This window comes from Dendropsophus ebraccatus, chromosome 12 (genome assembly GCF_027789765.1).
Source record: "Dendropsophus ebraccatus isolate aDenEbr1 chromosome 12, aDenEbr1.pat, whole genome shotgun sequence".
Taxonomy (NCBI): domain Eukaryota; kingdom Metazoa; phylum Chordata; class Amphibia; order Anura; family Hylidae; genus Dendropsophus; species Dendropsophus ebraccatus.
In genome coordinates, this window is record NC_091465.1 from 65,594,861 (window position 1) to 65,739,039 (window position 144,179).

A 144,179-nucleotide genomic window follows, 5' to 3' on the forward strand; every position below is an offset into this window, starting at 1 on the left:
AAGGAATGGAGCGCCAATTGGCTTTTGGAAGCTGGATTTCACTGAAATGGATTTCAAGGGCCATGTCGTAATTACAAAGCCCCCATACAGCCAAAACAGTGGAAAACCCCCACAAATGACCCCATTCTGGAAACTTCACCCCTCAAGGAATCTAACAAGGGGTGCAGTGAGCATATGAACCCCACTGGTGACGGCCACAAATGTGGAACAATGTGACGTGAAAGTGAAAATTTTAACTTTTCTCACTTGCACGGCACAAATGTGCCCGAAATTAAGGGGTCCACATCCTCACTGCACCCCTTGAGGGCTTTAGTTTCCAGAATGGGGTCACTTGTGAGGGGTTTCCACAGTTTTGGCAGCATGCGGGCTTTGTAAATGCGACATGGCATTTATCATCCATTCTAGCCAAATCCAAAGCCTCCAAAATCCAAATGGCGCTCCTTCCCTTTGGAGGCTTGCCCTGCGCCCACATGGCGCTTTATGTCCACATGTGGGGTATTTACGGACCAACATTATAGTGTAAAAAATTCAATATTTCATTTTCACGCCACATTGTTCCACATTTGTGCCCGTCACCAGTGGGGTCCATATTCTCACTACACCCCTTATTAAATTCCTTGAGGGGTGTAGTTTCCATAATGGGGCCACTTGTGGGGGGTTTCAATTGTCTTGGCAACACAGGGGCCTTTTAAATGCAACGTTGTCCTCGAAATCCATTTCAGCCAAATCCAGCCTCCAAAAGCCAAATGGCGCTCCTTCCCTTTGGAGGCTCGTCTTGCGGCCACATTGCGCCCTAAGTCCACATGTGGGGTATTTCTGTACTCAGGGGAAATTGCTCTACACATTTTGTGTTCTTTTTTTTTATCTTTTAACCGTTTGTAAAAATAAAAAAATCAAGACAAGGTCAATGATTTAGTGTAAAAATTAAAAAAAATTACACTAAATGTTGGTGTAGCCTTGATTTTTTCCATTTTCACAAGGGGTTAAAAGAGAAGATAAACGCAAAATGTGTAGGGTAATTTCCCCTGAGTACGAAAATACCCCACATGTGGACACAATGTGCCATATGGGCACAGGTCAAGCCACCAAAGGGACAGAGCCCCATTTAGAGTCTGGAATGGAGGATGGAGGCCATGTCGCATTTACAAAGCCCCTGTGCTGCCATGAGAGTAGAAACCCCCCACAAGTGACCCCATTATGGAAACTACACCCCTCAAGGAATCTAACAAGGGGTGCAGTAAGCATATGGACCCCACTGGTGACAGGCACATATGTAGAACATGTGCTGTGAAAATATATTTTTTTTCATTTTCACAGCACAAATGTGCCCGTCACTAGGGGTCCATATCCCCGCTGCCCCCCTTGTTAGATTTCTGTAGTAGTTTCCAGAATGGGGTCACTTGTGGGGAGTTTCTGTTGTCCTGGCAGCACAGAAGCTTTGTCAATGCAACATGGCAAGCCTCTAGTGATAATGGGGGCCATGCCTATTTAGTTGGGGAAAACAATTTTTAATTTATTTGGGGGTGTTAGGCCAATTATTAGTTTATACAGTTGAAAAGGACAGGAGTCCATCAAATTCAACCTGTGTTGATCCAGAGGAAGGCAAAAAACCCTCATGAGGCAGACGACAGTAGCCTCATCACAGGGAAAAAATTCCTTTTCGACTCCATAATGGCGATCAAAATAATCCCTGGATCAACGTGACCCCTGAAATAGGAATAAGGGAATCAATTTAGAAAATTTAGAACTCGAATGATGTATGGTACGACTTCATGCAATCCTCTATGCAGAGGCCGGGGTGATCAGGACAGGTTTCACACTGAAAAATCCTCTGCACACTCTGCACTTCTTCTGGGATCTCCCGTTCTCCATTGTGGGGGATGTTACCTGGAAAATGTTGTCCTGGTGCGATACGGGGTCCTTCATATCCATAAGTGCTGGGTCCGCTCCATGGCTTCTAAATATTAAGGCTTTATTACTGCTTCTGATATTTTCAGATCATGCCACAAGCTACAGTAGCTTGGGCAGCGAGGGACCGGAAGAGGGGGTGCTGGTATAAAAGTTATCCAAGTACAGGTGGTGACCTTTATCCAGCAGTGGGAAGATCAGTTCCCAAAGAATCTTCCCATGAACTCCGAGGATAAGTGGGGCATTCTGGGGGTTGGATTTTGGTGTCCCTTCCAATCTAAATCTGCCTATGTGTACCCTGAGGCCCATGTGCAGCAGGAGCCCCCCAATTTTTTTCATTTCTGCTGCATCAACAGGGGTCCACGCATGGCGAGATGGGACGTGTCTGGGGGTCGGGGGGCGAGATGGGATGACGTGTCTGGTGAGCAGCAAGAGGGGTCCTCCTTGGACGCCTATGTGGATATTCATCATCACTGGATGATGATGATAATGATGATGAATGGAGGAAAAAAGGATCCCCCCATTCATCCTCACTTGCTGTTTTGGTGTCGGAGGCAATAAGAGCGTATGCCTCCTCTGCCAAAAACACCCTGTGGGCCATCTTTATCTGGGGATTAGTATATGGGGTATGTAAATGTGTAATGTAGTGTCGTGTAAAACTTTATTTTATGTAGTGTAGTGTAATGTAGTGTTTTTTATGTTTTTTTTTTTTAACAGTTAGAAAAAAAAACTACCCCAACAAAGGAGTTGTTGATAAATGCCGCACTTATGTGCAGTACTTATCAGCAGACAGTGGCGGTAGGATATGGGGCGGGGAACCCTACACCAAAAAGGAGGAGTTGATGATCAGCGGACCACACAGGCTCGGTCCCAAATCTTGCCTTCTATAAGTTTGAATGAAAGGGCTTGCACATACATTCTACATTTTAGAACTTGCTAGAAGGTAGTATGCTCCACACAAAACACATCTGAAACAGGAAGTAGTAGTCAATGTTCAGTACAGCTGGTTGCTGCCCTGTGAGGAGACTAGTCAAGGTCTGGTCAGCCAGACAAGCCAATCTGGGGCTGATAAAAAAGAAAGAGGAGCTACCAGAGTTACGGGTGATATTGATTTATATTTTATTCAGGCTCTTTTTACCAGGCTCCCATTTATATGCTCATTTTGCGCAGGGTTATAGGATATAATTTTGGTTTGACAAACTGAGTACTGTTTGCATGTGTATACATATAAAGATTTTTTTGGCACTTGCACTTTATTGGTAAAAGTCTTTTTGGAGGTGGGAAGAGGCCAGTGCAATAATATTGTGATTGGATAGGTGTATTTGGTACTCTGGGATATGTTTACATACTAAGCCCTCCGGTGCACATATGTGTATCAGTACAATTTACTTGTGGTGGTCAACTCTCAGTGGGTTTTTTAGGTGTTTTTAATTGTGTGTGGAAATCTTTTTTTTTTTTTATTAATTTGTACATAAAATTTGATTAAAGGATGTATTGTGGGTGCACTGTTATATGTTCTGTCTGTTTCTCTACTGTATTGGTGTAATATAACAGAGCTGCATCCCAGAATACTCAGATACTGGTTTGAGTTCCCTAATGTGTTCTTTGTGATAGGGTAAGGGGAAAGAGATCAAGTAGAAGGTGGAGAAACTGAACTACAGAGGAGGAAAGCTGGAAGTGAGAGAGAGTTCAGGATTATCTACAGAGACAAATTGCACCGTATTTTCCAGTGTATAATATGACTGGGCGCAGTTAAAATATAGAGTTTGGGATATACTCGCTGTATAAGGCTACCCCTCTTCCAACGCACACCAAATAAAAATTAATAAAAAACATCAGACAGCAGGGAGGTCTGAGAGGCAGAGAAGGAAGTACAGTAATACCAGTAGGATACTAGGGTGGGCCAGACAGGTGAAAGAGGTATGTTTTTCTGGGCACAGCGCTCTTTACTGTATCTCCTTTTTCCATACCTTAGACGCCTGCAGCTTGCTTTGCCCTTCATACGGTCGCCGCATATGGAGGGGATGTGGCCATTTTTGAGCTCCCCCTGTTGTATGCGGCAATCACAGATTCTCCAGTCCGGTTCCGAAATTTTTCACCACCCACCCTATAAGATGACACCCAGCATATAAGACAACCCCTGACTTTTGAGAAGATTTTCCTGTGTTAAAAAGTAGTCTTATATGCAGGAAATAGAGTACTTTCCTACTGTTAGGGTATGCTTACACTACAGAATTGACTAGGAATTTCGCGGCATGAACTCCACTTAAAACTCTGCCTGTTCTATTGATTGGGATTTCTCAAGCTCAATCGGCCATCCATCCCATCCAAAAAACTGACATGTCAATTCTTTGGACATGTCAATAGCGGATTGAGCCATTGAGAAAATCAATGAGACAGGCAGAATTTCAAGCAGAGACCATGGCACGAACTCCGTTTAAAATTGCTTAGTGTGAACATACCCTTAATGGGAATCTTAAATTCAGGAACCCGAAGCATGTGGGCTTAAGTATATTGGCCTCTGAACCATCTCTTTCTGGGATTCAAAAAGGAAGGTGAACAAGGACCTTTAAATATTTCTAGGAACCACAAGTACAGCGGCCCCCAGAAAAGAGAGAACACTGGGAGGTTAGCCCTATAGATAATGATAAATACAATCTCCCTGGAGTGTACCCTATGCAGTGTCTGGACTGATGGTATTTTGGGGTGTCCACTTAGATAGGTCACAGTCTTTACTGTGACCTATCTAGACGGCAACTAAATCCTGGCAAAGCTCAGGAGTAGCATCGAAAATCCACTGGTCTCCCCAGTAATGCACCTTTCAATTATGTGGGAGTGAAGCAAAAAAAATAATTCAGCCTACCAGCAAATTAGGGCTGTTCAGAGAAAGCCTTGGATAGTGAGAACAATATACAAAGTTCAAGCTTCAAAAATTCTTAGCAGGAACTAAGTCATCCCAGCATGTCTTTAGCCTCTGACAAGAACTTTCTTTGCCATCTGGAAAGGATAGCTTCATCAGAAAGGCTGTCTACTCCTCCGCTCACTAGTGAGGCTAGCTCTCAACTGAACACAATCCCTTTTTCTTATTAGAGAGGCAGGCTCGGAGCACGCTCTTTACTTTCTTATGGAAGGTTATTAACTAAACATATGTGTGTGTGTGTGTGTGTTTCAGCTCTTTTGCTTCCAGCCTTGGTTAAAAAGCTGTTACATTGTGTAATATTATAAAACAGTTACACTCATAGAAGTATAGTCCTGGCCAAGTATGGTACTTAATACATAAGGATTTAACATATCACCACTGCTACACAATGAACAGAGACAATCTTCCTTCCCTGTGTAGTGCGGCACTGAACAGCCTTCAGCCTTCAGTCAGCCTTCAGCCTGTGAGGTCAATGGCTTATGTCATAAAGAAAGTTCCATAAAAGAATAGCACACTGCCTGGATCAGTGCCATCTTGGACTCTGAGCCTGACTACATTTTTCTTCCCTACCCTTTATGTTTTTTGGAGGTTCTAGCAGGGGAAAGGGGTTGTCTTTGGACTACTCCTTTAACTGAGTTTCTACCTTCTTGAGAGGTGGACCTGGATCTGTAAGGCAGAAGAGATACTTCCACCGAGCCAATAATAAGGTGATAGATATGGCAGCCAGATCTCTCACATCCAGTGTAGTATATTTATAGTCTATTTTTGTTATGTTGTTCTCTGTAAATCAAGTGAAATGTACAAATGTTATGCTATATTAGTATTACCCTTTAGGCCCAGGGGAGGGGCAACTCTCCAACCATGGCTCCCTCAAGCTTTCCTACACAGGGGTTTTTTCCTTGCCTAAGTGCTGGCTGGAGGGTGCCAATTTTTTTCAGTGTCATCTAATTTTAAATAAAATTGAGACCATTTGACACCCGATAACAATGTTTTGTGTCTTTATTTTGTGTTCTTTGGTTTTATTCAAAGTCTCAAAGCCGGACATTTGCATGACAAAAAAAAACTTGTTTCATTTCCTGTACTGCAAAAGTCCAGGTGAAATCTGTCTATGACCACACCATGAAAGCTGGAAATTTAGGGAAAGTATCCAGGCTTAGGGGCCTATTTCATGGAACGATAATCGGCCCGGGAGAAAGAGAAGACCTGCAGCCTGGACAGGTGAAGTATGAAACAAGGGCAGCAAGGACATCGGTAACGATGACTCTGCAGCCCTCGCTAAACGATTGTCAGGCCGTGGAATAGGCCCAGATTGTCGCTCGTTGACATCGTTGATCGGGCCCTAGTCGGCATGTAGAATAGGACCCTTAGAGTCCATTCACTTAAATACCAACATGGACAGTCTCCCCTGCAGGACACTCTCAATTATTTATACTTCTCTTTTATTATTACCTTGTAAGTACAATAAAGAAGAGCACTTTTCTATAAAGTACAAGTCAGTATTGTGCTATGTTTTGCTTATTTAATGCATAGTAGATGAATGCTAAAAGAGAAGGAGCAGGGGAAAGAGTCTGGTGCAAGTGGATGGCATTTGGTGTAATGTTGAAGCACAGCCCCCAAGCAAGTTACATGTTGCAATTAACTTATAAAGAAACCTCAAAACATTTTGTCTTATGAAAAGAAGTGACATCAAATGGATAGGTAATGTTCCTATAGAATCTATAGAAGACTGTGTCTATACATAGAAGAGAATAACCACCACATAGAGCAAAGTGGGCTTTTGTTTTCTCTTTTGAAAGTTTGCCTTTATGGTGTTATGACTGCCACACCCTTCTGCTTTTTGTGTTACTATAGAAGTGTGCATTGTGAGAACATCAATGTATACTTCAGATATAATCACAATGATTCATTAGTTGAACCACAGACCGCATGGGTGGGGAACAATCGGAGGGAAAAGCTTTTGACGTGGGAAGCTTATTGGATTCTTAATCTTCATGAACATATTCCAAATGGTATAGAACTGATATTATGTGTGATTATTAAGGAAGAAATCCTTAAGGCAGTGGTAGTATTTGTAGAGATTAATCCAGTCTTAGATGTTTGTACACCAGTGATCTACGTTTACAGGTAATGGGATGATATCACCGTGGGCCACTACCATATTTCATGCATATTACGTAGTCCTTCACTTCAACACCTTAAAGTTTAAAATGCGTGTGTGTTTTCTGAACTATACTGATCTAAAATAAAGATGGATATGTTTTACTCCCACAATGCCTTGGGTGGAGGACCCTCCTGTACAAGAACTTCTAAATTTACTACGTGTGATCCGGCAACAGCAAGAGGTAAGTTCAGCCCTATTTTATTGTATATGTTGAAGCATATATGACTATTACTAATACTGGGCACTAGGCCCTTTACTCTTATCATGGACCTCTGTGGCTAGCAATAGCAATAACACAAGTTTCTGTAGGTGGTGCCAGCTGTCAATGTGGCACCATTGATTAGTGTGGGCTGTAATGGCATTTCTTTGTCTGGCCTTGGTTGTAATGATGGGCCTTATTAGCTGGGACTGGCTGTAAGGAGAGAAATACATGCCATACTACATTCAATAGAGTACAATAGATTTGTAGCTTCCAGGAGGACAAATGATTGCATGCCAAACACACTTGGCAACCACTACCCTAGATTTTTGGTGAACTACCTTAAATCATCCACTCAACAAAAAAACACATAAAATAAATAGTTTGAAAGCCAGATTTTATTTAATGTGAAAGGTACAATTAAAATCCAATATTGGGTTTCTCCTTTTCTTTTCAACTATTTTTAATTTTCTATTTTTTTTAATTTTATTTGCTATTTTGTAAGAATTCCAAAGAAAAAAGTGAATTATTTTTGTCTTCATGGCGTCTCATTACTGGGTTGCAACTTTGCATTTAAAGATGTCCCCACACTTGGTGAGAAGCCACAGATTTCCCCGATCGTAGGATACATGTTGGAAGCTGTTGGACAAATCCAACCTGGTCCAAGAGGTTCCAGTAGGACTTTTAGCTGAGATTCCTTCCCTGAAATAGAGAGGAGAGGCTACTTATATCTACAATGGTGGGATATTAATTATGACAGTAGTTTGTAAAAGAGCTGTAAAACAATGTTGTGCCCAGCAATTAACTGACTTTTTAGTGACACTATCATACAGTAGATACAATAATGCCAATCACTGTGCCACCATACCCCTTATATACTATAAATTGTAATGTTTCCAAAGATTTTACCTTTTATACACATTTCCTTGGGAGTTCACTCCATAGACGGAACCATCCGTGCCAACCTCTACTTTGACCAAGCTACCATCTATCTGCTGCCACCGACTTCCCCGGCAGGATGTCGGCTGCACATCGTAGCGGTAATATATGTTATTGTTGGAATTTATACCCCAGCAGCCATATAAGCCACAGCTGTAGTACTTCAGATTCCCCTCTAGTTGGTTATAAGACAAGACTGCAGGTTTAGAAACAGTTTGATCCTGGTTCAGACAGAAAACAGAATCCACGCTATTGACTCCAGATACAAATTTATTTCCACCTGCATCGATTTGTTTCAGAGCACCTATTGCAATAAAATCGAAGATGTTAGAAGAGATGGAGGTGGAGGAAGGTTGGGGGCAATTTGCACCAGACTCCAGAGGACAGACATGTTGGGGTTAAAATTTTTGCAACTTTTTTGAACATGCATAGATCTACAGCCTCTATTATATATATAGAGAGAGAGAAAGAAAGATTAGTGAGGGAAACCTGTCGGTAACTTTTGAGATTATTATTGTACATTATGCTCATTGTAAACAATTTGACACATACCATGACTGAAGGTCCCCATACACCTTCAATAACTTTCATTTGGCCGACAGTTATCTTTCCCATCCTTCCCATACACTGTTGAAGAGAATGGGAGAGATAGTTGTGGGACAACATCGTCATATAAGCAGGGCCGATTCTGGGGTTTCTGCCGCCTGAGGCAAACCTCAGGCGGCCGCCCCGAGTGATGGCCGGCACTCCCCCCCTCCCCCCCCCCCCCCGTCACGCAGCCATCCACTCACCTGTCCCACGCCGCAGCTGGCCCGCGCTCTCTGCTGTCTCCACATCCCGTCAGGTCCCGCGATGTCACCCTGCAGCTGTCACGGACCTCCAGGCTGTGGTGAGTGAGTGGGGTGATCGGGTCGTGCGGGGCGGTCCCGCGCGACCCGATCACCCCAGCGCGTCCCCCATGACCCCGGGCACTCACCACAGCCTGGAGGTCCGTGACAGCTGCAGGGTGACATCGCGGGACCTGACGGGATGTGGAGAGCGCGGGCGACGGGACAGGTGAGCGGCCGCTGTCATTTTTGTTAAGTGATACTTAACAAAAATTACAGCAGGTTGGACATAATGCCGCCCCCTGCCGGACCGCAAAATCTGCCGCCTGAGGCGGAAGGCTCATTCCGCCTCATGGCAGAAGCGGGCCTGCATATAAGTAAGAACCAGATCTTCTTCTACTTATTAACAACCACTGCTGGTGAAGATGGTGTGTATGTAAAGGTGGCCATAATCATATGCACAGATGTCATACTAACTCTAGTATAACATAGGGAAGTGAGATGCTTTGGTTTGCACATTTGGATACAACCCTAGAAATCCCAAAGCACAAAAGGGTTCTCTTACCATTAACAGCCACCCAGTTGTTATCTTGTAATCTAAAGATTGCATTTGCCCTGTTGACTCCCCAGACACCGGCAGGACCGACCGACACATGGGTCAGCAGTCCAGGAATCTGCATCCAGTTTTTGTTCAACCATTGGTAGATGTTGTCGTCATCATTCACACCATAAACCTGACCATTGCCTGCATCGATCTGCTTTAGCTTCCCAGGCATCACGGTGCATTGAAGAACTGAAAAAAGAGGCAACAAGATGGTCCACAGGGAATAAGAATATTATAGTAAAGCTAAACATAGGCAACAATCTACAAGAAATAACAATGCATAAAGAGTAATTTTGCAGTCTTAGTACTTAGTATATGAGGTGTAGATAGAGGTTACCTGCAGAAGCGCCTGCGCACAGGAGCAACAGACCAACGATCTGGATCATGATGACTCCTTACTGTGGTGATCGACAGGTTTTGCCCCCTTTATAAGAAGACTGAGCTCATCCCCATGTTACATCATGTATAACAAGGCAGGGAATAATGGTGACGTTCTCCTTCTCTATAGGGTGTGGTGAATTTATGTGGTTTGAGATATAGGATACTGCTTGAGTCATCTGCTGTAGAGTCCTATCACCATATGGACATTACAAGAGTTTCCAAGAACCCATGGTCAGAAAAAGAAGACATACCACTTCAAGGTATTGGGGGGGATTGATCAAGACGGGCATCTTCTGCACCGGACTTAAAAATCTCACTGGTGGTGCACAGAAAGGTAGGATTCATGTAGAGTCTGCAACTCTACAGTATGCCAGCTCAGAGCTGCTGTAGATCTTAGCAACAATTTACACTGGTGAGCTGGCCCAATTAGATTCACTCTAATTGGCAGAATAAACAGTTACTGCCTCTACTTGGTCGTGCACTCCACCTGTCCCACCCAGGTGGTGTAATTACTCTTGCTGGTATTAGACGGACCTTGCATGCCCAGAGCATAGGCGTATTTCATGCCATGGAGAGGCCATAGTACAGTGTAGGACTGTCCCGAGCATGAGGCCACCGTAACGTGGTGGGGCAGTTTACGCCATTTTCAAGTGGTAACCAAGAGCCTCATTATTTTTATGGAAGTTTTTTTTGGCAGTTGGGGGGGCTGCTTTTAACTATTTTCATGTCTGTAGTGGGTCTGTATCTTGCCATTGCGGTGAACTGTTGCATTTTTCTGTGTTTTTGTGTAATAAACAGTTATATCCAGTGACTAACTGGTGACGTATTCTCTGATTTATTTTTCTTCTCCGTCCGGCCCAGGCTGCCATAAAGATTTCTACTAGTCACATGCAGACTTTGCCCAGATGTCTTTGGATCCTTACTCTCTATACTACGGCCTAACATTATCACACAATGCTTCACATATGATCCCTGATCTGAATAATTAATTCACCATGACCCCTGAAAGGAATTGTCTGAATTATGTAAAAAATAAATAAATAAAATATATAGACTTATTGTCAGAAAATAAAAACAAAAATACTATCCTCACCTCTTTTATTGATGCATTGTTCAACGCTGCCTGCACAGAAGGGGGAAAAAATAACGATTTGAGACACAAAGCTGCACCCTTTGAGACACGAAGCTGCACCCTTTGAAACACGAAGCTGCACGGCTATAGGGGGGAAAATAACCCGCTGCACTGCTGAGGTATCTCAAAGGGTTATTGTATTTATGTATGCCAGATTCTGTAGACCAGTAGGATCTTTCCTTTTTTCTGTCCCATCACCTCTCCCCTATCCACTCTTCTGTTGCACTCTTTCCACCCAACCACAGCGCACCTTACACGCTGGTTAGGAAGTTAGTCCCTTAGGTGAGGGAGGAGTTTTAGTTGGCCTTCGGAGGAGAGAGGACGCAGCTCTGATAGCTCTGCACAGTGATTCTACCTCCTAACAAGTCGCAGTCTTAGTCAGTACCCCGCATGGGTAGGACGCAGAACTCTCTTACAAACTTCTTTCTTGAAGCACCGCACCTGCAGTATGCAAAGCTAAACCCTTCAGGAGAGGACTAGCCAACAGATCATCTCAACCCACGCTGTGGACTAGGAGTTCTACAGTGCAGGACAGTATCCATTATAAAAGTCAAAGAGCTAGGAACTGATCCGGATGGAGCAAAGTTACTGGACAGTCTAGGAACTCCATCTCGCAGCACGAGTGTCAGCCAGGGAACCCTCAGCACTCTGCTCATCCCAGGTCTGGGGCCTGTGTCAACCATCAATACGGTTCAGCCAACGCTAGTAGGCATAAGGTAGTGTAAAGGATATAGGAAAGGTTTATACACAGGCACAGGTTGTTTCTTCTTCTTCTACAAGTATTTTTCTCTACACTTCAACATCCTGACAGAGCACATTACTACTTGGGTTGAGACTCTCATGGCACCCTCCTCTCTGCTACGCTACCTCAATACAACTCTACCAACTCTACTACATCCTACTCAGCACTTATCACACAGATCTGGTGGTTCTATGTTCATGTATTTATTGGAACTTTATCAAGTGTACCTCAAGATTCGTTGTATTACCTGCTGCACACTTACAAGTCAACGTTATCAATGGAGTCTGTGATTATTCACCACCACCTGCACAGCATATACACCACAACCTTGGGACATTTCCCCTTTCTGTGGGTGGCGGGTCCTACTACTATCCGGGAGGGTCATTACATTGCTATGGCCATCTGTGACTATATCACCTGTGACGACACCGACCACAGGGGAAAAGGGTACAAACGGCCTTACACTTTAACCCTTTGAGGACCAGGCCCTAAATGACCCAGTGGACCGCGCAAATTTTGTTCTTTGCGCTTTTTTTGTTTTATTCCTCCCGTTCTAAGAGCTCTAGCACTTTCAGTTTTCTATCTACAGGGCCATGTAAGGGTTTGTTTTTTACAGGAATAGTTGTACTTTGTAATGGTGTCTTTTATTTTACCATAACATGTATGATGGAACCCCAAAATTATTATTTATGAAGATATAAATTGGTGAAATTGTAAAAAAGAATGCAATATGGTAACTTTTGGGGGGTGCCTGTGTCTACGTAATGGACTACACCGTAAAAGCGACATGATACCATTATTCTATAGGTCAGTCCAAACACAACCATAAACAGGTTTACACAGTTTTTCTAATGTTATATATATTTTTTTTAATGAAATCCTTTTTTTGGCAATTAATTATTAATAAAATGGGCCTATTGTGACGCTTATAACGGTTTTATTGTTACACCTATGGGGCTGTATGGGGTGTCATTTTTTCCGACATGATCTCTAGTTTTTATTAATACCATATTTGTGAAGATCGGACGTTTTGATCACTTTTTATTGATTTTTTTTTTACATATAATGTAACATAAATTCTGTAATCCGCGCACATTTTTCCCTCTTTTTGTGTACGCCGTTCGCCATTCGCAATGACGCTTGCTATATTTTAATAGATCAGACAATTACGCACGCTACGGTATATTATATGTTTATTTATTTATTTTTATATGTTTTATTTATATAATGGGATGGGGGGGGTGATGTAAGCTTTTATTGGGGGAGGGGTTTTGGGGTAGTGTATTAGTGATTTTAACTTTTTTTTTTTTACACATTTGAAGTCCCTTTGGGGGACTTGTACATACATTACTTTGATTTTTACACTGATCACACTGCGGGTGTCCCGATCGGTAAGTGACGGGGACTCCCCCTGTCACTTACACTTAAACGGCATTTAAGGAGTTAATGGAACGCTGCAGCGCGATCGCTGCAGCGTGTCATTAACGGTGAGGTGCCGACTGCTAATTGCAGCTGGCCCCCACCTGCTATGGAGCGCGCTTCATAGCTCAGGACGTACAGGTACGTCCTTGGTCGTCTGGGCACAGACTTCCAGGACGTACCGGTACATCCTAAGTCGTCTAGGGGTTAAAAGGAGGCGTGCCATCACACCTGTGTGCCCACAGGGCACTGGCGTCACGTGACAAAACCCAAAGGTCCGGCTTTATCTCGGCCATCCACCACAGTAGTGGCGTCACACTTCCATCTAGCAAGTGACCGGCCATCCCACCGCTACATCATCCGGGGGCTCACCACAATCTATACCACTGTCCCCTTTAATGTACTGTACCACTGTCCTCTCTAATGTACTGTACCACTGTCCTCTCTAATGTACTGTACCACTGTCCCCTCTAATGTGCTGTACTACTCTCCTCTCTAATGTACTTTACCACTGCCCCCTCTAATGTACTGTACCACTGCCCCCCTCCAATGTACTATACCACTGTCAATGTATCATTCACTGTATTCTGCCACTGACCTCTTTAATGTACTGTAACACTACCCCCTCCAATGTACTTTGCCACTGTCCCTTCTAATGTACTCTGCCAATGTCCTCTCTAATATACTTTACCACTGTCCCTTCTAATGTACTGTACCACTGTCAATATATCAATGTATTGTGCCACTGTTCTCTTTAATGTACTGTAACACTGTCCTTAAATGAACTGTAAAACTACCCCCTCAAATGTACTTTGCCACTGTCCTGTCTAATGTATTGTGCCACTGCCCCTGTCCCCATCTAATCTTGCCAGCACTCAGCTTTTTAGCTGCAATTAAAGATGCTGATACAATTGAACAGCAGCCTGAAGGCTTACTTTATAGGTGTTCCCTGAACTGGCTGTCGTTTTCACAGCCGATTCAGAAGAACAACAGAGCGACAGCTTGTGGTAAGGGGGGCCTGCATGCCCCCTAGTGCATTGGTCAGGTCACAATGGTGACCATTGCAACCTCTATTTCTATGCAACTGGTCTTACACCAGAGTTCTAGTGGTTGGTTGTAACTGCTGTTCCCATAATGCCAGTCAATAGAAGTAATGGCACTAGGGGACAGGCAGTAAGGAAAGATATTTATGCCATATTGCATGCCCATTTTTTCAGTCCTGGCTATTGACAGGCCCAGTTCATCAGCGTACGATAGGTCTGTTGCCTTAAATGACTGCCAAAAACACTTGGTGACCCCCTATCCTAGATTTGTTGGACTATCTTAAATGAAAACGTAAACACATAAGAGTAAAAACCAGGTTTTATTTAATGCGAAAGATACAATAAAATTGAAAATTCCCCTTTTTTACCATTTTGTCAGAATCACAAATAGCAAAGCGGATCCTCTTTATCACGTGTGTTCATGGCAATCTCAATCGTCAGTTTCAACGTGGCATTTAAAGACGTCCCCACACTTGGTGAGAAGCCACAGATGTCCCCTATCGTAGGTTACATGTTGGAAGCTGTTGGACAAATCCAACCTGATCCAAGAGGTTCCGATAGGATTTTTGGCTGAGATCCCCACCCTGAAATAGAAAGGAGAAGCTACTTAGATCTACAATGGTGGAATATTGATTATGACAGATATGTCATAACTATTGTATAATCTTATGTTGTGGCCAGCAATAGACTACTTTTTCATTGACACTATCATTGCTACTACTTGCTGCCACCAGTAGGGGAGCCCTACACAAACATTTGCATACTGTAGCTCTGATCAATACCAGCTTTAAAAGTCCATTTGTAGTGATCTGATGCTAGTGATGGCTGCGGGAATAGCAGAGCTATATACAAACACAGTATGAAATTATCACTACAGAATTGTGGCCCTAAAACAGAATGGAGAACATCTAATTAGAATGTCCACCTATCCCTTGCCAACATACTAATGATACATGCAGAGGTTGTGCAGGTTGGAAGTCAGTAATATTACTCTATGATGCCAATCATTATTCCACACTTGCCCCCGTTATATACAATGTATACTAGTGATGTGCAATGTGTGCAAAGCTTTTACCTTTCAAATGCATCTCCGTTGGAGTTCACTCCGTACACAGAACCATCCGTGCTGACCTCCACCATGATCAATTTACCATCTATCTGCTGCCACCGACTCCCCCCGCAGGATTTGGGCTCCACATCATGGCGGTACCATATATCATTGTTCGAGTTGACACCCCAGCACCCATAAAGGCCACAGCTGTAATACTTCAGTCTCCCATCTAGTGAAGTGTAGGACAATACTGTAGATCTAGAGAGTGCTTGATCCTGGTTCAGGCAGAAGACAGCATCCGCTGAATTGGCTCCAGACACAAATCTATCCCCACCAGCATCTATTTGTTTCAGAAGACCTATGATGGCAAAATCAGAGATATATGTGTTAGAAAAGATAGATAGATAGATAGATAGATAGATAGATAGATAGATAGATAGATAGATAGATAGATAGATAGATAGATTAGATAGATAGCAAAGCAAAGGAAAGCCGCACATCCAAAGACGATGAAGTGGGTGCTTGCAGAGTAAATCCCTTGGCTGGGGATCCCAAATGTAGACAGCAACAGTTCGCAGCACACCAAAATATGGTAAAAAAGGTGGTTTAGTCCATCAAACTACCTGTTTGATAGAATAGACCACCTTTTTTTTAACCATATGTTGGTGTGCTGCGGACTGTTGCTGTCTAGATAGATAGTCAAGAGAGAAAGAGAGAGCCGGGAGATGGACAGATAGACATGCAAGAAGGGAGATAGCTGTATGCATGGGTTCATTAAATTATGTAAGAACCAGATCTGCACTGCTGGAGAAGATGGTGTTTATGTAAATGTGGCCATACAGACATACAGATGATGTATAGTTGCACACATAGTTGTCAAACATACGCTAGAGTGACATACGAAAAGGAGACACATTGGTTTACACATCTGGATGCAGCCTCAGAAAGCCCAAAGCACAAGAGGAGTTCTCTTACCATTAACAGCCACCCAGTCACCATCTTGTAATCTAAAGATATTGTTTGCCCTGTTGACTCCCCAGACACCGGTTGGACCGACTGACACATGGATCAACTTTCCAGGGAGCTGTTTCCAGTTGTGGTGCACCCATTGGTAGATGTTGTCATCATCATTCACACCATAAACTTGACCATGGCCTGCATCAATCTGCCTCAGCTTCCCAGGCATCACGGTGCACTGCAGATCTGAGAGTAAAACAACAAGACAGTCCAAGGGGTATAAGAATAACAGTAAAACTAAACATAAGCAACAATCTGCAAGAAATAACAATGTATAAAGCATAATTCCATCTTGCAGTCTTAGGACTAAGTACACGTGTTATACATAGAGGTTACCTGCAGCAGCTCCTGCGCACAGCAGCAAAAGACAAACAATCTGGATCATGATGACTCCTTACTATGGTGACCGACAGGTTTTACCCCCTTTATAAGCAGCCTGAGTTCCTGCCCATGTTACAAGGCAGGGACTAGTGGTGACATTCTCCTTTCCTATAGGGTGTAATAAATTTATGTAATTTGATATATCGGATATTGCTTGATTCACCTGCTGTAGAGTCCTATGACCATAAGGACATTAGAGCCGTATCCATTGCCAGAAAATAAAAAAAAGACGTAACATTGTAAGGCGCCGTGTTCATTGCATTAACCTTACACAAGTATATTATAGCTATAATGGTTTTAAAGGGACCAACAAACCTTATAGAGTTTCTGCTGGAACTGAGTTTGTCCTTGTCTTGTAATTGTCTCAAGTTTGTCTTGTATTTGCCTTGTGTCCTGTTCCACCTATATTAGCATAGGGGACAGATCCAAGTTGTCTTGTGTTGCCTTGTACACGTTGGGGCAGGTAGGCAGGGACAGTGGGTATGGGGCAGTGTCAGGGCTTCACTTGTCTCTGCATTACTTGAGTGTACCCTGACCTGTCCTGACAACATAGATAGATAGAAGATGAAGATGAAGATATTGAGAGGGGATATCAATATGCAAGGCATCTCAGAAGAACACAGCTCTTAGTACCCAACACACTTCAAGAGTAGAGATGAGTCACAGTGAGTATGCTTGGGTCAATCTAAACCCAAGCATACTGCATTTGATCATGAGTAATTGAAGAAGTTGGATGCAGCCCTAGGGCTGCCTTGAAAACATGGAGATATCCATAGGCTATAGACTGTATCCATGTTTTTCAGGACTCTCTAAGGCATGCATGCTGCTGGTGCTTATCTCTGTGCAAAAGCAACTGGAACTGGTCAGGTTACAAATGACTTGTCATCTGCCAATCACAGCGATTTGCTGCATTTCCGGGACCGGACCCCGGCACAGAGCTGTGATTGGTGCTGTACAAGACAGCACCAATCACAGCTGTCCCTAGGCATCATCTGCCCGTGGGTGCCGGCCCCCGATCGCCCGTGATTGGCCAGCTGCCGCCAGCCGGCCGATCATGAGCGATCCACACTACTACCCCCATCATAACCTTCTCTGCTTGCCGAGAATCTGCAGGAGAGAAGGTGATGATGGGGGTGGTGAGTCCTGTGCACGGCGCTCGGTGCGGTCCTGGAGTGTGCCGGGCGCCGGGTGCCTCCTCCCCCCGAGCTGCCTCCTCCTCCGGTAACAGGGGCATGATCATCTATCTCCCTGTTACCGGAGGAGGAGGCAGCTCGGGGGGAGGAGGCACCCGGCACACTCCAGGACCGCACCGGGTGCTTCCTCCTCCTTCCCCCGTCCTTCCTGCTCCCTACCCCCTTGGGATACCTCCTCCGGCAGTGACCTCCGGCATCCTCCTCCTGCCAGCCCCCCCGCCCCCTCCGTCCCAGCAGCCCCCCCTCCCCTCTGTCTTGGCAGCCTCCCCTCCCCTTCGTCCTGCCAGCGCCCCCCCTCCATCCTGCCAGCACCCCCCCCCCCTCCGTCCTGCCAGCCCCCCTCCATCCTGCCAGCTCCCCTCCATCCTGCCAGCCCCCCCTCCATCCTTCCAGGCCCCCCCTCCATCCTGTGCCCCCCCTCCATCCTGTGCCCCCCTCCATCCTGTCAGCCCCCCCTTCGTCCTGTCAGCCCCCCCCTCCGTCCTGCCAGCCCACCCCTCCGTCCTGCCAGCCCACCCCTCCGTCCTGCCAGCCCCCCTCCATCCTGCCAGCCCACCCCCTCCGTCCTGCCAGACCCCCTCCGTCCATTCCAGCCCACCCCCCTGCGTCCTGCCACCCCCTCTCTCCTCCCACCCTCTCCCCTCCGACCTGCCACCCTCCCCTCTTACCCTCTCTCCCCTGCCACCCGCTCCTCTTACCCTTTCTCCTCTGCCACCCTCTCCTCTTACCCTCTCTCCTCTCCCCTCCATCCTGCCGCCCCTCTTCCCTCCCCTGCCACCCTCTCCGCTGCCACCCTCCCCTCTTACCCTCTCTCCCCTGCCACCCTCTCCTCTTTCCCTCTCTCCTCTCCCCTCCGTCCTGCAGCCCCTCTCCACTCCCCTCTTACCCTCTCCGCTGCCACCCTCCCCTCTTACCCTCTCTTCTCTGCCACCCTCTCCTCTTACCCTCTCCCCTCCGTCATGCCGCCCCTCTCCCCTCCCCTGCCACCCTCTCCTCTTACCCTCTCCGCTGCCACCCTCCCCTCCTAAAAAACACACATGAATAAAATGTAAAAATAGTACATAAAACACTAACACTTACACGTGTAAAAGCATAACACTTACACACCCCTCTAAGGACGTCTTCACACAAACCGGATCCGCAGGGGATTTCACGCTGCGGATTCGCAGCGAAATCTGCTGCGGATCCAGCACCAGTGCATCCCTATGAGAATACATACACGCAGCAGGAATGACATCCCGCTGCGTGTATGTAAGTTAACCCCCTGCCGGCTGGAGCATACATCACCTCCTCCCCGCTCTGGTTTGCTTCGGAGGTTATTAGCAGGACGTCACACTCAGCCAATCAGTAGCTGTGGCGGGGCAGCTCAATGATTGGCTGCACGGGATGCGCCGGGAGCCCGAAGCAAGCCGGAGCGGGGAAGAGGTAGTATGCTCCGGCTAGCGGGATTTAACTTACATATATGCAGCGGGATGTCAATCATAGGGATGCACTGACGCTGGATCCGCAGTGTGCGTATCCGGTGTGAGAAAAAAAAAAAATAAATGGCCCGCAGGTTGTCTCGGCTGAAGAGGCACTCACCTGGATTGCCTCCGATACTGAGACAACCAGTGAGGGAGAAGAGGAAGATCCCTCGTTCCCTGTTCCTTCCTCTTATTCCTCATCGTCATCATCATTTAGTGATGATAAGCCCCAGGAAGCCCCACAAGCCCCCTCAAGTGACCCCACCCCGTACAAACCACAGATTCCTGAGTTCGTTGGGGTCACTTGTGGGGGGTTTCCTCTGTTTTGGCACCACGGGGGCTCTGCGAACCCTTCGTCCTCCATTCTGGCCAAATCCAGCTTCCAAAATCCAAATTGCACTCCTTCCCTTTGGAGGCTTTCCGTGCACCGGCTTTGCACTCTGTGTCCACATGTGGGGTACTCCTGTAATCGGGAGAAATTGCGCTAAGTGATTAGGGGTTAATTTTTTCTTTTAACCCCTTGTGAATATGAAAAACTCAAAGTTACACCAACGTTTTAGTGTAAAAAATTTAATTTTTCATTTTCACAGCACATTGTTCCACATTTGTGTCCGTCACCAGTGGGGTCCATATGCTCACTGCACCCCTTGTTAGATTCCTTGAGGGGTGTAGTTTCCATAATGGGATTCACTTGTGTGGGGGTTTCCAATGTTTTGGCAGCACGGGCACTCTGCGAACCCGACATGGCCTTCGTCCTCCATTCCAGACTCTAAATGGCGCTCTGTCCCTTTGGTGGCTTGCCCTGTGTCCATATGGCACATTATATCCACATGTGGGGTATTTTCGTACTCAGGGGAAATTACCCTACACGTTTTATGTTTATTTTCTCTTTTAACCCCTTGTGGAAATGAAAAAATCAAGGCTAGACCAACATTTAGTGTAAAAAAAAATTAAAATTTTTACACTAAATCATTGATCTAGTCTTTATTTTTTCATTTTCACAAGGGGTTAAAGATAAAAAAAACATGACATGTGTAGAACAATTTCCCCTGAGTACGGAAATACCCCACATGCGGACATAAAGCGCCATGCGGGTGCAGGGTAAGCCTCCGAAGGGAAGGAGCGCCATTTGGCTAGAATGGATGGTGAATGCCATGTCGCATTTACAAAGGCCCTGTGTTGCCAAGACATTGAAAACCCCCTACAAGTGACCCCATTCTGGAAACTACACCCCTCAAGGAATCTAATAAGGGGTGCAGTGAGCATATGGACCCCTCAATGACTGGCACATTTGTGCTGTGAAAATGAAAAAACGAAATTTTTCACTTTCACGTCACATTGTTCCACATTTGGGCCCGTCACCAGTGGGGTCCATATGCTCACTGCACCCCTTATTAGATTCCTTGAGGGGTGTAGTTTCCAGAATGGGGTCACTTGTGGGGGTTTACCACTGTCCTGGCAGCATAGGGTCTTTGTAAATGCGACATTGCCCTTGAAATCTATTCCAGCCAAATCCAGCCTCCAAAAGCCAAATGGCGCTCCTTCCCTTCAGAGGCCCGTTATGTACACATGTGGGGTATTTCCGTACTCAGGACAAACTGTTCTACACGTTTTGTGTTTTTTTTCCTCTTTTAAACCCTTGTGAAAATGAAAAATTCATGGCTAGGCCAATGTTTAAGTGTAACAAATTAATTTTTACACAACATCATTGATCTAGTTTTGACGTTTCTCATTTGCACAAGGGGTTAAAAGAGAAGAAACAAAACAAAATATGTAGAGAAATTTCCCCCGAGTACAGAAATACCCCAAATGTGGACTTAAGGCGCTATGCAGACGCAAGACGGGCCTCTGAAGGGAGGGAGCGCCAATTAGCTTTTTGGGGCTGGATTTGGGTAGAATGGATTTCGAGGGCCATGTTGCATTTAAAAACTCCCTGTGCTGCAAAGGGAGTAAAAGCCCCCACAAGTGGCCCCATTATGGAAACTACACCCCTCATGGAATGTAACAAGGGGTGTAGTGAGCATATGGATCCCACTGGTGACGGGCACAAATGTGGAACAATGTGGCGTGAAAATGAAATATTACATTTTTTACTCTATAATGTTGGTCTAGCCTTGAATTTTTCATTTTCACAAGGGGTTAAAAGAGAAAAAAACACATAGAATGTGTAGAGCAATTTCCCCCGAGTCCGCAAATACCCCACATGTGGACATAAAGCGACATGTGGGTGCAGGGCAAGCCTCCCAAGGGAAGGAGCGCCATTTGGATTTTGGAGGCTGGATTTGGCCAGAATGGATGATGAACGCCATGTTGCATTTACAGAGCCCCCGTGCTGCCAAAACTCTGGAAACCCCCACAAATGACCCCATTCTGGAAACTGCACCCCTCAAGGAACCTAACAAGGGGTGCAGTGAGGATATGGACCCCTTGATGACGGACACATTTGTGCCTTGAAAGTGAAAAAATTAAATTTTTCACTTTCACGTCACATTGTTCCACATTTGTGCCCCTCACCAGTGGTGTCCATATGCTCACTGCACCCCTTATTAGATTTCTTGAGGGGTGTAGTTTCCAGAATGGGGTCACTTGTGGGGGGTTTCCAGTGTTTTGGCAGCACGAGGGCTCTGTAAATGCAACATGGCCCTTGAAATCCATTCCAGTGAAATCCATCCTTCCAAAAGCCAAATGGCGCTCCTTCCCTTTGGAGGCTCGTCCTGCGCCCGCTTGGCACTTTATGTCCACATGTGGGGTATTTCTGTACTCGGGAGGAACTGTGCTACATGTTTGGTGCGTTTTTTTTCCTTGTATCCCTTTGTGGAAATGAAAAATTGAAGGCTAGAACAACATTTCAGTATAAAGAAATAATTTTTATTTTTTTAAGGCCACATTGTTCTGAAAATCTGTGAAGCACCTGTGGGGTCCAAATGCTCACCGCACCCCTTGTTACATTCCTTGAGGGGTGTAGTTTTCTAAATGGTGTCCCTCTAGGGGTGTTTTTTAGGTTTTGGCACCCCAGAGCCTCTGCCAACCTGAAGTGGTACGGTCAAAAATGACCAAATATAACTGAGGTGTTGAAATTCACTAGGCGCTCCTTTATATCTGAGGCTTCTGGTTGCGTCAAGTAGCGCAATAGGGCCACATATGGGGTATTTCTATAAACTGCAGAAACGGGGCAATCAATATTGGGGTGCATTTCTCTGGTAATAGGTTTACAATTATGAAAGATATTGGATTACAAGAAAATCTCTGCACAGAAAATTTTAATTGTCAAATTTCTTACACACTTAGCTTTTATTTCTGTGACTCCCCTAAAGGGTTAAAAAACTTTCTGGATATGCTTTTGCAGAGTTTGGGGGTGCAGTTTCTGAAATGGGGTGCTTTGTGGGGCTTTCTAACATACAGTCCCCATAAATACACTTCAATTAAACCTGAATCGGTCCCTAAAAATATCTAATTTTTAAATTTTACTGAAAATTTGTAAATTTGCTGCTTATGTTTTACGCTTTCTATTGTCTAAAAATAATGAAATATAGTTTAATAAATGCCGCCAACATAAAGTAGACATATTGGTAATGCTATTTAATATATAATTTATGTGGCATAACCATTTTCTGTATAAGCAGAAAAGTTTTAAAGTTGGAAAAATGCATTTTTTCACAATTTTTCAATTTTTTTTTTTTTTATAAAGATTCGTTATAAGTATCGACTTCAATTTACAAGAAATGTGAAGTACAATATGTCACGAGAAAACAATCTCAGAATCAGCCAGATAGGTAAAAGCATCCCGAAGTTATTAATGAATGAAGTGAAACTGGTCATATTCATAAAATTTGCTCCGGTCCTTAAGGCCATTTCTGGCCCGGTCCTTAAGGGGTTAAATATCCTCAATGGGTTAAACAATTATATAGTTTTATCCAGGTTTTATCCAGGTTGACCTCAAGCTAAATTTTTTGCACATATAGTTGTTTTGTCCCTTGAGTGGCAGCCAGGAAGACATATATATTTATTCTACAGACAGGCTTACCACAAAGAACATTGTTTATTTGGAGAACAATAAATGTGTGAAGAATTACAGGTCTAACGGATTCGGTATCTGCAGCATAGATCTATATAGAAATTTTTCAGCAGTTCTGTACTCTTTGCCTCACACGCGATTTAGGAGGAGCCAACTACAGCTTCCCTATTTCCATATCAGCCTGTGGGGTCAGCCACAGGGGACCACTGCAAACAGTGTTTATGGGACTCCAAAAAAATCTTAAAGGGGTTGTCTAGCAGGATTAAATAACATCTTACTACTGCCATCCTGTAAGTGATAATATCCACTGTAACAGGCAGTGGGACTAAAAATATTTAAATACAGTTTTGTAAATGTTTTATTTAGCTCAAAACTGTACCAAAAACTACCTTTCATCTCACAAAAAAGCCCTCATAAAGACATATCGACAGAAAAAAAAATTAAGTCTTGAAATGTGACGACTCAAAAAAAAGATGTTTTTAATCCCTTACCTAAATAAACCCACACACCGTATACGCAGCGTGATTACTGCTGCGATACGCAGCAAATACGCATTAGATTAGATCTAAATAACTGAACACATCATCAAATCTGCTGCGTATCTGCTGCATATCTGCTGCGTATACGGTGTGTGTGTGTTTGTACCCTTAAAGTAAATGTACCATTAGATACATTGCTCTTTCTTTTGTAAATTTGCCAAGCCCGGCGGCGCAGCCTTTTTTTTAAATGCCACCCAGATTCCCTCATTTTTTCATCTACAGATCCAGATCTTTTCTTTCGTTTTTTTTTCACAACACCAATTGTGCTTTGTAATGACACAAATTTTTCTATAAAATATATATTATATATATGTGACTTTTTGATCACGTCTTATTCTATTTTTTCTGGGATATAATGTGACACCCCCCCCCCCCCCCGCAACATAGTCACGGAGGGTGATCCTTGCTAACTTACCCGGCCGGGGGCTGCGCCGTAATGGCGCTGATCCTGGCTCGGCACTCGGTTGTTTTCGCCTGCAGCAGCCGAAAGCAATCAAGTGCCGATCTCATTGATCTATGCTGTATAAGTATATAGCATAGATCTCAATGAGAGATCAGTGTGCATATAATAGAAGTCTCCCAGGGGGAATAACCCTAACCCCAGGGGGGCTTCTAGTATAAGTGTAAAAAAAAAAAAAAAAAGTGTTGTAATTAGTAAAAAGCCCCCTCCCCTAATAAATAAATTTGAATCACCCCCCTTTTCCCATGTTTTAAATAAAAATAAATAAACATGTTTGGTATCGCCGCGTGCGTAATCGCCTGAACTATTAAATTGTCACATTCCTGATCTCACACGGTAAACAGCATAAGTGTAAAAAAATCCCAAAGTGGAAAATTGCGCATTTTTGGTCGCATCAAATCCAGAAAAGTTGTAATAAAAAGCGATCAAAAAGTCACATATGTGCAATCAAGGTACCGATACAAAGGATACATCATGGCGCAAAAAATTACACCTCACACAGCCCCATAGACCAAAGGATACAAGCACTATAAGCCTGGGAATAGAGCAATTTTAAGAAACATATATTTGTTAACAATGGTTTGAATTTTTTACAGGCCATCACATAAAATAAAAGTTATACATGTTACATATCGTTGTAATTGTAACGACTTGACGGACATATATAACAAGTTAGTTTTACCCCAGGGCGTAAAAACAAAACCCCCCCTAATAAAAAAAAAGTGTTTGTTTTTTTTCAATTTCACCACACATTTAATTTTTTCCTGCTTTTGCAGTGTACTTTATGAAAAAATTCAGCTTGTCATTGCAAAGTACAATTAGTGGCGCAAAAAATAAGGGCTCATGTGGGTTTCTAGTTGAAAAAAATGCAAGTGCTATGGCCTTTTAAGCACAAGGAGGAAAAAAAGTGCAAAAATGCAAATTGGCCCGTTCCTCTAAGGATTAAAAGTCTATAGACATCTTTGAATTTTTTTAATTGTTAATTTATTTCCTTAATGCAAAATAAAGCAATTTTCTGAATAGTCTACATTAGAAATTTACTACCATTTTGCTACTTCGGGATAGATATACATTTCACAGATGAACTTTCTCCTTTCTTAGTGCTAATAATAGCAGGAGGCAGAGGGTTATACACCGACTTAAAGAGTGGGATGGGGGAAAGATTCCTCGGAGGACAGCTCACAAAGGCTGGAAAAATAGAGGAGAGCAGACACAAGACTGCAGAGAAAGAATCATACAAGAATCTCCTACTAGAAAGGAGAGAAAATAGAGCTCATACAGGGACTATATAAAAAAAATAAGCAAACTAATTTTTAAAGAGGATAAGGAATAAAAATCTTTTTAGAGGTGTCCATAACCTTTACACTTTCTCACCCTGAATGGGTTAAATAATAATATCAAACTTTTAGCTTTTAATTGTCCAATATAAAACTAAAATAATTTTATATGCAGGTCGAGCAGAATCTAGAATTTGGAGAATTTTGTGCATATATAGTTTTTTTGTCCTTAGTTTTTCAGTCGTGAAGGCAGATACGGTTATTTAACAGACAGGCTTACCATGAAGAGCAGTGTTTATTTGGAGAATAATAAATGTTTGGAGAATTACAGGTCTAACGGAGTTGGTATGACATTTTATAAGAGCTCTCACATGCCATAGTTTGCAAATGTGTAGATCCTTTAGGGCCTGCCTTAAGGGACATTGCAAGAACTGGTTATGGGTCACTGAACAAGAAGTAACCCTTACACAGTCTTAAAGGAGTTTCTTAGCAGAATAAAATTACATTTATAAAAAAAAAATGGGTAGGATAGGTTAAAATAAATGTATAAATAAAAAAAGTACTCAAAAAGAAACTTATCGAGCTGAGTCACAGTTGTGGTCATTAATTGGCTGAGCGGGTACTTTCTGAAAAGTGAAACTAGGATCAGCAGGGACTTGGGCACTGTCAGAATCTCAGAGATAGGGGATCGGGCAGTGGAGTACATCATACAATTTTCTATACACATGGCATGGGGTGCAGCATGGTACAGAGGGGGCATGGCCCAAGACTGGGGTCAGAATTGGTGTAGATTTCTGTGTGGTGTAGAAAACTGTGTTAAGTCATCTTGGTGGCTTCAAAAGACAAAAAAAATTGTAGCATGTGACATTTGTCATCCTTTAAGTCTTGAAGCCAGTAACCAAGTCATTCAGTGCTGACTGTTATAAGATAAGGCTCACCAGTCATACACGGCTCAAAGTCTGAATCGGTGTCGTTCCCCATCTCTGACCCATTGACTGCAACATTTTTATTGGCGGCCTCATCTATGCTCCATGTTTCTGGTGGCTTTGGTACTGAAAGAGTGTCATCAGATTGCACTGGTCTTATATCTGAACGCAGATTGTGATAGTCAATGAATTTCTTATTCTTAGGGCCAGTTCACACAGAGCTAAAGCTTCCGTTGCTCTCTGCTCAAAGAATTGACATGTTAATTCTTTGAGCGGAGAGCTGCGGAGAGCAGAGGCGCGCAAGCCCTCCCATAGAGAAACAGTGTCACACTGAGGCAGGCGAGATTCCGCGGCTTTTGCTCCGTGTGAACTGGCCCTTAGCAGAGAAACCAGAAACATTGGTTAGAGAGAAGTAACAGTCGGTCACATGATCCCTTTCCCGCCATATGATATGACAGAAGGTATCATGAGTATCGCGTCTTAAGAAACTGACCTGATGAGACAGTTTAGCTATATCAGATTGCACTGTAGTAATCTATAGTGGCTTAGATTTCTAATAACTTGCTGAATCTTTGCAAGCAGATTTTACAGCCTCTGCAAGCAGCGTCCAGACATGTCTAGGTGTGCCTAGTCTGTAACTATTGCATTTAAATTTTGTAACTTCAATGAAATGCAAGGAACTCATGCCTTTGCTTGCCCATACATGACCTAACAGCACATATATAATATGAACAATACATGGACAGCCTAAAAATATGGGGGGGAAATGCTTAAACAGAAGATTTCAGAAAACTGATACATAACAAGAAAATTTCAGTGGGATTTTCATGAAATTCCAAAAGATGCAGCCAAAGATGTTCAGGAAGCAACATCTATATTTTCCAGTGCTATTGGCTTCTTATAAATGAAAATGTGACACATCTTTGCCACATCTTTTCTGCGCAAAAAAAACTGTAAACCCATTAAGAAAATCAGCACCATGTTAAAAATACCTCCAAGAGATATTTTCTTCATTGGTGAGTCATGCACTTAGCTCATAATAACAAAATAGTCCATGTACCAAAATGTAGGTGCAAAACCCAAAACACAGTTTCATTTGGTCCCACCATGGTGTAGAGGCATTATATAGTTATTATATTATACTATAAACATGCACATTATTTGAGACAGGTTTCATGATAAAGTCATTTCCAGGAAGACAATACTGATAAGGGGGTATATCTAGGTCTGTGATTTACAAGTTTTTTTTATAGTGACATTGTCATCAATATTTTTTGGCGGTGGACACGCCACACTGGGATCACAAACGTTTGTAAAGGCAGACAACAATAGTACAGTGCATGCTTCATTTTATACACCTGTGGCAATATTCCAAGCAGAACATTTATGGATATTTTGATTTAAATACCCCAATCTTAAATGGGTTAAATGGTAATATTGAATTTATTGCCTTTTGTCACAGGTCCAACAAAAATGACTGTATATACAAGGAGAGTATCTGATGCTGGGTGTTGTATTTTTTTACAATAATAGTTGTTTTATCCCTATAATAGCAGTCACAAAGGCAAATAAAATGATTGTATGAATAGGCTTACCATGAAAAACATTGTTTATTTAGAGAATAATCAATATTTGGAGAATTACAAGTCCCACAGGACTTGTACCCGCAGCACAAATCTAGTTAGACATCTTATATTAGCTCTGTACTCTTTGTCTCACACACAATGGTTTGTGGATGTGACAGAGCTTGAGGGGTCAATCACAGTTTCCCCATTTCCATGTACATAATGTAGGGTCTGCCACAGTACTCAACTCACTGCTGCCATTCTGTCAGTGCTGGTATCCACTTCCTGGGTGCCATCTTGGAATTAGGAAATGCCTGTTCAGTCACTTGCTGAAGTATCAAAAGTTTTGATTGGTTGCAATCTGAGGGTTCAGACTCCGACCGATCAGGAGAATGAGCCTGGTGAAGTCTAAGTCAAGGTAACAGACCCAGAGCAGGGAGATGAGTGCATGGCAGTGCAGTCTTCTCCCTCTCGTACTGCCAATCATTCAGGGTCTGAACACTAAGACCCTGTCCTATAAGAACTTTTGATATATGTCTCTGACATACCAAACATTTTTTATTTTGATGACTGGTCATCAGCTGTTAAAAGTCTGACCAGTGCTTTTAGAGTGGAGTGGTAGTCGGTCACCTAGCCAACAAGTTGTCAACAATAAGGGGGAAAGCACAGTAGATCAGGACAAGGAGGCAAGTTTGCCAAATTAATGTATTTGCAGAAATATTTAACGTGAAGCCCTACAAATTTGATTGTATTAGTTGTGATGGGAATACCCCTTTAACCTGTTCAGGACTGTGGACACAACTGTATGTCCATTTTTTTCCGTTTGTTCCCACTCATGGACGTACAGTTGCATCTGTGGATGAAACAAGCACAGAAGCTATTAGTGATAGTCGGGCACCTGCGTTCGGATCCCAGCAGTTAACCCTACAGATTCTCCGGTCAGTACAACCACAGAATCTATAGGTAGAACAAAGAGATAATTCTACTTCTGTTCACCATCAGGGCTCTGTGAAGTGATTGAAGAGTCCTAATGGTAGCCATAGCAACCAGAGGCCTCTCTAAGGGTCCTATTACATAGAGCGGTAAATGGGCCGTATCAGGCAGATTCGTCCAAATATCGCTTTGGAAATGATGGGTTGACAACATACCCTTATGCAGGAATGTGTCCCAGGAGGGTTACAGAAACCATGGAAAACCACAGAGGAGGGTCAGCGCAGAAGGTGCCCCTCTCTTGCTTTATCTCTTTTAGTACCTATTCACACGAGTGGACCCTCCTTGTGACTGGGACCTGTGGTCATTTCTGAGGAGGCTGCACCTATTGCAAACATGGAGTATTTCAACCAGAGACTTTGCAAAAAAAGGGAACTGCTTGATATTTACACCAGTGACATATCCTTTTTACAGCTGGAAATAAAAAAGTTTTCAACACGTATGGTGAAGATGAAACTTCCATCATGGAGGATTTATGGTTTAAACTAGAAAAATTATTTAAATCAGAGACCATACAATCTCTTGACATTATGTTCTTGGAAACATACCTGAAGGAGAAAATCCCTCATAAGGGTGCGTTCACACCTACAGGATCCGCAGCAGATCTGCAGCAGATTTGATGCTGTGTTCAGTTATTTAAATGAAATCTGCTGCGGATCTGCTGCGGATCCGCAGCAGAAAATACGCTGCGGATCCGGTAAGTGTGAACGTACCCTAAATCCTCATTTCCTCATAATCTCACATACACTTCTGGGTGGGATTCACTCCTGCAGGAGTGTTGTAATAAGATGATAAACCTTATCACTAATAAAAGGCTGGAACTATGACAATCTTTAGTTGAGGATATTGAATACACTGCCTCACAACTTGGAACTACAAGGAACACTCAGACTATGACCTATACCAAGTGGATGTCTGCGTTTGAGAAAAAAATAATATGCAAAAAAGCTTTCAAACTCAAATGCAACCGCTCTGATTACTTGAACCAATGCATTTATCCCAAAGATAGGAGAAAAAAGATCCCCACCAAACCAGGGAATAGCAATGATAACGTGGGCAACACATGCGTTAAAGGGGTTATCCAGCGAAAATCTTTTTCTTTCAAATCAACTGATATCAGAAAGTTATATAGATTTTTAATTTACCTCTATTAAAAAATCTCTAGTCTTCCCATACTTATTAGCTGCTGTATGTCATGCAGGAAATGTTGTATTTTTAGTCTGACACACTGCTCTCTGCTGACATCTCTGGCCGAGACAGGAACTCTGTCTTGGTTTTCTATAACTCCCCATAGAAAACCTCTCCTGCTCTGGACAGTTCCTGTCTCGGCCAGAGATGTCAGCAGAGAGCACTGTGCCAGACTGAAAATAAAACAACATTTCCTGCATGACATACAGTAACTGATAAGTATGGGAAGACTTGAGATTTTCTAATAAAAGTAAATTACAAATCTATATAACTTTCTGACACCAGTTGATTTGAAAGAAAAAGATTTTCGCTGGATGACCCCTTTAACATTAGTAATAGAAAACACTCTCACAATATCCTTAACCCCCCCCCCCCCATGAAAATACACGCACCAATAATAGGAAAAATGTTTCCTATGCACAATGGTCATAAACTGTGGCCAGAATCCCTGGAACATATGGAACACTACGACAAAATCAGCAGCCAGACATGCTGCACCTGGCAAGATCACAAGATGGGGTCCCCATACAACAGGCACACCCATCACTCTATACACCGACACAGCTAACCCTAATTTACCGTCTGTCCACCACGCTAACAATACTTCTTCACAGGTTTCTTCCTCAATACCACACAACACCACTGTGGATTCCCCCACAGACGCATTAACTACTCACCATTCACACCGACACACCGAGGCCACCTACCAGAGAAGAGGAGAGCATCAGCGACATGGAATCAGAGGAACCCCTGAGGAGGCCCATTATTTCCGGGATTGGCAGCCTCACATCCAAACTCTCTAACTACATAGATCTCTGCCTTTAGTGTTATAACTACCCTCCTATTTGAGATACTCTAGCGCATTGATTACGGAGCTACTAGAGATACCCTGGAGGGATGACTATGTTTTTTTACTTTAGATGTTAACTGCTTACATTCCAATATCGCAGACAAGAGGGGTCTGGAAGCTATGTCATATGCCCTGAGGAACAACTCGATGTTTAGCAATCCTGAAATCTAGTTTTTAATTGAAGGAATGAATTTGGTTTTAACCCATAATATTTTCACCTTCCAGGAGGTTTATACAGGCAGACGAGGGGGACCGCGATGGGGACTCGGGCCACGCCCGGGACTACGCTAATCTGTTTATGGGCTGGTTCGAGTCCCTATATATTGCGGAAAACTGATAAGGGAAGCAACCTTAAAGAATTTACACAGTACACAGAAGGATTTATTAGAACCAAAGATTAGAAGAGACAACTCAGAAGGAATAAAACATAATTTCATCACAGCATATAATGACAGCAATAAGATGATCAGAAAAGTCCTGGAAAAACACTGACACACCTTGAGGATGGATGCCTTTTTGAAGAAACTTATACCCAAGAAACCAATACTTACCTTCTGCCGAGGCAAAACAATTAGGGGTGTTATAGCCCCCATCAGGGTTAAAAACCTACAAAAAATTTACATGCTTGTGCTGTAAGAACATAGCCCATGGTTAAAAATCATTCGCATCCAACACCACAGACACTAAATATGTGGTGACCCCCTGGGGTGTTATGTCGGAGGTGCGGCCGGTCACTTGTTAGGTGGTGAGGTGTGATGCCGCTTCGGTGGTGGTTGGCTGAGATATAGCCAGGCCCAGTGTCCTGTCGGGCTGCTACGATGTCCCTTGGGATGATATCACGGTGGCCCGGAGTGGTGTAGTGACCTTCCGGGACTATCAGAACTGCCACCCACAGAAAGGGAAAATGTCCCAAGGCTGTAGTGTACACTTTGTCGGTGTGAGGGGAAGAATCACAGAGTCTCTTTAGCATAAATGATCTCATTTTCCTTGGAGGGTACTTGTGTGCAGCAAGTTATACAGCTTTGCTTGACAGGTTATGGTTCTCTTGAGAGAGCACTTGATAAAACACTTGATAATACACTCGGTTGTACACTTGATAATACAGCAACCAGATCTATGATAGGAATACAGTAAGGAGTACAGTCATGCTGACTGAGTAGCGTGTTGAGAGATACAAGGGATCAGAGTAGCAGAGAGGAGGATGTTGTGAAAGTCCCAACACAATTAGTACTGTGCTCTGCCAGGATGTTGGCAGATGAGGTAGAAGAATACTTAGAAGAAGAAGATGAGAATACTTGTGCCTGTGTATTGACCTTTGGGTCTTCACACTACCTAATGCCCACCAGTGTCGGGTGACCCGTCCTATAAGGGCGACACAAACGGACTGCTGAGGGTTCCCTGCTGACAACTGTGCTGCGAGATAGAGTTCCTAGGCTCTTAGTGATTGTCAGGCCATGGAATAGGCCCAGTAAACGAGCGCCGATCTAGCAGATAGGCGTTCATTTACATTGTTAATCGGGCCCTGCTCTGCCTGTGGAATAGGACCCTAAGACTGACTCTTGAGAGTAGGGGGACCTGGCAGAGGGCCAGGGACCAGGAGGACCACTGTAGAGAGCTTTCTAGCTTGCGTCCTTCCTCTACAATGTCCAACACGAAAGACTCACTCACTTCCTTTACCCATGTGACTTCCTTACTCAGTGTATCTAAGGTGCGCTATGAGTGGGTGAAGAGTGCAGTAGAAGAAGTAAAGAGAGAGATGATAGGATAGAAGAAGAATAGATTCCCGTAGGTTCACAGATCCATGTGACACACAAATAAACAATAACCCTTCACATATTTCAGCCTTTTAGCATCTGTGTTTATACATCTATAATAGCGACATCTAGGGGCAAAACTTTATCACTACTCATCACCACTTAAGTACAATAAGTACAGGCTTTTATGAAGGGTGTAACCAATAGCAACACCAGTGGTGGGATACCACAAATATATCTTGATTGAGCGACACACAGGCTCTTTTGATACCATAAAATTTTACCCTCTTGAACAGATTTCAGAAGATGCCCGCTGGACACAACTCTAGCGGCGCGGGGGTTAAAGGGGCCGGGTACCATATTTAGATGCGGATCCGGTACGTGTGAAACTACCCATACTCTGTTTAAAGGGGTTATCCAGCGCTACAAAAACATGGCCACTTTTTTCGCCCTACTGTTGTCTCTATTTCAGGTGTGGTTTGCAATTAAGCTCCATTTACTTCAATGGAACTGAGTTTCAAAACCCCACCCAAACTGGAGACAACAGTAGGGGGAAAGTGGCCATGTTTTTGTAGAGCTGGATAATCTATTTAACTATCCCTGACATTGAATAGGGCTGGAGTACATGGTTTGCGTATTTTACGTAGTCTATGTCACTCTCGCACTGAATGTTGATACGATCACTCTGCCCTCACTACCGTCCATGATGGGGATCCTGCTTGCACACACACACACACACACACTGTGAGTATACTATTCATGCTTTGTATACCAACTATGAATATATGGCAAACTTATTTCCACCTCACATGTATATTGTCTGATACGAACTGTGCATTGTCTGATGTGATTGACACTCTGAACACACGGCTGATGTGAGCATCCCAGAACTAGGACCCTGCGGTCACCTTCCACACAAAGACCACATAAAGAATGTACCATTCTATATGTGTTTATTCTTTAGCCTATGAGTTAATTTATTTATGTATTTATTCAGTGCAAACACTTGACACTTTACCATTAGGGCGCTACATACATGCACTTTATATGCTTTCTTGTTGTGTACACTTTTACTTGTGTACTTCATTTTTACTTCCGGGGTCATTGACCCGGAAACCGTTTGTCATTTGTACTGTTTCTATTGTTTGGTATTCCCTTTAAAAGACCGGTGATGTATACATTTCCTCATGCTTGATGAAGGTCTGTGACCCAATATACAGACCAAAATGCATTGCAATAAACAGAATACTGAGTCACACCACCGTGCGATGGTTTGATTGCGACCGTGCCGACATCTTGGACGCTTCTGACCCTCCTCTGTGGTTTTCCATGGTTCCTGTGTCCCTCCTGGGACATATACCTGCATCTCTATACCCACCGCTGGTGGTTGGTCACTCGAGGGACAGCTGCGGTTCTCAGCCCAAGCGACATCATATGCCTACAGTAGAGTTGTGCCTATACTCCACAAGGTGAGTGCGTCTATCTACTTCTTGATGAGACACACCAAACCCATTACCTTATTGCACCAGAAGGCGCCCCTTTCTTGCTTTATCTCTTAACATACCCTTATGTGAAGATATTCTGCTGTTTATATAAACAAATATATATTGCTTTTTTTTTTTTTCCAATTTCACCAAACACTGTATAATTTTTTCGGTCTTGCATCATATTTTTTAATTTATATATATGATGCAAGACCAGAAAAAATATACAGTATTTGGTGAAATGATCCCGGAGTTCCCCCTATGGTAAAACTGACATGTTATCTATGTTCCTCAAGTACGATTACAAAAATAGGCAACTTACAGTATATAAATTTTATTTTATTTGAATGCTTTTAAAAAATTAAAACCTTATCTAAAAAACTCAATCAGCAATTTTTCACTTTGGTGTTTGTTTGTGCTTACGTCGTTTACTGTGTGAGATCAAGAAAGCAATAATCTAGGAAGGGTGATTTGTGGTGACAGCAAATATGTTTATTTATTTTTATTTCTAAAATGAGAAAAGGGGGTTAATTTTAATTTTTATTGTGGGATGGGATTTTTTATTAATGAAAATTTTTTTTTTTTTTACACTGTAACTAGAAGTCCCCCTTGGAGATTTTTATGATAACTACACTGATCTCTTACAGAGATCAATGCAGTACATATATACTGCATTGATCCATGAGGGCCCATACTGGAGCCCATAGTAATTGAGCACCGAGCTGGGATCACTGGTATTACATACAAATTATGCTCGTAATCCAAGGCACCACTGTATATAGTATGCTCATTGCAAAGATATAAAGTTTGCTACACACAGTCTTTTTGGATTTGAACAGGGTGAGGTTTATGTATTTGATGACAGTGCTTGTCTTGCTCTGCCCTGGCCATTCTCTGCCATTCCTTCCAATGAATATTTATCCAGCACTCTGCAGTGATGAGCGCAGAAGACAATTCTGAGACGGCACTCATTATGTAAGGATTTATATAGGTAGTATTGAAATCAATGCTGTAAAATCTCTACACAGTGAGCTCCCTCTAGTGGTGGCTACAGGAAATGCTGTGAGTGTATATCAGTACAGAGAAGCAGTTCAGTGCGGCCCCTCTATACATGGCAGAACACACGAATTTCATAAACTTCTCAAACCTGTAGATGGATGCTGCTGGGATATGTAGTATGGTATATCAGCCATTTAAATAAAAGATAATTTAATATGCAGTTAAAGGATTCTGACAGAGTGAGAGCGCCTCTTTGTAATCACTCTCTCCTTTGACAATAGAGGGGGCCTGTGAGCATGAGACAATCTCATGGGTATTTACCTTCATGCTTCCCAAACTGCAAATCATCAGGAAGTCCTCTGCAGCTTCTCTTCCCACCCCACCAGCTTTGATTTACAGTTCTTTCCATTTGGGTATAGGGAGAGATTTATCAATCAAGGTCACAGGACAGACTACTGAGAACTGCCCGAGACCCCCTAAGCTATAAATGTTTGCTCCATACCTCTCTACATTACTGCATGTCCAAGTATGTGCAGCCATGACTGTTATTAGTAGCTCCATATGTAGTGTCCCACTACTAGTGTTTCTCTTCTGCACCCTTCCTAAAGTCCTCAGGTTAAACAAGTGGTGGATGAAGTATGAGGTTTCCCCACTAGGTGTCAGTATTTCTTATGGCTATGTTCACACTATGTAAAAGTACGGCCGTTGTTGCCATCGACAACAACGGGCGTACTTTTTACGGGTGTGGAACAATGCTTTATTTTCAACAGGATCGTGTATACACATCGTATACCCTCCGGCCGGGATCCGTGCGGCGCCGCAAATAACTGACATGTCAGTTTTCTACGGCCGCAATTCAATGAATTGTGGCCGTAGAAAACCCTGTCAGTTCACACAGTGAAGCAAGCGGCTCCGGCCGCTCGCTTCATTGTGTGCTATGGGAAGCTCTGATGCGGGTGCGCGCTGATGCGCCCGCATCAGAGCTCTGTGGACGAAAAGATCATGCGGCCGGTACTTAATTCCCGGCCAAGGTGATCCGGGCGGAGACCGGCCGTTCTGTGACCACAGCAGGTCTAATACGTTGTGTGAACATAGCCTATATGTGTAAGCAATACTGCTATTGCACAGCTGAAGGAAGGTAATGGGTTAATTGTTTAATCATACCATGTAGGAAGTGAGTTTAGTTCTTGTCAGGTTTTCAGGAAGAGAGGACACATTACAAGTAGAGATGAGCGAACTGTTCGGACTTCCAGTCCGAAAGCAGTTCTCTCGATCGTGAATCCTGTGATCCCGGGTGCATAGTTGCGATCCCGGGAATATGCGGCCAGGATATTCCAGGGAATCGATCTGGAATTCCCAGGAATATCCTGGCCGCATATTCCCGGGAGTGCAACTATGCACCCAGGATCACAGGCATCACGATCGAACGCAGATCCGACCAAAAGTCCGACGGTCCCCGCAACTCTAATTACAAGACAGTCCCTTATGCCAGGTCCCCTGACAGGAACCAAGCTCACATGCAACTAAAGACTCTATTCTTCTAAAAGTAACTACTTTCACTATGCAGTGCTAAGCAACAGCAAGGGAGAGCAGCCACCAAGAGCGTGCCTCCCCCCCTTCCCAACGCCCCCTCTCCGCCCAACTGGCGAAGGTGGCGCAGATCGGCCCGATGTGAAAAAAAAATATTCACAAATAGACCATTTGCGAATATTTTTCCACCGAAAAAAGGCATTTTCGACTTTTAATAAATGTCTCCCATAGTTTTCAGTAAAGTTCCGGCAGAGTACAAGGGCTAGATTGGGCATAGAGCTCCTCTGGCAAACTCCTCTCCTCTCTACCTTCTACAGAGCACTACTACTTCTACTGTTTCCTAGCACCTACCTCAAGCATTAAGTCAAGCACAAGTCTGTACCAAGATTACTATTGTCTGCAAAAAGTGTGCTGTTATCTGGCAAAAGCTCTTCAGTAAAGTTGTTCTATTTTTCTATAAAACGCACAATACTCTTTCTACTTCTGTCTGCACTAGCACATATACACACACCACCACACACCTTGGGTTCATTTTTCCCACTTGTGTGGGTGATGGTACCGACATCCTGGGTGGGTCAGTTGCCACTCCAGGTTGCGGTGACAACAGTCCAAATGACACAACACAAACCCGGAAGGTTACCGACCATTTTGGGGAATACACTACCGGCAATACACAAAAAGGTACCAACATCACACCTGTGTGCTGGACTGGCATCACGACAACCAGTATCACTGGCCGAGTACCACACATAGCCTTTAGTATAATAGAGGAATCTGTGGCTAGCATTGGCTTTAGACACTAACACTAACTTTTATGGGGACACCTTTGGCTGGCTCTGGTTGTAATTGTGGGCATCTTTATATACCACAGGATGTAAGGGAAGAGCTGCTTTCAGTCTTGTGTGGCTGCAGACACAACAAATCAGTGTCCACTAGATCTCTTGTCTCTGGCTGGACAAGTGGTCTGACATTTCAAAAGCCCTGACCTCCTACGTGAACAACGGACCTGGAAGGATCCTCTGAGAAAAGACGTAAAATAAATAGTTTAAAAGACAAAGTTTATTTAATATCTAAGACAACTGCACAAAATTGATGTGTTATTATTATTTTTTTACCTATTTTTATACTTCTACTTTTTTTGTTTTTTACTCTGAATTGCAAAGAACAAAGAGAATTTTCTTTCTGCAACTGCAGTTCAGTCACGTGTTTTCATGGCATCGCATCACCCGGTTGGGTACGTGGGTTCAGTGACTTGGCATCTTTTGATGTCTCCATTCATGGTGAGAAGCCACAGGGTTCCCTGATCATAAGATACATGTCGGAAACTGCCAGAGATATCCTGCCGGGTCCAAGAGGTTCCAATGGGATTGCTAGCCGAGATCTCTTCCCTGGAATAGAGAGGAGAGGCTACTTATATCTACAATGATGGTATACTTATTATGACAGTCATGTGTTTACTTTGGTGTAATCTAATGTAGTGCCCAGCAATGAACTGCTTTTTCAGCCTGTGTGCCATAGCTACTACTTGCAGCTGCCACTAGGGGACCCTGCACATAGAGTTGTATTGCTCTGATCAATACCAGAGTCCATTATGCAGTAAGCTCCCCCTAGTGGTGACTAATGGTAACCAGAATTATGTTATGTATCAATACTGAAAATCAGAGTTTTCCTATAATGGAATAGGGTAATCGAGTTAGGCTGTTATTGGGGAATAGGATTTATTCTGGTTTATGTTATTCCCCTGATAACATATTAATGGCAGGCAGACGTTTTACAACTTTGAAGTCAATATCATGTCTCTATGTTGTCAATGACTGTGCCACAGTGCCCCTGCCCATATACTATATATATTAGTGAAGTGCGATGTGTCCAAAGCTTTTACCTTTTATATACTTGTCCCTGGGAGTTCACTCCGTACACAGAACCATCTGTGCTGACCTCCACCATGATCAATTTACCGTCTATCTGTTGCCACCGACTTCCCCTGCAGGATGTGGGCTGCACACCATGGCGGTACCATATATCATTGTTGGAGTTGACACCCCAGCAGCCATAAGGGCCACAGCTGTAATACTTCAGACTCCCATCTAGTGCAGTGTAGGACAAGACTGTAGACCTGGAAACTACTTGATCCTGGTTGAGGCAGTAAATACCATCCCCTGAATTGACTCCAGATGCAAACTTTTCCCCACCTGCGTCTATTTGTTTCAGAGCACCTATGGGAACAAAATCAGGAGAGATTGTTAGGAGAGATTGACAGACAGACAGACAGACAGACAGTGGGATTACTGGGATTTTTAAGACAAGAATAGATTGGAACAACAGTAAGAATAGTAGTGCTATTTTTTTTATAAAAATATTTGTGTAAGTTTTGGACTGTTTGTATTTCTCACACTCCAGAGTCAGTTATATTATTACTGGTGTCTAATATAGCAATACCAAAACAGAGAAAAAAATGCTGGACACGTAATACAAAACCACAGAATCTTTATTTGTTACAGTCATTACATACATAAAAATTGATAAAAGACATATATATGACAAGGGGATAACAGCAACAACAAATACCAAAGGAGGTGGATAACTATATTATAGTAAAGTGCTTAAAGGACAACTCCGGCGGGACCTAAAAAAAATAAAAAAAACACAGACACACACACAGATCATACTCACCAACATCCCTCCGGTGACGATCGGCACTTGAATCTCCCGCCACCCGCGACTCCGTCACCTCCGGCCCCGTCTTCGGAACTCCCTCACTTCCGGGTTTGTGTGAAGATTTTTCATTGGCTGGAGCGCATCATATAGCTTCCAGCAAGCTCAGCCAATCAGGGTTGAGAAAGCTGGAAGCCATGTGATGAGGTCCAGCCAATGAAAAGGCTGTTGGTGCACTTGCCAGTGCACCAGCAGCCTTTTCATGTAACATTCACTTTACCTTAAGACGTCAAGGAGGATGAAGACCTGGCCCGTCCCCTGTTCACGACCCCCTGATGACATCGTCACAAAATGGCGCCCAGGAGAGGAGGACGGGGTCGACCGTAATCGGATATGTATATGTGGTTGTGTGGGGGGGTCGGGGGTCAGAACGGAAGGGATCGGAGCCAGACAGCTTATTTAGACACATTACAAAGATATATAAAATTGTAATGTGTGTTAAATATGTAAAAAAAAAACGCTGGAGTTGCCCTTTAATAAGCTACATACAGCATCTAAGCCAGTGGCACTGGGCACTCATGTACACAAACAGAATTATATATAGAGGCAGGACTAACACACACAATAATATATTAAAGTAAAGTGCACAGTGCACAACAGTCCCACAACATGTCATCATGTAAAGTTGGTGTCACCAGACCTACACAAGGTAAAATACCTCCTGAGGCAGAGAGAAACTCTATTGTAACTACCACCAAGGTGCCTTGTTGTTTACCCCACCAAACACGGTGTACAACGGTGTTATTGTTGTTGCTTTACCCTACCAAGCATGTGCCCTACTAAAAACGGTCTCACCCTGCCTAGTAGTGTTGTTCTTTGTTGCCATGGACAATCTCACCATTGCCTGGTATACACCGTTTCCCTGCACTATGGACAATTTAGCTATTGCCTCTTGCATGGTGAAAACTTTATTGTACATATGTTATTTTGTGTACTGTATTGTTTTAAGTTTGGGGGGGGGGGGAGGGTAGTGTCCCACTAAGTGTTTTTTTTTTTTTTTTCTTTCTTGCACCTAGGCAAATGTGTATCTATTCTGTGTCTCAGTTAGGACAGCAAGGGTTAAATATGCAGGGATCATATATTTACGTGAGTACGAGGATTACTTTAGAACACTCTATAGACACTTCACCACATCCCGGCAGAGTACTCACTAATTTAGGCAAGGGTCTCTTCTACTCGATCCCTGACACCTTCACTGGTATATTCTTTTATCAACTCATCTTTTTGTCAGTTCCTATTGCTATCATTGATTTTTGTTGATGCTTTAGTACCTAAGCATTGTTTGTTACTGTTATTGCACTAAAGTTGAACTTTGTTTGAAGTGGGACTGTCATGTCTAGCGCCACACCTGCACCTACGCTCCGCACCTCACAGTAGTTCAAACCAAGGTACAGTTGCTGTGTGTCCGGGGGTTGGTGTTACCACTCCTGACCACTGGGACAAGTAGCCCCAAAAAAACACCAGAGCCCACCAGCAGGCCCAACACCAGTCCCAGCAACCCCGGCACAATGACAGGTCGGGCAGGAGGCGGGGCTGTGACGGAGAGAGGAGGCTAATTTCAACGAGAAGAGGAGGCATACGTCACAGGGGGAGGAGATATATTTCAATTGCCCACACTGGGCCGACCTCCACTGCACAACGGACCTCATAGGCACATTGGATTACAGGCAAATATAACGGGAAATAGGTGGCAGATTCAAAAAAGTTCCACAGCAGCTAATTGACCCCAACAGTGCCAACAGGGTGGTATATAAATCTTATTACCCGCCATGAGGTGGTACATTGGTTTTAAGTGTTATGAAAAGGACAATGGTTAACTGTATTTTCCTGTATATAAGACTACTTTTTAACCCAGGAAAATCTTCTCTAAAGTCAGGGGTCATCCTATACGCCGGGTGTCGTCTTAAAGGGCGGGTGCTGAAAAACTTCAGAACCAGACTGGAGAATTTGACGTTGCCACATATGGTATAGGGAACTAAAAAACGTTTGCATTCCCACCGTACAAAATGCAGAGCAAGCTGCGGGATTCGGGAGAATAAAAAAAAAGTGTAGTGGCCCCGTGCCCATAATCCCACCTCTTTCGTTCGTCTGGCCCATCCTTGTATAACTGTACCTCCTTCTCTGCCTCTCAGATCTCGCTGCTGTCTGAGGTTTTTTATAAATTTTTATTTGGTGTACATTGGAAGAGGGGTAGTCTTATACAGCGATTTTATCCCAAACTCTATATTTTAACTGGAAAAGTTGAGGGTCATCTTATACACCGGAAAATACAGTATTTTTTTCCCCTTCATTTTGCTTCATTGCAGTCATCCCAGTTTTTACACATTCATGGAGAAGATCAAAAATACTTTTTTTCTTACCATTAACAGCCACCCAGTTTCCATCTTGGAATTTGTAGATAGTATTCCCCCTGTTGACTCCCCAGACACCGGCTGGACCCACCGACACATGGATCAGCTTGCCAGGAAGCAGTTTCCAGTTTTGGTCCATCCATTGGTAGATGTTGTCATCATCATTCACACCATAAACCTCACTGGTTCCTGCATCTATCTGCCTCAGTTTACCAGGTATAACAGTGCACTGCAGATCTGAGAAAAGAAGCAACAAGAGAGTTCAAAAATATCATAGTAAATGTAATCAATGATCTACAAGGATTAAAAATACATAAAAATCAATACCATTGGACTCAATCTGGGTAAAAGCAGTTTTGCATCTATTGATGTCTCCACTCATGGTGAGAAGCCACAGGTTTCCCTGATCATAAGATACATGTCGGAAGCTGCCAGAGATATCCTGCCGAGTCCAAGAGGTTCCAATGGGATTGCTAGCTGAGATCCCTTCCCTGGAATAGATAGGAGAGGCTACTTATATCTACAATGGTGGTATACTGATAATGATAGCCATGTGTTTACTTCGGAGGGCCTGCACATAGATTTATATTTCTCTGAACAATACCAGCTGTATGAATCCATTATGCAATAAACTCCCTCTAGTGGTGACTAATGGTAACCAGAATTATTTTATGTATCAATACTGAAAATAATAGTTTTCCTATACAGATTATACTATAAAATGATCACCAGAGAACTAAAGTCTATAATGGAATGGTGAAAATCTAGTTGGGTTCTTATTAGAGAATAGGATTTTTTTGGTTTATTTTATTCCCCTGATAATATATTAATGGCAGGCAGAAGTTTTTCAGGTTGGGAGTCAATATCATGTCTCTATGTTATCGATCACTGTGCCACAGTGCCCCTGCCCATATACTATGTATAATAGTGAAGTGCAATGTGTCCAAAGCTTTTACCTTTTATACAGTTGTCCCTGGGAGTTCACTCCGTACACAGAACCATCCGTGCTGACCTCCACCATGATCAATTTACCATCTATCTGCTGCCACCGACTTCCCTGGCAAGATGTAGGCTGCACACCATGGCGGTACCATATATCATTGTTGAAGTTGACACCCCAGCACCCATAAGGGCCACAGCTAAAGTACTTCAGACTCCCATCTAGTGCAGTGTAGGACAAGACTGTAGATCTGGAAACTACTTGATCCTGGTTCAGGCAGTAAATACCGTCCCCTGAATTAACTCCAGATGCAAATTTATCCCCACCTGCGTCTATTTGTTTCAGAGCACCTATGGGAACAAAATCAGAGATATATGTTAGAAGAGAGCAACAGATAGATAGAGGGATGACTAGTGGGATTACTGTTTTTTTTTAAGACAGTAAGTATAGTCATACCTCCCAACCGTCCCGGATCCAGTGAGACAGTCCTGATTTTGGGGCCCCCATGTGTCGTGCTACCCCCCCGTCCCCCCCTCCTCCTCCTCTGTCCCCCGCTGCCAGGCACTGATAGGGGCCCATTCACTGTAAGCCTCTGAGTGCTCACAGTGACACTGACAGGCCCTGTCTCCTTGCAGCCCCCACCCCCAGACACTCCAATAATGTAAATGCAGAGACTTCCGGTGCAGGCTTCCTGCATTGGAAGTTAAATGTCCCAGCCCCGCAGCGCCTGAACTCCTCTCCTGCTTGACCCAGACGTAATGTCATGTCTGGAGCCAAGGAGAGAGTGCAGGGGCCGTGGGGGTGTAACATTGAACTTCTGATGCAGGAAACCTGCTCCAGAAGTCTCTGTACTTAGGAATAGCAGCTCCAAGAGGAGAGACTGCAGGGGAGCATTATGAGAAGTGAGTATCCTTTTTTTTTTTTTTTTCACATGGAAGCTACTATACAGGGGGGCTATACTATGAGGGGAGGGGTATACTATGTGGTGCTATACAATGTGGGCGCTACAAAGGGGGACTATACTATGTGGGGCTATATAATGTGGGAGCTACAAAGGGGGGTTATACTATGCAGGGCTATACAATGGGGGGATACAAAGGGGGCTATACTATGTGGGGCTACAAAAGGGGGCTATACTAAGTGGGGGCTATACTGGGGGACTATAGTATATGGGAGCTACATGGGGGGTTTACTGTGCAGGGCTACACAGGGGAGGGTATACTATGTGGGGGCTACATGGGGCTATACTATGTGGGTGCTACATGGGGAGCTATATTTTGTAGGGGCTGCTGTACAAAGGGGCCTGTACTATTTGGGGTCTCCTTCACAGGATTGGGACCTATATTATATGGGGGCTGCTACACGGGGGGGCTATATTATATGGGGACTGATACACAGGGGGACCTATGCTATTTTGGGGCTGCCACATAAGGAAACTTATACAATATAGGGGCTGATAATCAAATATAGCCTAAACTATATGGGGACTGCTACACTATATAGAGGCACGGTGGGGGCTAGTACTATGTGGGGAGAGGGAGAGGAGGCCTATGTGAACACAAAGAGGGCAAATGGGAAGCAGAGGGGCCAAAGTACTATATTGGGCACAGAGGGGCCTGATTACTATAGGGGAGCATAGAAGAGTAGCCTAATATGTGGCAATACAGCACATAGGGGGCCTAATAACATATGAGGGCACAGAGGGAACGCAGTTACTTTGTGAAGCAGATGGAGAGTTTGTATTGAGATGAGGATGATACTGGAAGAAGGAGACTAAAATGTTTGTCTTGCAGGTTCTGTAGAGACGAGTCATGGCTGGAGAAGTTTTTAGAGATGACCGGGCAAGTTGGCGAAGAAACACAAAAGTGAACAACAAGAGAAAACGTCCCCTGTGAGTCACTGAATAACAGCAGTATATTCACTCGTAAGGTCTGCTGAACCCGTGTACAGCCTAATCTACCACTATATAGTCAATGCTGAGGGAGAAAATTGCTCTTTGTATAGTGGATGTTATGTAGTAATGGTATGGGGGGTGTAAGTCACTATGTGGTGAAGATAAGGTGATAATATGGTGATAATTCAAAAAAGCTCCACACCAGCTGATTGACCTCAGCAACCTGACAGGGTGGTATGTAAGTCTTATCACCGGCCATGAGGTGGCACATTCGCTTTAAGGCTATGTTCACACATGTCCGGCCGCATATTTTTCGCGGCCGGACATATACGTTTAAAACTCCGTCCGGAATTTACGCAAGTTGCGGCCGGCTACGTAAGGTCTGCGAACTTACGCCCGTAAGCTACGTACGCTTCCCGAGCGGCGTACCTAGCGATCTGACAGCGGTCTTTTACTTGGAAAGCTTCGCCTAGCCCCGGACACCCCACAGAACCTTTTGGATTGGAACAAAAAGCTTTAAAAATGAAGAAATCACCACTACGTACGGGACCGCATGTTATGCTACGGGCGTAAGTTACAGCATTTCCGTCCCGAAACAATGGTCTGTTTCATTTTTTACGGCGCCGCATACGATCTGGCCGTAAGTTCGTACATAGTGTGAACTGTGCGGCCGTAGATCATATACTTTCCATTGTACGCAAACTATGTAAATCTCCCGCCGCTTATTCACGGAGCGCGCTACAGCCGGAAACTTACGTAGTGTGAACATGGGACAATGTTTTTTGCTCTACTGCAGCCGTCCCTGTTTTTACACATTTAGGCTATGTTTACACTACGTAAGTTCCATAACAACTTTCGTAGTGCTGCAGGCTGAGGGGATCCCAGCCGGAGTGTATATAGTGCATAGTATACGCTCCGTCCAGGATCCCTAGCGGTGCCGTGGAAAACTAACATGTCAGTTTTCTGTAGCCGCTATTCAGTGATTAGCGGCTGCAGAAAACCCTGTCAGTGCACACAGTGGAGCGAGCGGCTCCGGCCGCACGCTCCATAGTGTGCTGTGGGGAGTTCTGATGCAGGCGCGCACTGATATGCCGCATTAGAACTAAGCAGCGCTAAAGATCATCCGGCCAGTACTGTAGTACCGGCCGGGATGATGTTTTCTGAGAGCGGCTGTTCCGTGGCCTGGCGTATGAACATGGCCTTAAGGAGAAGGACAAAAATTATTTTTCTTACCATTAACAGCCACCCAGTTGCCATCTTGGAATTTGTAGATAGTATTGGCCCTGTTGACTCCCCAGACACCGGCTGGACCCACCGACACATGGATCAGCTTTCCAGGGAGCAGCTTCCAGTTTTGGTCCACCCATTGGTAGATGCTGTCATCATCATTCACACCATACACCTCACTGGTTCCTGCATCTATCTGCTTCAGTTTACCAGGTATCACAGTGCACTGCAGATCTGTCAAAATAAGTAACAAGACATTCCAAGCATATCATAGTAAATGTAAACAATGATCTACAACAGACATGTCAAAACTCTGGCCCGCGGTGCCATTTTTTTTGGCCCGCCACACTAGTCTACTGTTATATTAAATCTGTCCCGCCGACATTGCAGATTATAATATGGAAGGTCTGAATGGCCACTCAGACCTCCCATACTATCATCTTGTAGGCCGCAGGCAGTTTCTAGCCTGCGGCCTAGGAATATGTGAACAGCGTACAGACGCCGACCCACATCCGGCGCCTCCCACACCGTCTAGAGCCGCAGGAAGGGTGAGTCTATGGGGGAGGGCTGGCTACTCCATAAGAGACTATGGGGAGGGCTGGCTACTACGTAAGAGACTATGGGAGAGGGCTGGCTACTACGTTAGAAACTATGGGGGAGAGCTGGCTACTATATAAGAGACTTGGGGAGGGCTGGTTTCGTTATAACATACTATGAGGGACGACTGGCTACTATAAAAGAGACTTGGGGAGGGCTGGCTTCTATATAACATACTACGAGGGAGGGCTGGCTACTATATAAGAGACTATGGGGAGCTCTCGCTACTATATAACATACTATGAGGGAGGACTGGCTACTATATAAGAGACTATGGGGAGGGCTTACTTTTATATAAGACTATTGGGGAGGGCTGGCTTCTATATAAGACTATGGGAGAGGGCTGGCTACTATATAAGACTATTAGGGAGAGCTGGCCTCTATAAAAGACATTATTGAACAGGTCTGGCTTCTATATAAGAGACTATTGGGGAGGGCTAGCTAATAAAGTATGTATATATATATATATATATATATATATATATATATATATATATATATTGGAGGCTGGCTACTATATGGGGCACTAGTGGGAGGACTGGCTACTATTTCGGACATTTGGGGGGGCTGACTATTATATGGGTCACCATTGGGAGGGCTGGCTACTATATGGCTGCTATGTGGGGCACCAATAGTAGGGCTAGCTACTTTAACACTATAGATGTTTGACACTATTGGAGGGGTTGGCTACTATAAAGGGAACATTTATGGGATAAGCTACCGCTTGGGAGAAATAAGGGGTAATTACCATTGGGGTTGGGGTTTAAAGGGGTTGTCCAGCGAAAATCTTTTTCTTTCTAATCAACTGGGGTCAGAAAGTTATATAGTTTTGTAATTTACTTCTATTAAAAATATCCAAAGCCTTCCCATACTTATCATCTGCTGTATGTCCTGCAGGAAATGTTATTTTATTTTCAGTTTGACACAGTGCTCTCTGCTGACATCTGTGGCCGAGACAGGAACTCTGTCTCGGTTTTCTATGAATCCCCATAGAAAACCTCTCCTAATTGGGAAAGTTCCTGTCTCGGCCCGAGATGTCAGCAGAGAGAAGTGTGTCAGACTGAAAATAAAACAACATTTTCTGCATGACATTTAGTAGCTAATAGGTACAGGAACACTAGACATTTTTTAATAGAAGTAAATTCCAAAACTATATAACTTTCTGACACCACTTGATTTTAAAGAAAAAGATCTTTGCTGGACAATCCCTTTAACCATGTCATAGCAAGGATACAAGGATTAAAAATACATAAAGACCAATACCATTGGAATCAATCTGGGTTAAAGCAGTTTTGCATCTTTTGATGTCGCCATTCATGGTGAGAAGCCACAGGTTTCCCTGATCATACGATACATGTCGGAAGCTGCCAGAGATATCCTGCCGAGTCCAAGAGGTTCCAATGGGATTGCTAGCCGAGATCTCTTCCCTGGAATAGAGAGGAGAGGCTACTTATATCTACAATGGTGGTATACTGATTATGAAAGTCATGTGTCTACTTTAGTGATGCACGATGCACCGAAATATCGATACTACTATCGATATTTCGGTCAGAAAAACGGTTCGATACCAGGATTTCCTGGTATCGATACTTCATGTTAATCTGCATAATAGTGCAGATTAACATGAAGTATGGTACAGAGAACACGGCCGGCAGCTACCTGAGCGCCGGCCGTGTTCTCTGTGTGCCGCCCCCTGCCCCCTGGTGTCCCCTCCTCCGCCCGCGAGCTCTCCGCTCCCGGCGGCGCCAAATTTAAATAGCCGGCACACAGCGATCGCTAGTGCCAGCTGTCCGGACCCCTGGTCAGACCTCCTAACCGCCCCGGATCCGGTCCGTCCCGCTCCCCACCGCACTGCCTCCCGCCCCATAGGCATACTGTCCTTAGATGTCAGTACGCCTGTGGGGCTGGGGGCAGTGTCGGTCCGGCCCCCGGCTGATACGCGCTCTCTGGGGATGTCCCGGGGATTCCCCAGCAGAGCGCGCACCACAGACCTCAGTGTACGCTGCCGGCCTGTCCTTCCCGGAAGTACAGGACAGCGGCGTACGCTGAGGTCACTGATGCGCGCTCTGCTGGGGAATCCCCGGGACATCCCTACAGAGCGCGTATCAGCCGGGGGCCGGACCGACGGGAAGAGACGAAGACAGCCGCAGCGGGGAACGAGGTGCTAGGTGAGTTGTTTTTGTTATTTTTTTTTTCTGTCTGAGGGGGCTATATACTACTGGGGGGAGCGCACAGGGGGCTATATACTACAGGGGGGACCTCACAGGGGGCTATATACTACAGGGGGAGAGCGCACAGGGGGGCTATATACTACTGGGGGGAGCTCACAGGGGGCTATATTCTACAGGGGGAGAGCGCACGGGGAGGCTATATACTACTGGGGGGAGCTCACAGGGGGCTATATACTACAGGGGGAGAGCGCACAGGGGGGCTATATACTACTGGGGGAGCAACAGGGGGCTATATACTACTGAAGGAGAGCGCACAGGGGGGGCTATACACTACTGGGGCAGTCACCCCCTTTGTACCTAATATCAAAGGCCTGGTGAGAGAGAAAAAAATGCCAATTTTCCCGCTAATAAGCAGCAATTCTGTATATAAATAGTTGAACGTTTGTGACAAAGTAACAAAACACGTTTCCTACTGATGTTCAGCTCGGACCTTCACCTGACAATAGACCCCGGTAAGTGGACCTTCACTAAAAGTTGTTGAGTACCCCTGCCCTAAAGGGTAGATGCCGCTGTCATAACCGACAGCGGCATTTAACCCCTGCAGAGCCGCTCCATATGCAGCATGAGTCTGCTGCATATGGATCGGCCCCTCACTGCTAATGACTGCGGCCCGCAATCCCGCGGGCGGCAGTCATTCAACCATTCCAAATACGGGACCCGCCGGTGCTGCGGCAGCAGTCCCTTACACCAGCCAGTTCCCCAACCTCCGGGTCCACAATCCTGTCGCCGCCCCTCCATTCCCGCGGGGCCCACCGATACAGCGGCACAACAACTCCCAGAATACCTTCTTGTGGGGAGTTGTTGTTCACAAGGAGGCATGCTGGGAGTTGTTGTGCCAGGAGGCTGCTAATGCATTACAACTCCCAGCAGCATACCTCCTTATGCACTACATCCCCCAGCATACCTCTTAGTGCACGAGGAGGCATGCTGGGAGTTGTAGTGCACAAGAATGTATGCTGCACAGAGTTGTGTCAGGAGCTGCACAACTGCAATTCCCAGCATACCTCCTTGTGCACTACAACTCCCAGCATACCTTCTTGTGGGGAGTTGCAAAGCACAAGGAATTATGCTGGAAGTTGTTGTTCACCAGGAGTTATGCTGGGAGGTGTAGTGCACAAGGAGGCATGCTGGGAGTTGCAGTTGCGCGGCAGCAGCCTTTCAAAACATCCCAGCATACCTTCTTATGCACTACAACTCCTAGCATACCTCCCTGTGCACTACAACTCCCCACAAGAAGGTATTCTGGGAGTTGTTGTGCACAGGGAGGTATGCTTGAGGTTAGAGGGGAATAAAAAATGTAAAAAAGTGTTTTAAAATAAAACAAAAAATAAAGGTTCTAATAATCCCCCCTTTTCCCTTTTTTTCAAAAAAAAAAGTAGAAAAAAAAAAAAAAAGAACATACATGTATCCATTACATGTGAATTGTCCGAACTATAAAATGTAACAAAGTGATCAAGAAGTCACATAAATAAAAATGTTGTGCATGGGGGGAACATATCTGTAGTCAGGGAAAAGGGAAATTATATTTGTATTTTTACGTGTTTTTTTCTCAAACTTTTTATTTAGTATCGAATTGGTATTGAGTATCGAAATCCGAAAGCTGGTATCGGTATTGAACTCAAAATTTTGGTATCGTGACATCCCTAGTCTACTTTGGTATGATCTTATGTTGTGCCCAGCGATGAACTGCTTTTCCAGCCTGCGTGCCATAGCTACTACTTGCAGCTGCCACTAGAGGGGCCCAGCACATAGAGTTGTATTGCTCTGATCAATACCAGCTATATGAGTCCATTAGGCAGTAAGCTCCCCCTAGTGGTGACTAATGGTAACCAGAATTATGTTATTTATCAGTACTGAAAATCAGAGTTTTTCTTTACAGATATACAATATAATTATGACCAGAGAACTAAGGCCCATAATGAAATGGGGAATCTAGTTAGGCTCTTATTAGGGAATTGGACTTATTCTGGTTTATGTTATTCCCCTTATAATATATTAATGGCAGGCAGAAGTTTTTCAGGTTGGGAGTCAATATCATGTCTCTATGTTGTCGATCACTGTGCCACAGTGCCCCTGCCCACATACTATATATAATAGTGAAGTGCAATGTGTCCAAAGCTTTTACCTTTTATACAGTTGTCCCTGGGAGTTCACTCCGTACACAGAACCATCCGTGCTGACCTCCACCATGATCAATTTACCATCTATCTGCTGCCACCGACTTCCCCTGCAGGATGTGGGATCCACACCATGGCGGTACCATATATCATTGTTGGAGTTGACACCCCAGCACCCATAAGGGCCACAGCTGTAATACTTCAGACTCCCATCTAGTGCAGTGTAGGACAAGACTGTAGACCTGGACACTACTTGATCCTGGTTGAGGCAGTAAATACCGTCCCCTGAATTGACTCCAGATGCAAATTTATTCCCACCTGCGTCTATTTGTTTCAGAGCACCTATGGGAACAAAATCAGAGATATATGTTAGAAGAGAGCAACAGACTGATAGATAGATAGATAGATAGATAGATAGATAGATAGATAGATAGATAGATAGATAGATGGTATCCCACCACAGGTGTTTTTGTCTCTCCTGTCAAAAAGCCTTTTCTCTCAGGTTAAAGTGGTGAAGAGGTATTCTAAAGTTTCGCTCCTAGGTGTCAGTGTTTTCTATATGTCTATGTATTAAACAGTTGAATTTAGTATTGGGTAAATGTTTTGTGTGTGCCATGTGTTTTGTGCTGACTAGCCATGAGCAAACATGCTCTTCAGAGCTTGATACACGTTCGAGTATTAGGGTACTCGATGGTACTTGTTACTCGGACAAGCATCTCGTGATACTCGAGGAAATCTCATCATCCGTTTCCTGTAAGTTTGGGCGCAATTTCTCAGCCAATAAACATGCAGGACACTCTTTGGTACATCCTGCGATGACGTGGGACCCATACATGTCGATAGCAGCGATTGGTTGGCCAGATCAGATGACCCTGCCATATAAAAATCTCTGCCGGCGGGACTCGCTTCAGACGTATGCTGGAAGAGATTAGGGACAGAGCTGCTGCTGGTCAGGGAGAGCGTTAAGAAGGGAATTAGTGTTCCAGTAGGCAGGGAATACTAGAGAAAGAACCAAACAGCCCTTGTAAGGGCTTAAAATTGTTATTATTTTTTTTTTTTGTATTACTCCAGACTGCCGGCTGGGACTTGCAGTGCAGCTGACACGATTTTAGCAGCACACTGTGGTGATTAGCTACTGGCAGAAAGGGGACAGCAGGTGTTGCATACGGACCCCTAAGAAGTGGTCAGTACTATTTTATTATTATGTGGCTGGTGCTGCTGCCGTTGTACATTGTATTACTGTGATTTGTAGTACACCTGCATAGAACTTCACTGCTCATTGTCCTGTGTAACAGGTGGCATAGACCAAAGACCACCACGTACACACAGACTCTATACGACAGCCTCCAAATACTAGTGTGACCACGAGTATATTTTCTTTTTTATTTATATATTTCTTAGTGAAGGCATATCCAAGCTCACTGCTAATTGCCCTGTGTGAGAGGGTGGCAAGCACTAAGTAGCTGCAGTCACCAACAGAATGTATACAACAGCCTCCAAAAAATTGTGTGACCACCACTATATTTTCTTATTTCTGTATTTCTTTGTGAAGGCACATCCAAGCTCACTGCTAATTGCCCTGTGTGAGAGGGTGGCATATAGTATATAGCTGCACTTACACACTCAGACTCTATACGACTACCTCCAAAAGTAGTCTGAGTAATATATTTTCTTGGCTTGCTGTGATCTTCAGAGCAGCTATCTCAGTCTTGACTGTGCAGTGTCCATAAAATGGTGAACCCCAGGGGTAAGGGTCGAGGAAGAGGGCGTGGGGTTCCAAGGGATGCAGTGGGCAGAGGCCGTGGTTCAGGGCAGGGTGACACAGCAGCACCCGTTGAGGAGGGAGCAGTGACACACCGCAGACATTCACTCCCTAGCTTCTTGCAACTTATGGGGTCTCACACCGCTATTGAAACCGCAGCAGTGTGAACAGGTGATCACATGGATAGCAGATAATGTGTCCAGTAACTTATCCACCACCCAGTCTTCCACTCAGTCCACCCACATTACCCAAGGGAATGGAACCCTTGCTCCAGCAGCTTAGCTTCCTTCCCCACAGCCTGGCCCCTCCAGGGAAAGGAGGGATTCCGAACCATCACCACCTCCATGCTCCCAGGAATTTTTTTCTGGACCCTTCCCTGAGTCTGGCCAACTGGAGCAGTCGATCTGTCCCTATGTCCAAACTATGCAGCTCACGCAGTCAGTGGGTGATGAAAGTGGGGACTTGCACGCGGGGTTTGAAGAGGTGTCTGATGATGACGATGAGACCTGGTTGTCAGACAGTGAGGTTGTAGTCATGATTGTAACTCAAAGTGGAGAGCAGAGTAAGGATTTGGAGGAAGAGCTGGTGGATGAGGAGGAGGTGACTGACCCCAGCTGGGTGGATAAGCCTAGTGAAGACAGTGCTTCTGAGGGGGAGGCAAATTCAGTCACAGGACCGGTTGGAAGAGGGGTGGGCAGAGGGAGAAGCAGGGCCAAAGCAAGTAAATCAGATTCAGCAACTGTTTCACAGAGTCAAACTCCCGTAGCCAGGCCTAGATGTTTGCAAGTCTGGAGGTTCTGTAAAGAAAGTGCTGATGCCCGACGGACTGTAGTGTGCAACCTGTGCCACACCAGGATCAGCAGGGGAGCCACCACTACCAGCCTAACCACAACCCGCATGCGCAGGCTAAACACCCCACTCAGTGGAACCAAGGCCGTTCAGTGATTGCAAGTCACACCCCTACTGCTTCCCTTGTGTCCCAATTTGGCTGACTAGCTCACCAAGGTGCGGCGCATCTGTGCGCATTTCCGCAAGTCAACCACAGATGCTGCCACCCTTAGGGCAGTGCAAAGGCGCTTGTAACTGCCAGCTCACTGACTGCTGTGCGACGTGCCTAGGCAGTGGAATTCCACCTTCCACATGGCAGCCAGGATTTACCAGCAATGCAGAGCCATTGTGGAATGCCAGATGTCAACCTCGGTAAGAAGCAGTAGTCAGGTCAGTCAGCTTCCTCAAATCTATAATAATAAAGAGTGGACGTGGATGACTGCTATCTTTCAGGTACTGGGCCCCTTTGAGGAGTCAACACAGATGGTCAGCGGCGATGCCGCCATTATCAGCCACACCATCCTCACCTGCTGGGTCTGCTTCAAACCTCCCTGCTCAGCCTGAAGTCTGAGACTTTGCCTTCGTCTCAGGAGACAGGGGAAGAACATCCGCCGCTAAATAGCCAGACCACCCCGACATCTGTTTCTCAGCACAGAGGAGGAAGAGGAGCAGACTGCTGCCGCGACTGAAGAGGGTACGCACGCTCAATCCTTAGCTGTTGAGCGTGTATGGCCTGAAGAGGAGGAATTGGTGGTGGAGGTGGAAATTGAGACTTAGCCTATTGAGGAGAGAGAATTGTTGCGTGTTGGGACCCTGGCACACATGGCTGACTTTATATTAGGCTGTCTTTCCCGTGGCCCCTTAAATTAAATTTTTTGCTGGGTGTTCACCCTCCTGGACCCTCGGTACAAACAGAACTTTTCCACTCTCATTCCTGCCGAGGAACGCAGTATAAGAGAGAATCAATATCAACAGGCCCTGGTCCAGAAGCTGAACATTTACATCTGACACCAGTAGCACCAGAGGACGTAGTTCTGTGAGCCAAAAAGCAGGGTAGAAGAGGGGTGGAGCAGGCAGCTTGTCAAGGGGCAGGGGAACACTCTCCAAGGCCTTTGACAGTTTCATGGCACCCCAACAAGACTATGTCAACCGTCCCCAGTCTAGACAGAGTAGGGGGGAGGCCTTCAGAAAGATGGTGAGGGAGTACCTTGCTGACCATACCAACGTCCTTCCCAATCACTCTGCTACATACAACTATTGGGTTGCAAAGCTGGATACGTGGCCCCAACTGGCGCTTTACGCCTTGGAGGTGCTGGGCTGCCCTAGCGTGTTGTCAGAGCAGGTCTTCAGGGCAGCTGGTGCCATCATCAATGATAAGCGCACCTGCCTGTCAATTGACAGCGCTGACAGGCTGACGTTTATAAAAATGAACAAAGCTTGGATTTCACCTGAATTCAACTGTCCACCCGGGGAAAGCAGCTCAACATGAAGATTGATGTTATCTCCTCTCCTCCTCCTCCTTAAATTTTCAGCCAACAGCCAATTCTTGTTCCACCATGCTGTGTCTGGCATAATTTTTGGAAGGCTCACCTGCTACCGCTTCTACCTTGGTCACTCTGTCATCACCGCCATGCTGTGTCTGGCATAATTTTTGGGAGGCTCAATTGCTTCCTCACTTTTAATAGTTCTCTGTGTCCTCACTGCCATGCTGTGTCAGGCCTAATTTTTGGGAGGCTCACTTGCTTCCTCACTCACTTTTAATGGTTCTCTGTGTCCTCTCTGCCAGACTGTGTCTGGCATAATTTTTGGGAGGCTCACTTGCTTCCTCACTCACTTTTAACCCCTTAAGGACAGAGCCTGAAATGGCCTTAATGACAGAGACAAATTTTATGAATATGACCAGTGTCACTTTATTCATTAATAACTTCGGGATGCTTTTACCTATCCGGCTGATTCTGAGATTGTTTTCTCGTGACATATTGTACTTTACATTTCTGGTAAATTGGAGTCGATAATCATAACAAATCTTTATGAAAAAAACCCAAATAATTTGAAAAAATGTGAAAAAATGCATTTTTCCAACTTTGAAACTTTTTTGCGTATACAGAAAGTGGTTATACCACATAAATTATATATTAAATAGCATTAGCAACATGTCTACTTTATGTTGGCGGCATTTATTAAATGATCTTTAATTTTTTTTAGACAATAGGAAGCTTAAAACATTAGCAGCAAATTTCCAAATTTTCAGTAAAATTTCAAAATCAGATATTTTTAGGGACCTGTTCAGGTTTAAAGTGTATTTGAGGGGCCTGTATGTTAGAAAGCCCCACAAAGCACCCCATTTCAGAAACTGCACCCCCCACACTCTGCAAAAGCATATCCAGAAAGTGTTTTAACCCTTTAGGGGAGTCACAGAAATAAAAGCTAAGTGTGTAAGAAATTTGAAAATTTTAATTTTCTGTGAAGAGATTTTATTGTAATCCAATATTTTTCATAATTATAAACCTATTACCAGAGAAATGCACCCCAATAATTATTGCCCCGTTTCTGCAGTTTATAGAAATACCCCATATGTGGCCCTATTGCGCTATTTGACGCAACCACAAGCCTCAGATACAAAGGAGCGCCTAGTGAATTTCAACGCCTCCGTTATATTTGGTCATTTCTGACTGTACCACTTCAGGTTGGCAGAGGCTCTGGGGTGCCAAAACCTAAAAAACACCCCTAAAGGGACACCATTTAGAAAACTACACCCCTCAAGGAATGTAACAAGGGGTGCGGTGAGCATTTGGACCCCACAGGTGCTTCACAGATTTTCCGAACAATATGGCGTGAAAAAAGAAAATTTTTTTTTTTTACACTAAAATGTTGTTCTAGCCTTCAATTTTTCATTTTCTTAAAGGGATAAGAGGAAAAAAAAGACACAAAATGTGTAGCGCAGTTTCTCCCGAGTACGGAAATACCCCACATGTGGCGATAAAGTGCCAAGGGGGCGCAGGACGAGCCTCCAAAGGGAAGGAGCGCCAATTGGCTTTTGGAAGCTGGATTTCACTGGAAAGGATTTCAAGGGCCATGTCGCATTTACAGAGCCCTCGTGCTGCCAAGACACTGGAAACCCCCCACAAGTGACCCCATTCTGGAAACTACACCCCTCAAGGAATCTAACAAGGGGCACAGTGAGCATATGGACCCCACTGGTGACGGGCACAAATGTGGAACAATGTGACGTAAAAGTAAAAAATTTCATTTTTTCACTTTCATGGCACAAATGTGCCCGTCATCAAGGGGTCCATATCCTCACTGCACCCCTTGTTAGATTCCTTGAGGGGTGCAGTTTCCAGAATGGGGTCACTTGTGGGGGGTTTCCAGTGTTTTGGCAGCACAAGGGCTCTGTAAATGCGACATGGCGTTCATCATCCATTCTAGCCAAATCCAACCTCCAAAATCCAAATGGCGCTCCTTCCCTTTGGAGGCTTGCCCTGCGCCCACATGGCGCTTTATGTCCACATGTGGGGTATTTACGGACTCGGGGGAAATTGCTCTACACATATTGTGTGTTTTTTTCTCTTTTAACCCCTTGTGAAAATGATAAATTCAAGGCTAGACCAACATTATAGTGTAAAAAATGTAATATTTCATTTTCACGCCACATTGTTCCACATTTGTGCCTGTCACCAGTGGGGTCCATATGCTCACTACACCCCTTGTTACATTCCTTGAGGGGTGTAGTTTCCATAATGGGGTCACTTGTGGGGGGGTTCAACTGTCTTGGCAACACAGAGGCCTTTTGAATGCAACATGGCCCCTTAAAATCCATTCCATCCAAATCCAGCCTTCAAAAACGAAATGGCGCTCCTTCCCTTCGGAGGCTTACCCTGCACCCGCATGGCGCTTTATGTCCACATGTGGGGTATTTCCGTACTCAGGGGAAATTGCTCTACACATTTAGTGGTTTTTTTTATCTTTTAGCCCCTTGTGAAAATGAAAAAATCATGACAAGATTAATGATTTAGAGTAAAAATTTTACAAAAATTACACTAAATGTTGGTCTAGCCTTGATTTTTTCCATTTCCACAAGGGGTTAAAAAATAAAATTAACACAAAACGTGTAGGGTAGTTTCCCCTGATTACGAAAATACCCCATATGTGGGCATAATGTGCCATATGGGCACAGGGCAAGCCACCAAAGGGACAGAGCGCAATTTAGAGGCTGGAATGGAGGATGGAGGCCATGTCGCAATTACAAAGCTCCTGTGCTGCCAGGTCAGTAGATACCCCCGACAAGTGACCCCATTCTGGAAACTACACCCCATAAGGAATCTAACAAGGGGTGCAGTGAGCATATGGACCCCACTGGTGACAGGCACTTACGTAGAACATTTGCCGAGAAAATAAAAAATACCATTTTTTTCATTTTCACGTCCCAAATGTGGCCGTCACCAGGGGGCCATATCCCCGCTGCCCCCCTTGTTAGATTCCTTATGGGGTGTAGTTTCCAGAATGGGGTCACTTGTGGGGGGTTTCTACTGTCCTGGCCGCACAGAGGCTTTGTAATTGCATCATGGCATCCTCTAATGGGAATGGCAGCCATACCTATTTAGCTGGGAAAAAGGGACAATTCTAATTTATTTGGGGGTATTAGGCCAATTATTAGTTTATAAGGTTGGAAATGACAGGTGTCCATCAAATTCAACCTGTGTTGATCCAGAGGAAGGCAAAAACCCCTCGTGAGGCAGACGACAGTAGCCGCATCACAGGGAAAAATTCCTTCCCGACTCCATAATGGCGATCAGAATAATCCCTGGATCAACGTGACACCTGAAATAGGAATAAGGGACAGAATTTAGATAATGTAGAACCCCAATGACTTGTGGTGCGCCTTGGAGCGATCCAGTATGCAGAGGCCGGGGTGATCAGGACAGGTGTCACACTGGAAAATGGTGTCCTTCCTGATCCCCTTGTTATGCCACACTCTGCACTTCTTCTGGGGTCTCCCGTTCTCCAGTGTGGGGGACGTCACCTGGAGAATGTTGTCCTGTTGCGATACGGGGTCCTTCATATCCAGAAGCGCTGGGTCCGCTCCATGGCTGCTAAATATTAGGGCTCTATTACTACTTCTGATATGTTCGGATCGTGCCGCAAGCTACAGGGCAGCGAGGGACCAGAAGAGGGGGCGCTGGTATAAAAGTTATCCCCGTACAGGTGGTGACCTTTATCCAGCAGTGGGAAGATCAGTTCCCGGACGATCTTCCCACTTGTTCCGAGGATAGGGGGGGAGGGGGCATCTGGGGCTGGATTCGGGTGTTCCTTCCTACATACACTCTAAGGGTACATGCACACTGCGGAATCGCGACAGATAACCCTTCGTGCATTCCGCAGTTGGCACCCGCCGGCGGACTGATGCAGGCGCACGTCTCCGTCCGTGTCATAGACTCCATTCTATGCACAGGCGGATTCCGCTCTCCGTCCAACGTATTCATTCTTTGGATGGACGACGGAATCCGCCCGTGCATAGAATGGAGTCTATGACACGGGTGGAGACATGCGCCCGCATCAGTCCGCCGGCGGGTGCCAGCTGCGGAATGCACAAAGGGTTATCCTTCGCCATTCCGCAGTGTGCACGTACCCTAAATCTGTAAGTGTACCCTGAGGTACTGTCACAAAGTTTGTAGAATTTCACACCATACCGTCATCTCTTATTGGGACGGTACTGGCGGAAAAGACGTGTCTGGGGGGCAGCGTACGCTACGCTACCCCCAGACACGTCACTGGATGATGAGGATGAATGGAGGAAAGAACGATCCCCCCCATTCATCCTCACTGGCTGTTTTGGTGTCGGAGGCAATAACGTATTCCTCTGACGCCGAAAACACCCTGGGGGCCATCTTTATATGGGGACTAGTATATGGGGTATGTAGTGGTGTAGTGTCAAACTTTATTCAATGTAGTGTGGTGTAATGTAGTGTTTTTTACGTGTTTTTTTTACAGTAAGTATAAAAAAAACCTACGCCAACAAAGGAGTTGCTGATAAATGCCGCACTTATGTGCGGCACTTATAAGCAGACCGAGGCAGTAGAATATAGAAAAAAAACACCCTACGCCAAAAAGGAAGAGTTGCTGATTAGCAGCGCACTTTCGTGCGATGCTGATCAACACTCAGCGGCGATAGGGTGCGGAAAATAGAAAAAAAAAAAAATTGGGAAAAATTTTTTTTTTTTTTCTATATTCTGAATATCCCTGTAGCTGCTGATAAGTGTATTACACATATCAGCCGCTAGGGGGCAGCAGAGCGCAAAATCCGGAAAATGACGAGGCTGGAGCCGAAAATAGCCGAAAGAAGACGACGAGGACCGCCGGAAAGACCCGAAGACCGAACGGAATGACGGAGGACGCCGCGAACCCGGAAGCCGCCGATCAGGAGCCCGGGACAGGTGAGTAATGTACAAATACCTGCTCTGGACCCCTCCGCTACCTAGCTGAGGGGTCCAGGGCAGGTATTTACTATTTTGTGGGACTCTGATCGCCGTGCCACCGGCCCGATCGCCGTGAACGGCCGGCCGGCCGTTCACGGCGATCGGGCCGGTGGCACGGCGATCACCATTACTTTTTACAGTAATGGCGGTCGGTGCCGTCCTCGGACAGCACCGACCGCCATTTTTTTCCGGGTCATCGGGTCACCGATGACCCGGAAAGGTTGCGATCGCCGCTATTGGCTGATCTGAATTGATCAGCCTATAGCGGCGATCGTAAGCACGGGGGGTGTTAACCACCCCCCGTGCCGAAAAGCTATGATGGCCTGCTATGATTTATAGCAGGCCATCTTCCCCGACCGCTGTGTGTGAACACGCAGCGATCGGGGAAACATCGGGCGTAAATTTACGCCCTGATGCGCTAAGTACCAGGGCGCCAGGGCGTAAGTTTACGCCCGATGTCGTTAAGGGGTTAATGGTTCTCTGTGTCCTCTCTGCCAGGCTGTGTCTGGCATAATTTTTGGGAGGCTCACTTGCTTCCTCACTCTCTTTTAATGGTTCTCTGTGTCCTCACTACCTTGCTGTGTCTGGCATAATTTTTGGGAGGCTGACTTGCTACCTGACTCACTTTTAATGGTTCTCTGTGTCCTCACTGCCATGCTGTATCTAGCATAATTTTTGGGAGGCTCACTTGCTACCTCACTCACTTTTAATGGTTCTCTGTGTCCTCACTGCCATGCGGTGTCAGGCCTAATTTTTCTGAGGTTGAATGCCTGCCTTATCTACCTTGTTCACTGACTTCTCACCGCCATGCTGTGTCAGGCTAAATTTTGGGGTGCTTCATATGCTACCTCTGTTTTAATGGTTCCATGTGTCCTCACTGCCATTCTGTGTCAGGCTAAATTTTGGGGTTGTTCATATGCTACCTCTGTTTTAATGGTTCACTGAGTTCTCACCGCCATGCTGTGTCAGGCTAAATTTTGGGGTGGTTCATATGTTACCTCTGTTTTAATGGTTCACTGAGTTCTCAACGCCATGCTGTGACAGGCTGAGTTTTGGGGTGCTTCATATGCTACCTCTGTTGTAATGGTTCCATGTGTCCTCACTGCCATTCTGTGTCAGGCTAAATTTTGGGGTTGTTCATATGCTACCTCTGTTTTAATGGTTCACTGAGTTCTCACCGCCATGCTGTGTCAGGCTAAATTTTGGGGTGGTTCATATGTTACCTCTGTTTTAATGGTTCACTGAGTTCTCAACGCCATGCTGTGACAGGCTGAGTTTTTGGGTGCTTCATATGCTACCTCTGTTTTATCCAGGCTGTTGCCCAGAATTTGACATAATGGTGTGATTAGGCAGCCTCAGAGGCACCCTTACATGCTGCCCCTGCTGGTGTGGTGTTTTTATAATTTTCTGAGGTTGACAGGTTTTCACACGACCTTCCCTCTGCCGAGCTTGGGTCCCCTGCAAAAATGCTCGAGTTTTCCATTGACTTCAATGGGGTTCGTTACTCGAAACGAGTACCCGAGTATCGGGAAATATTCGTCTCGAGTTACGAGCACCCGAGCATTTTAGTACTCGCTCATCACTAGTGCTGACCACTCACAAGGTGCTCTTTTCTTCTGGCCTGTTATCTTCCTTCTTTCTTCTGCACACACTCATTCCCACCACTCACAGAAAACTACACTGTAGGCCCCTGTAGGAGGACTTACATGGTGGAAGAAGTGCAGTTCAATTAATACCAGATTCTCAGAGAGGAAAGACGCAAAACCTACTGTTCCTCCTGTAGTTAAGCCAGGGCCTGGCTGATGCCAGGACCCCTGTTGGGGACAACGGAGTTAGTCAAGTCTAGACACCACAATGTATAGATGCAGCAGAAGACAACCAGTTCTTTCACAACTACTACAATACCTACTATGCAGGTAGTGCTAAGCACTTTAACGAAAGAGGTCACCAAGGAACACCCTGACCCACGCCGAGAACACATCTACACAGAGCAGGGCAGAATCCTGAGCACAAGAGGAAGTAGCCTTGATAGGACAAAGCAGCCAGTACTGAAGGCCTACGTATCCTATTGTGCAGTGCAGGTAACTGGGACACCCCCGGACACTTAGCTATGCCCAGATAACCATGACTGGGGCTTGTATTACCCCGACAGGACAAGTAGCTCGCAACTGTAGGGCAGAAGGTGGTCTATACACAAATACTGTACAAGTAAACAGATGCCTACAAGGTGTTTCTTCAGGTTCCGGTCGAGTACACAGCTACATTGGGTTGTCGCTCCTCAAATAGCAAACTCCTCTCCTCTACTCTTCAAGCACCGCTACCACTCCCTCTCTTCTCTATTGCTACCTTAAAGCACAAGCACCTCCTCAAGCACAACAAGGTCAAGCACTAAAGTCTGGGTGAATACTTGTCTAGGCTATGTTCCCACTACGTAAGAGACCGGCTGTTCCATGACCCATTGTGTGAACTGACAGGTCTTTTCTTTGAAGAGCCGCATGGGATCCCGTCCGGAGTGTATAAGATGAATAGGCAGTGTTCCACACCGTACTTTTACGTAGTGTGAACATAGCCCTATTATGTGAAACGTGCATTGTTATATTGAAGAACTTGACAGTAAAGCTGTTGTATTTTTATACTATCAGGACTCTGTCATCTTCTGTACGCACTGGCACCTATACACACAGCACCGCACACTGGGCGGGTCAGTTGCCACTCAGGACTACTGTGACAAGAGCCCAAGGGTTCCACTACAACTCGGCAGGTCAACGACCATTTGGGGAACACAGCCAGCCATACAATAGGTAGGTATAAACATCACACCTGTATGCTGGACTAGCACTGGCGTCACAACTATAACATTACTGGCTAAAGGCCCTATTTCACGGTCCAACAGTGAGGAGCAAACTACCGCTATCAGCGCTTGTTTGCTCCTCGTTCCCTGCTCGCTTCCACCGCTATTACACGTGGTGGCATCGAGTGGGTGAGAAAGTGGGAGGGGCCGCGGGGAGCAGAGGGCCTGCGCGGGTGAACGCTAGATTGTCTGGGCAGCCCATAGAGGATAGTGGCGGTCTGCTGTCGCCGATCCTATTTCACAGAGCGACGGCAGCAGATCGTTCCTATCACAGTCGTTTGTTTTTCAACATGTTTGAAAGACAAACGACTGCGATGATCAGCCGACATGAATGATCTCAGCTGATCGTTGCCTTCTATTCCACGGGAACATGGCCGATAATCGTTCCGTGGAATAGGGCCTTAAACTGACACAACCACCAACCACCTCTACCACAGATACATAGTATTCACACATTCAGACCTTATGACGTAGTGCCAGCAACGAAGACTGAATTCATGTCTTCTCAATTAATATTCCACGAAGTCGCAGCACATCCAGGTAGTGAAAGAACTTGTGATTTTATTTCATTGTAACAATAACAGCCAGTGCAACGTTTCCATCTCATCGCGAGACCTTTCTCAAGCCCGTCCTGTGTGCAGTGGGGTGAGCGCTGCTATACCGTGGTCCCCACTGTCTCTCCCACCAAACATAGTCATTCACTGCTGCGGGAGAGAGACAGAGGGGAGGGAGACACGCCGCATACAGGAGGAGATGCTCCTGTTGATGAGGTTCAGTCAGCCAACGGGGGGGGGGGGGGGGGGGGGTAGGTGAGTTTGGCCGCTCAGTTAGGAGTATAAGCTCAGAGGGGCGCGGGAGGATGAGTTATATGATGTGGGCTCCAAACCCATAGTAACTGGAGTCCCGGCATCTGCACCTCCACGGAAAGTGCCAGCACTGATGAGATCCCCCCCCCCCTTTCACTGATTGGTACCGGCCGCTCCTGGCTGTGTGGTGGCATGTGCATCGTACATGGGTAAGGATGAGTGGGGGCACTGTAATAGCTGGGATGAGTGCCGGGCCCAGGGTGTGTGTCTGTTCCTCTACTGCAGCCGGGGGAGGCCATTCCCAGCGGGATCAGGATGACTTCCTGGCTCATCCCTGTAGTGGCTGCGACCCCACCTATGTGCAATCTTCATGAGTATTCATGTTATCCAGCAGCCTCACCCTGCTCCTTATTGTATGTTTGGGCTGTGACAGTGTCTTGGCTCACTAACCGTATAATAGAGGCTTCTTGGCACTTGATGACTGCAATTTCTTTATACTGTAATAAGTGTCATGGAGCTCTCCCCATAAGAAATCCCCTAGTTAGTTTTAAAATGTAATTTCTCCATATACTGAGCCCCCTGCTGGACGTTTCGTAGGAATTACACCCAGACCTGCTCTGATTCGCGACGTCACGTTTTTTTTAGAGAAATTGAAGTCTGCCTGAACTACTAAATTGAGGAAAATAGCAGTATATGTGCATTTTGGCCGGATTTCTTTAAAAGTTATGAAAGGGACAATAGGGGAGATTTATCAAACCGGTGTAAAGTAGAATTGTCTTAGTTGCCTATAGCAAGCAATTTCCACCTGTCATTTATCAAAGAATCTGTGATAAATTAAAAGTGGAATCTGATTGGTTGCTAGGAGCAACTGAGATAATTCTACTGTACAGTTTGATAAATCTCCCCCAATGTTTTTTTTTTTTTTTTTTTTGCTTTACTGCTGTCATTTCTGTTTTTACACATTTATGGAGAAAGTCAAAAAAAAAATTTCTTACCATTAACAGCCACCCAGTTTCCATCTTGTAATTTGTAGATAGTATTCCCCCTGTTGACTCCCCAGATACCGGCTGGACCCACCGACACATGGATCAGCTTTCCCGGAAGCAGTTTCCAGTTTTGGTCCACCCATTGGTAGATGTTGTCATCATCATTCACACCATAAACCTCACCGGTTCCTGCATCTATCTGCTTCAGTTTACCAGGTATCACAGTGCACTGCAGATCTGAGAAAAGAAGCAACAAGAACAGTCCAAGAATGTCATAGTAACTGTAAACAAGGATCTACAAGGATTAAAAATGCATAAAGACCAATACCATTGGACTCAACCTCGGTAAAAGCAGTTTTGCATCTATTGATGTCTCCATTCATGGTGAGAAGCCACAGGTTTCCCTGATCATAAGATACATGTCGGAAGCTGCCAGAGATATCCTCCCGGGTCCAAGAGGTTCCAATGGGATTGCTAGCTGAGATCCCTTCCCTGGAATAGAGAGGAGAGGCTTCTTACTTTGGTGTAATCTTATGTTGTGCCCAGTGATGAACTGCTTTTTCCGCCTGCGTGCCACTAGGGGGCCCTGCACATAGAGTTGTATTGCTCTGATCAATACCAGCTGTATGAGTCCATTATGCAGTAAGCACCCCCTAGTGGTGACTAATGGTAACCAGAATTATGTTATGTATCAATACTGAAAATCTGAGTTTTTCTATACAAATACAGTGGTACCTTGTATTACGAGCATAATTAGTTCCGTGACTGTGCTTGTAATCTAAATCTACTCTTTTACCAAAGCAAATTTTCCCACAAGAAATCACTGATATGCAGACAATTTGTTCCACACCCCAAAAATAAGGATTTTTTAAAATTCTGAACATGTTAAACAGATGAAACAAACAATGAGAAACATCTGAATGTGTCATATTATAAGTTACTGTACAGTATAGCAATCAGCATGTGGAGTAAAATGTATAGTAAGTGCCAGCAGTAGTTTGTAGATACAGAATGGAGATGAAGATCCCTTTAATGCAGTAACATAGTACAACAGGCTAGAATAGAGAAGCAGGGCTGCTGTCAGAGGTCTGTGTGGTCACATGACAGCAATGGGGAAGGGGCACATATTCAGCATGGACCAATCAGGAAGTGAGAATCACAGAGCTGTGCAGGAGGACAGTGACAGAAACTTTGCGAAACAGCAGTGTGAATGGCTTAGTGTGAACGCAGGCACATTATAGCAGCAGTGTGTATAGCTGAGTGTAAGTGCAGGCACATCATAGCAGCAGTGTGTATAGCTGAGTGTGAGTTAAGACATTATAGCACCAGTGTGTACAGGTGAGTGTGAGTGCAGGCACAGTATAGCAGCAGTGTGTATAGCTGAGTGTAAGTGCGGGCACATTATAGTAGCAGTGTGTATAGCTAAGTGTAAGTGCAGGCACATTATAGTAGTAGTGGAGAGGATGGGAAACACAACGGCTGATAGAGACTGCAAGGAGCATGAAGGAATGAGCAGGGCAGATGTGTGTACAGTATAGCACCTCTGTCCGGGGAGAGAGGGGTTACAGCTATTACCTCCCCAGTCCTGTCCCCTGATGCAAACCCTAGCCTGAAGTGGATCTGCTATGATTTGGAAGGTGAGGGAGACTTCTTGGGTCAGAGTACAGTGCTGTAGACCCCACTATGCAGACCCTGCCCCTCCCCTGCTCCTGCTTCCACCCAGTACAAGGAAGAGAAGGAGGGGCGCTTCCTTGTGTAGTATGAAGAGACAGGAAGTGTAATAGCAAGGTGCTGCAGGCATCCTCTCACCTGGAAGCTATAGGCACAACTCTATGAAAGGCGTGTATCATTGTAGAAGGCAAATGCAGAAAGGGGCAATCACAACGGATTACCAGACCAGACAAGAGTCCTCACATAGTAGGATCAGCGCAGGAGTACTTGGATTTGCACAGGGGTGTGCAGCCAAAGGTCATCAAACCATCAGTAAAGTAATACCATATACTCTTTATTTGCAACGCGTTTCAGCCTGATGTGTCTAATACAGACCTTTCTCAAGCATAAGGGGTAGACTATGTGCACACACTATGTAGGGAATCAGTAATGACTAATGACAAAAGACTTCTGGGTCAGTGACCTCGGAGGTCTGAGATTGAACTATAAACAAATGTCAGTACAAGCATAAATAAACAAACGCCAAATAAAAGCATAAATATACAATTCAAGTGTGAGACCAGTAAGTAAACTGGACTTACAATAAGATATGTAAACGCTGTAAATGAGTAAATAAATAAATAAAATGAAGAAATCCATAGATATATACATAACTATATCGGGCACCTAATGATATAAAGTCCATAGTCCATAAAAGATCTATATGCATGATTCCAAACAGGTGCGTAAATAAATGAAATAAATGAACAAGCCCATAAGTATATCCATAACCATGTCAGGTGCGTAGCGGTGCAAAAACTCATGGTCAGCATCGTACTGGGCCACCGCAGGATCCTCCTGTAGGCCCCGGCCCCCAACGCTTGCAGCACACTGTTTGTCGGGCGGCAGGGCCCCCGACAGTGATACATTGCTGCCGTCCTGTCAATGCTGTCATCTGACTGGGCCCTCACTTACCCAGTCAGATGACAGCATCAGTGCCCACTCCGAATCCAGCAGAGGAGACAGGAAAACCTCTCCCAAACTGCGCCGGAGTCCGTCCCTCCCCCCCCGAACGCCCACGCACTCACTCCCTTTCGCCCGAGCAGCGCCACCCACCAAACAGATGGCCTGTGCGACTTCTTCTCCTCCAGGGACCAGGGCTGTGAGCCGGAGCTGGTGAGGGGTATGTGTCGGACCCTCCCCCGGTCACCCCAGCTGTCCCCCAGTTACCTCAGCAGCCCCAGTCACCCCAGCTGTCCCCCTGTCACCCCCAGCTGTCACCCCGACTGTCCCCCATTCCCCCCAGCTGTCACCTTGTCACCCCAACTGTCCCCCAGTCACCCCAGCTGTCCCCCTGTCACCCCCAGAAGTCCCAGTCACCACAGCTGTCCCCCAGTAACCCCAACTGTCCCCCAGTCACCCCAGCTGTCCCCTGTCACCCCCAGCAGTCCCAGTCACCTAAGCAGCCCCAGTCATCACAGCTGTCCCCATGTCACCTGCAGCTGTCACCGCAGCAGCTGTAGTCACCCCAACTGTCCCCCTATCACCCCCAGCTGTCACCCCAGCAGCTGTAGTCACCAAAACTGTCCCCCTGTCACCCCAGCTGTCCTTCTGTCACCTCCAGCAGTCACAGTCACCCCAGCTTTCCAGCTGTCACCCCAGCAGCTGTAATCACCCCAACAGTCCCCCCAGTCACCCCCAGCTGCCTCTCAGCAGATGAGTTGTGGTCGGAAAAGTCTTCATGATGGCTGCACCAGATGGAGAAGAAACCAAAAAGTGAGCTAGTGCAATCAGAGAAGACGTCACCTGTGAGTCATTAGTAACTGCACTGTAATTGCTTCTATATCGTGCAGAGCCTGTGTACCATTGGGGTCTAAATGGGTCAGTGTATGGTTTGCGCTAGTGTACTGACACAGACCTGCAGTCACTACAGTACACTAGCGCAAACTTTTAAACTGCCTTGGAGCTCCCGACATCAGTTCTACAAGCGTATGAATGACCCCTTAGTCAGTATGCGGTGGTAATGGTGGTGGTCACAGTGAGGTGATGAGGTCATTTTTTTTTCTTATATACAGGTTTTATTGGTAACCTCATTCTTGGTTTTCTGGATTTGGTGATAATATGGTAAGAGTGTGACAGTATGGTAATAATATAGTAACAGTGAAGGTATAGTAATAATACGGTAGGAGTAAATGTTTTTGTTTTATCCCCTATCAGTGATGTTCTGGGGTCACTTCCCTACACTGAGCCCCCACAGATCTATGTATTCTTATATTCCACAAAGCATCCAGTGTATAATGCACCTAGGACCCAACTACAACAGCTGCAGGCACTACAACTCCCAGTATGTACTGACAGTCTGAAGCCCTCAGGATATGCTGGGAGTTGTAGTACAGTGCAGAGAGATGTATTGCTGGATCTTCAGGGCTAATGGTTGTGAACCACAGATTATAGCCACCAGGAGCCTCTGCACACAGCGATTTATTAATTACTCAGAAACTACAACTCCCAGTATAGCCTGAGAGCTGTATAAATGTAGGGAGTTCTGAGATTTGTCACAGATACAGATGAATCCAGAAAAGGAGCAGGTCAGCATGTCGTGTCTCACTGGTTCTTTAATGGTGGGCCCCAGTCCGACACTGCTCATGGTCTATAGCACCAAACAAAACTGCAGGTATTCATAAGTATGTCTATAAGTACGTCTATATATCTACTAGGGATGGTCCGAACCTGCCGAGGTTCGGGTTCGTACGAACCCGGACTCTCGGCAATGATTCCCGCTGTCTTAAACCTCCGTGGAGAGGGTAGATAAAGCGGGAGGAAAACTGGGATACAGCCTATAGCTGTGGCTGTATCCTGGTTTTCCAGGCGGTCCTCCCACTGTATCCATTCTCTCCTCGGAGGTTTAAGACAGCGGGAATCATTGCCGAGAGTCCGGGTTCGTACGAACCCGAACCTCGGCAGGTTCGGACCATCCCTAATATATACACATACTTATGAACACCTGCAGTTTTGTTTGGTGCTATGGACCATGAGTTTTTGCACCGCTACGCAACCAACATGGTTATGGATATACTTATGGAATTGTTCATTTATTTCATTTATTTACGCACCTGTTTGGAATCATGCATATAGATCTTTTATGGACTATGGACTTTATATCATTAGGTGCCCAATATAGTTATGTATATATCTATGGATTTGTTCATTTTATTTATTTATTTACTCATTTACAGCGTTTACATATCTCATTGTTAGTCCAGTTTACTTACTGGTCTCTACTCGAATTGTATATTTATGCTTTTATTTGGCATTTGTTCATTTATGCTTGTACTGACATCTGTTTATAGTTCAATCTCAGACCTCCGAGGTCACTGACCAGAAGTCTTTTGTCATTAGTCATTACTGATTCCCTATATAGTGTGTGCACATAGTCTACCCCTTATGCTTGAGAAAGGCCTGTATTAGACACATCAGGCGAAACGCGTTGCAAATAAAGAGCATATGGCAGGGGTACTCAACAACTTTTAGTGAAGGTCCACTTACCGGGGTCTATAGTCAGGGGCGGTCTTGGCATTTCTGGGGCCCCAAGCGAAGTTATGTCTGAGGCCCCCCCCTCGACACGCGTTCCAAAACAATAGGCCGATGTGTGTTGCCCTCAGTAGTATATACCCCTTGTTTGCTTCCCCCAGTAGTATATAGACCCCTGTGTGTTCCCCCAGTTATATATAGCCCCCCCACCGTGTGCTTCCCCAGAAGTATATAGACCTCCTGTGTGCTGCCCCAGTTGTATATAGACCCCCTGTGTGCTCCCTCAGGGGTATTTAGCCCCCCTGTGTGCTCCCCCACTTGGATACAGACCTCCTGTGTGCTCCCCCACTTGGATATAGACCCCTGTGTGCTCCTCCAGTAGTATATAAACCCCTGTGTGGTTCCCCCAGTAGTATATAGACCCCCTGTGTGCCCCACCAGTATTATATAGACCCCTTGTGTGCTGCCCCAGTAGTATACAGACCCCTGTGTGCTCCCCCAGTTATATATAGACCACCTGTGTGCCTCACAAGTAGTATATAGACCCCCTGTATGTTCCCCCAGTAGTAAATAGACCCCCTGTGTGCCCCACCAGTAGTATATAGACCCCTGTGTGCTCCCCCACTTGGATATAGACCTCCTGTGTGCTCTCCAAGTTGTGTATAGACCCCATTCTGCTGCCCCAAGTTGTATATAGACCCCCTGTGTGCTGCCCCCAATAGTATGTAGACCCCTTTGTGAAGCCCCAGTAGTCTATAGCCCCCCTGTGTGCTCCCCCTGTTATATAGCCCCCCTGTGTGCTCCCCCCATTTATATAGACCCCTGATGTGCGCTCCCCCAGTTAAACAGACCCCTGTGTGCTCCCCCTCCCATATAGTATATAACACAATAAAACAAACACTTATACTCACCTGGTTCCGGGCGTCTCCTCTTCTCTTCACTTTTGTGGCCGCAGGAAGGGTTTTTTCTGCGATCACAAGAGACCGCACTCCCCTTGTCCTGGCGCCGATGCTCCAGTGATGTCACTGGAGCGCCGGCACCACAAGGACAGAGCGGCCACTTGTGACCGCAGGGAAACCACTTTCTGTGGCCACAAAAGTGAATGACAAGAAGGGAGACAATGTCTCCTGCCCTGTAAGTTCTGCTGCTGCATGTAACTATGAGTGCTCATTACGAGTGCTCATAGTTACAGTTCAGATGGCAGCAGCGAGCGGGGCAGCAGCCCTGTCCAGGGGTCTTGAGCACAAGAGCGGGGCGTGGGGGCCCCCCTGGATGTTGGGGGCCCCAAGCGAGCGCTTGGTGTGCTTGGTGCCAAAGACCGCCACTGTCTATAGTCAGGTGAAGGTCCGAGCTGAACATCGTTTCACAAACGTTCAACTATTTACATACAGAATTGCTGCTTATTAGCGGGAAAACTGGCATTTTTTCTCTCTCACCAGCCCTTTGATATAAGGTACAAAGGGGGTGACTGCTCTGGTAGTATATAGCCCACCCCTGTTGCTCTTGCTCCCCCAGTAGTGTATAGCCCCCCCCCCCTGTGCACTCTCCCCCTGTAGTATATAGCCCCCTGTGAGCTCCCCCCAGTAGTATATAGCCCCCCGTGCTCTCCCCCTGTAGTATATAGCCCCCTGTGAGCTCCCCCCAGTAGTATATAGCCCCCCTGTGAGCTCCCCCCAGTAGTATATAGCCCCCCTGTGAGCTCCCCCCAGTAGTATGTAGCCCCCCTGTGAGCTCCCCCCAGTAGTATATAGCCCCCTGTGCTCTCCCCCTGTAGTGTATAGCCCCCTGTGAGCTCCCCCCAGTAGTATATAGCCCCCTGTGCTCTCCCCCTGTAGTATATAGCCCCTTGTGCTCTCCCCCTGTAGCATATAGCCCCTTGTGAGCTCCTCCCAGTAGTATATAGCCCCATTGAGAGCTCCCCCCAGTAGTAAATAGCACCGCTGTGCTCTCCCCCTGTAGTATATAGCCCCCTGTGAGGTCCCCCCAGTAGTATATATAGGCCCCCTGTGAGCTCCCCCCAGTAGTATATAGCCCCCCTGTGCTCTCCCCCTGTAGTATATAGCCCCCTGTGATCTCCCCCCAGTAGTATATAGCCCCCTGTGCTCTCTCCCTGTAGTATAAAGCCCCCTGTGAGGTACCCCCAGTAGTATATAGGCCCCCTGTGCTCTCCTCCCAGTAGTATATAGCCCCCCTGTGCTCTCCCACAGTAGTATATAGCCCCCTGTGATCTCCCCCCAGTAGTATACAGCTCCCTGTGCTCTCCCCCTGTAGTATATAGCGCCCCTGTGCGCTCTCCCCTTATAGACAGACAAAAAAAAAACTCACCCAGCACCTCGCTCCCCCGCTGTGCCTGTCTTCTCTTCTCCTGTCGGTCCGGCCCCCGGCTGATACGCGCTCTCTGTAGGGACGTCAGGGGGATTCCCCAGCAGAACGCGCACCCGGAAGTTCAGGCCGACGGCGTACACTGAGGTCACTGATGCGCGCTCTGCTGGGGAATCCCCGGGACGTCCCTACAGAGAGCGCATATCAGCCGGGGGCCGGACCGACACTGCCCCACAGGCGTGCTGCAACCTAAGGACAGTACGCCTATGGGGCGGGAGGCATTGCAGTGGGGAGCGGGACCTCCTAACCGTCCCAGATCCGGTCGGATCCGGGGCGGTTAGGAGGTCTGACCAGGGGTCCGGACAGCTGGCCTCCGCGGTCCGGGTTCGGACAACGGTCCGCCAGTTAAGGACCCCTGGTATATGGTATTACTTTACTGATGGTTTGATGACCTTTGGCTGCATACCCCTGTGCAAATCCAAGTACTCCTGCGCTGATCCTACTACGTGGGGACTCTTCCTGGTCTGGTAATCCGTTGTGATTGCCCCTTTCTGCATTTGACCAGTACAAGGGTCTCTTAAATTTAAAGCAATGCTCTTAAACCCAGATATAATTTTTAAAAATTGTGAGCTTTTCTTGCTTAAACCAAGGTACCACTGTATACTATAAAATGATTACCAGAGAACTAAGGCCCATAATGGAATGGGGAATCTAGTTGGGTCTCTTTAGGGAATAGAACCTTTTCTGGTTTATGTTATTCCCCTGATAATATATTACTGGCAGGCAGAAATTTTACAGGTTGGGAGTCAATATCATGTCTCTATGTTGTCGATCACAGTGCCACAGTGCCCCTGCCCATATACTATGTATAATAGTGAAGTGCAATGTGTCCAAAGCTTTTACCTTTTATATACTTGTCCCTGGGAGTTCACACCGTAGACAGAACCATCTGTGCTGACCTCCACCATGATCAATTTACCGTCTATCTGTTGCCACCGACTTCCCCTGCAGGATGTGGGCTGCACACCATGGCGGTACCATATATCATTGTTAGAGTTGACACCCCAGCAGCCATAAGGGCCACAGCTGTAATACTTCAGACTCCCATCTAGTGCAGTGTAGGACAAGACTGTAGATCTGGAAACTACTTGATCCTGGTTGAGGCAGTAAATACCGTCCCCTGAATTGACTCCAGATGCAAACTTTTCCCCACCTGCGTCTATTTGTTTCAGAGCACCTATGGGAACAAAATCAGAGATATATGTTAGAAGAGAGCAACAGACAAACAGATAGATAGATAGATAGATAGATAGATAGATAGATAGATAGATAGATAGATAGATAGACTATCTACTAGTGGGATTACTGGGGTTTTCAAGACAAGATTTTTTTTTTTACACATCTTCTCATATCTCCTTATAGCGCACAGGGCGCTGAGGATGAAGGTATGTTTCTTACCTTCATCCTCAGCGCTGTTCCATTCAGTTTATAGTTAAATCCGTACCCTAGTAAGGCGGATTGGGGGTGGAGCTACCACCGACAATGCACCGATTCACCACCCACCCCCAGTGAATCAAACTGCCTTAATAGCCAACGTATTTAACGACAAACTGCACAGAAATGGCAAAGAGGATAAAGGTTAGAAATATACCTTCATCCTTGGTGCCTTGTGCGCTGTAAGGAGATATGAGAAGATTTCTCTTTCCCTTTATAGGGGTTTGGGAACCTATGGTATGAGATAATGGGAGGTCTGACCTCTGTGCCCGCCCAGGTATCTCTAGAACAGTGCCCTGACTTCTTTATTTTGAATGGACCCATGGGTTGATGTGTGATGTCCCACCACTTTTGTTTCTCTTGTGCACCTGTCCTAAAGTTCTCACTAAGGTTAAAGTGGTGGATGTAGTACTTTAGTTTCCCCACTAGAAGTCTCCACTATGTGTATGTAGCTGAAGCTAAAGGGTTAAGTGTTTTGTACCATGTGTTTTGTGCTGACCACTAGTAGATGCTCTTTCTATCTCTCCTATCCTCTTCTTCCTCTCTTGCGCACACACTCAGCCCTACCACTCACAGGAGGGTTTAGATATTACCCTCATCGGAGGAGTTAAACTGGTGGAGGAAGTGAGATCAGTCTTAGTCTAGTTTCCAGTGAGAGAGGACACACAGAAACTAGTTACTGCTGAAGCTAAGCCAGGGCCTTACTCTGGCCAGGACCTCTGAAAGGGACAAAAAATAGATGCAACTAAAGATTTTCTATCTACATGCAACCACTATAGTGGTTGTTCACCGTCACTAAAGTTCCTACTATCTTCCAGCACCTAGTCCTACAAGTACCAGGTCTATTTCACTGTTAGCACTCAAGTTTGTATCAAGATTTGAGATCTGCAATGCATCTGCATAATGTGTACTGTCTATTTGCAATGTTACCCAGTAAACTATTTTATTTTTGTACGAAACGCACAGGACTCTTGTCATGAATGTGCCTGTGCTGAGTTCCGCGTGCCCCTCGGTTCATGTTGTGTGGCCGAGATGGCGCTGATATTCAGTATTTTTGTATGTTTGTGCAGTGTCCTGAACCCTGTCTGAACACTGTTCTATTTCCTTCTGGGTTTGTTCAGCCACACCCGCTTTGCCTGAGACACTTCTGGCTACTCCGGAGTTAACTCTGATGCTGGTTAGCTAGTCTGACAGACTGTTCTCCTAGCCAGTCAGGTTGCTCTTGCCCCAGGTGTTCTGAGGCGATTAGGGGTCTGGTCCAATCAGATTCTGCACTGACCTCTGGTCTCCTATATAGTGTGTGCCAGCCTGCCTCTCACTGCCGGATATTGCGCTTGTCTCTGCCTGCTTCTGTCTGTCTCTCTGTGTTTATTCTGACCTTTTTGCCTTGTATTCTGACCATCCTTACTAGCTGCCTGCCCCTGAACATATTGCCTGTTTATTGACTTCGCTTATTGGATTGTGATTTGTACTGCACTGCCCAATTGTTGTGACCCGGACTGTCGACTCTTCGACTCTGTGGGTGACGGTACTGACATCCTGGGTGGGTTAACTACCACTCCATGTTGCTGTGACAAGAGCCCAAGGGAACTGCAGCAAGCCCAGAGGTTACCAACCATTTTGGGGACATAAACCGGCCATACAAAACAGGTACCAACATCACACCTGTGCACTGTTACAGTGCTGGCGTCGCGACAAATAACATGACAAATACTGGCCAAGTACCACAGATGCGTGAATAACAGCTCCATTAATTCTCTATGGAGCAGCCAGAGATAGCCAAGTGCTTTACTGTGGGGAAAAGTAAAACTAGTTTGTCAAGCCTCTTAATGTGCTGCCTCACTTTTACATACTTTTATTTATTGGTATAGCGCCAACTGATTTTACATCATTTTACATAGTTTTCCAATTTTGGACCCTGTCCCCATTGGGGTTCACAATCTAAATTAACCTATCTGTATGTTTTGGGGGGAAACCCATGCACTTGCCCTATGAAGCCTAAAGGCAAATCCTTATGGTATTACCTGTATTTCTACACACCTACAGCCTGCAGAATGTTGTATAATCCACTAGATACAATAAGTGAGAAAATAATATCTGTCTAAATACTGAATTACTCTAACACATACTATGGCTGATGGAGACTGTGTCAACAAGCACCTAGTAACATGTTATTCTATTGTATACAGACAGTACAGGTTACAAAAAAAACCTCAGCAGTTCAAAAATATTCTGCAGATCCTACTGAGCACAATCCAAAGTCAACACTGTAAATACCAGAACTGATATAGCCAATGAATCACGCACAGCAACAATAAACAGCGTGTAAGATTGATCAATGCTGGACATATTCAGTATGTCTGTGCAAACTTTTTATTATGTTCATAAAATATTTACTGAAGGTGTTCTACCCTTTGTGTAATCCCTTTCTGTTACAAAGGTCCCCAGGGTATGAGCAAAGTGCATGGTGTCCTTCAGCTGGAACATCCGCTGAGATCAGCTGCAATCTGTGCTGGAACGTTAAAGGGGTTATCCAGTGCTACAAAAACATGGCCACTTTCTTTCAGAGACAACACGACTCTTGTCTCCAGTTCAGGTGCAGTTTGCAATTAAAGGGGTTATCCAGCACTACAAAAACATGGCCACTTTCCCCCTACTGTTGTCTCCAGGTTGGGTGGGGTTTTGAAACTTAGTTCCATTGAAGTAAATGGAGCTTAATTGCAAACCACACCTGGACTGGAGACAACATGTTTTTGTAGCACTGGATAACCCCTTTAAGCTCCATTCCCTTCAATGGAACTGAGCAGCAAAACCCCACCCAAGCTGGAGACAAGAGTGGGGCTGTCTTTGAAAGAAAGTGGCCATGTTTTTGTAGCGGTGGTTAACCCCTTTAAGGTCCTATTACACTGCGGCGGTATCTAGCAGGTACATCCTCTTTAATCTGAACCCACGGATTGAACAGCGCCATCACGGGGAAGCCGGTGCCGCGGTCCGTCAATTCTTCCGAGCGGAGGGAGGATGCGCAAATTCCGCCAGTAAGGGCCAGTGTTAATTGGCCCTTACCACACATACTCTCTCCAGCGTACAGACGATTCAAACCTGTTTTAAATATTTTTAAAAATTAGGTTCTTAGCAAACTATGTGATCAAACAGAGTGTAGCATCTCACCACGTTAAGGTGATCAGATTGTACACTCGGTTTGATCATAGAGTTTGCTAAGAACTTCATTTTTCTCAATCTTTTGAACAGGTTTTTATTGTGTGTTCGCTGGAGGGAGTATGTGAGGTAAGTCCTGGCATTTGCAGGTTGCTGTTGCACTTTTTGTATGTCTGATGACATGTCAGAAGTTAGTGCAAATGACACGCTTTAAGGAAGATGCCAAGTCGTGTTTCCTGCTCTGCCTGGTAGATAAGGATCCTGAATAATATCATAGGTTCATGAAGCTGAGATATGGGAAGCTGTTGGGTCCCTGTAAAACTGCTTTAGTTGCCCGCTGCTGCCTGTGACCTGAAGGAAACACTGTAGTCACCTGTGATTTTTCTTTGAATAACAAGAGAACAGCCCTGCCGGCTCACAATATTACAAATAGATGAATTTCATAACCTTGCAGAATTTTTCTTTCATATACAAGCAATAGAGCGACCTGATCTGAATTTTTTACATGACCACTTAAAATACAGCACCCAATATCTCAGCTTTCAGGACCACATTAAAGGGGTTATCCAGTGCTACAAAAACATGGCCACTTTCCCCCTGCTGTTGTCTCCAGTTTGAGTGGAGTTTTGAAACTCAGTTCCATTGAAGTAAATGGAGCTTAATTGCAAACCACACTTGAACTGGAGACAACAGTAGGGGGAAAAGTGGCCATGTTTTTGTAGCGCTGAATAACCCCTTTAAGTGTTTTAAAAGGGACAGTGTTTTTTTTTTTTCTTTACTGAAGTCATCTCTGTATTTACACATTAAGGCTATGTTCACACTGCGTATCTTTCCGTCCGCAGTTCTTACGCCGCCGTACATGTGCAGCCGAAACTACGGCCGTGGGAAAAAAGCGGCCGGATGCGTACACACCGCGAACATACGCCCGTAGTAGAGTTATGCTTCCCTAGCTTGTTTCGAAGCGATCTGAAGCAGGTCATTTACTTGGAAATCTTCGCCCAGCCCAATAAAACACACAGAACGTTTTGAATCGAAAAATCAAGTCCAATTTGGCTGGAATAAGTACTTTGTACGGGACCGCAAGGAAATCCACGGCCGTGAGTTCGAACATTTCCGTCCTCAAACAATGGTCTTGTTCATTTTTCACGGCGGCGTATACGATCCGGTCTAAGTTCATACGTAGTGTGAACTGTGCGGCCGTATATCGTATACTTTCAAGCGAACGCATCAACCTCAAAACTGCGTGCGTATATTGGCGGTTCGCACTACGAGCGGAAATATACGTAGTGTGAACATAGCCTAATAGAGAAGGTCAAAAATATTTTTTCTTACCATTAACAGCCACCCAGTTGCCATCTTGGAATTTGTAGATAGTATTCCCCCTGTTGACTCCCCAGACACCGGCTGGACCCACCGACACATGGATCAGCTTTCCAGGGAGCAGCTTCCAGTTTTGGTCCACCCATTGGTAGATGTTGTCATCATCATTCACACCATACACCTCATCGGCTCCTGCATCTATTTGCCTCAGCTTCCCAGGTATCACAGTGCACTGCAGTACTGAGAAAAGAAGCAACAAGACAGTCCAAGAATATCATAGTAATAAAGAATGATCTACAAGGATTCAAATGCAAAGAAGAGCAGTTCCATTATGCAGTTTTATTATTGGACTCATATATAGATAAAGGTTACCTGCAGCCGCTCCTGCGCACAGGAATAAGAGACCAAAGATATGGATCATGGTGACTTCTTACTGTGGTGACCGACAGGCTGTACACCTTTTAGAAGCTGCCTGAACTCCTCCCCATGTCACATCATATATTGTAAGGCAGGGACTTGTGACATTCTCCGAATCCATGGGGTGTGGTAAACATATGTATATATTCTATATAACAAGCTTGCAGCAGAGGTCTACTATGGGGATTTGCTACTGCTCTGGACAGTTCCCGTCATGGACAGAGGTGGCAGTATCTTTTTGAATTATGGATTAGAGAAGCTTACTTACATTGTATCAGGGCAGTTTCTAGGTCTTTTCGGCAACAGGGCGAATCTTGATAAAAGCGCCCCCCCGCCCCACCAAAGCACACTAAGTTTTCAGCCCTGGGGAAGGAATGGGGGCTTTTATCAAGATTCGGGTTGCTAAGATGGGGCAGTGTGTGTATTACAGCATAGGGCACCCCAAATAATGTTCTACTGAATACAAGAACATCATTGGCAACCCGAATATAGTAGCCTATCTCCCCCCCCCCCCATAGTGCCTAATATTTTAGCCAGTCCCCCCTATAATGCCTTATATAGTAGCCAATCCCCCCTTAGTCCCTGGTATAGTATCTATTCCCCCAATAGTGCCCGTTATAGTATCTAATCCCCCCATAGTGCCTCATATAGTAACCAGCCCCCCCCTATAGTGCCTCCCTCCATAGTGCCATATATAGTAGCCAGTCCCCCATAGGGCCTCATATAATAGCCAGTCCCCCCTCATAGTGCCCCATATAGTAGCCAATCCCCCCATAGTGCCTCATACAGTAGCCTGTCCCCCCTATAGTGCCTCCCTCCATAGTGCCATATATAGTAGCCAGTCCTCCCCCATAGTGCCTCATGTAGTAGCCAGCCCCCCCTATAGTGCCTTATATAGTAGCCAGTCTCTCCACAGTGCCTCATATAGTGGCCAGTCCCCCATAGTGCCCCATATAGTGGCCAATCCCCCATAGTGCCATATATAGTAGCCAGTCCCCCATAGTGCACCATATAGTAGCCAGTCCCCCATAGTGCACCATATAGTGACCAGTCCACCATATAGTGGCCAGTCCCCCATAGTGCCCCATATAGTGGCCAGTCCCCCATAGTGCCATATATAGTAGCCAGTCCCCCATAGTGCACCATATAGTAGCCAGTCCCCTATAGTGCCCCATACAGTGGCCAGTCCCCCATATAGTGACCAGTCCCCCATAGAGCCCCATACAGTGGCCAGTCCCCTATAGCACTTCATATAGTGGCCAGTCCCCCATATAGTAGCCAGTCCCCCATAGTGCCCCATATAGTGGCCAGTCCCCCATATAGGAGCCAGTCCCCCATAGTGCCCCATATAGTGGCCAGTCCCCCATAGTGCCCCATATAGTGGCCAGTCCCCCATATAGTAGCCAGTCCCCCATAGTGCCCCATATAGTGGCCAGTCCCCCATATAGTAGCCAGTCCCCCATAGTGCCCCATATAGTAGCCAGTCCCCCATAGTGCACCATATAGTAGCCAGTCCCCTATAGTGCCCCATACAGTGGCCAGTCCCCCATATAGTGGCCAGTCCCCCATAGAGCCCCATACAGTGGCCAGTCCCTTATAGTGCCTCATATAGTGGCCAGTCCCCCATATAGTAGCCAGTCCCCCATAGTGCCCCATATAGTGGCCAGTCCCCCATATAGTAGCCAGTCCCCCATAGTGCCCCATATAGTGGCCAGTCCCTCATATAGTAGCCAGTCCCCCATAGTGCCCCATATAGTGGCCAGTCCCTCATATAGTGGCCAGTCCCCCATAGTGCCCCATATAGTGGCCAGTCCCCCATAGTGCCCCATATAGTGGCCAGTCCCCCATATAGTGGCCAGTCCCCCCATATAGTAGCCAGTCCCCCATATAGTAGCCCATATAGTGGCCAGTCCCCCATAGTGCCATATATAGTAGCCAGTCCCCCATAGTGCCATATATAGTAGCCAGTCCCCCATAGTGCACCATATAGTGGCCAGTCCCCCATATAGTAGCCAGTACCCCATAGTGCCCCATATAGTGGCCAGTCCCCCCTGTAGTGAATCATTTAGTAGCCAGTTCCCCTATAGTGCCCCATATACCCATATAGTATACAACCTCCACCTCCCCCTCCCTTCCCCATAGTGCCTCCACCAGAAAAACAGTAATTTACCAGTACTGGCTCCCCGGCAGCCCCTCTATAGCGCTCATTCTTCTGTCATTCTTCAGCACAGGCAGCCGGGTACAGAGACGCTGCCTGTGCTGGGTGTCCCTGCAAATGACAGAGGCTGCAGGTCACATCCGCCGCAGGCAGCGTCCCTGTACCCTGCTGCCTGTGCCGGAAGATGAGAGAGAGGAGCTGCCGGGGAGCGGGACAGGTGAGTTACCCCGGTAACCCGCCCCCCTCCTCTCTTCCTAAGGATTACAAGGCAGCGCCGCGGCCGCGCTGCTGACTGGAGGCTAAGGGCCGCTGCCGAAATAAGGGTGCTGCCAGACACTTGGTCCGGCAGCGGCCCTTAGCCTTCAATTTGCTCTGGGTGAGTGCAGGGGGGGCTGGGCGCTGTCGGGCACCGCCGGGGCACCCCCTAGCTGAGGGCGCCCCGTGCGGTGGCCCGGCCCGCCCCGCCCTAGAAACGGCCGTGCATTGTATTACCCATAGGCTATGTTCACACTTCCTAATATTTCAGTAAAGAATGGAAGCTGATTACAATGGAATCAGTGTCCGTTTTTGTACTGCGGCATTGCATTGAAGTCAATACAATGCTGCCCGCTGTAGTCACACGTTGTTATTTTAATGCCTGTTCTAATGAATTCATTAGAACGGGTGTTAAAATAATGTTCATGATTATTATTTCAGGATGATGTTCAATGAACACCGTTCGGAAATAATAGCTGTTCACTAGTGATGAGCAAACATGCTCGTCCAAGCTTGGTACTCGATCGAGTATTAGGGTACTCGATGGTACTCGTTACTCGGACGAGCATCTCGCGATACTCGAGAGAATCTCAGCATCCGTTTCCTGTAAGTTTGGGCGCTATTTCTCAGCCAACAAACATGCAGGACACTTTGTTACATCCTGTGATCACGTGAGACCCATACATGTCGATAGCAGCGATTGGTTGGCCAAATCAGATGACCCTGCCATATAAAAAATCACGGCCGCCAGTACTCGCTTCAGACGTATGCTGGTAGAGCTGCTGCTGGTCAGGGAGAGCGTTAGGGAGGGAATTAGCGTTCCAGTAGGCAGAGAATACTAACGAAACAACCAAACAGCCCTTGTAAGGGCTTCAAATCGTTTTTAATTTGTATTACTACAGACTGCTGGCTGGGACTTGCAGTGCAGCTACCACGATTTCAGCAGCACATTGTGGTGATCGGCTGCTGGCACTGACCACCAGTATATTTGCTGATTTCTGTATTTCTTACTCAAGGCATATCAAAGCTCACTACTGATTGCTCAGTGTAAGGGGCTGTCACACAGTGTATAGGTGCAGCCGCCACCAGATTGTATACCAAAGCTGTCAGGAATGTGCAGTAGCCTGGTGTGAACTGCGCCTGGTTTGTTGTGACTCACCCGATTGCTTTTCATCCAGCAATGCAGGAGTTAACCTGAGTTCTGAAGGATCTTAATGCTTCAGCTGAACCTGGTGCTGGGATCAGGGCTGGTCCAATCAGCTGCCGGACCTAGCCTCTGATCCTGGATAAATAACAGCTGCTCACTTCTATGCTGGCTATTTTGGTTCATACCTGGATTCCAGCTTCCCTGTGTCTACTCCTGTTATACCCTTCCTAATTCCCTCTGCTCGACCTGTTATCCGACCTACCGCCTGACCTTTGACTATCCGATTGTATTGCTGATTTTGTACTGCGTTGTCCGTGTGGTTTTGACTTGGTTTGTTCACCATCTGCTATTGTGTTTGTTTGTCTGTCCTATTGTGTGTTCTGCTTATACAGCGTAGGGAACCCCTTCGTGGTTGTCCACGGCCGCCTAGGGCCGACTGAGGCAAGTAGGTAGGGACAGTGGGTGGGTTCAGACCAGGGTCCACTGTCTTGTTTTGTTTGTACCTCCCTGTCCTGACAAAAGCCTTCCAAAAACTAGTGGGACCACTAATATATTTGCTGATTTCTGTATTTACTACACAAAGCATACTGTATCTAAGCTCAGTAGGGATTGCCCAGTGTAAGGGGGTGTCACACAGTGTATAGGTGCAGCCACCAGCATATTGTATACCACAGCCTCCCAAAAACTAGTAGACCGCTACTATATTTTCTGATTTCTGTGACTCTTACTCAAGCCATATCTAAGTTCACTACTGCTTGCACAGTGTAAAGGGGGTGTCACCAGTATATTTTCTTATTTCTGTATTTCTTACTGAGGGCATACCCAAGCTCACTGCAAATTGTCCTGTGTTAAGGGGGTGTCATACAGTGTATATTTGCAGTCGGCAACAGATTGTATACCACAACCTCAGAAAAACTAGTGTGACCACCAGTATACTTTCTTATTTCTGTATTTCTTACTGAGGTCATATCCAAGCTCACTGCTAATTTCCCTGTGTAAGTGCTGCTATACACCATATAGCAGCACTTCCACCCAGACTCTATACGACTACCTCCAAAAGTAGTCTGAGTAATATATTTTCTTGGCTTGCTGTGATCTGTAGTGCAACTATCTCAGTCTTGACTGTGCATTGTCCATAAAATGGTGAAGCCCAGAGGTAAGGCCTGAGGATGAGGGCGTGGGGTTCCAAGCGATGCAGTGGGCAGAGGCTGTGATTCTGGGCAGGGTGACACAGCAGCACCCGTTGGGGAGGGAGCAGTGGCACACCGTAGACATTCAATCCTTGGCTTCTTCTCACAAATTATGGGGTCTTAGGGTACACCACTATTGAAACCGCAGCAGTTTGAACAGGTGCTGACGTAAATAGCAGATAATGTGTCCAGTAACTTATCCACCACCCAGTCTTGCACGCAAGACCTAGGCTTAAACTTACTTCTCTTCAGGCATCCAGAAGTCAGGGAGTGTTGGCTGCCTCTAATGTCGGCCACTACTTTATAGCATCTGAACTTGTGTATGTCCATTGGTGGTGGGACCTAGATTTAAGTAATCCCGCCGTTAATTTGGCTAAGGCACTGTTCAGGTCGTATGAAGGCCTTCTTAACTCCCTGTACCGCTTTCGACCCTCTTCTTCCCCACTGACCCCAGTGGAGACTGTGATCAGGGCATGGTCTGTAGCACTCAGGTAATTACCTTGTTAAAAAAAAAATCCTCCCCAGAATGACATTATGGCTTAATCCTAATCTTTCTCACCTGATTTTGCTTCCTGGCGCTGTCATGTGGGGCAAACATGGCATCACATTTTTATCCCAACTATTCTCTGACTCCACAAGTTTCTGTCCTTTGAAAAGCTGCGGGCCCAGAATAGCCCAGAATAGCCTTCTTTCACTATCTTCAGTTGAGGCATGCGGTTAGGTCTCAGTTTTGTACCCTACTGTCCCTCTTGAACTTTCCAAACCAGAGTTACTCCTGGGGGATGCAGACCTGCCTAAACCACTGACGGAGGCTTATCAACTGCTACAGTCTGAGGGCGGGTCCCCATTTGACAGAGCCTATGGTGTATGGGTGGAAGACATTCCAGATATTAGAGTGGGTTCACACTATGGAATCCGAGTGGATAAATTCCGTCGGATTCCGTCGCTAGCACGCGCTCACAGCCACGCGCCTTTCCGCCCGTGCCATAGAAACCATTTTATGGGTAGACCAATTCCGCTATCCGCCGAAAGAATTGACAGAGGCGCGCGGCCGTGAGCACATACTAGCAATCCGCACCGATTCCGTAGTGTGAACCTACCCTTACAGAGGAACAGTATAAGGAAGCGGTGAACTCTTTTTTATTTACAGTAGTTAGCTCTTAGGATGTACTTATACAATTTTGCTTTTTGTTACAGCTTTACTATACTCCTGAAAGACTGAATAGGATGGGTATTATGTCATCCATATGCTTCAGGTGTCAGGAAGCATTTGGATCTTATTTGCATGCAGTTTAGGATTGCCGTAGAGTGATGCTACTCTGGAGGAACGTCATGGAATTCCTCGCAGAACATTTTGAATTTCCTCTCATTTGCACCCCTGAGATGTGTCTGTTGGGCCTTATTAATGAGGGGACTTATAGTAAATAATATTGTTTATTTCTTATTTTCTCCTGATTTGTGCTCGAAAGGTCATTATTATGGAGTGGAAGAGCCCCAATGTCCTGCCCCTCTCTTGCTAGATCCAGTAAGACAACAGATATGTTTCCCTCTATCAGGCTTTCCATGAGAGTACGAAATAACCCCAATAATATTAAAAGTTTGTATTCATTCGATAACTCTGGAAGTTACTAATGTGTTCTCCATACCAGGTTCATTGATGCTTGTGGACTCCACAGTGTGGATGTGTGCAAGTGATATGGTAACTGGGTTGTTAATTAGCGTTGGGTTCTTACGCTCATTAGTCAACTTTAATTAACGTTTTTTTGTGCCTCTTGTTTTCCACGGTTTTTATCCTGCAGGCTAGTACACGGAACCCTAACTTGTGTTATACACCTGTACTGTTTGTAACTTCACTCTTACGTATCCAAAATGTGTACTTCTGCGTATTATGTATGTTATACAAATAAGTGGTTGCATGTTCTTATTTGAAAATGACAAATAAATTATTTAAAAAGGAAAAAAAAGGAATGAGTCAAGAAACACAGTGCTGACTTTCTCCTATCCCAGGAGCAAATTATATATACAGTATATTGGCATTTATTTATTTATTAGATCATCTCTTTTCATCTTGGTCCATGAGGAGAGATGTCTGGAAGGATTATTACTACTGACACAATAATAACATTTATATATATATATATATATATATATATATATATATATATATATATAAAAAAAAAACTTTATCAACTGTTTAATGAGTGGTTCTTCCTCCCCCTTGTTGGTCTGGTGAAGGGTTGGTGCCGGGAGATGTTTGGGCACTTTGGTGTCACATTTTCATTTATATCTAGAAAAGGAAGTGAACTTGTTACTATATGGTCAGATCTTGTAATATTTCCTGTGTGTAATGAAATGATAGTGGAGATAGCGGAGGCCATAACAGCTAGTCCCAGTGGTAGTAGTCACCATTGCCTGCCCCTCCTCCCCCATATATAATATAATAGGCTGTGTTCTCTCTCCGCCATTGCTCTACATGTGTCCATACCATACAACACTATAGCCTCACCTTTTAGGGTTTTTTTCATGTACGAGATCATGGATCCTGTTAAGTATGGACAGATGGACGATCGCTGGGTCCTCACTACACCGGGTCCTGGTTCTTATCCCTCAAGGAGATGGTGATATTTTTCCAGGAGATTTTGAGGCATAAACGCTAAAGAAAGAAAATAACAACAGTATATCCAGATTATAATCCCTGTGATGGTAGAGAGCAGTAATAAGGTTACTACAGTGTACAGTCTGAGGGCCAATAATAAGGGGACGTCTACTGACCTGACAATAGTGACAGCAGGTGAGTACATTTATAAGGAGACACATCAGCGCCAACCATTCCGCCACTATGAAGATGGATACACAGATCTGTAAAGAAATATTAATAGTAATATGGTAAAATCTGCATTACAAAAACATAATATAAGAATGTTACATTCAGCGCTTTGTATCAGTGGCTCCGAATGTTGATATGGTATAATGTGGAAATTCTATATGAAATGTTTGGTACCTACCTGACTACAGTCTCCAGTACATAGGTTGAGGAACCTTGATGCATCACATGCAAGTACTGGTACATTATTATATAGGAAAATAAAATTTTTATACATTTTGATATAGTTTCATATATTTTTATAGATTTATTACCCTGTTCTGCTGGATATGTGTGGGGTAGAGTGTGAGGTAACAGTAATATACAGTACACAGCAATACTGCAACTTTTAGCTCAGTATCTTTCTGCAGGAAGCTGAACAATGTTACCTGATGACGCCTTGTTCTACTAATATGTCGCTACCTGAAGACCAATACTCAACAAATCATTGGATATGATCAGCTCAGCATTGGCTGTTTTCTCAGTGTAAACCTACAGACAAGAAGGGGTTAATCCATTGTGGTGATATCATTATAGAAAGGATACAAGTAACCAAGCAGATGACCAGTATAATACAGGCACACAATCTTATATGGCAGATCTTCTTGCTGAGTCCGGGCACCTTGTATAGCAGCATATAATTACATAGAGGACAATGCGTAATAACCTGTTATCCCCCAACAATAAGAACAGATTATAATCACTTCTGTGCTATTACTTACTGGCAATAGACGACCCTATGAATCCAATAGGAAACAATATATTGTCAGGATACACTTTTCCTGCTCCACTGTGAAAGAAAGAAGAAACCAATGTTACTATGGGAAATGTACAGAATAATAATCAGCAGATAATAATAATGTATATTTATATATAGGGAGGAGAATATGATGCACTGATGTCACCTCCTGATATATACGGCTATGACAAACACATCTCCTGTCTCCTATAATCACCTATAATCTATTCCCAATCCCGTCCTGATATAAGGGGCTTGTGCTGGTCCATCTTACCTGATGTACATCAGTGCGGGTTTATGACCGATGACGATGGTCACAGTATAGCTGGCTGAGAGCCGGGCCACACACCAAACAAACAAAAGCAGGGAATGAACCCCAATCCTCTGATCTCCATAATACATAGAGCACAGAGATAGCAGCTAACCGCTCTATGACAATCCACAGACTGACTGAGCTGCTGACAGCGGAATGTAAGCCCCAGCTATGACATCACAGCTCAGTGATGATGTCACAATAGAACCTTTTCCGCTCTGGCTGTGTATCTATGGTTACAGGTGAACCACAACTGTTTTCATTGTTGTGTTCACCTTCTCTCTTTCCATCTACAGAGACGTATGAGGATTTGTTATTTGTGGGACCAATTGGACTTTCTAATGACAGCTTTCATTTTATTATAACATTTTCTACAAAACTAAAATTCTGTGTGGGGTGAAACTGAAAAATCCCATATAAGTTGCAGTAATACTAGCTGATCTGTATCCTGAGGGTCAGTATGATTCCAACCATTCCCAATTTACAGCCATTTTGGTGGCTTTTTACTACTTTTTTTCCCCTCAAAGTTTGTTTTATTGCAGAAAGACAGCAAATACAATACAAAAGAATCAAAGTAACATACAGAGCCATAACACAAGGAACTGCTTTTTACGTACAGTAGCTATACAATAGAGTCTCACACAGTAGCCAGCCCCCCCCCCCCACAAAAGAGCCCCACACAGTAGCCAGCCTTTCACAGTAGTGTCCCACACAGTACCCAGACCCCCCAAAGTAGTGTCCCATACAGTACCCAGACGCCCCAAAGTAGTGTCCCATACAGTACCCAGGCCCCCCAAAGTAGTGTCCCATACAGTACCCAGACCCCCCAAAGTAGTGTCCTATACAGTACCCAGACCCCCCAAAGTACTGTCCCATACAGTAGCCAGCTGCCCCACAGTAGAGCCCCACACAGTAGCCAGACCCCACAGTAGTGCGCCAAACAGTAGCCAGCCCCCCACAGTAGTGTGCCATACAGTAGGCAGACCACCACAGTAGTGACACATACAGTAGCCGGCCCTACAATAGTAGTTTCTGATACAGTAGCCAGCCCCCAGTCAGCCTGTCACCCCCCCCCCCCTCCCCATAGTCATTGGTCCAAAAAAGTGCCAGGAAAGATGAGAGGGGAAACAGATTTCTACTGCATATTTAGTCGGATATTGCTCGATTGAAAACCAGTATTTCAAATACTGTATATTAGAATACCTACTCAATCGAGCACTACTCGCCCATCTCTAGTCACCATTGCTACACAGTGATCAGATACATCCAGACCCATTCACTGTGTAGTGGGTGTCCTGTGACCGCTGCAGATCAAAGAGGATGTCACTTGTCAGTCACTGATTGATGTTTTTGTATTTTGTAGAATAGTATTTTGTAGTGCCCTGAGGTGAAAAAGGTTGGAAAACACTTCTCTAGGTCATAATACACACACTGCATCTAGTATTCTCTTTCAACCTATGGAGGTCTATGAGAGGAAAATCAAGAGAAAAATGCTGCTACACTAACACCTGTCCCACAGGATGTGAGACCTGGGGAATAGAGCCCCCCTTAGGGACTAAAACTTCACTATTATTCAGTTACTTAAAAGGTTTAATAAGAAATTTACCAAAAATATTAAAAAACACTTAATCCAGTGCACCCAATATATGTAATATATATATATATATATATATATATATATATATATATACACACATATATATATATATATATATATATAGAATCAGTTATTGTCACTGATTATGTATATAATCGAATTCGAACGATAATCATACGTGTAAAAGCAGCGAACGATCAAGCGATGAGCGAGAAATCGAGAAATCGTTCATTTTGATCTTTGAACATGTTCTCAAATTGTCGTTGGTCGTTCACCGATTTAACCTATGTGTGAGATAGGCTTAAGCGATCGCAAAACGATTTTTCCGTACGATATATCGTTCCATCTAAAAATCGTTATTTAAAAAAAAATTGTTACTTCAAAGCCGTTAATTGTACGATCGGGCGAATTATCGCTCAGTGTAAACCCAGCATTACTGAAAACAATTATTGGGTGCACCTGTGCATGAGCACTCGAGGATGTGTTTTCAATATTTTTGGTAAACTTTTAAAGTAATTGAATAAAAGTGAAGTATTGGTCAGGTTCCTGATGCTGCGTTTACACGGAACTATTATCGTTCGAATTTTTACAATAACGATTGCTTTTGAGCGATAATCGGCTTGTGTAAACACAGTGAACGATCAAGCGAGAATCGAGAAATCGTTCATTTCGCTCTTTCAACATGTTCTCAAACCGTTGTCAGTCGTTCGCTAAAAATTTGCAGATCGCTTCGTGTAAATAGTCTTTCACTGATTTACTCAATGTCTGAGATGGGCTTAAAACAATTTTCCAAGCGACATATCGCTCCGTCTAAACGATGATCGTTATAAAAAAACACATTGTTACCTTAAAATCGTTAATCGTTTGATTTGGCGAATTATCTCTCCGTGTAAATGCAGCATAAAGGGGCTCTATTCTCCGGGCTTCACAGCCTGTGGGACAGGAGTTAGTGGTCATAATAGATCCCCGACCTCCAACGAGGAGGACTTGTGATTGTTGATGGCTGGGTTCAGTCAGCTTCACTGTTTTAATTTCACTATGTTTTTAATTTTTTTTTTAAATTAGATTTATTGAAAATTTTACAGGGAACAATAAGCAAGTACAGAAAAAGCATTAGACTTTGATTTCATAACCCTCGCAGGGGTGGTGCACATACATAACTGCAATGTGAGTGAAAACATCAAAAAACAAGCATAAAGGGTACATCATGGCTGTACAGCACAAAGTGGTGCAAAAAGTACCTTGTCCAAGCTCCTAATTGGCCAGAGTGGCCAGCATTGAGTATATGGTCAACGGAGTTTCCCTTAAAAACACTCTCATGATAGGACCCGCTTTCTTCAGACAGAAGTCCAAGTAAACATACTAACTAGAGGGACTAGATGAACAGGTTTAAAAATGACCTTTTTCAGCAATTTTACCACCTCTTGCCAGAAGCAAGATATATAGGTGGACTGCCACATCAACTGTCAGAAATTGTCTCTAGAGCTATGAGATCCATGACATTCAGCATTCTTCCCATCATAAGTAATCTGATAGGTGTGAGATAACTATGGTTGTCCCGTGGAATAGAAGGCAACAATCAGCCGACATAGTTCATGCCGGATGATCGTTGCGTCGTTTGCCTTTCAATCGTGTTGAAAGACAAACAACTCGTACGGCAACGAGTCGTGGAACAGGAGCGGCGGCAGCAGACCAGAGAATAGCGGCGGCAGCGAGCAGGGAATGAGGAGCGCTCGTTTTCTCCTGTCAGTCGGCCCGTGGAATAGGGGCTTAAGTCTGTACTTGTAGTCTGAACACTGGCTTAATTCTGCTGACCTTTCAGCTATCACTTGTGTGTGATCAGGAGATCAGTCCGAAGGGGTCAGGTCTGGACTCTTGATCCAATATAAATAGTTGGTAGATGCTGCAGGGGCTTCTGGCTATTGTACTGCTTCTTGGTAAGTGGTCAGCTGTATCCCTTGCTCTGATTTTTTTTACTTCCCTTGCTATCCGCCTACCCTGGTCTAATTGCCTTGTCTTTGACTTCAAGTTTGGATTCTGATTTTGTACTTCTTTGCACGGCTGTTGTGACCAAGGACTGTCAACCATTCTTTGTGTTTGTTTGTCTGTGTTTTGTATTTCGCCGCCTGCCTAGGCTAGGGACTGTCGTCCAATTGCCCGCTGCCGCCTAGGGCAGACCGTGGCAAGTAGTCAGGGACAGAGGGTGGGATTCAGCCTAGGTTCCACTGTCAGTGTCTGCCATCTTTGTCTGTCTTAGCAACCAGTCCTAACATGGTGAATAATGTATAACTGAGTAATTTTGTGATTGGCTGCTGGAGATGCCAGTGTGTGAGAAGACATTATATCTTGCCCGTCTTCAGCCATTATGGAGGGTATACATAACTTCCAGTATGGAAGCTTAGAAAGGGAATCTCTAGGGATATGAAAATCTGATTGCATTTGGGAAAATGACTTAAAGTTATGTTTCCACCCCACTTTACTCTTTGTGGTTCTCGCACCCATCCTTAAGCTTAGATGCTGCACATTCAATATATACCTGTATAACACTTGTCTTTGTCATTTTATTGCTGGACAGTGGCACCTAGGAGGGGCAGCATGGCAGTTGGGCCCCCTCTCTTATGTGGACAGTGTCAACTAGGGGGGGGTTTCGTGGCACTTGGGCTCCATCTCCATTTTTGAGCAGAAAGAAGACACAGACAAGTGTTATACAGGTATATATTAAATGTGCAACATCTAAGCTTGTGGATGGTGCAGAGAACCACACATAGAGTAAGAGGGGACACAATATCTCTATAAAGGAGAGTCCGGCCAAAAGTAATTTTTAATATGTTATTACATTAATTATGGTAAATGCACATATAGTGCTATTTCCGTTAATTTAGTAGATCAGGCAGGCTTCAGATTCTCTAAAAAAATGTCACGTCACAAATCAGGTGTAATTCATATGGAATGTCCAGCAGGGGGCGCACTATACGTAGAAGTCTATGTAGTGTATGGTCTATGAAGCTGTACGTAGTGTAGTGTTAGTGAGTGGTTACAATACACTATCCCTGGAATACATTTATGGAATACTTTGGGGAGCAAGGACATTTGTTCCCCAAATGGATGGCACCGAGCAGGGAGGGAGAGAGGTGTCGGTGCATCTAACTACCTCCCCCCTCCCTCCCTGCTCGGTGGTGTGGGACACATATGCAGTGTCCCAGACAGGCTGACCCTTTCTCACTTTAAGTCTACTTTTATTATTATGGTCCTGCCTGTCCTTGTAACTCTATGCACTGAAACTACTTGCTGTTTCACCCCTATTGCTCTCAGGATCCTGTACAATTATATGTATGTTTCTGTGTGTATAACTATGTACAGTGGTATGCAGAGGCTGGTGATCACGTGCCCGTGCCCCGTAACCATGGTTCCCCCAATGGCCGTCGAGCTTTGGCCAGGGGTTACCATGTGACTTCCCCTTAGTGGGGCAGTTCAGTCCTTTACCTCAGAAAGGAGGTGTTCCTGCAGCCCCCTCTTCACCTTTAGAAGTGGGGCTGGTGCGTTGCAGTTATCGGCTGTCCGCCTTCTCAAGTGCCAGGAGTATCCTCTCATCTGGGTGTCGTTCCGGTTCTCTACCTCCTCATCAACTCAAGATATTCACCGCAAGTACTCTAATCCACCCAGCCTCTCTATTCCTCTATCACTACTACTCCCATCATCCGGCACGTTTCACTCTCAGCCTATGCAGCACCACCCTTGCTCTACTTGTACAAGTCTGCTATATACCCGGTTTCATCCGGAAGAGACTGTTGCTACCAGTTACCTCAGTTACAATAAAATTGTAACCACCGTTGTTACTGAACCCTGGCATTGGTGTCTAATATCTGGTGCCCCGACTAAGTACAGCGAAGAATCGCATGCCCAGTGTCCCGCATAGTACCGCAGACCGGCCTCCAGCTGTGCCACCCTCGTGCCCTAACCGTGACCACTCTACATCCCACAGCTGCCCCGGTTACTGCCTGCAATACCATCCCTAGGGGCCAGGGCATCGCACATACACACTGTAATACTCCTCCCATCATATGCTTATGGTATGAGCAGATGATGGGGGAGTAGTACCAGGGCCGATCCCCATCACCACCAACCCTGAGACGGCACAGCCATTCCCCCCTCCCTCCCCGTGGTGCCCTGAGTGCAGTACTATCAGATGATGGGGCATATGATGGGGCCAATCCTGATCACCGCAGACCCCCCAGCACCCCCGCCGCTGCACAGCACAGCTGTTCAGATCACCTGCCGTCCTGGCAACTGCCAAGCTCACCACCGCGCCTGCGTTCTGCCAACTCAGTGCCTGATGTCACCCCCGGCAGCTCTCATCATCCACTACCCGGGGTGACATCAGGGACCACTAGGATGCCAGGGGATGTGAACGGCTGTGCTGTGCAGCGGCAGCAGGGGGGCTGGGGGTCGGTGGTGATAGGGATCGGAACATATTCTATCAATAAAGGATAGTGTACTGTAACCACTCACTAACACTACATTACATACAGCTTCATAGACCATACACTACATAGACTCCTACATAAAATGCGCCCCCTGCTGGACACTCCATATGAATTACACCTGATTTGTGACATGACCGTTTTTTAGGGAATCTGAAGCCTGCCTGATCTACTAAATTAAGGGAAATAGCCCTATATGTGCATTTCCCATAATTAATGTACATTAGAAAATTTGCCTAACGTTTCTTAAGTAATAACATATTAAAAATACTTTTGGCTAGAGTTGTCCTTTAAGTCCTCTTGGGCATTTAAATTAACAATAGTTATCACTTCATTGGCCCACCGGAACCCTGGATCATATGGCATAATGACCCAGGCAAATCCGCCATGATATCTTTAAAATCAAGCATGTTTATAATAGCAGTCCACACTTTTCTAGCTAATTTATGAATCGGAAGCAGGTTCTTTGTAAGCCCGTATGAACGTTCCAGTAGTGGATGCAGAGTGGACCATCCCAGATAGTGAGCCAAATGATGTTCACTGTTTGGGATGGTATCTGTAGATACCTATACCTGTAAAAATTATCTCAAGTGGCCCACCAATTAATACAGATGAAAATCCAGGAGTGCATATCCCACCTCATCTTTTGGTCTCTGTAAAGGCCGTTTTCCACAGCCCAACTCTGAGGAGCAAACGAGCGTTGTCAGCGCTCGTTTGCTTCTCGTCCCCCGCTCGCTGCCGCCACTATTACACGCGGCAGCAGTGAGCGGGTGAGTCTGGGGAGGACCGGGGGAGCTGCGGGGGGGCTTCCCGGGTGATCGCTTCCGCCGTACCCACTCCACAAAGCGGTGGCAGCAGATCGCTGCTAAATAAGTCGTTTGTCTTTTAACATGTTGAAAGACAAACTACTTCAACGATCAGCCGACATGAATGATGTCGGCTGATCGTTGCCTCCTATTCCACGAGACGATTATCGGCCTTAACGGCCGATATCTGTCAAGTACGGCTGATAATCGTTCCGTGGAATAGGACCTTTCTTTCAAATCAACTGGTATCAGAAAGTTTTATAGATTTGTGATTTATTTCTATTAAAAAATCTCAAGTCTTCCCATACTTATTAGCTAATGTATTTTCAATCTGACACAGTGCTCTCCGCTGACATCTCTGGCCAAGACAGGAACTGCCCAGAGCAGGAGAGGTTTCCTATGGGGATTCATAGAAAACCAAGACAGAGTTCCTGTCTTGGCCAGAGATGCCAGAAAAGGGCACTGTTGTGGTGGCCGTGGTGGTATAGCCTGGTTACGAACGACTGGTCACTTGCCAGATGGTGATGTTTGACACCACTGATGTAGTGGTTGGTCGAGATATAGCTCAGCCAGATGGTAGTTTGTTGTGATGCCAGTGCCAGTGAGGCACACAGGTATGGAGGCACACCTGCTTTTAGTTTAAGGGAGCTGGCTATATCCTTTCCCCTACGGTTGGTGACCTGCCGGGGCGTAAGGGGGGCCCTTGGGTACTTATCACGGTGGTCCGGAGTGAAGTTGTGACCAACCTGGACTATTGGTACCGACACCCACAGAAAGGGGAGATGACCCAAGGATGGAGTAGTGACTGTGTAGGTGCCGGAACAATAATCACTGAGTCCTGTTGTCATAAATAAAATCTTCTGTACTGTAAGAATACTTTGTACAATAGCTGATTACAGACTGTAGACGTGACAGAACAGAATCTACGTTAAGAGCCTTTAGAGTAGAAGAGCCGAGCTGACTTGGTTGCGGGCTGAGAAGTAGAGTGAGCTGAAAACAGTAGAGAGGATTTTTTTGCTTCAAATTCAGAGTAGTGGAGAGGGGTTTGAGTCCGAACCCAGTGTAGAAATGTGCTCTGCCGGAACTTTAGAAAAAGAAATAGAATACTGAAAAATACTTGAAAGTAGAAAGATACTTGTGCCTGTGTTTTGACCTTTGCTGTCGTGAAACCACCTGTTGCCCTACAGTGTCGGGCGACCCATCTTATTAGGGTGACACAAGCCTCAGACAAAGGTGGCCAAGTTTACCTGGCTACACCTGTGCTGCAAGATAGAGTAAGTAGGCTTGTAGCAACTTTGCTCTATCCAGATTAGTTCCTCTTGTTTCAGGATACTGTCCTGCTCTTTTAGAATTATTCACGTGGGTTGGGGTGTTCACTGACGTTTCCTCTCCTGAGTAGCTTAGCACTGCATACTAGGAATAGGCGTAGCTTTTGAAGAAAAAGACTCTGGGGGACATTTATCAAGGGTTTTGCACCTGATTTTCGGTGAATAATTGCATTTTTCAGCCATTTTTGGTCTAAGTTCTATTTATGAACCAGTATTCGACAGGTAAATATTTTTAGATGCGCCTTTTTTTTAATCTGCCTGCTTTAAGTATGTACACAAAAGTTTGCATAATCTGGGATTAGTGCCCCATTTATCATTTGCGACTTTTTAAAAAGTTGAAGAAACAGGGGCAGGCTTACGTCTGGTTAGTACCAGGTGAATAAAACTGCGCAATTTTTTCTCATATTTGCGCCTTTTTTGCGCCTTTTTTATTAGATACATTTACTATGACAGTGCTACATTTTAATGAATCAGTCACAAGATATTGGAAAAAAATACACACCAATCCTCATTAGAATAGTTGCACACATTAGACTTCTATGTGCATCTATCCACTACCACACACTAGACTAGACTACACTGGACTGACTAAGTGTAGGCGTGCACATCCTCTCCCCATGTGACAATTTCCTACAGGAGGTGTAATGTCCGCTGTGTGAGGTGAAGAAGAAAGTGTAAAGAGAAAAGGAGCATAGAGATAGGTGAAGAAGAGAAAAGGGTTCTCATTGGTGCGCAGATTATAACATACAATAACCCCTTGTTCACTACAGCTGTGCAATATACAAGTGCATATACAGATAACAGCACCATCTTGTGGTAAAACTTAGGTACTACTTCATTACCGCGTTTACTTGATGTACAGACTTTTGCGAGGGGTGTAAATAACACCCGTGGTGGAACCCCACAGTGTGTCGGACTAAAAATAAAACATCATTTCCTGCATGACATATAGTAGCTAATAAGTAAGGGAAAACTTTAGATTTTTTAAATAGATTTTCGCTGGACAACCCCTTTAATTTGGCCTTGGAGTTTCTCCATGCAAAGGAGAGGAGAAGGAAAGTAATAGTAGGAAAAAAGGTCATGGGGACCAGGACAGATAAATGCTGGAGAATGTATAAACATTTAGTGGCGATAACCTTTTTTATCAAGTTATTTTACCAGGGACTGTTAATTGCAGAATACTTCAGGTTTTAAACTTATCACTGATATATGGGATTAGAAGCATGGTATTGCCCAGTAATTCCTGGGCTACATCTCTGTAGACATCTATGCCAAGGTATCAGTTCACAAAAGGAAGAAGGTCTGGACTACAATACAAACAGCATAAAGGATAATTTATCACAGTGTACTCTGAGACTTGATTTATCAGTTTATTCCGAGGCCATCCCCGTGTTATACAGGGATGGGTCATAAACAGAATCAAATCATTGGAAAATAAACCAACTTTATCTTTCCTATCCCCCAAGGCCATCCCTTTATTTTATAAGTGCTGTTGGAGGAGGAGCACGATCGGCGAGAGCTGATCCCAGTGAGGAAAACTTGTGTCATCAGGGATTTGTGGGTAAGCTGTGGAGTTATGGTACACCAGATCAATACAGGAGAGAACCCTGAAAAAAATGGCGCAGTTGCCATCTATGATCCTCAGGTGCGCCGGATACAGCATTGAATAGACCACACCTTAATCTCACACTCGGGATTTGACCACAGTAAACGTGGCTCTTTGTTTCTGCAACTCAGCAGAGAAATCTGGGAATAAAGAGACCTTGGCATTATCAAATAAAATGTCCCCTTTCTTTTGTGCCAGCAGAGGATAAGGTCACAGCCATTTGAATTAGGGATCTGGGCAAGCAGGGTTCGTAGGGGGGCCCCCAAGGAAGACTGGTTGGGCCAGGAAGCTATGCATTCTCTAGACAGTAAGGTCCACCAAAAACACTGCATCCGGGAACAGTTCTCGGAACCATTTTTCCACAGCCTCTCTGGTAAACCAATAATTCTCTCTGTTTTCAAGGTCATTATTTTTCTGTCTGCAGAGTTACAGCTACGATTCTAGACAAGCTACCGTGTTCCGTATGGACGATGTGCTGTCTTCCAGTGTAAAGACCCGGTCCTCCATCTGTCATTCTGCCCTTGGGATTGTACAAATCCTAATGGAGAAGCCTTAGGTCGCCTTTTTACAGGAGGTAACAGCTTGCAGGAGTTGAGCTGTTACCTGCCTCAGGGTGGGCTCAGGTTCGGATGCCGAGGGATCTAGTATGGCCTCTCCTTGCTACAAAGGCTTGTGAGCGCCATCTTGGATCCAATTGCTAGCATAGTCTCAGAGCTTATCAATCCTGGTGCGTTCTTTCCACTAGTTTGGCTCTTGTCTCCCAATCTTCCCCATAGCCTCTGATAGCAGGATGTGCTGGTGGAACTCTGGATGTATATCAGGAGAATCTCAAAGCTACTCCAGCATGCCTTCTCTCTATGCATGCCATACTACACCCCTGCTATGATTAATTTTAACATAGGGAGAAACTTGGTGAACCTCATTTTTGTGTACATTTTTTTAACCCTTTGAGGACCAGGCCCAAAATGACCCAGTGGACCGCGCAAATTTTGATCGTTGCGCTTTCGTTTTTCCCTCCTCCCCTTCTAAGAGCTCCAGCATTTTCAGTTTTCTATCTACAAGCCATGTAAGTGCTTGTTTCTTACAGGAATAGTTGTACTTTGTAATGACGGCTTTCATTCTACCATAACATGTATGATGGAATCCCAAATATATTATTTATGAAGATATAAATTAGTGAAATCGTAAAAAAGAATGCAATATGGTAACGTTTGGGGGGTTCCTGTGTCTACGTAATGCACTATATGGTAAAAGCGACATGATACAATTACTCTATAGGTCAGTCCGAACACAACCATATGCAGGTTACACAGATTCTCTAATGTTATATATTTTTTTTTTATATGAAATCCTTTTTTTTGGCAATTATTATAAATAAAATAGCCCTATTGTGACGCTTATAACAGTTTTATTTTTTCACCTACACGACTGTATGGGGTGTTATTTTTTCCGCCATGATCTCTAGTTTTTATTAATACCATATTTGTGAAGATTGGACGTTTTGATCACTTTTTTTTTCTTTTTTTTTATATATATAATGTAACATAAAATCGGTAATCCGCGCACTTTTTTCCCTCTTTTCGTGTACGCTGTTCACCGTTCGCAATGACGCTTGTTATATTTTAATAGATCAGACAATTACACACGCTACGGTATATAATATGTTTATTTATTTATTTATTTTTATATGTTTTATGTATATAATGGGAAAGGGGGGTGATTTAGACTTTTATTGGGGGAGGGGTTTTGGGGTAGTGTGTTAGTGAATTTAACTTTTTTTTTTTACACATTTGAAGTCTCCTTGGGGGACTTGTACATACACTAGTGTGATTACACACACTGATCATTGCTATGCCATAGGCATAGCATTGATCAGTGTTATCGGCGATCTGCTCATTGAGCCTGCCTGTGCAGGCTCAGTGCAGCAGATCCTCGATCGGACCGCACGGAGGAAGGTGAGAGACCTCCGAGTCACACTGCGGGGGTCCTGATCGGTAAGTGACAGGGGACTCCCCCTGTCACTCACACTTAAACGCTGCGGCGTTTAAGGAGTTAATGACACGTGGCAGGTCGATCGCTGCAGCGTGTCATTACCGGTGAGGTCCCGGCTGCTGTTTGCAGCCGGCCCCCACCTGCTATGAAGCGCGCTCCGCTCCGGAGCGCGCTTCATAGCCGGAGAAACACCCAGGACGTACAGTTACGCCCTAGATCGTCTGGGGACAGACTTCCATGGTGTAACTATACGCCCTGGGTCGTCTAAGGGTTAAATGCTTCGTTTTCACTATCCATTATTGCATGTGTTTTTTTCTTTTTAATATATAAGTTAAACCTAAAGTGTGAACCCTGACTAAAGGGTGGGGGGAAAAAAACAAACACCAGAAACATTTGTCTTCTGCATGTCTGTACGAATACAGTTATACCCAATTTATGTGATGTTTTTATTGTTTTTCTACTTTTATGCTATAGAAACCATTTAAGTTTATACATCTCCATATTTTGAGAGACGTAATTTTTTAAAATATACTTTTGGGGTACATGCAACATTTTGATCACCTTTTAGGTCATTTAGGGAGATTCCTAATTTTAGTGAGTTTTAGGGCATTTACTATTCAAGTTAAATCATGTGATAATTTTTTTTTTTGCCAGAGTTGTTACATACACGGTAATCTATATCATAAAAATCAAAGTCTGTCTGTCTGTCTGTCTGTCTGTCCCAAATAGACTTCCAAACGCCTGAACAGTTTGACCCCAAATTTGGCACACAGATACATTGGGTGCCCGAGAAGGTTTTAGTGAAGGTCCCGTCCCCGCCAGATGTACAGGAGGGGAGGGGGAGGGGAAAGAGAGGCGCCCCATAGAGATGAATGGGAAAATCTCCTCACTGCAAACACAGGTGATATAATTAGCTGCAGCAGACACGGCAGTTGGAGCCTTAGCAACCAATAGGATTACTGCTTTCATTTTCACAGGGAGCAATGGTTGCTAGGGAAGCTGCCTCACAACATCCACAGTAATAACTGGTAGACCCCCTACTCCATCTATACAGTACATGTATACAGGACCTCCTACTCCATCTATACAGTACATGTATACAGGGCCCCCTACTCCATCTATACAGTACATGTATATACAGGACCCCCTACTCTATCTATACAGTACATGTATATACAGGACCCCCTACTCTATCTATACAGTACATGTATATACAGGACCCCCTACTCCATCTATACAGTACATGTATATACAGGACCCCCTACTCCATCTATACAGTACATGTATATACAGGACCCCCTACTCCATCTATACAGTACATGTATATACAGGACCCCCTACTCCATCTATACAGTACATGTATATACAGGACCCCCTACTCCATCTATACAGTACATGTATATACAGGACCCCCTACTCCATCTATACAGTACATGTATATACAGGACCCCCTACTCCATCTATACAGTACATGTATATACAGGACCCCCTACTCCATCTATACAGTACATGTATATACAGGGCCCCCTACTCCAGCTATACAGTACATGTATATACAGGGCCCCCTACTCCATCTATACAGTACATGTATATACAGAAACCCCTACTCCATCCATACAGTACATATATATACAGGACCCCCTACTCCATCCATACAGTGATGTATATACAGGGCACAACAGGTATAGCAAACTGTGACTGGGTAACACTGCCACACCAGACCTGACCAATACGGCCATACTGTGCTGGATAACACTGCCACACCAGACCTGACCAATACCACCATACTGTGACTGGATAACACTGCCATACCAGACCTGACCAATACCACCAAACTGTGACTGGATAACACCGCCACACCAGACCTGACCAATACCGCCATACTGTGACTGGATAACACCATCATATCAGACCTGACCAATACCGCCATACTGTGACTGGATAACACTGCAATACCAGACCTGACCAATACCGCTATACTGTGACTGGATAACACTGCCATACCAGACCTGACCAATACCGCCATACTGTGCTGGGTAACACTGCCACACCAGACCTGACCAATACCGCCATACTGTGACTGGATAACACCATCATATCAGACCTGACCAATACCGCCATACTGTGACTGGATAACACTGCAATACCAGACCTGACCAATACCGCTATACTGTGTCTGGATAACACTGCCATACCAGACCTGACCAATACCGCCATACTGTGCTGGGTAACACTGCCACACCAGACCTGACCAATACCGCCATACTGTGACTGGATAACACCATCATATCAGACCTGACCAATACCGCCATACTGTGACTGGATAACACCGCTATACCAGACCTGACCAATACCACCATACTGTGACGGGATAACACTGTCATAACACACTTGACCAATACCACCATACTATGACTGGAAAAAACTGCTATACCAGACCTGACCAATACCGCCATACTGTAACTGGATAACACTGTCATACCACACCTGACCAATACCGCCATACTGTGCTGGATAACACTGTCATACCAGACCTGACCAATACCGCTATACTGTGACTGGATAACACTGCCATACCAGACCTGACCAATACCGCCATACTGTGCTGGGTAACACTGCCACACCAGACCTGACCAATACCGCCATACTGTGACTGGATAACACCATCATATCAGACCTGACCAATACCGCCATACTGTGACTGGATAACACTGCAATACCAGACCTGACCAATACTGCTATACTGTGACTGGATAACACTGCCATACCAGACCTGACCAATACCGCCATACTGTGCTGGGTAACACTGCCACACCAGACCTGACCAATACCGCCATACTGTGACTGGATAACACCATCATATCAGACCTGACCAATACCGCCATACTGTGACTGGATAACACCGCTATACCAGACCTGACCAATACCACCATACTGTGACGGGATAACACTGTCATAACACACTTGACCAATACCACCATACTATGCCTGGAAAAAACTGCTATACCAGACCTGACCAATACCGCCATACTGTAACTGGATAACACTGTCATACCACACCTGACCAATACCGCCATACTGTGCTGGATAACACTGTCATACCAGACCTGACCAATAGCACCATACTGTACACTACAGGTATACAGGAACTCCACCAACTATATACTACAGGTATATAGGACCCCAAACTATACACTACAGGTATACAGGACCTCAAAACTATACACTACAGGTATACAGGACCTACACCAACTCTATACTACAGGTATACAGCACCTTCACCAACTCTTTACTACAGGTATACAGGACCCCAAAGCTATATACTACAGGTATACAGGAACTCCACCAACTATATACTACAGGTATACAGGACCCCAAACTATACACTACAGGTATACAGGACCCCAAAGCTATATACTACAGGTATATATGAACTCCACCAACTATATACTACAGGTATATAGGACCCCAAACTATACACTACAGGTATACAGGACCTCCACCAACTCTATACTACAGTTATACAGGACCCTCAAACTATGCACTACAGGTATACAGGACCCCCGAACTATATACTACAGGTATACAAGACCTCCACCAATTATACACTACAGGTATCCAGGACCCTTAAACTATAAACTACAGGTATACAAGACCTCCACCAACTATACATTACAGGTATACAGCACCAACTATATACTACAGGTATACAGGTCCCCCGAACTATACAGTAAAGGGATACAGGACCTTCACCAACTGTACACTGAAGGTATACAGGACCTCCCTCAACTATACACTACAGGTATACAGCCCCCCCAACTACACACTACAGGTATACAGGACCCCCCCAACTATACACTATAGGTATACAGCCCCCCCAACTATGCACTACAGATATGCGAGACCCCTAAAAACTATACATTGTGGGTATACAGAACCCCTCCAACTATGCACTACAGGAATACACTAATTCCACTGATTAACTTAGGTGAAACAATACCTTTAGCTTGGCCTCCTGGGCACCTTAGAACAAATCTAATTAACACACTGACACTTTATACCCGGGCAGCCCCGGGTACATTTTCTAGTACCAAATATTTATTAAAAAAAAATATCTAAATTGATCATTTGTATTGATTAGGGATTTTTGGGTGTGTTTTTCCTGTTTTTCCTTGATTAGGGTTTTTTGGGTGTGTTTTTTAACTTTTTACTTTCCCTTTTATCATCCTATTTGGCATTTATTAGAGATGAGATGAGTGAACTTCCAGCATTTGATTAGCAGTGGCTGCTAAAGTTGGATGCAGCCCTAGGGAGTCCTGGGAAACATGGATACAGCTGTGGGCACGCATCAGGATTTTGTGGCCATTATTCCCAACGGCTATTAAAAATACGTCCGTCATTTGTTAATGAAAGTTGCAAATAATGATCACAATCATTATTTGTGTCCATTATTAACAAATGGTGGACTTCTTTTTGACGGCTGCAAAATCCTGATGTGTGAACATAGCCATAGGCTGTTTCTTCAGAAAATAGCACCACACCTGTCCTCAGGTTGTGTTTGGTATTACAACTCATCTGTAATACCATACATAAACTGAGAACAAGAGTGGCGCAGTGCCTGGAAGATATCAGCTATGTTTTCCTAACCTGGATAACCCCTTTAAAAGTTGTGCGGGCTGGTAACAGATTTTCCATTGGGATACTTAGCTTGAAGGGTAACTATAATGTTTTGCAGACGGCAGGATGCGTTGTGAGAAAACCTGCCCCACCTCTCCTGTGGCGATCTTAATGCAGGCAAGCACCAGGTACTTATTTCTTTCAGTGTTGCTTTTGACTGCAATACAATCAATGCAATCAAAAGCAACAATGAAAGAAAGTTGTACTTGGTGCATGCCTGCATTGGGAGCAGTGCAGCAGGATTTTTCACAGCATTTGTACATGCCGTGCACGAAACATTATAGTTACCCTTTATATTACTCCCCCTGAATCCTATTTACCTGTGACTGGATATTAGATACTAGCTGGAGGTGGCTGCATCACTTGATAAAACACAAGCAACAAGCAGTTAGTAAAAAAAAGTATTTTATTGTTTTTGTGTGAAAATACAGTATAAAAAAATACTAAAGATATTTCCCCGTAATAAACAACAAATGTAGAAGATCTAGACAGGGACTCTCTCTTTGGTGTCTGCTGAATCATTATTTTCAGCGCATTTATAAATGTCTCCATTTTGTGATAGAAGCCACAGGACTCCAGCATCATAAGTGACGTGTTTGAAGGTGGCACAGACGTCTATCTGGCTCCATGATGTACCAGTGGGGTTAGAGGCGGTAACGTTCATCCTAAAAGAAAGAGGATCGTTAGTTATATACAGGTTCACATTGTTTATGATGTAATATGTATGTGTTGAGGTGTCCTAGTGAGACCTTCATATCTTTCATTGTTTACCAATTACAGCTATGTGGTATGCCCTCGCGGTGTTACGGCGGAGGTAAGGCCGGTCACTTGCCAGATGGTGAGGTGTTACGCCAGTTCAATAGTGGTTGGCCGAGATGTAGCCAGACCCTAGGATGTTATGTCGTGACGCCAGTGCCGATTGGGCACACAGGTATGGTGGCACACCTGCTTTTATTTTAAAGGGCTGGTTACGACTTGTTTCCCTGTGGACAGTGACCTGCCAGGTTATTGCGGGGTTCCTTGTGCTGTTGTCCCGGTGGTCCGGAGTAGAGTAGTAACCCACCCGGACTATTGGTACTGCCAGAAAGGGGAAATGTCCCAAGGAGTGTTCATGTGCTGTGCTGGTGCAGGATGAGGAATCACAGAGTCTCTTTATCATAAATAAAATCTTGTTTACTCTGAAGATACTTGTATGCAGCAGAACATACAGCTTTGCATTGACAGAATACTTCACACTGGATAAGACACTTAACAGTTCAGGATCCAGATCTGTGCTGAGAGTATAGAGAGTGGTACAGTCGTGCTGACTGAGTTGCGTGTTGAGAGGTACAAAGAAGAATCAGGGGAGCAGAGAGAAGGATGTCGTGAGAGTCCCAACCCAAGTAGTACTGTTCTCTGCCGGGTTATTGGAGGTAGAAATAGTAGAAGACTTGAGAGAGAATACTTGTGCCTGTGCACAGACTCTTGCCGGAATGAACCACCTATTGTCCTACCAGTGTCACGGGACCAATCCTAGTAGGTGACACAAGCCCCAGACCTTGTTACCTGGTATGAGCGGAGTTCTGAGGGTTCCCTGTTGACACCCTGCTGCAAAATAGAGTTCATAGGCTTCTAGCAACTTTGCTCTATCCAGATCAGTTTCTAGCTTTCTGCTTCTGTGGATACTGTCCTGCACTGTGATTCTCCTTGTCCACAGTGTGGGTTGAGATGATCTTTGACTTCTTTGATCTTTGATCTTTGTCCTCTCTAGTGAAGGGTTTAACACTGCATAGTGCTAAGTAGAGTTACTTGAAGAGAAACTGTTAGCTTCATGTGGATGAGTCTAAGCCTAGGCTGCACACTGAGACTGGGGACTGGCAGAGGGCCAGGGCCCAAATGAACCACTGTAGGGAGCGCTCTAGCCTGCGTCCTTCCTCTACAAAGTCCAACATCAAAGAGCCTCTACACTTCCTCGACCCACGTGACTTCCTATCTACAGTCCCTGTAAGGTGCGCTGTGAATGGGTGGAGAGTGCATACAGAAGAAGTAAAGAAAGAGATGATAGGATAGAAGAAGAAAGTACTCTCATTGATCCACAGATCCATGTGACATATAAACAAGCAATAACCCTTTCAGTCCTACAGCTGTGCAGCAACCAAGTACATATACTTACAACAGCGACATCTTGTGGCGAAACTTTATCACTACTACATAACCAGTTGCTTACAAAAAATACAGGCTTTTGCGAAGGGTTTAACCAATAGCAACACCCGTGGTGGGACACCACAGCTATGTATATATTACTAGTGGCTGTGCCAGATACTGCAGGTCAGTGTAGCTCAGTCCTCTTAATTTAAATGGGACTGATCTGAAATAGGCACCGCCGCTACCAAATGTACAGAGTTGTGTTATAAACAATTAAGACAGAGTGTAATTGTAGGGGTACACCTCCTCAGGGGCTCAGATAAAGGCACAATGGCCAGGAGCAACAGCACTTGCTGAAGTGCTGGAGAGTAAGTAATTGTATCATCTTGGGGGATAAACCATAGGGACTCCAAAAAACAGAGAGGGGCTGCTGTAGCCTTCCAGTGTCCGCTTTGGATAACCATGTAGCATTGTCTTTAGCAAATCTAAGTTATGAGCACCCAACTGCGGAGGGCTTCCTATATCAGCCCAGTAAAATGCACCAGCTTCTAATGTGTTTCTGTACACCTGCCATAGACCTCCAGGGGTCAATAATAACCGAAATTCAAAAACTAGTTAGTTTACTGTAAAGCTCTTACCTCTTGAAAGCGTCTCCGGCAGGGTTTATGCCATAGACTGAGCCATCGGAGCCAACCTCAATCACTCTTAGACTGCCCTCAATCGGCTGCCATCCGGTTCCCTGGCACGCACTGGATGCCACATTTTGACGAAAAAAGATTCTGTTGTCAAAACTCAATCCCCAGCATCCAAAGAGTCCGCAGCTGTAATACCTCAGAGACCCATCGATACGAGTGAATGTCAGAAGTGAAGACCTGGAGTTGACACAGTTCTCATTCAGGCAATAGATATAGCCATTTGGGCCCACTCCACCCACGGACTTACTAAAGCCAGCATCCACCTGCTGCAAGAATCCTGGAAAATGAACAAACTGGTATCAATAAAGATGTAATTTTTCCCTTTTTCGATACAATAATAAGCCCATTTTGAGGAATTTGAGGTCCTCGATGGAGCATAAGCCAAGGACACCTTCCTCTCACTGATAGTGGGCTATGAGAAAAGGTATACATAAAATCATCAGTTCTCTGGGGTTTAATGTTCAAATTGTTGTAAGATTTTAACATCACAACAGTCAATTGTTGACCACAGCACATTAATGTGTGCAGTGCTGCTCATACTGAAGCAGCTCTGCACACATTAAAACCACCACGCCAGGAACGTTTATATATGTATTGCTGATGTGAAGGGGTAAATGATTTTTAACCTTGTAAAGGGATTTTACATTTAATTCCCACGTTTGGTCACTAGGTGGCAGATAGACCTACCAATGATTAAACATGCTGTAGTCGAGAAACTGAGCTGTAACTACTGTACTATTGCCAGGGACGGGGAGGCAGGGACAAGACACGACAGTGAGCCCTGATGCTGAACCCATCAACTGTCCCTACCAACTTGCCTCAAACGGCCCTAGGCGGCTGTGGACAACCATAAAGACGTTCCCTGGACTAGATACGTGCACACACAACAAGACAGACAAACAAACACAATAGCGGATAGTCAAACAAGCAAGGTCAGAACCAAATGGGCAGCATAGTACAAAATCAGGTTACAATCTAATAGTGAAAAAGTCAAGCTAGAGGTCAGGTAACAAAGTAAAGCAAGCAGAGGGAGTTAGGAGGGGGATCTCAGGAATAGACAGGGGGAGCTGGGACCAGAATATGAAACCTAATAGCCAGCGCTGGGAGACTGCCTTAGCTTTCTTTTATGCTAACCAAAAGCCCGGTCCGTATCCCCATAGGACCTGCGCTCTGATCTTCCAGGTTGCAGACAGGCAGAGAAAGCAGTCAGTCTAAAGACCTACTCAGCTGCATAATCAAGTCTCCCAGTGATCAGTTTAACTCCCGCATAGCCAGAAAGCTGAGAAGCGAGCAGGTGTGGCACATAAAGTAAAAGTAAAAACAAGCCCAGTTCACACCAGGCTACTGCACATTCCTGACAACTATACATGTTAAGTGGTGTGGTGTGGTGGGGTTAAAGAGGTCTGGAGAGGCCAAAGTAGTCTCCGAGGACAGAGAGTACAAGAATAGGTCCTGTGTGAGACAGGTCTGGAGGGGGACAGAGCACAAAGCAGTCTGGGTGGGCATAGGGGTTAAGAAGGGGGCAGCCCAATATCCCACTGTTCCTACACTGCTGATCCTGGCCCCACAGCCTGGTACTCACTGTCAGCAAGCAGCCTTTGCCATTGAGTGCTGACAAGGAGGTAAAGTAAAGGACTGCATCCCATATAGTATAGGCGGCTCGCAAAGAGAATGGAGCAGTTGGATCCTCCCCTGGGATCAGTTATCCTCTGTCCTGTCCTGTGTGATCACCTAGCTAACTCCTTTAATAAAGGTTTTATACGACTTGTAATGTCTTTTACCTGTCACCGATTTCCACCTGTTGTCTTGCAGTTTGTGGACAATGTTCGTCCTATTGATGGCCCAAACTCCAGCTGGTCCGACCGTCACGTGAATGAACTGCCCGGGAAGCTGCTGCCAGCTGTCTCCTACCAAGTGGAAGGTGGCCCCATTGTCGTCTACACCATACACCTCCCCGGCTCCGGCATCTATCTGCTTTAGTTTTCCTGCTACTGATAAGCAGTCGTACTCTGAAAGGAAATAAAAGATAGAAAAAAATAATTTATAGCAGGAGTATAGCAAGAGCAATTATTTTTATACCAAATATTTATGCAGCAGATATGACAGTGATGGGGATAATAGGGTAAGCTACATCTACTCATACTATAATAGAAGCCTCCTCCATAAGAGAAACAAAAAGTCTCTATAAGGCTATGTTCACACATATCAAGATCATGATCTTTATTAGCAGCCGTCTATTTAACAGGATGGTCACCTTTGCCCGAAGTGGGAACATAGCCTTAGGCTGTTTTACACTTCTTAAAAGGGGTAGTTCTCCCAAAAAAAAATCTTTGAAATCAACCTGTTGCCAGAAAGTTATATAGATTTGTAATGCTGCGTTTACACGGAACGATTATCATTCAAATTTTCGCAATAACGATTGCATTTGAGTGATAATCGTTCCGTGTAAACACAGCAAACGATCAAGCGATGAGCGAAAAATCGTTCATTTTGATCTTTCAACATGTTCTCAAACCGTCGTTCATTGTTCGCTAAAAATTCACAGATCGCTTTGTGTAAACAGTCTTTCAAAGATTCACCCTATGTAAAGTATGGGCCTTAGCGATCTTAAAAACAATCACATTAACAATTTTTCTTATGAATTTTTCTAACGATTTATTCGTCTAAACGCTGATCGTTATAAAAACCAAATCGTTGCTTCAAAATCGTTAAATGATTGATTGGTCGAATTATCGCTTCGTGTAAACGCAACATAATTTACTTCTGTTAAAAAAATATAAAGTATTCCAGTACTTAACAGCTGCAGTTTGACCTGCAGGAAGTGGTGTAATTTTTCCAGTCTGGAGAGCAGGAGAGGTTTTTTATGGGGATTTGCTTCTGCTCTGAACAGATCCTGTCATGGACAGAGGTGGCAGCAGAGAGCACTGTGTCAGACTGGAGAGAATACACCACTTCCTGCAGGACATACAGCAGTTCATAAGTACTGGAAGACTTGATATTTTTTAATAAGTAAATTAGAAATCTCTGTGCTGTAAATATATAAATCTTATAACACTAACAGCAACTTTACCCCATACAATTTTGTTATTTTCAGATGAACAACAGAATATTATAAGGATGAACTGTTCATATAAAAGCTCATAAAGTTCTCGGTTAGTGACAAACATAGAGAGAGAGAGATGGGAGAGAGAGAAGGTTGTATTACCGGCAGCAACAGCAGAGGCTCCTGCACACAGGAAGATGAGGCCGAGGATGAAGCTCATGGTGACTGGAGGAGATGGAGTCGGGGATGTCAGGAGCTGCAACCTCCTCCCTATTTATCCAGGACACCGGCTCCTCCTTACACAGCAATCTCCTCCTCACTGGTAGAAGGACAAGGACACCAGACAATGGAGCCTTTTTTTTTTTTTTTTTTTCAGTTTTTTTTGGGGCTTTTTTTAGTCGATGAAAATTTCATGTAAAAAAGTTTAGCATAGCTAACATACCATACATTTTCTACAAAATAACTGGCAGCAAAAAGATATTATATAATCATTTATAATACAAGTGTTTTGTGTTTATTTTTATTACAGTAATATATTGTACTGTCGCTTTAATACTACCTTCATACATTATTTGTAATATTTATATTTCCAATCTTTTGTCTCAATTTTACTTAACTTTTCAAACCCCTTTTTTACTTTCAAGACATTTTGTTGGTCCCCTTTTTGTCTAGGGTTTTTGCCGATTTTTCTGCTATATTTGTACAGAGAAACCTATAGTCTATGATCACATATAGGGGGACATTTATCAAACTAATTGCACCTCTTTTTAGTATATCTAGTTTGCGCTCAAAATGAATCTAATATGAATTTATGAAGCTTTTTTAGACAAGACTATCCAAATTAGATGCAACTTTTTGAATTAGATTTTTTTGTTGTTATTAGATCGAAAGTGTGCCAGAATTCTTTTTTAGCTAAATTTATTAACTGCGCAATTTAAAAAAAAAAGTCGCATATATTGGCGCATTGCAACGTCTGCTCCGAACCAGGTGAATTTATTCGACTAATTAAAAGACTTATTTTTAATTAAAAGAATTATTTTTAAGACACATTTACTATGCTATTAGACAATTTACATAAATTTGACTAAACACATTAGATTGGAAATTATGCCAAAACATCTTTAACAAAATCGTGTTTTTAGATTTGTTAGTAAATATCCCCCATAGTATTTTGGCCCATTTTTTAGCCATAAAATGTCCTGTTTAGGCTTCCCTTAGACCTAACATTTGTATAGCATTTTGAGGTAAAAAAAATGGCACAAAAACATCCAAATAATTTCCAGCAGTTTTACTGTTTTTTTTTTATTTTTTATTTTTTTTTTTTCTGGTGTTTTCTCATTTTAGTGTACTGTATATTAGTATATATTTTTGAAGTCATGTGATTCTTTATCATTAGAATTCAGAGTTTCAATTCGAAAACTGGGGGGGGGGGAAACACCAATCAACTGTACATAAAGACTTGGGGGGACATTTATCAAGGGCTTTGCGCCTAATTTTGGTGAATAATTGCATTTTCCACCCATTTTAGTCTAAGTTCTATTTATGAACCAATATTCATCAAGTGAATATTTTTAGATGCGACTTTTTTTAATCGGCCTCTTTTCAGTATTCACCCAAAAGTTCGCATAATCCGGGATTAGCGCCCAATTTATCATTTGCGACTTTTTAAAAAGTTGCATAAACAGGCGCAAGCTTATGTCTGGTCAGAACCATAGTTGCGCATTTTTTGCACCTTTTTATTTAGATGCATTTACTATGGCAGTGCTACATGTTAATGAATCAGTCACGATAATCAGTCAAAATATTAGAACAAAATACACACCAATCCCCATTAGAATAGTTGCACTTATTAGAATCCTTAGTAAATGTCCCACTTGATGTTTTTCTGGTGGTTTCACTATAGAAGTCTATGGGGAAAAAAATAAAAAACTGCAAACACACTGAAAAAGCTTAACAGCAGAACCTGTTTTTGCTTGTTTTTAAGGCTAGGTTCACACTACGTATATGTCCGGCCGCATATTTTTCATGGCCGGACATATACGTGCAAAACACTGTCTGGGATTTACGCAAGTTGCGGCCGGCTATGTACGGTCCACGAACTTACGCCCGTAAGCTACGTACGCTTCCTGAGCGGCGTACGTAGCGATCTGACAGTGGTATTTTACTGGGATATCTTCGGCTAGCCCCGGACACCCCACAGAACCTTTTGGATCGGCAAATCAAAGTGTAAAAAAGAAGAAATCACCACTCCGTACGGAACCGCATGTTACGCTACGGGCGTAAGTTACAGCATTTCTGTCCCGAAACAATGGTCTGGTTAATTTTTTACGGCGCCGCATACGATCCGGGCGTAAGTTCTTACGTAGTGTGAACTGTGCAGCCATAGATCGTATACTTATTCATGGAGCGCGCTACGGCCGGAAACTTACGTAGTGTGAACATAGCCTCAAGCTGCAAAATGGCCATTGGAAATAATCTATAATTGTATTTCTCTTTCCTTTTTTTTTTACATATTTATTTATTTTTTATTTACTTTTTTTTATTGATTAAAAGCCGTTATTATTATTATTATTATTATTATCTTTTCATTAGACTACAGGTAATGGTGATATTCAGGAATGTAGCTCAGACGTCTCTCAAGTGTCTGGAGGGGGAGGTCTGTTATCAGTTGTACAATAGGATTGGTATACAGGTTCCTATCTCCGGAGATAATCTTATCATTCATTGATATCTCCTTTTTGTACCTATTTGTGACCCTTTGACACATTAAAGATTTAATAGACCAAATTGTCCAGAAGTTTGGAATACTTTGATATGCCCCCAAAGTTATTTTGTGCTTTTTGTACTTATCTTGGGCCCATTGTCTCACATGTCAAGTGAATTGCACTAAGTGTATCACTTTAAAAGATTGTTAGCTAAGCACATACATTCTACAGTACTAGTGACTCCATTCCCTTTTCTATACTTCAGGCTATGTGCTTACACCGTAAAATAAAATTAAAATACAGACATAGTCTTGAGGTTGAAATACGGCCGTATTTTTCAATATTATAATGCGCTTGCTGTCAATGGGAAAATATAGAACAATGTTCAATTAAAAAACATGCTCATTATTTATCACCTGCTTTTGCAAAATATGGCCATTTTTTCATCTGTTTACAAATTGTTTCATTTCACCAAAAAATTCAGCCATTCTTAGCTTTTAGTTCACTGTGGACCGTGGGACCCCTTCATCTAATGCTCCTAAATCATATGTATAACAGACCCCAAGAATAAAGGTGGTATCCCACCTAAAAAAAAATGACATGAACCTATTTTAAGATTGCAAGTCTCCATGTAAATATTTCTTATTTGATGACTAGAATGTACCATTTGCTCTTGTATCCCTATTTTGGTATAACTTACTGTACACCAGTTTTATTCCCCCAGCCATCTTCTCATAATTATTATGCACATATACAATGTTTGGCACATTAGCTCTTTGTCCACCAATTTTGCTCCCTTAGAGATGTTGGGGACAACATTTAGGTGGAGTATGATTTTTAGGCATATTTATAATTTGCAACTTCTTAGTAATCTCTTCTTTTTTTGGCATAATCATTCCTACAAATGATCGCACAGGACTAGGCATGTTATGGCCAGTCAAACATCTATGTGTATGGTATGTAACATCTATGTGTATGTGTATGGTATGTAACATCTATGTGTATGTGTATGGTATGTAACATCTATGTGTATGTGTATGGTATGTAACATCTATGTGTATGTGTATGGTATATGACATCTATGTGTATGTGTATGGTATGTAACATCTATGTGTATGTGTATGGTATGTAACATCTATGTGTATGTGTATGGTATATGACATCTATGTGTATGTGTATGGTATGTAACATCTATGTGTATGTGTATGGTATATGACATCTATGTGTATGTGTATGGTATGTAATGTGTATGTGTATGTGTATGGTATATGACATCTATGTGTATGTGTATGGTATGTAACATCTATGTGTATGTGTATGGTATATGACATCTATGTGTATGTGTATGGTATGTAACATCTATGTGTATGTGTATGGTATATGGCATTCATGTGTATGTGCATGGTATATGACATCTATGTGTGTGTGTATGGTATATGACATCTATGTGTATGTGTATGGTATATGACATCTATGTGTATGTGTATGGTATGTAACATCTATGTGTATGTGTATGGTATGTAACATCTATGTGTGGCCAGCCTAAGTTACAACCTTAGGCTATGTTCACACTACGTAAGAAACCGGCCGTTCCGTGACCCTGGCCGGGTCACGGAACCGGACGGTCTATGGCCGGATCATCTCGGCCGGTACTTAAGTACCTGCTGGATGATCTTTCGGCCACGGAGCTCTGATGCGGGCCCACTAGCGCTCGCCAGCATCAAAGCTTCCCATAGCCCACAGTGAAGCAAGCGGCTGGAGCCGCTCGCTTCACTTTGTGAACTGACAGGTCTTTCTGCGGCCGGAATTCAGTGAATTCCGTCCGCAGAAAACTGACCTGTCAGTTTTTTCCGGCGCCGCACAGATCCCGGCCGGAGCGTATACGATGTGCATACGCTCCAGCCGGGATACAATTGCAAATAAGGCATTGTTCAACTCCTCAAAACTACGGCCGTAGTTCTGCGGCGAGAACTATGGCCGTAGTTTTACGTAGTGTGAACATAGCCTAAAGCCAGAATATATTCCAAATGCATTGTCCACGAGTTGCTCAAGAACCCTGAATGGTGACTATGCCTATTTATACAATCACCTTATTACTGCAGAACTGTCTATATTTATTATTCAGATAGAAAATCAAGGTGCCTGAGGTGCTGGAGGTGTTGGAGCTGTAAGTTTAGTCAAATTAATTACCACCCAACTTTTCCCAGTTGACCTCCTCCTTTTGCATTGCGCACCATCCCCCCCCCCCCCCTCTCCTGCCAGAGGATGTAGGGGAGATTCATCAAACTGGTGTAAAGTAGAATTGCAATAGTTGCCACTAGCAACCAATCAGATTCCACCTTTCATTTCTCACAGATTCCTTGAAAAAATGAAAGGTGGTATCTGATTGGTTGCTAGGGGCAACTAAGACAATTCTACTTTACACCAGTTTGATAAATCTCCCCCATAGTATCGGCACTGCACATATCTTAGGCGAAGTTCACACATTTAGTCATTTGTCATTGTATCTTCCTGTAATCCAGTATAACCTTTAAAAGGACAATGGGGTGACCATTTCCTTATGCTTGAAAACGGTCTGTGACCTAACTGACAGGCCGAAACACGTTGTCAATAAACATAGTATTGAGTCACGTCAGTCTCTTGCATGCCTTTACCCACCGCTGGTGGTGGTAACCCGAGTAGATTTGTGCCTATCTTTTGCACAATTCCTTAAAGCCACTATTACATAGGGCGACTAACAGGAGCAAACGAGTGCTGTCAGCGCATGTTTGCTCCTCTTTCCCTGCTCGCTGCCGCCTCTATTGCACGCGGGTGAGTACAGAGGGGGCTGCGGGGAGGTGCAGGGGGGGCTGCCTGGGTGATCACTAGATCTTCCGGGCAGCCAATAGCAGATAGTGGTCTGTCTGCTGCCGCCTCTCATATTCCACGGGGCGACAGTAGCAGATCGTTGCTATATTAATCGTTTGTCTTTCAACATGTTGAAAGACAAACGATTAATATAGCAACGATCTGCAACGATCAGCCGACATTGTTCATGATTCGTTGCCTTCTATTACACAAGGCAATTATCCCCCGAATACGGCCAATAATCGTTTCGTGTAATAGGGCCTTAAGGTGAGTGCATCTATCTAGCACCCTGATAACACACACCAACCTCTAGCTGTATTGCACCAGAAGGTGCCCCTCTCTTGTCTGAGTCTTTGACCATGTAACTTAAGGATTTGTTTGGAATGTGAAAAAATAACCACAAAAACCCACAATGCCACAAACCAGTAACACAACACATATTTAAACATGCAATTTTTGTTACGCAGAAAAAAAACCTATAGGAAGTATATGAAGGAAAAACCGCAAAAAAAAACTCCAAAAGAGAAAAATACTATGAAGAAAACTATAATTGTAATGTAATATTTCCCTGCTGGCTCCTGGGTAACATCGGGCTGCAGTATTTTTTTCATCACTGAAAAAAAACACAATCCAATTTTTATTTTCTTTTTAGACAAATGGCTGATAGAGACTATGGGTACTATTACACGGAACGATAATCGTCCGAATTGGCCCGATTCGGCTGATTATTGCTCCGTGTAATAAATGCAACGATCAGCCGATGACGATTATCGGCTGATCGTTGATATAGGTTAGAACCTATTTTTGACGGGCGGCGACCGCGCACCACTGCGTGTAATAGCGGTGTACGGGCGGCGACTAACGATATACATTACCCATCCACGTTCCAGGGCTGCTCCTGCCGTCCGCTTCTCCCGGGGGCCCGCGCGCGCTCTAGCTTCACATCGGCCTGTCAGCTGGTAGGCCGCTCAGCCAATCACAGGCTGGGACCGCTGCGGCCTGTGATTGGCTGAGCGGCTTATCACCTGACAGGCCGCTGTGAAGCTAGAGCACGCGCAGGTCCCGGGGAGAAGCGGACGGCAGGAGCAGCCCTGGAACGTGGATGGGTAATGTATGCCAGTTTAGCAAAGGCTGCAAGGACATCGGTAACGATGTCCTTGCAGCTCTTGTTAAATGATTATCGGGCTGTGTAATAGGCCCAGTAAACGAGCGACGATCTAGCAGAACGGCGCTCGTTTACAGGTATTATTGGGCCCTGCTCGGCCCGTGTAATACCACCCTATGATACACTGTTTTCTGCAGGTTTTTTGCTTATTTGGATTGAATCTTCTGGGGTTTATTGTACCTCCTGGAGATAAGCGGAGCCAGCAGTGTCTATCAGCAAACCACCCCCACCACCCCAGTTCTATTGAAAATGTCCAACAATGTAAATTATCAGCCCCACATCTCCTATGTACATGACTTGTCACTTCAATAGAAGGAGATAAGGAGCTGATAAGGTTGGCTAAGGGTACTATTATACTGCCCGATAATAACTAAACAAGCTAGATTGCTAGATTGACTCATTTACTGGGCCTATTTCACAGCCCGATAAGTGTTTAACAAGGGCTGCATGGACATACTGTAGTTACTGATGTCCTTGCAGCCCTTGATTAAACTGCATACATTACCTATCCATGGTCTAGGGCTCCCCTTGCAGTCCACTTCTCCCCAGTCCTGCATGCTGAATCTTCAGAGCGCTGGTCCCGGCCAGTTATTGGCTGAGCGGCCTGTCAGCTCAGACAGGCCGCTCTGAAGCTGCAGCACGTGGGATCCGGGGAGAAGAGGACTGCAAGGGGAGCCCTGGACCATGGATGGGGGATGTATACACTTTGCAAATTGTCAGCCACTGGTCGCGCATCGCTATTACACGTAGCAATGCGCGGTCGGTGCCCGACAATTATAGGTCCAATCTTAAATCAACGATCAACACATGATCGTTGTCATCTGATTATTACACAGAATGATAATCGGCCACATAGGGCCGATTCGGCCGATTATCCTTATGTGTTATAGGGGCACCTTAAAGGTACAATACCGCATTTTAGCTGCTACATTCACTTTCACCCTTTAAAGGAAATAGACTGAAGGAAACCCTTTGGAATACTAGTGTAAGGGCCCTATTCCACCGGATGATTATCATTTGAATAATCGTTAACGATCTCAAACGACCGCTGTTGCGAAAGACCTGAAAACGTTCACTTATTTCCATGGAACGATAATCGTTACTTATGATCGTAATTGCGATAGTTTTTTTCTTCGCTATTTATTCGCTATTGCGTTCATATCTATTGCGAACGACCGAACAACGTCTTTTTCAATGCGAACGATTTGCGAATGTTTTGCGAACGAGCAACGATAAAAATAGGTCCAGGTCTTATAAAGCGATCAACGATTTCTCGTTCGGTCGTTAATCGTTAACTGCATTTCAAACTAACAATTATCGTTTAGATTTGAACGATTTAACGATTATCTGAACGATAATCGTCCGGTGGAATAGGGCCCTAAGTTTTGCCAGAGAGGTGGATTGCATGCACCAAAGGATAGTACAGTCTACTGCACACAAGGAGAAGTCTAGAGGAGACGGACACTAGGATACTTTGACATAAGGCAGTTTTTTTTTTTCTCAAAACAGAACCACACTGGTCTTCAGGTTGTGTCTGGTATAACAACCATTCACATAAATGGAACTGAGTTGCCATACTACATAAAAACTGATATAAGTGGTGCTGTTTCTCAAAGAAAGCAGCAATTTTTTTTTTCTAATTGTGGGTAACTTCTTACACAGTTTGTAAGATCATAATGGTGTTTGTGGCTTGTATAGTGTCCAACATATATAGTGTCCATGTACACAGTATATGAATTATTGGTGAGGCCATAGTAAAAAAAAACCTCCCTTTTCCTTTATTCCTGTGTATCTTCTTATGACCATTACAGACAACACCGCTGTATAGTGAACCTCTTAGACCACAGGTGTAAAACTCAGGCCCTCTAGCTGTACAATTACAATTGCTTAATAAAATCTGTTGAAAATTGGATTTCAGGATTCAATAAAACTCACCCCCACTTGCGGCCACGAGCATCTCCACCCATGCAATGGACTCCATTCTATGGTCAGGCAGACTCCACCTTCCCCCACAAAGAATTCTTCAGTCGGCGGTGGAATCCGTCTGTGCATAGACTAAAGCTATTATACGGGGGGGAGATGCGCATGGCCACAAGCGGGGAGCGAGCTGAGGAATGCGCGTCGGGGTATCCGCTCGGATTCCTTAGTGTGCACATACCCTTACACTGATTCCAGAACACCATTTGAATTGGTTCCATCACTGGTTTCATCATGGTGTCTGCCATTTTATCAGCAAATTTCTGACTACTAGGCCTCCCCTTGCTACAGTCTTATATTGATCCTCTATATTGTGGATAGGACATAGGATAATGTCAGAATACCCCTTTAAAACCAATGGGATATGTAGAGTGCTGTTGGTGTTCAACATCTGAAAGAGAATAGACTTGATTTTGTTTTTATTGTGTGTGGTTGTCTTTTTGTTTTGTTTTTTCTTTTTTAATTATAAAATAAATGAGCCTTTTGTTGCTGGACATACAGGATAATGCCACTAGGTATTTCTTGTTCTCTTTATCTATGCTAATGTTGACTAGATTAAGTCTTATCTGTAGGGTGATAAAGAGCATTGTACTGGAGATCAGCATGCTGTAAATTGGCCTTTATAGCAATTGAAATATCTAATGGCATGTTTACACAGACAGATTTATCTGACAGATTATTGAAGACAAAGTCAGGAATAGAGTTGAAAAGAGGAGAAATCATAGAACCCAATTACGCGGGACTATTATCGTGCGGAAAATCGTTATATCGATTGAATTTAAACAATAATCATTCTGTGTAATTGCAGGCAACGATCGAAAAATCGTTCGTATGTCGTTGATCGTTGATTTAGATCTGAACCTAAAATTATCGCTAATCGTTTGCTGTAATTCCAAATTCGTTCGCTCGAATTTCACATTTTTTCACTAATCGTTCAGTGTAATTGCACATTGTTCATTGTTTTGCTGGGATCAGATGGAATAAACGATCATAGTAAGGATCGCAATAACGTTCGCAGTAATGATCGTAACTAACGACTATCGTTCTGTCTAATATGGTGAACGATTTCAGATTAACGATAAACAATTTTGTTTGCAATCTTTTTTCGTTAGTCGTTAATTGTTAAAAATCAATCCATGTAATAGGACCCTTAGTCTTTCCTTTATGACCTGTTCCCTGTTTATAGTCAGTTCTTTGCTTTGGCTTCAAAAATCTGTCTGTGTAAACACACCGTAAATATATGTGACTTTTTATTTGCTCTATCGAAGGCAGATTGACAAAATTCTAGCACTGTTCTTAAATAATTTTTTTTACAGTGTTTACTGTGCTCTGTAAAATTTAGTGTTACACTATGGTTTGTCACAAACTTGGCAATACCAAACATGTACAGTTTTTTAATGTTTTATGTAACAACTCATTTTGTATGGGGAATAAATATAATTTTATTACCTGCTTCATGATGACGGTTTTGACACTATGCTACTTGCACTTCTACTTTTAGCACTGTTACCATGAACACATACTTCAGCTCCATAGGAAGCCCAGAGCCAGGGCCATGTTTTGGTTTTTTTTTTTTAACGACCTAGAGGCGTTGGAGGGAGGGGTAGAGTTAAAGGGATACTCCGGCGAAAATCTTTTTCCCAGTAATTGAAACACATTACAAAGTTATATAACTGTAATATGCTTCAATCACCTATCTGCCCCCCTTCCCTATTTTTTACCCCACCAGGAAGTGAAGTAAACTCATTATTACCTAATGACAGTTGACCCCAGGCGGTTCTGTGGAAGCCATTTTGTGACAATGACATCATCAAGAGGGAGGCCGTTCTAAGCCCTGTTATGCCAGCCTCCCTTTGTCAGATGACTCAGGTTGGCTGAGCAAGCTGTAAGCCATCTAACAGTTCTGGAAAAAGCGTGTGTGCTCTACCATGTTTTATATGGAATATTGTAGAGTAGGTAAGGAGTGCACTAGCTGGCTTGCACCTATGGAACCAAAAATTTAAATGTAATAAAGTAACGATAGTAGGCTCTCTGTCAGGAATGTGCAGTAGCCTGGTGTGAACTGGGCCTGTTTTTACTTTTGTGTGACACACCCGCTTACTTATGAAATGTATGGTTTCTGTGTTACAAAACAGTTTCCATATAAGTCGGTGGTTAGCCACCTCTCCCCCGTCCTGTGACCGCTGTACTTTGTGTTTCAAGCCGATCTGGTGTTAGTGTCTCCGGCAGTGTGGCTCCCCTGTGATCGGGACCATAGTAGATCTCCTGTAACCGGGGCTGCACTCTATTTGGCGGCCAGTGTTCAGCGTTGGCTGCCGTATTGTGGTAGTGGAGGGCGTTTCCTCCTTCTGTTATGGGAGTCTTTGCCAGTTTTCTCCGTAATGAGCACGCTCCAGATGTAACGGGCGTGCTGAGATGGTGGGTAACATACAGTTGTTGTTTGATTTTCTATGAAATAAATTTGTATCCTTTTGTCTTGTGCACAAAAATGGCAACTTTTAGACGCGTTTCAGAATATCTCTATTCTTTCCTCAGTAAAATGTTGCCAATGGTACTTTTGCATCACAATAGAGGATTTAAATACATGTTGGGCTCGTACTGATTTCTGGGGTGGTCTCCTCCCGGAATTGGTAGATAGAAGTCCGAACTGGATTTGTTACAATAAAGTCAGCTTAATACTTCAAACTCATATAGAAATAAGAACAGAAAAGTAATGATAAGAGGGAGTTGTAAATCATATATTCTAATGGGTGTTTCTTAAATAATTAAATGGATGTTCCTTTACAATCATATACATTCTTGGGGGGGAATAATCAACAATGTGTTAGGTCAATAAAAACGCATCTACACTAATTCATACCAAGCGTTTTTGTTATTTAAAAATTTTTTTTATTTATATCCAAAGAGTTCCTTTTGTATAAGGACTTCCTTATATATTTATTTTGTTTGTTTAATCATTTAACCCCTTCACGTCAGCCATCTGTATATATACGTTCCTATTGCACATGCCCCGTGCAGTAGGAATGTACATATACGTTCCTGACTTGAGGGGGCTTTGTGATGAGAACGGGATCGCTGCAGGGACAGCGATCCCGCTCTCATCTGTGTACAGTACCGGAGATAATGAGGATCAGCTGCGATTCCGCAGCTGACCCCCATTAACCCCTTAGTGACCGCCGAAACGGTGGTCACTAATGGGCCGGTGCCGCCGCTGTATTTCATCTCCCCCCACCGTGAATCCACGGTGGGGGGAGATGAAATAAGTAAAAATCAGACCCCAGATCAGCCCCTAGTGCCCCAGTCACTAACCCCCCCTCCCGCGGCGGCCATCGGATCCAAGATGGCCGCCACGATCACTGTGAACAGACTAATGTCTGTTCACAGTGATCAAAAAAGAAAAATGAATGGAAGCCCCATGCTCTCCGCCACCGGAGGTAGCGGAGAGCATGGGGCAGTCATCGGGACCCCCCCTGTGGGGTCCCGGTACAAGCGATCAGCGGTATATACTATATACCGCTGATCGCTTGTGCCATGTGCCGCCGGCAATTTTTATCCCCTGTCACCATGAATGATTGGTGACAGGGGATAAAAAGTGATGTCCCCCCACCCCCCAGATTACCCGTAACCACCTCAGACTGCCCGTAACCACCCCAGACTGCCCGTAACCACCCCAGACTGCCCGTAACCACCTCAGACTGCCCGTAACCACCTCTAGATTACCCGGAACCACCCCAGACTGTCCGTAACCACCCCACATTACCTGTAATCTAATTTTTTTTATTGTATTTTAGTAACTGCGCTATTCTAATAACTGTTACTAGCTGCGGTTTTGCTCCAGCAAATTGGCGCTCCTTCCCTTCTGAGCCCTGCTGTGTGCCCATACAGTGGTTTATGCCCACATATGGGGTACCGTTGTACTCAGGAGAACCTGCGTTACAGATTTTGGGGTACATTTTTTCTCCTGTTCCTTGTGAAATTTAGAAATTTCAAACTAAACCAACATATTATTGGAAAAATTCAAGTTTTTCATTTATACTGACCAATTTTGAATACTTTCCTCTAATACCTGTGGGGCCAAAATGCTCATCCTACCCCAAGATGAATTCTTTGAGTGGTGCACTTTCCGAAATGGGGTGACTTTTGGGGGCATTCTATTCTGTAGACATTACAGGGGCTCTGCAAACGCACCTGGTGCTCAGAAACTTCTTCAGAAAAATCTGCAGAGAAAATGCTAATTGGCGCTCCTTCCCTTCTGAGCCCGGCTGTGTGCCCATACAGTGGTTTATGCCCACATATGGGGGTACCGTTCTACTCAGGAGACCCTGCGTTACAGATTTTGGGGTGAATTTTCTCTCCTGTTCCTCGTGAAATTGAGAAATTTCAAACTAAAGGAACATATTATTGGAAAAATTCGAGTTTTTCATTTTTACTGTCTACTTTTGAATACTTTCCTCTAATACCTGTGGGGTCAAAATGCTCACCACACACCAAGATGAATTCTTTGAGGGGTGCACTTTCCAAAATGGGGTGACTTATGGCAAGATTTTACTCAGCTGGCACTACAGGGGCACTGCAAACCCACCTGGCGCTCAGAAACTTCTTCAGCAAAATCTGCATTGAAAAAGCTAATTGGCGCTCCTTCCCTTCTGAGCCCTGATGTGTGCCCATACAGTGGTTTATACCGACATATGAGGTACCTTTTTACTCAGGAGAACCTGCGTTACAAATTTTGGGGTACTTTTTTTCTCTTGTTCCTTTTGAAATTGAGAAATTTCAAACTAAACGAACATATTATTGGAAAAATTCGAGTTTTTCATTTTTACTGTCTACTTTTGAATACTTTCCTCTAATACCTGTGGGGTCAAAATGCTCACCACACCCCAAAATGAATTCTTTCAGGGGTGCACTTTCCAAAATGGGGTGACTTATGGCGAGATTTTACTCCGCTGGCACTACAGGGGCACTGCAAACGCACCTGGCGCTCAGAAAATTCTTCAGCAAAATCTGCATTGAAAAAGCTAATTGGCGCTCCTTTCCTTCTGAGCCCTGCTGTGTGCCCATGCAGTGGTTTATGCCCACATATGAGGTACCGTTGTACTCATGAGAACCTGCGTTACAAATTTTGGTGTACTTTTTTTCTCTTGTTCCTCGTGAAATTGAAAAATTTCAAACTAAAGGAACATATTATTGGAAAAAATTTGAGTTTTTCATTTTTACTGTCTAATTTTGAATACTTTCCTCTAACACCTGTGGGGTCAAATTGCTCATCCTACCCCAAGATGCATTCTTTGAGGGGTGTACTTTCCAAAATGGGGTGACTTATGGGTTTTTTTCTCTCTGCTGACACTACAGGGGCACTGCAAATGCACCTGGCGCTCGGAAACTTCTTCAGCAAAATCTGCAATGGAAAAGCTAATTGGCGCTCCTTCCCTTCTGAGCCCCGCTGTGTGCCCATGCAGTGGTTTATGCCCACATATGGGGTACCGTAGTACTCAAGAGAACATGTGTTACAAATTTTGGGGTGCTTTATCTCTCATGTTCCTTTTGAAAATGAGAAACTTTAATCTAAACGTATATATTATTGGAAAATTTTAATTTTTCATTTTTTTACGGCCTAATGGTGAATACTTTCCTCCAGCCCCTGTAGGGTTAAAATGCTCATTATACCCCTAGATTAATTCTTTAAGGTGTCTAGTTTCCAAAATGGGGTCACTTATGGGGGTTTCCAGTATACAAACCTCCTAAATCAACTTAAAATAAGAACTGGTCCCTAAAAAAATCAGTTTTGGAAACTTTCACGAAAATGTGGTAATTTGCTGATACATTTCTAACCCCCGTAACACCCTAAAAAGTAAAATATGTTTATGAAATGAAGCCAGAATAAAGAGGACATATTGGTAATGTGACTTAGTAACTAATTTATGTAATACAACTTTCTTTTTTTAGAAGCAGAGAATTTCAAAGTTCATAAAATGCTAATTTTTTCAATTTTTCATGATATTTTGATGTTTTTCACAAAAAACACACAAAGTAGTGACCAAATTTTGCCACTAATATAAAGTGCCATTTGTGACGAAAAAACAGTCTCAGAATCGCTAGCATACGTTAAAGCATCACTGAGCTATAAGCGCATAAAGTGAGACAGGTCAGATTTTGAAAAATGAGCCTGGTCTTTTAGGTGGAAATAGGCTTGGTCTTGAAGGGGTTAATCATAAAAATAAATGTTCCTCATGGAGGTTAATTTTTCTAATAGCATGTATTTTTCTAATTTAACACAAGTATTTTCTATTGATGAATCAATTAGGAATTATTATATAATTATTATCAGTTGTCAAAATAATATATTCTGTATAGTACACTGATTATAAAAATTGGCCCTGATTATAATGTTTGGCCGTATAGGGGTATATAGAATTGACACTGGTTATGACATCTAGCCATATATGAATATATATATCTTTTCAAGTTTATATCTGTGTTCAACACATAAAGTAGAAACTCACTAAGCTGTGTATTAACTTTAAGGGTTGCATACACATGAAAACAGTACTAGATGATGTGCAGGCTTCCCCCCAGGGGGCGACACACAGGCACTGATATACAGTCCGGCACTGTATCGCCCGTCGGGGAAAAACCAGACGCCAACACTGATCAATAACTAAAATTATTGTAACACAGAGTATACCATAAATTAAAAAATAAATTGTGATGACATAGGCCTACCCCTAGAGCCAATCCAGGCACTGATAAACAATCTGGCACTGTATTGGCTGTAGGGACAGGCCAAACATAAGTGACACAGAAAATCTGAAGCTGTAGGAACTCATAAGAAACCAAAGATTTACAACTCTGCATTTAAACCATTTGGTTCCAGTGTCTGAAAATCAAAAATACATCTGGATTCCTGTCTAGATATTTTAGCAATAAAATTGCCACCTCTCTAATCTACCTCCACATTCTGAATTGCTGCAAACCAAGTGCCTCTTATCTTACTGTCATGTACTTCTTTATAGTGGGCTGAGAGTGTATGTTTAGGGTATCCTCTCTTTATATTATAGAAGTGTTCTGCTATCCGTTTTTTTAAGATCTTGATGTTCTATCGATATATATTTTTTTTTTTACAGGGACATTGAATAATGTAAATGACATTTTGTTACATGACATAGGGCCCTTTATTTTATATTCAGATTTGTTGGGGGTGGATATTATTTTCTCTGTTCTTCTTTGAAATTGGGTAGCCTTACAGTTGTTGCATAATCCGCATCTGAAAAAACCTATTATATCTGGATGAATGGACTCTTGTATTGAACTAGATTTCTTTTTCTTAATTGTAGGTGTGACATTACACCCCAGATTATTTGCTTTTTAGTAAATGATTGGTGGTTTCAAAGGGAGTAAGGGGCCTATTGTTTTATTATCTGTAAGAAAATGCCAATCTCTATTTATTATTTTGTGTATTTGTCTGTGGTTTGAATTGAACAGTAGAATAATTTTAACTGTTTGTGAAAAGTCTTGTTCTTTTTCTTCTGTTAAACTTGATTCTCTTAAAAAAGGACTGTCTATCTGGCTGTGTGGTCCTATCTAAAGCTCTGTCTGGGATTTCTTCTGGATATTGTTTTACACAGAATTGTTCTTTTAGTACTAAGGCTTCTTCTTCAAATTTTTTCCACCAAAGTACAATTCTGCTTTAATCTCCTAAATTGCCCGTATGGAATATTAAGAAGCCATTGTATTAAGTGGCAACTATCCAATCTGATATAACCATTTTTTGCTGTCGGTTTGTGGTAAGTGTTGCAAATCAGTGAAGAGGAATGGCAAGTAATTTGTAGATCTAAAAATTCTATACTTCAATGTGTTGTCATTTATTGAATCCACAAATAACAACAGTTCCAATTCCATAAAAGACAACGCATTCAATTTATCATTCACATTCACGTAAAGTATAGAATTTTTAGGACAATTTTTAGGACAATTTAGGAGATTAAGATAGAATTGTACTTTGGTGGTAAAATTTGAAGAAGCCTAATAAAAGAACAATTCTGTGTAAAACAATATCCAGAAGAAATCCCAGACAGAGCTTTAGATAGAACCAGATAGACAGTCCTTTTTTAATCAAGTTTAACAGAAGAAAAAGAACAAGACTTTTCAAAAACAGCTAAAATTATTCTACTGTTCAATTCAAACCACAGACAAATACACAAAATAATAAATAGAGATTGGCATTTTCTTACAGATAATAAAACAATAGGCCCCTTACTCCCTTTGAAACCACCAATCATTTACTGAAATGCAAATAATCTGGGGTGTAATGTCACACCTATAATTAAGAAAAAGAAATCTGGTTCAGTCCATTCATCCGGATATAATAGGTTTTTTCAGATGCGGATTATGCAACAACTGTAAAGCTACCCAATTTCAAAGAACAGAGAAAATAATATCCACCCCAACAAATCTGAATATAAAATAAAGGGCCCTATGTCATGTAACTAAATGTCATTTACATTATTCAATGTACTTGACATACACTCTCAGCCCACTATAAAGAAGTACATGACAGTAAGATAAGAGGCACTTGGTTTGCAGCAATTCAGAATGTGGAGGTAGATTGGAGAGATGGCAATTTTATTGCTAAAATGTCTAGACAGGAATCCAGATTTATTTTTGATTTTCAGACACTGGAACCAAATGGTTTAAATGCAGAGTAGTAAATCTTTGGTTTCTTATGAGTTCCTACAGCTTCAGATTTTTTTGTGTCACTTATGTTTGGCCTGTTCTGACAGCCAATACAGTGCCAGATTGTTTAGGCCTATATGTCAACAGAATTTATGTTTTAATTAATGGTATACTCTGTGTTATAATAATTTTAGTTATTGATCAGTGTTGGCATCTGGTTTTCCCCCGACAGGCGATACAGTGCCGGACTGTATATCAGTGCCTGTGTCATCCCCTGGGGGGAAGCCTGCACATCATCTAGTACTGTTTGCAACCCTTATAGAGGATATACCATCAGGTACATCCTCTTTAATATGACCAATATTAAATAGAATAGAATGGCGCCATCACAGGGAAGCCAGTGCCCTGGTCCGTTTTTTTGAAACACGGCCCTGTTCCCATGTACGGCGCCGTTCTATCCACAGGTAACGGGCCAGGGCTGAAGCACAGTAGGTGGGCTAGCCTGCCTCCAGTGGGAGGGATTTCCCTCCCCTCTATGATGTGACTCCTTTAAAATCAATGGAGCCGGGTCATAGAGGGGCGGGGGTTTCCTCCCAATGGGGGCGGGTCAGCCCGCCTCCTGTGCTTCAGCCTCAGCCCGATACCCGTGGATAGAATGGCGCTGTACACGGGAACCAGGCCGCGGTTCAAAAAATGGACCGCGGCACCAGCTTTCCCGTGATGGGGCCATTCTATCTGTGATCTACCTGATGGTACATCCTCTTTAAAGTTAATACACAGCTTAGTGATGATTTGTTACGTTTCTACTTTATTTATGTGTTGAACACAGATATAAACTTGAAAAGATATAAAGTGGTGCCTTGGATTACGAGCATAATTCGTTCAGGGACCGTGCTTGTAATCAAAATCTACTATAAAAAAATCATAAAAAATCATAGAAATGCAGACAATTGGTTCCACAACCCAAAAATAATGATTTATTATTCTAAATAACAGGTAAAACAAATGAATCAAACAATCTAGAACAGCAGATATTATATGTTATATGTGATATTATAAGTTACTGTACAGTAATGGAGAGGGTGGGAAACACAAGGGCTGTCAGAGACTGCAGGGAGCATGGAGGAATGAGCAGGACAGATGGGGGCACATACATGCAGCACTCTCTGTCCGGGGAAAGAGGGGTTACAGCTATTGACATTGTTGATTATTCCCCTGAAGAATGTATGCGATTGTACAAGAAACATCCATTTGATTGTATAGGAAACTCCCATTAGAATATATGATTTACCACCCCCTCTTATCAGTGCCTGTGTCGTCCCCTGGGGGGAAGCCTGCACATCATCTAGTACTGTTACTGTTACTTTTCTGTTCTTATTTCTATATGAGTTTGAAGTATTAAGCTGACTTTATTATAACAAATCCAGTTCGGACTTTTATCTACCAGTTCCGGGAGGAGACCACCCCAGAAATCAGTACGAGCCCAACATGTATTTAAATCCTCTATTGTGATGCAAAAGTACCATTGGCAACATTTTACTGAGGAAAGGATAGAGATATTCTGAAACGCGTCTAAAAGTTGCCATTATTGTGCACAAGACAAAAGGATACAAATTTATTTCATAGAAAATCAAACAACAACTGTATGTTACCCACCATCTTAGCACGCCCGTTACATCTGGAGCGTGCTCATTACGGAGAAAACTGGCAAAGACTCCCATAACAGAAGGAGGAAACGCCCTCCATTACCACAATACCACAATACGGCAGCCAACGCTGAACACTGGCCGCCGAATAGAGTGCAGCCCCGGTTACAGGAGATCTACTACGGTCCCGATCACAGGGGAGCCACACTGCTGAAGACACTGACACCAGATCGGCTTGAAACACAAAGTACAGCGGTCACAGGACGGGGGAGAGATGGCTAACCACCGAATGTTTTGCAACATAGAAACCGTACATTTCATAAGAGAACTTAATAACTGCCACAGCATTACACATTGAAGCGCGCCAACAAAGACGCTTAGAAACATAGACTATACCATATATATATATATATATATATATATATATATATATATATATATAAAACGCCAGTCAATCTGTGGCTTATACACATATACCTATTCCAAACAGCACGCAAGGGCCCTGCAGTGGTGGGGACTAAAAGTTGACATGAAGTGCGGATGCTTTGTGATATAGATTGTGACAAGAATTGAATCAATAAACTATGATTTCTATATACATGAGCTCTATTGCTATGATTTTATTATTTGTGTATTTACATTCCTATTATTTTTTAAAATATATATATATATATATATATATATATATATATATATATAAAAAATCATTAAAACCTGTACATTTGAGGAAGTTTCTTGAGAGCCTATCATGTTTACTTTATTACATTTAAACATCTAACAGTTCAACAGTCAGAAATCACAGGAGACAAAGTGCATCATGGGAAAGTCCAAACCAGGAAGTGAAGAAAAAATGATACACCAACTGGAGCTTCAGTTTAGTTTTTTTTTGTTAGCGTCGGAGTTGTACTTTAGCTACAATAACTGCAATACTAGAGTAGTTGACAGGGTAGGGTTGGTGTCAGTTTAAAGGGGTTGTCCAGCAAAAATATTTTTCTTTCAAATTAACTGGTGTCAGAAAATTAATTTACTTCTGTTAAAAAATCTTCCTGTCTCCCTGTATTTATTAGCTACTAAATGTCATGTAGAAAATGTTGTTTTATTTTCAGTCTGACACAGTGCTCTCTGCTGCCATCTCTGGCTGAGACAGGAACTATCCCGATTAGGAGCGATTTTCTATGATGATTCATAGAAAACCGAGACAGACTTCCTGTCTCGGCCAGAGATGTCAGCAGAGAGCACTGTGTCAGACTGAAAATAAAACAACATGTCATGCAGGACATACAGCAGCTAATAAGTATGGGAAGACTTAAGATTTTTTAATAGAAGTAAATTACAAAACTATATAGCTTTCTGACACCAGTTGATTAGAAAGAAAAAGATTTTCGCTAGACAACCCCTTTAGCACATTGGGCACATTGGGATTGGGTCTCAACTACTATACCAAGGGCCTAATGGGTATTAACTACAATTCTAGGAGTACAGACACCAGGGGTACTCCAGTGAAAATGGTTTTCTTTCAAATCAACTTGTGTTATAAATATCTGTAATTTACTTTAGTATTTTAAAATCTAAAGTGTTCCAGTACTTATCAGCTGATGTATGTCCTGCAGGAAGTAATGTATAGCTGTTGTATGTCCTGCAGGAAGTAATGTATAGCTGCTGTATGTCCTGCAGGAAGTAATGTATTCTTCCAAGTCTGACACAGTGCTCTCTGCTTCCACCTCTGTCCATGTCAGTAACTGTCCAGAGCAGCAGTAAGTCCCCACAGAAAACCTCTCCTGCGGGGACGTGGCTTGGCTGCTGAGAATAATGGCCGCAAGTAAGATCAGCTTCAGGTTCAAACCAACTGTAAAGTGACGTGGGACAGCAATCCTTACATTTAGAGCAAAATCAAGCTCCCTCCTGTCCTGAGCTACTCCTTAGAAGCAGTTTAAGACCACTCCCGACTATTTTGGAGTACCTCTATATTCAGGCCTACACACAGCAGCAGCATCCCCGGCCTCGAGTAGCTGCTGCCGACTGGACTACTGCACTTCCGGTACAGACACCTCAAGTAAACGGGTGTAGAGGACGGCTGCTATACCTGCTCTTTCCCACACTGCGGAACTCTGTTCTGGCCTCACTCCCGCACCCCCGATCCTTCATGTACCAGCATTGGGCCATTGTTACAGCTTAGTGCACTACTGGGCAGCATTAAGCGGAACTGCGCACTTCTGCTCTGGATCGCCGGAGACAGGACATACATAAAGGGAAAGTCACCATTACAGAACCTCCATATAGGTGAGAAACAAATACAAAACTCTCACCTGAGAATATTTCTAGTTTTAAGCTTCTGAATATGCATAATGCTGGATCCCAAGCATGAAGAGCTGCTGTATAACAGCAACAATATATCTCCCACCTGGATGTATAAAGCATTATATGTAATAGGAACATTACTACTTGTATAAGCTGAATACCATATATGAAACGGTCATACTATCTATTTTTTGTCTGAATGACAAGCAGGAATCATATATAGACACTTTCTGCAAAATACCTGTGCTAAATAATTGTCTGTCACAATGTGAACTGTCAGCAATATCCTCACATTTACCTTGCCTATTTAATGTGCGGTCGCCATCTAGTGGTTGCATTTGTTATTACATCCCTGGATAAACGTCTTTACTTTCTCGCTTCTTCTATACTACTTATAACTATAAAACAAATACGATACAAAACCACAGGATAACTCACTTTTTCATTTAATTCTTGGATTAGACATTTCTACTGCTATCAATGATGCGTAAAAGGACCAGGACAGCCTCAAGGCCAAAAAGAACGAATGGACTTCCATTTCTCTCCTGTTGGTTCTAAAAAACAAAATAACGCTTCAAGGCTGGGTTCACACTACGTATATTTCAGTCAGTATTGTGGTCCTCATATTGGAACCAAAACCAGGAGTGGATTAAAAACACAGAAAGGATCTGTTCACACAGTGGTGAAATTGAGTGGATGGCCGTCATATAACAGTAAATAACGGCCATTATTTCAATACAACAGCCGTGGTTTTTAATCCACTCCTGGTTTTGGTTGCAATATGAGGACCACAATACTGACTGAAATATACGTAGTGTGAACCCAGCCTAAAAGAAGTGTCAGGCTCCCCTACTTTCGATGGTACAGAAGCCTCTAATCACTGTGATACATCTTCATCTTTAATGAGAAGTAACTCTGTTCCACCATTTGTATTCTCACAACATGGTTCTGATGAGGACTTATCAAAATGCAGATGCATATAGTCATAGTGAAACAGCTAACATTTCATTACACCAAAGACAACATGACAACACATCTCCGACAACCTTTCCTTATTCTAAAAGTCCTCAAAAACAACGGCTTAGAATGCAATTCACAGAAGAACCAACTAAAACTTCACCTGAACCAAACGACTGTGATAACGGGGACAACATAACACAAAGAGACTCCCTGTTGGAAATTCCTTCTTCAAATGAGGTTATTACAGAAGGATCTATGAGAAACATGCTCTTGGCTTTGAGACACTCTTTACAAAAAGACATGACTGAAATGATAAAACCTGTACAGTCATTTGTGGAAAAAATGGGAGAAAGATTGCACAAAACAGAAAATAAAATGGGAGAATTCGCTTCATCTCATAATGACCTCATAGATACGCAATGAGAAACAAACCAAAGCTTCCTGACAAATTCATGAAAATAACCATCTATGCAGACTTATCTGCAACCACCTTACAACTTCGTAAACAATTGTCGTCAATTACTAGTGTTGATCGTACTGTTCGACAAAAGTTAGGTTCGAGTCGAACATCTCGATTTTCTCAAGCCGCACCGAACATTTTACTGTTCGTTCGAGTTCAATTTAGCGTTCAAGTGCGTTTTTTGCCAGCCAGTCAGTGCAGAGCACATAAAAGTGTCAGAAACATCATTGCTTAGGTGTAGGGGTCTCATTGGCTGCCAAAATCACACGACCATCTCATATAAAAGTCACTGTGCTGCGTTCTGGACACCATTTTCTCCTCACTCACTGTTCTGTACAGACTGCTATCTCAGTATATCATTGTCTCCCTGCCTGCTGGCATTTCGATTAGGCAGATAGGTAGTGAGATTAGTGATATTACTGAGATAGGTATTCAGATTAGAGAAATTAGTGGGTTGTTTATCAAGGTAAGGCTAGCATATTTGCAACAAGCATTTTCCTGTCCATAGACAGCATTGCAGTCACAGCAATACTTAGCTTTGGGATTGCAGGCTGCATATTGGATTTGCCAATTTATGCATAGTGCCCAAAAGTGTATTTTGGTCTGCTTATATCTGTTATACAGTAATTAAACATTCATCTAATTTGTGTACGTGCATTTGTTTAGTTATTACAGCTCTATTCCTATAAGCTGAAAAACGTCCTCTGTCCGTCAGGAAAAATACAAAATAGTAGACATCTGTTATACAGTAATTAAACATACATCTCATTTCTGTACATGCATTTGTTTAGTGATTACAGCAGTGTTCTTATAAGCTGAAAGACATCTTCTGTCCATCAGGAAAAATACAAAACAGTAGACATCTGTTATACAGTAATTAAACGTACATCTCATTTGTGTACGTGCATTTGTTTAGTTATTCCAGCTCTATTCCTATAAGCTGAAAAATGGCCTCTGTCCATGAGGAAAAATACGAAATAGTAGACATCTGTTATACAGTAATTAAACGTACATCTTATTTGTGTACGTGCATTTGTTCAATAATTACAATGGTATTCCTATAAGCTGACATACTTTCTTTGTCCGTCATAAAAAATACGGTATCTGTTATACCCAGTAATTAATCGTACATCTGATTTGTGTACGTGGATTTATCGAGAGTGGGTAGATTTTTTTATTGTTGTATCTTCTATCTAAGATTTCATATCTATCTTGTGAACATGGTAAGAACCAGAGGTGGTAGGCGACCAAAATCAGGTGTAGGGGAGATAGAGGGGAGGGAAGGGTAGATAGAGGTAGTGCACAAGGCACTGCTTCCAGTGCTCCAGCCAACATACAAGCGAGAACCTCGTCAGTAGCAGGACCATCAGGCCTGTCCTCTTTTGCTAGGTTTCCTGTGCACCTTATTAATAAACAGCATTGTGAATCTGTTCTTCAGTGGTTATCGGACCCTGAATCAAGCGCTTTGACCTCCTCTTCCTCTCAGTCACGGCCACAAATTTCATCATCATCATTGTCAGTCCAACTAAAATCATGTACAACTATAAACAGCAAATGGCTGGAAAAAATGGACTGCACATGCCAATAATAGAAAAAATATTCACAATCTTTATTAAATACACATCAATACAGAAGGGACAAACACTTAAAAACATACACAATATCGATCACTGGTTCTGATACAACACAGTGAAAAACTGACCTATCAAAAAGATATATATGAGGAGCAGCGGAAGAAATAAAACTAATGACCAAGAAAAAGTTATAATAACCTCAATCAAAAGAGTCTCAAAAAACCCCAAAAGAAGTGTGAAGTATCAAGTGAAAATAGTCACACAAAAAATATTGAAAAGTACATAATGCAAAATGCAAGGATAATGAGCCAAAATATGAAATAAGCTCCACTGCCCCAGATAGAGTCAGACCAGAACACCCCACACGTTCCGTCACCAGGACTTTCTCAAGGGTGAAGTTCAAGTCCCTTACTGCCAGTATTTGTATCAAAAAAGTAATTGGTAATACACCACAGATGTTCAGCGTTTGACTTGGTTACTCACTCAGGGCGGGCTGCTTCCGATCATTCACTACACGCCGGCGTGGTTGCGGCGCCATCTTTGCCCCGTCACATGAATAGTCATGTGATCGCAATCTTGTCACATGATAGTGACGTCAGTTAACCTCTATGCGCATGCGTAATAGTTAACACTATCGTTGCAAAAGCAACGCTGTGTTAATAGTGGCCACTATATTGACAGCGCTCGTATAAATAATTCAAAGAAATAACAGGCAATTTTGAAGAATGCAAAGGCAATACACCTACATCCAATACTAAATCATCCTGGATATAAATATACATATATAAACGTGTAAACACAATAAATATTGTACAAAGATGATAATAATGATGGATCAATTACCAAAACCCCCCCAAAAAAAGACAAAATAAAAAATGAAAAATGAAAAATAAGAAATTTATATAAAGAGTCATAACTACACACGCATATACGTATACATGCATGCATCTAGATGCACTCATATATATATGCATACAAGATGGCTCGATGGTTGTATCAAAAAGTAGTCCCCAAATTTTGAGATGAAACAACCACCTTATTGCCAAAAAAGGAATGACCTTGCAAGAATCGCATATATAATGCGGAACAATATAGTCCTATGGTTAAGTCCATTATAAGGGTTCCATAAATGACCATGTATAAGAAAATAAACCGGAATTACACTTGGTCCAAGACAGGCTCTTTGTACATCTTCAATCAAATTTCTCATGTTCTTCTTTCTTCTTTTGTTATTGCAAATCCCATGCTGAGTCTACTGAAAATAAATAGGTGAGAGGACCAGATCAAGTAATAGGGGGACAACCCCCAAAATACTATGCCATCTAAAACCCCCCCACTCCCAACTCTCCCCACCCCCCTCCCCCACACCCACCCTCCTTCGCACCCTGCTTCGGCACGACTGGCATCATCTCATCTGTGGTGTGGCAACACGCTGGAATTCTACGCTCCACATGCTCCAGCGGATTTGGCAGCAGCGTAATGCCATTATGCAATACGAATAACCATACGAGTCCACCAAAATGGTCAGTCGAGATGATGCCCTTATCTGCATCACCGTTCTGGTGATTTTTACTGGAACAAGCATTAGGCACTCTGCGGCAGCAGGTCTCAGCAGTGATGGAGAAGAGGGAGGAAGAGGAAGAATTCGAATTTCGAATTATTGTATATTTCATTATTCGCTTATCTGTAGCAGTATTTTATCCCCCTCCTTTTTTTTCCTTTCATTCGTAAAGCCAAATTTCAGGCTATAAGTTGTTCCATGTTTCCAGTTAACTCTTCTGGATGATAATTACAGTTTCCCTTACGTCCCATTGGCATCACAACGATATGGGGGTATTTTCGCCCCTGCGAGCCCCTGGGACGAAGGAATTTTTAATGAAAACAATAGCAAAGCTTTATTAATCCCTCCTACAGGAAGTATAAATAAGCCCCCCCCCCCCCATACACACATCAGTCTTTTTTCTTCGTCCCTAGTGACTAGCCCCAAGGGACCTTGCTCCCTCCTTTTTCTTGTACTAAGTGTGGGTTAATTCTATTTGAGCAGGACCCAGTTACCTGGTTCCTGCATGTAGGTAGGCCGGTCGCTTGTCCGGCCTATGGGTACAATCGTACCAATCTTCAGTTCAGGAGCATCCAGGATTGCGGTAGCCATCTTGGTCATCATCATCATCGCGGCTTACTGGCTACTGCGCATGCGCATGCGTTCCACATGCGTTCCAGTGATGTCATTCGCCGGCGCAGGCAGCCGACGTCATCAAGGAAGGCCGGAAGAGTGCGGCTCGAGCGGCGGCGGCGGCGGCCTCACTGTCAGGCTCCAACCCATTTAAATGGGACTCTTCATCCAGGTAGGACTAGGTCTGACTCCTGAGTCCTACCTACGGTACATAGTTTTATATCTGTGTTACCAGCGCCGCTGTGTTTTGTCTTGAGACTACTTCAGTTTGTTAAAATGTAAGTACTCTGCTGCCATCTAGTGGGTTTTTCAGTGTATGACACCCTCTGTTAGTTCAGGCAAGGCCTGTACTTATATGGATTTTGTTGATATAACCTTTTTGTTTACTAGATGTCCGCAATGGAGACTAGCCCGTCGGGTAAAAGAACCTCCAAGCGCAAACATCTGGTCTGTGCAGATTGCGAGAATCCTTTGCCGGATGGATACGAATATCGTACGCTCTACTTATCAACTATAAGGTTCCAAATTTTTTGCATTTCATGAGGTCTTATCATTTCATTATTATGTATATTACAGTACGTTGTACTTCATGTCGCCCAAAAAGTACCGGAGAACCTGATACTCAGGATGTTGTAATATGGGTGAAGGATTATGTAGAGAAATCCCTTGCTAATAGAGACTGTCGTCATAAGAAGAAGTCTAAACGTAGCATTTCACCTTCTGCCTCACAGCCTGTGAGTATATATTGTTTGGGTGCACAGCAGGGATTATTACCCTAGCTAAGCTTATGTTTCTCTACCCTAGGGGTCAGAATTTAAGGTGATAGATGAAGTGGGGTCTTCTTTCTCGTCTGATTCATCTTCACCTTCTGAGGATGAAAAGGAGATTTTCAAGGGTTATTTCCCTATGGACAGCATCTACAAGCTACGCAGAGCTGTTCAGGCTGAAATTCACCCTGAAGAAATCGAGGACGTAGCCTCAGCTTCGAGAAAGCCTAGGGCTTTTTCTATTGGGGAAACATCCATGTCTATGCTCTATACTGAGTGGAAGAAACCAGAGAAAGCTCCGGTTCTAAGTAAAAAATTTTAAACCTTGTATGTCCTCAAGGAGGACCAATGCAAGGATTGGGCCGATCCTCCTAAAGTAGATACTGCCATAGCCAAATTGTCTAAAAATACTGTCCTGCCCGCTGATGATGGTTCGAATCTCAGAGATCCAATGGATAGGAGAATTGAAGTAGCCTTTAAAAGATCATATACAGCAGCAGCTGCCCAAGGGGCAGTTGCTATATCTGCATTCGAAGTATCCAGAAGTCTTAGAAGATGGTTGGCTAAGGTGCAGGAGGATCTTGAGTCAGGAGTGAACCGGGACAAGGTCCTCCGTTCATTCAAAAAAGTCAACATGGGGGTTGATTTTTTATGTGACGCAGCTTCGCAGGAGACCCGCTTGGCAGCTAAGTCTATGGCCTTGTCAACTGCTGGTCGCCGGGCCCTATGGTTAAGACCATGGGCCGACGATTCCAACTCTAAATTCCAGCTATGTAATTTGGAGTATCAGCCGGGACGACTTTTTGGATCGGAGCTGGATAAAATCATGGAGGAGATGTCGGACAAGAAGGGTAAGTCATTACCCCTTTCTTACGTCAGTGGTTCGTATAAAAAACCTCGCGGATCCTTTCGTAGAGGCAGATCTCCTCAGCGTGGGAAAAGTCGTTATCAGTCCCGAGGAAGAGGAAAATACCACAATAGAAGAGGTACAGGCAAGCAGCAAAAAGATTCTGCCAAGAAGCCGGATTTCTGACGCCAGAGGCATACCTGTGGGGGGGCGTCTCACTCTGTTTCTTCCCGCCTGGAAAAAATTAATAAAGGATGTGTGGGTAATAAGCATTATTCAAAGTGGTTATGTGCTTCCTTTGTTTCTTCCTCCCCCCCCAAGGTTTCTGGTGTCTCATCATTTAGGCCCTGTCAAACATCTCGTTATAGAGAAAGAAATCTTTCACCTGTTGGACATAGAAGCCCTGGAGGAAGTCCCTCTGTCAGACGTCGGTCTGGGAGTATACTCTTCGATTTTTCTCGTTCCAAAGCCGTCCGGAAAGTGGAGGCTTATTATCGATCTGCGTTACTTAAACGGGTTCATGATAAAAAAGAGATTTCGTATGGAAACTATCAGATCCGTAAAAACCGTCCTCCAGGAGGGCGACTTTATGGTATCAATAGACCTCCAGGACGCATACCTCCACATACCTATTCTGCCAGCGCACAGAAAATATCTGAGGATTGCCATCCAGCTGCAGGGGAAGGTAAGACATCTTCAGTTCAAGGTGCTTCCCTTCGGCATAACATCGGCCCCCTTTGTGTTCACAAAGGTAGTGTCGGCCATGATGGTTATCTTCAGACTTCAGGGAATAAAGATCATTCCCTATCTAGACGACTGGTTGATTATGGCTCAGACTCAGAGTCTTCTGAGCGTTCAGCTGAATTATGTCTTGGACATTCTTCAGCAGTTAGGGTGGCTGATCAACCAGGAGAAGTCGGAATTGGTGCCATCCAAAATAAAGACTTTTTTGGGTTTCATCATAGATTCTACGCAGATGAAGCTGTTCCTCTCAACACCCAGGCTGGTACGTATACAGAAGGGAGCCCAGTTTCTCATTCCTCCGCGTCACGTGTCTCTTCGGACCCTAATGAGATTCCTGGGACTCCTTTCGTCAGCCACAGAGGCAATTCCATGGGCACTGTGGCATATGAGGTACCGCCAGAGAGAAGTCCTGTCGAAATGGAACCGGAGCCTAGAAGACTTAGACACGATTCATGTCCTATCTACGGAAACTCGACAGTCTCTAACATGGTGGAGACAGGTGAAACATGGAGCCTCCATAACCGAACCCCAGTGGATTACGATCACCACAGACGCTTCAGGTTCGGGATGGGGTGCACATCTAGAAGACAGTATTGCGTCAGGAACATGGAATATCCAAGAGTCATCCCTTCCATCAGTATATATATAAAACCAGTGGGCACCGCTATAATTAAGGGAGTGCTAAACCAATGCATATAAATGACACAAAACCAAAAAGAACAAAAAGCATATGCACAAATAGGTAGCACATCACAAAAATACTTTATTGTAATATAGACACAGATACAAAAATAACACTAAATAGACAAAGCAGGAGTATGGCAAAAAGGGAGACAAACCCCAAAAACCACTCTACATAAAAACAATTAAAAAGTCCACATAAGTCCGGCCGGTATACCAGCAAGGACTATTCAACCACCCTGACCCAGGACTGTGCAAACAATGTAAAAGTATAGCCAAACTGCCTAAGCAGAGTCCTTATAACATGTACCCTATAACAACATCACAATGATATACATATGAAGTGGGACAATAAAAAAGAGTCACCATGTCAGTCCTAGAAACATATGAAAAACGGGTCAGGTGGGAAAGAGTAACCCCACGCGTTCCGCCGCCCAGCGGCTTCCTCAGGGATATGAATGATAGAGTGGGGGGCATACTATATATATATCTCAAACATGTGAGGGCAATCACAATCTTAATGAGACATCATAACATACCATGTGCAGGAGAATCTGGCGTCCGGGAATTGTGGGCGCCATCTTGGAGAGGCTGCGCACGCGCAATAAAGATAGGATATCATAAACATACCATGTGCAGGAGAATCCGGCGTCTAACAGTAGCGGGCGCCATCTTGGAAAAGCTGCGCATGCGCAATAGATCTAAAATAAGAATATTAATAGTAATCCTATTAGGGCTACAAAAACATGGCTACCGGGGCTGTAGATAGACAACGGCGCCATATTGGTGGGCTCGCGCATGCGCACATTTCATATGGGTAGAATCGTTGTTCTCCTAAGACAATCGCGCTTGCGTAGATTGCAGTAATGCTAAGCATCACTGAGAAGGATACTTGTAAAGGGATGGACGATCACATTATATATCCATATGTGTGTGAGCCTATCAAGAACTATAATATCGATCATAGCAAATTGTCACATGGAAGCTGCAGTATGATAGCTGCTAGTTCCGTGGGTTCAGATCAACATCTATTGCGTGTAGCAATAGTTCGTATTGCAACAACGGTTCATCCAAATGGTGTGGTATATTTCCCCATATGGATTATCCTCATTATAGCGGCGCCTAGCAATATGTGGCCCCATATGGATCATTCCCATCAGAGCGACCCCTAACAATATGCGGCCCATATAAATCATCCTTATCACAGCGACGCCTAACAATATGTGGCCCCATATGGATCATCCTCATCACAACGGCGTCTGACAATAACGTCTAAATCAAGATAAGTCGGCGGATCAGTATAGATGTTACAATATCAAACCTAATCCATAAAACTAAAAAGTATAGATGTTACAATATCAAACCTAATCCATAAAACTAAAAAGTATAGAGTATAGACCTATATACCTATTTACAACCCGACAAGGGCAGGTATTGAGATCCAATAATAGTGAATTGAAGGACTCTAACATGTTAAAGATAAATCATATAGCTACCGCATAGAAGACGCTAGATGTAAATAACGAAGAATAGAGAAAGGTAGTAGAGAATCACAATTAGTAATGAGCCAATCATACTGGCACGATGTGTCAGGATGCTCAAATATGTATGGTATTCATAGAAAATAATAGATACTGTATGTCAAATGCCGACAATTGCCGCACGATAAATACAGTATAACTGCCACATACAGAGTACTGAGTATGAATAGCGGCGAATAGATAGAAAATGTAAATAGCGGCGAGTTAAAGCAGTCACAATAAATAATGAGCCAAACATACTGGCACAATGTGTCAAGAAGCTCAGATATGTATGGTATTCATAAGAGGCTACAATGTTATATAATAAATACCAATTAGTATCAGTGACAACAACAAAAAAATGAAAAAATGGTGAGAGGCAAGTTAGAATAATAGTGAGCTGTATAGAATATCAAAACGCTCCACTATATTACATACTAGTGCTATATAAAAAAGACGCTAGATATGAATAGCGACCAATAGTGCCCCAAAAAGAAGGAAAGCTTCCATACTACTCATATATATGACCAATGGTGTCGCAAGGGAGAGGAAAAATCCATATTACTCATATATATAACCTGAAAATCCAAAATAGTGCTAGAAAAATATTGCTAGAAAAATATAAATGTTGTGTATGTAAATACCAGTGAAATATGAAAACAAAAAAAGGAAAATATAATTAAAATTATATTGTAAAAATCGTCTGGACCTGCGTGAGGGGATGAGTGTGCAGCCCAGAATGGCCAACTCTGAATCTGCACATGTCTAAGGACAGCCACCCCCTCATGCAAGGCCCAGAAGAATCGTGTATGCAACAATAATCCATACCAAAACAAAATAATAATTATTAAACTAGACCCCTAAAGAAATGTGGTCCATATGCCAGAAAAACCCATGGTGAAATATAAATAATGAAAAAAAAAAAAAAAGAAAAAAAAAAAATATATAATCTTAGTAAAATATATTTGTGTATTAAATATAGATTCTCCTGCACATTTACAAAAAGCATGAGATAGTACATAGTATAACCTGAAGGTTATAAGGTAAAAAGAGCATCCAATAATAGTCCAGAGTAATAGTCCAACAAAGAGTCCAATGTTCATCTGGATGTTCATCTGGATAAGAGCCATGTGAAGATATAGAAGGTATGGAGGGTCTAGACTGCATTCATTTCTCCTTCAACATCCATCTAGGCCACTATTCTTGATACATCAAGCAGGAATCTGAATAGATGTATTAGATGGTCCCATCTTGGCAGGTTGTCTGCAACAAGATGTAGTGTAATCATTTCCTATAAAATCCAGAGAACAGCAACTCTTCATTTAAGCCCTTGGGTGTTAAGGTATCCAATTCATAGATGTATCGTGATTCCATCCTAAGTAGAGGGGGGATAATGTCACCTCCACGAACATTGTAAGGAATTCTTCCTAACACGGCGACCCTTAAATCCTTTGTATTACAGTTATGTTTAGTAAGAAAATGTTCCGCCACTGAAGTAAGGGTCTTACCGTTCATCTTGTCCCGTCTGGCCAATGAGATTGTGGATAGATGTTTTTGTATTCGTTTTTTCAAAAGTTGGGTGGTCTGTCCCACATAGGCTATCGGACACGAACACAGCAGCAGATACACCACATTATAGGATTTACAGTTGGCATACTCCCGCAAGTCTGTTTTCCGTCCGTCCGATGGATTTATGAAATCACTCCTGGAAATCATAAAGGGACACACATTGCACTCACCACAAGGGTACGTACCTACAATTCTTTTGGGCTTACTGCTCTTGTGTTTCTCAAAGTGACTCCTCACCAACTGATTTCTCAGATTTGGTGCCCTACGTGCAGTTATGGTAGGCTTATCCGAAATAAATTGTGCAATCCTATTGTCACTCATTAGAATGTTCCAATTCTTTGTGAGTAGTTGTCTTACCTCATTCCAGCTCTCATTATAGGTAGTAACCAATCTGACAATTGGTGGATCAACTTTAGTTTTCGTTTGGAGCAGTTCTGTCCTGTCACTTCTCAGAGCTCGTTGGTAGGCTTTGGATATAACTCTTTTCAGGTACCCCCGAGTCTTCAATCTGTTAGTGAGATCCACTGCAGCCGTCTTAAAATCTGAGGGATCAGTACAGATCCGTCGCAGTCTAAGGAACTGGCCTATTGGAACTGCGATCCGTGTGGAAAGAGGGTGGAAACTTGAATAGTGTAAAAGACTGTTAGTGGCAGTGCTTTTTCGGTGTAAACTGGTACTGATTGAAGATCCCTCTTTTTTAAGGCTGAGATCCAGAAATTCACCAAATGTCCGTGATTTATTTGAAGTAAGGAAAATGTTCAGATTGTTCGCATTCAATTCCTCTAGAAATCTGTCACACTCCTCCTCAGAGCCCTGCCAGAAGAAGACAACGTCATCAATGTAACGAAACCATTTGACGACACGAGAGAAATGGCGTGATGGGTACACGTGCACAGCCTCCCACCAACCTAAAAAAAGGTTGGCATAGGCAGGTGCGCAACGTGCACCCATCGCGGTACCAGACACCTGTCGGTAAAATGTACCATTAAAAATAAAGTAATTGTGCTGTAAAACAAATCTGAGCAGGTCGATCAAAAAGGAATTAAACATACCACTCTCAGATGGTCCTGTATCCAAAAAGGTAGCAACAGCCTGGATTCCATCTTCGTGGGCTATATTGGAGTAGAGTGACTCAACGTCACATGTGACTATCCAAGTGTCTTCCGGTAACTGTAGATCCTGAAGTTCATTAATCAAATGGGAGGAGTCTCGTAGGTACGATGGTAGTCCCAAGACGTATGGTTGTAGATGGATATCCAATAAAATGCAGGCTTTCTCCGTCAAACTCCCAATTCCTGCCACAATTGGGCGTCCCGGTGGTCTGTTGACATCTTTGTGTACCTTTGGGAGAAGATAGAGGGTAGCCACAATCGGTTTCTCAACACACATAAATTCAAATTCCTTTTTAGTAATTATGCCATATGTCTTGGCATTAGTCAAGATGGTACCAAATTTCTTTTTAAAATTCTCTGTGGGATCAGAGGGCAGAGGATGATAAAATCTCCTATTGCTCAGCTGTCTTTGAGCTTCTTCCAAATACATCTCAATTGGCCAGATAACCACGTTCCCCCCTTTATCTGCTTCCTTTATTATGAATTCCGAGTTCATTTTCAATGATTTTCAAGACTCAGAGTCTTCTGAGCGTTCAGCTGAATTATGTCTTGGACATTCTTCAGCAGTTAGGGTGGCTGATCAACCAGGAGAAGTCGGAATTGGTGCCATCCAAAATAAAGACTTTTTTGGGTTTCATCATAGATTCTACGCAGATGAAGCTGTTCCTCTCAACACCCAGGCTGGTACGTATACAGAAGGGAGCCCAGTTTCTCATTCCTCCGCGTCACGTGTCTCTTCGGACCCTAATGAGATTCCTGGGACTCCTTTCGTCAGCCACAGAGGCAATTCCATGGGCACTGTGGCATATGAGGTACCGC

General features: G+C 44.0%; 5 protein-coding genes and 1 long non-coding RNA gene across 7 annotated transcripts; all 6 read right to left on the reverse strand.

Annotated features, from left to right (window-relative positions):
- Window positions 1-7,739: 7,739 nt before the first annotated feature.
- On the reverse strand, window positions 7,740-9,944 carry LOC138768734 (fish-egg lectin-like). Its single transcript, XM_069946690.1, has 4 exons — window positions 9,896-9,944; window positions 9,520-9,747; window positions 8,098-8,431; window positions 7,740-7,890 (listed from the first exon to the last, which is right to left on the reverse strand). The coding sequence occupies exons 1-4, from the start codon at window positions 9,942-9,944 to the stop codon at window positions 7,740-7,742; spliced, it is 762 nt and encodes a 253-aa protein (XP_069802791.1).
- A 4,737-nt stretch (window positions 9,945-14,681) lies between these two features.
- Window positions 14,682-17,260, reverse strand: LOC138769732 (fish-egg lectin-like). Of its 2 annotated transcripts, none has more exons than XM_069948376.1 (4): window positions 17,040-17,260; window positions 16,302-16,529; window positions 15,351-15,684; window positions 14,682-14,859 (listed from the first exon to the last, which is right to left on the reverse strand). In XM_069948376.1, the coding sequence occupies exons 2-4, from the start codon at window positions 16,510-16,512 to the stop codon at window positions 14,706-14,708; spliced, it is 699 nt and encodes a 232-aa protein (XP_069804477.1). In that variant the 5' UTR covers window positions 16,513-16,529; window positions 17,040-17,260; the 3' UTR covers window positions 14,682-14,705. The 2 variants fall into 2 exon arrangements, with proteins under 2 accessions (XP_069804477.1, XP_069804476.1); XM_069948375.1 differs by lacking the exon at window positions 17,040-17,260 and adding an exon at window positions 16,680-16,728.
- A 20,738-nt stretch (window positions 17,261-37,998) lies between these two features.
- Window positions 37,999-48,104, reverse strand: LOC138769015 (uncharacterized). The gene is made up of 7 exons (XM_069947169.1): window positions 47,945-48,104; window positions 46,091-46,318; window positions 42,980-43,313; window positions 42,351-42,514; window positions 42,033-42,260; window positions 38,840-39,173; window positions 37,999-38,345 (listed from the first exon to the last, which is right to left on the reverse strand). Exons 1-7 carry the CDS (start codon window positions 47,997-47,999, stop codon window positions 38,180-38,182), a joined length of 1,509 nt encoding a protein of 502 aa, XP_069803270.1. The 5' UTR covers window positions 48,000-48,104; the 3' UTR covers window positions 37,999-38,179.
- Window positions 48,105-51,003: 2,899 nt separating this feature from the next.
- On the reverse strand, window positions 51,004-78,772 carry LOC138769016 (fish-egg lectin-like). The gene is made up of 6 exons (XM_069947170.1): window positions 78,584-78,772; window positions 78,224-78,451; window positions 73,145-73,478; window positions 65,067-65,230; window positions 64,748-64,975; window positions 51,004-51,371 (listed from the first exon to the last, which is right to left on the reverse strand). Exons 1-6 carry the CDS (start codon window positions 78,630-78,632, stop codon window positions 51,034-51,036), a joined length of 1,341 nt encoding a protein of 446 aa, XP_069803271.1. The 5' UTR covers window positions 78,633-78,772; the 3' UTR covers window positions 51,004-51,033.
- A 6,778-nt stretch (window positions 78,773-85,550) lies between these two features.
- Window positions 85,551-86,025, reverse strand: LOC138769592 (uncharacterized). The gene is made up of 2 exons (XR_011359270.1): window positions 85,885-86,025; window positions 85,551-85,665 (listed from the first exon to the last, which is right to left on the reverse strand). It is a non-coding gene; the product is annotated as an uncharacterized lncRNA (long non-coding RNA).
- Window positions 86,026-104,195: 18,170 nt separating this feature from the next.
- LOC138769017 (fish-egg lectin-like) lies at window positions 104,196-109,897 on the reverse strand. Its single transcript, XM_069947171.1, has 4 exons — window positions 109,805-109,897; window positions 108,381-108,608; window positions 106,543-106,876; window positions 104,196-104,445 (listed from the first exon to the last, which is right to left on the reverse strand). The coding sequence occupies exons 1-4, from the start codon at window positions 109,860-109,862 to the stop codon at window positions 104,265-104,267; spliced, it is 801 nt and encodes a 266-aa protein (XP_069803272.1). The 5' UTR covers window positions 109,863-109,897; the 3' UTR covers window positions 104,196-104,264.
- Window positions 109,898-144,179: the final 34,282 nt, after the last annotated feature.

Coding starts and splice junctions, on each gene's coding strand:
- LOC138768734 (XM_069946690.1), bottom strand. CDS start 9,944: ATGATCCAGATCGTTGGTCTGTTGCTCCTGTGCGCAGGCGCTTCTGCA. Junction 8,432..9,519: donor CAACTGGGTGGCTGTTAATG/GTAAGAGAACCC, acceptor TTATTGCAATAG/GTGCTCTGAAACAAATCGAT. Junction 7,891..8,097: donor CAAGGAAATGTGTATAAAAG/GTAAAATCTTTG, acceptor TCTCTATTTCAG/GGAAGGAATCTCAGCTAAAA.
- LOC138769732 (XM_069948375.1), bottom strand. CDS start 16,728: ATGATCCAGATTGTTTGTCTTTTGCTGCTGTGCGCAGGAGCTGCTGCA. Junction 15,685..16,301: donor TGACTGGGTGGCTGTTAATG/GTAAGAGAACTC, acceptor TTGCCATCATAG/GTCTTCTGAAACAAATAGAT. Junction 14,860..15,350: donor AACGGAGATGCATTTGAAAG/GTAAAAGCTTTG, acceptor TTTCTATTTCAG/GGTGGGGATCTCAGCCAAAA.
- LOC138769015 (XM_069947169.1), bottom strand. CDS start 47,999: ATGAATGGCGACATCAAAAGATGCAAAACTGCTTTAACCCAGATTGAT. Junction 43,314..46,090: donor CAACTGGGTGGCTGTTAATG/GTAAGAAAAATA, acceptor TTGTTCCCATAG/GTGCTCTGAAACAAATAGAC. Junction 38,346..38,839: donor CAGGGACAAGTATATAAAAG/GTAAAAGCTTTG, acceptor TCTCTATTCCAG/GGAAGAGATCTCGGCTAGCA.
- LOC138769016 (XM_069947170.1), bottom strand. CDS start 78,632: ATGATCCATATCTTTGGTCTCTTATTCCTGTGCGCAGGAGCGGCTGCA. Junction 78,452..78,583: donor GTGCGCAGGAGCGGCTGCAG/GTAACCTTTATC, acceptor TTCTTTTCTCAG/TACTGCAGTGCACTGTGATA. Junction 73,479..78,223: donor CAACTGGGTGGCTGTTAATG/GTAAGAAAAAAT, acceptor TTGTTCCCATAG/GTGCTCTGAAACAAATAGAC.
- LOC138769017 (XM_069947171.1), bottom strand. CDS start 109,862: ATGAGCTTCATCCTCGGCCTCATCTTCCTGTGTGCAGGAGCCTCTGCT. Junction 106,877..108,380: donor CAGGTGGAAATCGGTGACAG/GTAAAAGACATT, acceptor TTCATTTTCCAG/GATTCTTGCAGCAGGTGGAT. Junction 104,446..106,542: donor GCCGGAGACGCTTTCAAGAG/GTAAGAGCTTTA, acceptor TCTTTCTTTTAG/GATGAACGTTACCGCCTCTA.